Below are 144,179 nucleotides of genomic sequence, written 5' to 3'. Positions count from 1 at the left end.
AGCCATAAGAATTCCACAAACTAGCATTTAAATACTCTAAGATGATAATGACAATGATGAGAATGATGAACCCTTTAGGCTTGTCGCTGTATGGAAGTACAATGAACGCTAACTATTCTCCTTGGTCAGCCTGGTTTTTCATGAAGGGAGTCCAGCTCTGGGAGGCTAGAGAGCTTTTCCCAGCTCTGCCCAGTCCAGTGTTCCATGGAGGAGTGGCAGGATTGTGTGCCACTCAGACTCCCTTTTCATCCCCGACACCATCCTCCAGGTCCTCCCTTGTGAGGGGTGTGGGTACATGAGGAAGTGGACGCCAGCACTGGCTCACCTTGCTTGGTGTCCACCCAGGCCTGCTGCCCATCCCCACTCCCTGCCCTTGTCCTCACCCTCTCTCCTGCCACCCCATCCAGGATCCCTCTGACCACGCAATACTTTCACAATTCAGAAGCTCTATAATCTAGATGTCCCTTACGCCTCCCTGGCCTTCCAGTTTTCAGTGAAATCTGGATTGAGCTCCAGTTCCAGGGTTTGGAATGGCTCGAAGTCCTCTGCGCAACGTCTAACCCTGCGTGCGTCCTCGTTTTATGAAGCAGCTACTCAGTACTGGGCATTGTGCAAATACAACAGCGATACAGGGGTGCCAGCCGCAGACATGGACCCGGGGCTCACAATGCTTGCATTCTTGGGGGGTGGAGAGAATGGAAGAGACTGAAAAGAACCAATTAATTACACAACTAATTAATTAGAATTAGTGCTTTCATTTAACGAATATTTATTAGGTGCCTTCTATGTGCTAGGGATTTATTAGCTGCTGGGAACAAAATGATGAACAAGACAGATACGGCCTTTGCATTTGTGGAGCTGGCATTCTAAGGAAGTAGTGCACAAGATCCATTAAACATTTATTTAATTTTAACTCATCCATTCACCCAACAATTCTCTACTCAATCCTACTATACAGCAGGCCTCATGCTGGCTGCATGCTGGCGGTACCACTTGAGCAAAAACAGCCCAAGTGGATGCCCTCAGGGAGTTGACAGGCTAGTGAGAGAGATGAAAGATAAAGCGATGCTGATAAGATGTGAGTTCGTCTGAAGGACACACACAGGCCCCTGAGTTGGAGAATAATCAATCAGGGGAGTTGGAGAGGGGTTGCCTGTCCTGAACAGAGTAGACAGGGATGGATTCCCTTAGTTGAGACCTAAAGGATAATAACAACTAAGACTTAGGCAGCATTCACTTCGGGCCAGATGCTGTTCTAAGCGATGGACAGAAATCTGAACTCACTTAGTCCTCATTACAACCTCATGAGGCTGGTATTTTCATCGTCCCTGTTTTACAGAGGAGGAAATGGAGGCACAGTGGGTTAAAACATTTACAACTATTCACACAGCTAGTAAGTGTAGTGCCAGGATTGCAACTGAAATAGATCTAGCTCCAGGCTATTTCTAACCATTATATCTTAACAGGCAGGAGGAGTTAGCCATGAAGAAGACAGCATGGAGCTGGGGACCAGGACCATATATAGGGAGTATGTGCAAAGGTCCTGAGGTGGAAAGTTTGAGGAGCAGAAGGAGGCCTGTGGGACAATGGGATCAGGGGGATAAAAGAGGCGGGTAGAGGGTTTGGAGAGCAATGGGAAGTCCTAGAAGAATGGATGACCAGAGAGGCCCTGTCTGTTCCCTGGGACCTTCAAGATGTTTTGCCTCAGGCTGGAGCAGAGAGTATAGAAGGATAGACAAAGGAAGGGAAGCTGCAGCTGCCAGAGAGAGGAACTTTGGAGAAAGAGCAGAGAGAATCCAGGTGGAGATGGTTAGTTCATCTCTAATCCCTGGTTTGCACAGGATGGTCCCTGCTTAGGCCTCATGTCCTGATGTCTTTTTTTTGAGACTGAGTCTCACTCTGTCACCCAGGCTGGAATGCAGCAGCGTGATCTCCGCTCACTACAACTCCTGCCTCCTGGATTCAAGTGATTCTTCTGTCTCAGCTTCCTGAGGATCTGGGACTACAGGATTTGTGTCACCACACTTGGCTAATTTTTATATTTTTAGTGGAGATGAGGTTTCACCATGTTGGCCAAGCTGGTCTCAAACTCCCCTGACCTCAGGTGGTACGCCTGCCTTGGTCTCCCAAAGTCCTGATGTCATTATGAACAGTCCCTTCTTTCACTCTCAGAACTGTCTAGGTTTCCATAAAAAATAATCAGAACATCCTGGGAAAGGGGGTTTAGGGAAAAGTTTGCAGATTTGAGTGAATAGGACTCCTTTCTCAGTCTACCCCAAAACTTCATGAAATCTACATCATCCGCAGATGCTTTTGAAGTTGGGTTTGGGTGTTTTGGCCAGGCAGGGATGAGGACAAGGAGGCCCAGTCACATTTGGCCCAGCACTGGGCCTGGCAGGGCCTGGTATACAGTCAATGATGCATGGTGAGTGGCACATTCATGACAGCAACATTGTTCAGTACCTCGTTTTTCCCCTGTGTAGGGGACCAGATCTTCTCGGTCCTTAAACTCCTTTGCTTGCTTTTCCAAGTGATCCAAGAGCTCCTCTCTTTTAAAGGGGCCCGTGGGCGCCTTGGTGGTCTGATCCTTTTGCCTCAGGCCTGCAGGCAGCAGTGCATTCTACAGGGGAGGTTGTGGGGGGGCAGGAGAGAGAGAAAGAGAGAGAGAGAAAGAGAGAGTGGTCAGCTGCTGAAGACTCGCACTTCTCCAGAAACTCATTATCAGACAGCAGGGACCTCAGAGCTCATGGAATCCATGGTGTCCCTTGTTTTACATGTGAGGAATCTGAAACCCCAGGAGGCGCAGGGCTTGCCCAAGGTCAAAGGCAGAGAAAGAGCAGAGAGAGGCTGGGACTCAGGTTTCCCAATACTCCAGCATGTCCCTGCCTCTAACATTTTTGAAAACGAGAAGGTGAGGGGTCAAGGCAGCCGACTCAAGCCTGAGCACAGAGGACCCTGAAAGAGCATCTGTTGAGGGATGAATATGATTGAGTTGTTGTTTGGATGCATAAAGGTATTAACAGGAGTTGAGTATCAAGTGGTTGGAAAGAGAAGCAGCCAAAGGGGGTTGACCTGGGGCCCTGGATGGAGAGTCAGGCAGGAAGAGGCAGACAAAAAAAAAAAAAAAAAAAAAAAAGCTGGAGAAAGGCCCAGGAAAGCATCGAGGTGAGCAGAGCCCTGCAGAGCTAAGAGGTGGGTGGGGCATGCTCTCTGGGCACAGCCCCTGCTGGCTTTACCTCTCACTGCCTTCTCACCTCCTGACGGGTGTGTGCTCACGACACACTGGTGGTTAAATATTTTGAACGTCGCCCCTGGAGATGGGTATCTCAAGAAACATAACATCAACCAACTGTTCCCTTCTCTCCTTCAAACATAAGCAGGCTTCTAGGTGAGGGCTTACTACTAAAGCAGACTCCTAATTAGGGGGGATTGGAGTTACCTTCACCGGCTTCACTTTAACTCAGCCCCCCGTACCTTAGGGAGTCAAAGGTACAAGCTATCATCCTTTAGCTGCAAGGATGCTCAGAGATTATCTAGTGCATACACTCTCCAACAGGGGAAACTGAGGCCTGGAGCAAGGAAAGATTTGCCCAACGAGTTTCAGGACAGGTCTACAACAAAAACCAGGGTTCTTCTTCAGATTTAGGGGAGGAGGAAGATCTTCATTTCTAATCGCTGTGTTCTTCCTGTCTCTTCCTGCATTTGCAAAGCTAGCAGGGAGGCTGGTATGGAAAGAACATCACCCCAAAGATATGCACCCTCAAACTGGCTAAGTTGAAGATGGTCTCCCTCTATTGCACGCAGGCTGGAGTGCAGTGGTGTGCTCTCTGCTCACTGCAGCTTCTGCCTCTCGGGTTAGAGCGATTCTCCTGCCTCAACCTCCAAAGTAGCTGGGATTACAGGCGCCTGCCACCACACCCAGCTAATTTTTTGTATTTTTAGTAGAGTCAGTGTTTTACCATATTGCCCAGGCTGATCTCAAACTTCTGACCTCAGGTGATCTGCCCACCTTGGCCTCCCAAAGTGCTGGGATTACTGTACCCGACCCCACCTCCAATCTTTGTATCATCAAAAATGCATATCTTTAGTCACTCTCACAAACTCCAAATCCTTTTCTGAAAGTCCCCTCTTTAAGGGGACTGTTATCAGGCATTTGAAGATCAACGTATGCCTGGCACATAGAGGGATACAGCCTGGGAGGGAATACTACTGTTTAATGCATCATGTTTTAAAAGATGTACTATCTTTTTTTTTTTTTCTTTTTTGAGGCAGAGTTTCACTCTCGTTACCCAGGCTGGAGTGCAATGGTGCGATCTCAGCTCACCACAACTTCTGCCTCCCAGGTTCAAGTGATTCTCCTGCCTCAGCCTCCTGACTAGCTGGGTTTACAGGCATGCGCCACCACACCTGGCTAATTTTGTATTTTTAGTAGAGACGGGGTTTCTCCATGTTGGTCAGGCTGGTGTTGAACTCCCAACCTCAAGCGATCCACCCAACTCAGCATCCCAAACTGTTGGTATTATAGGCATGAGCCACCACGTGATGCTTATGCTTTTAACACCACAATGCTGTTTCAATAAGAGTCGTGGCTGTAAGGTCAGGAGACTGGGCTGTGACCCTGCCTCTGAGAGGGCTGGAAGTGAGCAGGGCCCACCCAGCACAGAGCACGGATGGACAGATAACAGGCCTGGCAAGTGGTGCTGGTGTGCTTGCAGACAGCTTTAGGCCACAGATCAAAAGAGACGATAGGAGTTGAAGCTTTTTATGAGAGGACAGTAGGTAGAAAACCAAGGCCCAACTGACTTGGGGTTGGAAGTTTCAGGAACATAAGTGATGCTCGCACATCCCAGTTTTCCTTAGGCACTCAGATATTGTCCACCATGATAGGCAGGACAGATGATGCTCCCAGGTGAGCCATGCTTCTGTGGGCATGTCCCAGGTTAGATGGGACTTCCTGTAGCTAGCTGTATCTGCCTACTTCTTCTCTTCCATGGCAGGGAGCTTACTGTGACGCAAGAGAGTGAGAGAATACCTCATTGCCCTGCAAATGTCAATGTGTGACTACCCATAATGGATAATCTGAATTCTTTGTGACATGCCTGCACCTCATAGGTGACCCCACATCAGGCTTCAGCCCTGACTTGGAGTAATAATGATCCAACTGCACAATATTGGACAAGTCCCCTAAATCTCACTGTGCCTCAGTTTCCATGGCTGTAAAATGTGAATAATGAGAGTTGCTCTCTCATAGAGTGGTTGAGAAAATTAAACAAGATAATGCAGAAAGTGTGCTTAGCATAGTGCCTAACGTAGTGAACAGCCAAAAATGGGTACTTATGGTCACTTCCATTGTTATATAATCAGGTAAAATATATGTTAATAGAAGATTGGTTACCCAAATACATATGTTTAACAGGGAATGCATTATCCAAGTATAAGTTCAAAAAACTAAAACACACAAATATAAAATGAATTAAGCACTGAAAGCAAGTGCTCCTGCTTCTTAGGGATCCCCACAGGGAAGGCCTACAGATTTTCATTACCATAAAGGGTTTTGACGTCAGTAAGATGCTGGGGCACATTCTGGCCCCAGAAAGGCTAAGTATTGCAATAGAAGAAATCCAGGGGTCGTAACTGAGGGGAGAAGGGTTTGCAGACTCTCATCTCTTTTCCAGTCTATCTGGTAGCAGCCACAGATTTAGTTAAAGCAGAGTTTCTCAACTTCAGCACCACGGACATTCTGGGCTAGATACTTCCTTGTCGCGGAGGCCGTCTACCCACTGGAGCTTGTTTAGCAGCCTTTCTGCTCTCTATCTCCTAGATGCCAGGAGCACTGTCCTTCAAGTTGTGACAAACAAAAATGTCTCCAAACATTGCCAAACTTCTTCTTCTTCTTCTTCTTCTTTTGATAGAGTCTCACTCTACTGCCCTGGCTGGAGTGCAGCGGTAGGATTTCGGCTCACTGCAACCTCTGCCTCCCGGGTTCAAGCAATTCTTCTGTCTCAGTCTCCTGAGTAGCTGGGACTACAGATGCATGCCACCATGCCCGGCTAATTTTGGTATTTTTAGTAGACATGGGGTTTCACCATATTGGTCAGGCTGGTCTTGAACTTCTAACCTCAGGTGATCCACCCACCTCGGCCTCCCAAAGTGCTGGGATTACAGGCGTGAGCCATGGTGCCCAGCCACCATTTTTCCTTTGAGGGGCAAAACTGCCCCTGATTGAGAACTACTGCATTAAATAAAAGGCCATATAATTATAATATGTTGTATAATAAATATGTTGTAAATAATATGTTGTATTTCAAAAATATTATTTACATAACATAAAAATATGGCTTCATTTATTCAAGTCTTTATTGAAAGCAGTTGATTTACAAAAAACAAAAAAAGTCAAAGGCCTTTTTTAGTAACTCTAAGCTTATCACATTTTTAAAGTAAATATTGAAAATATCAGCCTCATTAGGAGTTAGTTTGTTTTCTTTCTATTAAATGGTATGTTTAACAAAATATCACATGATTTTCAGCTAAAACCCAAAGATAGCTACATATTTTTAAGCTCCTGATTGTTTATCACTTTAATTCGTTTTCAAAAACAGCATGTGATCTCCAATTATATATAAAAACTAACTCAAAAGGAGTCAAAGACCTAGATATAAGAACTAAACTATAAAACATTCGGAAGAAAACATAGGCATAAATCTTTCTGACGCTGGATCAGGCAATGGTTTCTCAGATAAGATATCAAAACAATAAGCAACAAAATAAAAAAGTTGATAACTTGGACTTCATCAAAATTAAAAACATTTGTGCTACAAAGGACACTAGTGAGAAGACAATCCACAGATTGGGAGGAAATATTTGTAAATCATGTATCTCATAAGAGTCTCATATCTAGAGTACATAAAAATCTCTTATAACTCAATAATATATGACAAATAACAAAAATGGGGCCAGGCATGGTGACTCACACCTGTAATCCCAGCACTTTGGGCGGCTGAGGCAGACGGATCACTTGAGGTCACGAGTTTGAGACCAGCGTGGCCAACATGGAGAAACCCCATCTCTACTAAAAATACAAAAATTAGCCAGGCATGGTGGCACATGTCTGTAATCCCAGCTACTCAGGAGGCTGAGGCACGAAAATAGTTTGAACCTACGAGGCAGAGATTGCAGTGAGTCAAGATTGCGCCACTGCACTCCAGCCTGAGCAACAGAGCAAGACTCTGTCTCAAAAAACATATAAAAATAAAAATAAAAATGGGCAAGTGGCTGGGCACAGTGGCTCATGCCTGTAATCCCAGCAGTTCTGGAGGCCAAAGGGGGCAGATCACCTGAGGTCAGGAGTTCGAGACAAGTCTAGCCACATGGTGAAACCCCATCTCTACTAAAAATACAAAAATTAGCCAGGCATGGTGGCACACATCTGTACTCCCAGCTACATGTGAGGCTGAGGTGGGAGGATCATTTGAACTTGGGAGGTGGAGATTGCAGTGAGCTGAGATTGTGCCAATGCACTCCAGCCTGGGTGACAGAGCTCCATCTCGCAAAAATAAAAATAAATAAATTTTTAAAAACAGCCAAGTGATCTGGATAGACATTTCTCCAAAGATGATATACAAATGGCCAATAAGCTCATGAAAAAAATGCTCAATATTATTATGCATTAGAGAAATGCAAATCAAACCCGGAATGACACACCATTTAACAGTCAGCAGGATGGCAATAATAAAAAAAACACAGATAATAACAAGTATTGAAGAGACTGCAGAGAAACTAGAATTCTCATACACTGCTGGTAGGAATGTAAAATGATACAGTCCTTTTGAAAAATAATTGTGCAATTTCTCAAAAAGTTAGTTACTATATCATGCAACAGTTCCGCTCCTTGGTGGAAAAGAACTGAAGATGTATGTCCACCCAAACACTTGTACATGAATGTTCATAAGAGCATTATTCATAATAACAAAAGTACAAACAAGTCTACTGGTCATAAGCTGATGAACGGATAAACCAAATGTGGTATATCCATACAACTGAATATTATTCAGCTATGAAAAGAAATGTAGTACAACATGAGTGGCCCTTGAAAACATCATGCTAAGTGTAAGAAGCCAGATACAAAAGGCCATGTATTATACGATTCCATACAATATATATGAAATGTACAGAACAGTCAGATCTGTAGAGACAGAAGGTAGATTAGCGGTTGCCTAGGGCCGGTGTTATGGACTGGAATGTGTGCCTCCAATTCATAGGTTGAAGCCCTCACACCTCAGAGTGATATATTTGGACACAGGTCCTGTAAGGAGATAACTGAAGTCAAATGAGGTCATAAGGGTGAAATGATCTGATAGATAGAATTGGTGATCTATCTGATCTGATAGAATTAGTGTCTCTATAAGAGGAGACACCAGAGGGCTTGCTGCAACACCTTCTTCCCCAACCAGTCACCATGAGAACACACCGAGAGAAGGCTGCTGTCTGTAAGCCAGGAAGAAAGCCTTGACCAGAAGCTGACCCCTGGAGACCCTCTTCTGGGACTTCTAAGCCTCCAGGATTGTGCAAAAATAAGTTTCTGTTGTTAAAGACATCTAGAACTGTGGCATTGTGTTAGAGCAGCCTGAACAGGCTAATAAAGCTGGGAAGATTGAAGGGAGATGGAGAGTGACAGCTCATGGGCATGAGGTTTCTTTGAGAGGTGATGAAAATGTTCTGAGATTGATCATGATGGTTATATGACTCTGTGAATATGCTAAAAGAACAAACCATTGAATTGTGCACTTTAAGTGGATGACTGTATTCTATGTGAATTGTATCTCAAAAAAGCTGTTATTTTGTAAATGGCATATGTCATCTATGGGAGAATGACAGAAGTGGCTAATGCAGTCACTGCACCAAATGGTCATGGACAGAATGCTGAGGACAGAAGGCTCTTCATGTGCCAGTGGGTCACAGTGATGCTGAGACTGGCCAGACTAGAGATGGCCACATTTCAAATACTGCCTGTTTTACAATGTGATTTGCCTTACTATGCAAATTAGCTGTGGAGAAGTTAAATGAACCTGAAAATACTGCCGTAGATCTCTCACGATTATTAGAAGCTAATACTGACTCTCAGACCCACGCTACCGCATAGGTGAGGAAAAGAATTCTCACAACCATTCTGTTGTTGGCTCTGACCAGGAGAGTATTTGGTGATTGTGTATGCATAGAAATGCATCTCTCATTTCTTTATTTCTTATTCATTCAATAAACATCTGCTAAATAAATGCTACATGTTCAGGCAGTGTGTTAAGAGGTAGGGCTATGACCCCACAAAGAGAAATTAAAGATTCTGGAGTAACCAGGGAGATGGGAGGTGAATGGAGAAAGTACAGTAAAATTAGAGAAAAGTCTTTTTTTTTCTTTTTTTTTTTTTTTGAGATGGAGTCTTGCATGATCTCAACTCCCTGCAACCTCTACCTCCCGGGTTCAAGTCTTTCTCTTGCTTCAGCCTCCTCAGTAGCTGGGATTACAGGTGCATGCCACCATGCCCGGCTAGTTTTTTATTTTTAGTAGAGATGGGGTTTCATCGTGTTGGCCAGGCTGGTCTCAAACTCCTGACCTTGTGATCCACCCACCTCAGCCTCCCAAAGTGCTAGGATTTCAGGTGTGATCCACCACACCTGGCCTAGAGAAAAGTCTTAATTACATGTCGTTATTCACTACACACTTGGTAATTAAGATCCTAAAGAGAAGGGAAGGTCTACTTTACTGAATAGCAAAGAAGAATCTATAACTAGCCTATACATTATATTTAAAGGTATACTTTCATGGTGCCTGTGAGAAATTGAACTCATTTAACCTTTAAGGAATTTAAATCTCAAAGTGTGCACAGGATAAATTTGCTGGGCAAGTGCTTTTTTTTTTTTTTTTTTTTTTTTTTTTTGTAGTTAGTTCAAAGGGAAGCATCAATCTGACTCCACCAAAAGAGTCATCAATTCATTAGGGGCATTGAAAGCCACATGCACTTGTCACACAAACATCCTTACCCCAAAAACAGGTTGTGAGATTTGTATATAGGAGTCTGAGCAAATCTTCATGTCCTTACTTAACAACTGGAAATTTACTCATCTGCGGAGGCCGGTGACTAGTACCTGGATGATCTTTTTATCATTACCTGACAGGAAAGTTAGTGCAGGTTTTAAGGAGGAGGAAATTCTAGATTATCTCTCATTTTAGACTAAAATTATATAATAGCTGTGAGTTACCTGGGAGTGGTGGGGACTGGGGCACACTGGAGCTTTCGTGTCTCCACACTACCCAGTTCCAGAGGACTGTTGACGTGTAGGAATGTCGACGTTGTAATGAGATCTGCTCATTTTTGTGTGAAATCTCTTGATTTTAAAATATTGACACATAGTCCAAACATTTTAAAAATAATGTTCAGGCCAAATCAAACATATCTGCAAGGCAGACTCAGCCCATAAACTGCCATTATGCCACATCTGATCTAAGGTTCCTAGCAAACTAAAATTCCATGGAAGAAAGCCAAAATATTCATCCATTTCACAAATGTTTACTGTGTATCCTGCCCATATCAGGTGTTGGGCTAGAGAAAGCAAGAGGTATATACATAGGTTTTAACTTTAGAGTTTTTAAAATTTTAAAATACAAAATTTAATTTGTTCTTGAAAATGACTATAGAGGTGGAAATTAGGCAACCTTTCCTGTATGCATTTCCCAACTCGTGATTTTTAAAATGGTGACTTCCCCTTAAATGTTGTAAATTAAAACTCGGATGTGCAGCTTGACAGGCTCACGTCACAGTCTAATTTTCACACCCACACTGTGGAGTCCAGTTGTTCAAAGGACAATGGAAACTTGGACAGATCCTTAACTGTGCCATTAGGAGTTCTAACACCCTGCAAACAGGTGCCCGTAAAGCTAAATATCAAGTATCTGCACAGTTATCGTTGCTATAGATAGGGCTACATGAGAAGCCATCCTGGCTAGAACCTGTGGGCTTGTTCAGATGTGCACTCATAGGCAACAAGCATGCACACACATGCACACACACTACACACACACGATCACATATGTGCATACATGTGCACATGTATGAATGCACACATGCACGAACACACACAAATGCATTAAAAGGATCATAGACTCCTGGCAGCTCAGAAATATAAAGCCCTAAGACAGTCTCTAAACCAATGATTTTTTTCATTTTCCAAGAGGGAAACTGAGGCATAGAAAACTGAAGTTGCTGGCCCAAAGTCACATAGCTTGTTAGCCTCACAGCCAGGAAGCTGGAGCTTACATAAATATGACACTATATATAATTAGCATATATATATTAGCATGGTCAAGGATCTATATAACTATCTTCAGACTGGTGGCTCATCATGCATAAAACCATGCAAAAGCCTTAACCTGGTTCTTCACAGTGACAAAAAAAACAAGGAAGTTTTACCACTTTTCCCAAATACATCAGTTAAGAACAAGGGAATACAAAATGTGGCCCCCTGGGTCTGGGCTTCTGCCATCCTAGGTTCTTTTTTTTTTTTTTTTTTTTGAGACGGAGTCTTGCTCTGTCACCCAGGCTGGAGTACAGTGGCATGATCTTGGCTCACTGCAACACTGCAGCCTCCGCCTCCTGGGCTCAAGCAATTCTCCTGTCTCAGCCTCCCGAGTAGCTGGGACTACAGGCATGTGCCACCACACCCGGCTAATTTTTTGTGTTTTTAGTAGAGACAAGTTTTCACCATGTTAGCCAGGATGGTCTCAATTTCCTGCCCTCATGATCCACCCACCTCGGCCTCCCAAAGTGCTGGGATTATAGGTGTGAGCCACCGTGCCCAGCCTAGGTTCCTATTCTGTGACTGAATTATTCACAGCTTCTTGGAAGAGGACAGGACAGGACAGGTGGTAAAACCTCTTTATTGGGATTGGAAGAAGCCGAGGGCCAGGGAAGGGAGGGGCCTCGCCTGAGGTTACACGCTGGACCGAGAGCCCAGGACTCTTGACTTCCATCCCACAGAAAACTTTCCATCCCACCTGACTGCCATGCTCCGGGAACAGATCCTGGAAACCAGCTGTGGCCGCACGTGAGAGCCAGGTCTCCTCCCCAAGTGTTAGAAAGCCAGCTCTCCACTCCCCTCCTTATCAAACAGGTCTCAGTTTACACATGGAGAAACCGAGGCCCAGGGCCATGGAGTAATTGTCCTGGGGTAGGAGTGAAACCAAAGCGGCCTCACTTTTCGAACTTCCAGCATTTCGTTTAACCTGAGCATGCCCTAGATGCCCACCCCTGCTCGCTCCCCCACTCCACGTCAGGCCAGGCCAAACCTTTCACAGGGCAGCGACTCCCCCAGTTGCCTTTTAGAAGGGATTTGACTGAAAAACAAAAGTGTTTAACTGGCCTGGAGGACTTCTATTTTCCAGTTATCTGCCAGGTCTGTTTCTCCTTACGTAAAACACAGGCGCTTAGGGTCCTGTCCCGATGTACAGAGCTCCGCCTCCACATACTGGCCAGCAGCTTCCAGATTCCACTGGAAACCACTCAGTGGAGCGCTCTTCGCACATACGTTAGCCTGAGGGAGTGGCAGGGAAAGTGGAACGAGCCCACTCTCGCCCCAGTCACAGCATGTTCACGTCACAAAGGGACCAGCAGGATCCAAACCTCTAAGAGCCCCCACCCCAACACACACACTCTGGGCCTCTTCCGCCCCGTCTTTGCTTTCTCTCCACAAAGAGCTAGGCCTTTGGCTCAGCCGCCCTGACCTTGCTGCAGGGCTGGTGAAACTCAATAGCTGCCATTTCCCCAGTCAACTTGACAGGGCATTAATGCTGACGTCCAAAGGCGCCCTAGTGGTCCAAGTCCAGTAATTGCTTGTGGTGGTTCCTACTGGTCATAGCAGCAGTCTCTCTCTGGTATTCACAGTACAAGGTGGGGACAAACCTTCCCTCCCTGGCTTTGTCCTAATCCTCCCTTCCTGCCTCATGCACAGGGAAAATGTTCCATGTTCCTGTTGCGCTGGGGACTGGCTATCCTGAGACAATGACGGTGTGATCCCGGCCCAGAGGGGCTCACAGCCAGAGGGGAGATACCCATCTCAGTGTGCTCACCTTACTCAACCCTGGGCTTCCTGGAGGAGGTGGTCCTGAGCTGAGTCTGAGAGGCCAGGGAGAAGCCAGCCAGGTGAAGAGAGGGAGGGACAAGCATCACAGGGAGAGAGAAAGCACAGGAGAGCAGAAGCCCTGTGGATGAGGGTGGCATGGCCTGCTAGGGAAGGCAGGGGGTCTGCAGTGTTCCGAAACGTCTCCTCCCGTGGGCACCACCCTCATTCAAGCCCTTGTGCCTCTTGCTGGGACCACCAGAGCAGCCACCTGGCTGATTCCCTGCTTCAGGCCTCTCCCCTTCTGTTCCTTAGACCCTACCGACATGTGCGTCTGATCACATCACTCCCCGGCATACTCAGACATGCTCGACCAAATTCATCAGCCAGGCATGAAGAGCTTTCCCTGACGGGCCTCCAACCTCCTCCCATCTCTCCAGCCTCCTGAGCCTCTTCCCTTCATCAAGTAGCCCATGTTCTAGCCACTCCAGGCTGCTCCACATTCCACAGCCACGCCCTGCACTCTCCCACTGTCATGCCTTTGCTCAGGCTGTGCTTCCCACCTGGAATTCCATCACTCCAGCTCCTCTGCATTCATCTTTCAAAGCCCTTCCCTTGGGGACCCTGTTCAGCCTTTGCAGGGTTCCCCACAATGAGCTGATGAATCTTATTCCAAACTCCCCTAGGCACCTTGCCAGTTTTTGTATAATGCTCATCCTACTCTGTGGAGCACATTTACACTGAATCTCTCTCCCCAAAGATACTGGGTGTCCCTCAAGGGTCAGCTAGGATATATCTTAGTCTTCTCTGAATCCCCAGCTCCAAGCCCTGAGTGCAAAGAGAATGTGGTCTGAGGTGCGCATAGTCACACAACACTGATGCTCCAGCTGGGAACAGGGTGGTATGACTTGGACTCCCTTCAGGCCCACATTACACCTGCTGTCCCAAGCCATTGGCTATTCTACCCAACTGCTGTCCCCAAGTGGGTATTGGGGAGAAGGACATATTATGAAAGGTACCAGAGTTGGGGAGTGTCTAGGATAAGACCAAGGCTCACTGTTGTTTTGGGAAATGCCAAGCTAGAGAGTGAGACCTTTATAATGTTTTCTTTGAGGGCCTGGATTTGGTTAAATTCCTGCCAACTCCTCTCAATCCATCCCAGGGCTTTCAGCAGAACATCAGGCCATCACACTAGCAAACCCATAGTGACAGACTCTAAACCATCCCTGAATCAAGCTTCCCCTTCTTTAGCAATTAAAGAAAGCTTCCACTTTTTAGTTGGGCTCTTGGCTGCCCAGATTAATGACTATACTTCCCAGGCTCCCTTGCAGCTAGGTTGAGCCATAAAACCTAGGTTAGGCAATGATATGAGAAGTGTCTAATGGCAATTTCTGGTAACCTTCCTTAAAAGGCACTTGAATCATGGCTTTTCTCCTTTCTTGTTTCCCTTCCCTGCCCCTTTTTCTCTATTTGGATGCCTGGAATGTGGCCATTATGGCTATAGGACTACACCTTAGGAATGGCAGAAAGATGAGCTGGACAGAGTCTGGGACTCTGAGGAGTCCGAGGAGCTGAGCTCCGTCTCAGCCCTAGACTGCCTACCTGTGGACTTTTACTTGAGGGATGGATAAAACACTGCACCGATTACATCATTCTGAGTCTCTGTTACTTGTAGCCAAGGGGCACCCTACCTGACAACCCAGATTCTCAGCCCAGGTCTGTGAGGCCACAGACGGAGCACTGGTGCTTTCTAGTTTCAGATCCCCCATCTGTAAAATGAGGGTCAAGAGCCCTTTTATCTTGAAACCTCAGAATAAAGGTTTGAACTCCATATGGAAGTAACTTCTTGCTAGTCAGTTTTACTATCATTGGGTATGTGGGTTCACTTTCATTCAACCAGCCAGACACTGCATTATGGAGGTGCTTTGCCAGGGCAGTCGGATGTGGTGGTGCAGGTTGTGCACTGCACTAAGCCAAGGGCATTATTCACTCTATAGTCTATGTGAACAGTGTCTCCTGGAGTACAGTGTGCAACTTGAATAACTACGTGGCTGCACTGTGTCTGTGGCCATACAATATGCCCCCAGTCCCAAAACACTTAGATTCTAGAGGACAAATCATATACTCAGGCTCACATTTATTAAGGATCACCAAGTGCCAGGCACTGGGCTAGATGCTTTTCATCTAATCATATATACACATGTATATAGATATGTACACACGTATATGTTTTTGTGTGTATGTTTTTTTATGCTAAGAGGTAGAAGCAGAGTTGCAAACTGAGAGGCCTACAGGTCAATCAAATGCCAACACTTGGTTGGGTTTGCTTGGTCTGTGCATTTAAATGAGCTGTCAGCATTTTAAAATAAGGAGCCTACACAGTTTTTAAAAATCCAGATTTCCAGCATCCCTTGAAGCATTAGGTGACCTGGCAATACCAGGTCTGCACTCTCACACTGGCAACAGTTAATGGAGCTGAAAATGGTGGGCCCTTTAGACAAACTGCCATTTACCTCAGTCCCCACCACTCCCTGTTGTCTCTGACACAGAGGCCAAGGTCCGTTACTACATATCACTGGTTTTGCTGTTCTTTTCTTTCTGAAAATTTAAATGGTAAGTGAAAATTTTCTTACATACACCTATATTTCCATACCTTTCAAGAGAGAGAAAATAATAGATAAGCCAAGATGACCACATGGCTCAAGGAGACTGCTCCTTCCTTCATGTACATCATTTACATGACGCTGGGGGTACTTGGTTTCCTGCCTCCCAATAGGAAGTGCTCAGGAGAGTGGCAGAGACGGCGAATAGAAAGAGGGACAGAAAGGCAGGGTTTAAACTTTATCTGCAGTGATTTTCTGTTTTTTTTTTTTTTTTTAAGGGTGATCAGAACCAAATAAGGCAAAATGTTAATGTTTGCTAAATTCAGACGATGGGAACATAGGTATAGTATATACGGTATTCTCCTGTGTGTTTCAGATGTTTCTTATGGAACATGTCAAAATCAAATTGGAAACAGCTTAGTGTCGTCAGAGTGGAGCAGGTGCTGTGCTATGGGTGTGGGGTGGAAGAGTCTAAAAAAGCCTTCCTGAGGGAGGGAAGGAGAGGTCAAGCCTTGAAAAATGGGAGGAAGTGAAGGGCTCCAGGTCGAGGAAGTTCCCTAGCCAGAGAAGGGGGTTCTGAGAGGCGGTCATGGGTCCAGCAGACCGAGGGTGGGGACATAGTGACGCCGGGCCTGTCCTCGGCTCTGTGCACAGCCGGCAGTGTTTCTAAGGATGTGTGCCTATTTTTAGAGGAAAGATTTATTTCTTTCCATTTCAACTGTTTACTTCTGTCCCGGGCTTGCGATTCTGTCGGTTTGTGTTACAAAGGAGAATCACGGCCCTGTGGACCAAACTTGGCTGCTTCCTGGATGGCCAAGAGTGCCCTTGCCTTACAAGATACGATTTGGGGAATGAGTAGGGAGGCTTTTATGATCGTCTGATGGGAAGCTATGTGGAGTGACAGGAAGTCCCAGGTGGGCGCCTTGGCTCTGCCACTGACTTGCTGTGTGACCTTGAACAAGTCCTTTCCCCACTTTCCACTTCAGGGTTTTATTGATGTTTGGGTGTTTCATCAGTGAAATGGTAATAATGAGACCTCACAGGATGGATATGAGGATTTGATGAAATGCATAAAACACCAAGTGAATGACATGTGTCCAGGGCAGACTCCAAAACTCAGGCTTTCTCTACCAGTACCACTTATGTAGATGCTGGGGGTGGGCTACTGTTAGATGATTTCTAAGTGTCCTTGGAGCTCTGGGATTCTCCAATTCTGTTTTCCATTATTTCATCCTGTAATTCACGACCCTTTGTTCTCAGAACCGTTTTTTTTTTTTTTTGAGATGGACTCTTGCTCTGTCACCCAGACTGGAATGCAGTGGCGAGATCTCAGTTCATAGCAACCTCTGCCTCCCAGGTTCAAGCGATTCTCCTGTCTCAGCCTCCCAAGTAGCTGGGATTACAGGCGCATGCCACCATGCCCAGCTAATTTTTGTGTTTAAAGTAGAGACAGGATTTCTCCATGTTGGCCAGGCTGGTTTCGAACTCCTGACCTCAAGTGATCCGCCTGCCTTGGGCCCCCAAAGTGCTGAGATTACAGGCGTGAGCCACCATGCCCAGCCTATTCTCAGAGCTCTTGACACATTATGGACTAAGGGAAGCAGAGTCTGTCTGAATTTTATCACTTAATAGTTGTGTGATTCTGGGCACCTATTTCTTTATTTACAGAATGACATTAACCTCATCCTATGAGGATCAATCTTATAAGATTCTTGTAAATATTCTTGAAATGATGCCCATAAAATGCTTAGCACAGCACCTGGCATGTATGAACACCTTAGTAGAGCCTAGGCACAGTGGTTCATGCCTGTAATCCCGGCACTTTGGGAGGCCAAGGCGGGCGGATCATCTGAGGTCAGGAGTTTGAGACCAGCCTGGTCAACATGGTGAAACTCTGTCCTACTAAAAATATAAAAATTAGCCGGGCATGGTGGCACACGCCTGTAATTCCAGCTACTCAGGAGGCTGAGGCAGGAGAATCACTTGAACACAGGAGGCAAAATTTGCAGTGAGCTGAGATCACGCCATTGCACCCCTAGCCTGACCACCAAGAGTGAAACTCCATTTCAAAAAAAAAAAAAAAAAATACCTTACTAGAAAATCATCATTGGTTATTATTATTCAGGCTTTGCAGAAGGTCTGTTGTTTTCCATTATTGTTTCTATGGTTATATTGTGTCACAGATTCCTGACAACTAACTTTAAAATCAACTCTTAGGTCCCAATTTCTTTCTTTTTTTTTTTTTTTGAGACGGAGTTTCACTCATGTTACCCAGGGTGGAGTGCAATGGCGCGATCTCGGCTCACCGCAACCTCCGCCTCCTGGGTTCAGGCAATTCTCCTGCTTCAGCCTCCTGAGTAGCTGGGATTACAGGCACGTGCCACCATGCCCAGCTAATTTTTTGTATTTTTAGTAGAGATGGGGTTTCACCGTGTTGACGAGGATGGTTTCGATCTCTTGACCTCGTGATCCACCCGCCTCGGCCTCCCAAAGTGCTGGGATTACAGGCTTGAGCCACCGCGCCCGGCCTGCCAATTTCTTTTTAAGGTTGAATTATCTCTACCATCTTCTCTCCTGTGAATATTTTGAGCCTTTTACTGAGACAATTGAAAAAATTTCTGCCTTTTTCCCAAAGCCTCATTAACAATCAATATTTACAGTTAAATTCCTTGTGTTGGTGAATTCTCAATTCTTTTAAGGTTAGTATGTATTATGAAAATAACATAACAACTTCAAAAGAAATCAAATTGGAAGTAAAATTTGCTCATAATTCCCCAATCTGCTCTCTGAGTTTCCCTCTGGGCTAGTCCCAGAGGTGCTCCCAGGGAATGGTGGTTAACAGCACAGGTTACCGGGCCAAGCCTGTCGAGGTTGGAATCCCAGCCCCACTCAGATTGCATTCTGGGAGGTAACTTCATATCTCTAAGCCTTGGCTTCTCCATCTTCAAAATGGGGCTAATGACTGAACCTTCCCAGAGGACTAAATGGGATAATCACATAGGGCTTTGCTCATGGCACACTCAGGAAGTATTGAGTGTCTATTGCTCATGTGAGAACTGTACACTGCTCCCTGCAGAAGTCACAGTGACTTGTCATTCTCAAAACTGCTCTCTGTGCTGCCCCCACTGCCTGGTACAAAGGCAATCTGAACTGAGGAGTTGGCTCCGCTTCAGAGCAGCATCCACTTAACTCCAGAGAGACGAGAAAGGGCAGATCCTCTGGGGAATCAGTCAACAGCGGATACTTTTAGCACATGAAGCATTCCTTTCCCAAGGGAGTCCAAGTGCAACCACCTCATGATAAGCTCGAGTTTTTCCAGAGTGAGAGATAGAAAGTTTTGGGAACTTTTTTGTAATGTGCACGAGTTTGGAATCCTCTGCTGCAAACAGAGCTGCTTTCCAAGTCCTCGTACTCCATTCTGTCACATGACACTGGGGCTTAACAATTGCATAATCAGAAACGCCACACCATGAAGTGTTTGTTGAACTCAGGTACTAAGACAGCCAGGAATGGCTCAGAGAAATCATTTGTGGTTAGAGCCGAAGGGGGCTTCTGAGGCCATCTAGGCCAACTGCATTCGTTTTACAGAAGGGAAAATCGAGACACAAAGAAGGAAAATCATATGCCCAAGTCCAGAGCAGAGCCAGGACTGGAACCTGGACTTCTGCACCTCAGGCTCTTTCCCAGAAAAAAGGGGGATGATTTTCATCCAGCACCCCCACCCACAAAACCAGAGTACATCTGCAGCCCAAACTATCTCCCTGAACACTCCCATGAATCCTTGGAGTGACATGGCTAAGTTACGGACTCCAGACCCACACACAGTGGCACCGCCATCGCCTAGCTGTGGGACTTCGGACAAGTTACTTCATGTCTCAGTTTCCTCATCTGTAAAATGAGGGTGATAACAGGGCCTGCCTCCTAAGATCTGGATGATGGTCAAATGAGTTAAAATTTTCAAAGTCCTTAGAACAGCGCCTGCACACAGGGAGTGCCATATAAGCACTCATTAAACAAAAATAAAAACTGGACAAATATGAAGGCCAGGCGCGGTGGCTCATGTCTGTAATCCTAGCACTTTGGGAGGCTGAGGTGGGTGGATCACAAGGTCAGGAGTTCAAGACCAGCCTGGCCAAGATGGTGAAACCTGTCTCTACTAAAAATACAAAAATTAGCTGGGCATGGTGGCACTTGCCTGTAGTTCCAGCTATTCAGAAGGCTGAGTCAGGAGAATCGCTTGAACCTGGGAGGTGGAGGTTGCAGTCAGCCGCGATTCTGCCACTGCACTCCAGCCTGGGTGACACAGCAAGACCCCATCTCAAAACAAGCAAGCAAGCAAACAAACAAAAAACAAAACCAGAGGAATGTGGACTATAACAGAGAGGGCAGTGGCCTAGGTGCCAAGGAATCAGGGTTCTGATCTGGTTCTGCTTGTGTGTGACCTAGAGCAGGTTCTTTCCCCTCCCCGGGCTCTGCTCAGGCTCAGAAGTGGTGGGAGAGGCGGATACTTGCCAGGAGTCTCTCAGGGTCTGCATATCTTTGGCCTCTCCCTGTGCTGTGATTTCAGAGCACGGGCCAAGCAACGGTGAAAGTAGAACTGGAACATTTGTGCTCTCCAAAAAAAGAGAGGCCCTCTACGCCTTTTCAAATCTCACAAACTGTCTTGCAAATCAGGTAACAGAGCTGATCTCAGTGAAGGGGCCGATTGTGTGGCTGGGACAGTAACCCACTGGCCTCCATTGTCTCCTATGCTCTCTCTGGTTTCTCTTCTCTTTTCTCTGAATGGAGAGAGAAAGGGGTCTTTGAAAATGCCAACTGGGAAACCACAGTGGTGTGAGAATTGCAGGTCTCAGGTGGCCCATGCCGGCGCCCACATCCCTGTGCTCAATTACTTTTCTCCTGCCAGAGCTGGACATGTGCACACTCTGGAGCCTGTTTTGAAATCCGAGTCTCTGTGCCTGCCTGGGTCCTGTGACCCTCAGCAAGCTGAGCCCCAGGTGCTCTGCCCCTTCAGTTGTACCAGTGGACTGTCCCTGCCCTGCTAATCACCTGGGTGGGAGAGCCGGCTGTGTGGGAGCCGCAGGGGCCCTGGGTGTTGGCTGCTGAGGCCGAATACTCTGACGTGTGGGGTGGCAGACCTGCGGGAGCTCTTTATCAGTTTGGGGGTGAAAGGGAATACAGTTCCTGGTGGATGCACTCTGGGTTCTGAGCGGCCTCCTCCATCTGTCCCCCTCCACTCCCAGGCCTGACACTAGGCTCTGACCCTTGTCATCATCATCACCTGTCCTATTTGCAGCCATAGCCTGATCTAACCTCATCCCCACGTAGCAGCTCAGGGCAACTCTAACAGCCCAAAAGGCCTGCGGGGCCCTCAGGTGCACTTCCCCCTGGGAATGGCAAAGATTCCCCCGAGGGAGCACCTCCCACCTCTCACCCATCTACCTGACACCCCTCCAGTCCATGTGTCCTCAGCATCAGCTCCCCAAAACACCAAGCCCTCTGAGTCTCTGACCCTCAAGGGTTCCCCGAACCTACTGAGCAAAGTCTGAACCCTTCAGTCGGCCTTGCCACTCCCCTGCCCCGGTGTTATCTAGCCCAATCCCCTCCCCTCCACTTTCTAGTGGCATCTGATCCTCCACAGAAACCACACTAAGACTCTCATTGCTAATTACCTTCCCTACACAACACTTTCCTTGTGGCCTTTCTCAAGGCCCTCACTCGGCCTGGAATTAGAAAAATCCAGGGCCCAGTTCCAGTATCATCTGCTCTGTGACGCCTCGCACCAGTAAGAGTTAATTTCCTTGCAGAGCTTCCTGTCTGCTCTGGGTAGAACGCAGTTTATTATGCCTCCTTCCCCACCAGCCTGTGCTCCTGGAAGGCAGAGTCCCAGCCAGGCTCCCCTGTTGGTGGCCAGCACAGTGCCTGGTGCTCGGCAGGTAACTGAGTCACATTCATTGAGTCAACTGGAAGTGGCTATATGCCCCTTTTGTTGTTCCTTTATAAAACTGTTTGTTCCTGGAATTCTGTGTGACAGTGATCTAGGATAGAATTAGAACAGAGTAATTTTACAGCTTGATGTTTCCTTGCCTACATGGCTTGTTTGCACTGAAACACAGGCTAATGCGGAGAGACAATGCGGGGGAAGGAGGAATGCAAAGCTCTTTCCACCAGTGCCGACTTCTGATCAACCTGAGCAGCCTCATCAGGAAACCATCTTGTCGTGGCAGGCAGGGGAAGGTAGTGAATATCAGGAAGAGGGGGTCACTCTGCTGGAGGAATGTGTAATTCTATGGGGCCTGGGACCCGGGAGCCCTAGGCAAGGATTCTGGGTTATCTAGAATGAAGCCACTTAATCACACCTGGGTATAAGACCAGGTTATAAGTCAGGTTAGTTTAAGCCTGAAAGTGACCAACCAACTCTGTTATTCCATGGATAGGGCCACTGAGGTCTAGGAAGGACGGCAGCTGGTCCAAGGTCACATGGAGTGAAAGACACAGAGGTGGGATTGAGGGCAAAACATCTAACTTCTCGGCCTGCGTGTTTCCATCTGAACGATGCTCCTGGATGTTAGCAGTGACCATCTGTGGGTGAGTGAGACTGAAGTGTTGTTTTCTTTACGGATCATTGTTAAACTGGAGTTGAGCACTACCAAACCTGTTTTAAAACTGGTTTTTAAAAAGGGTGTGAAACATTCCATTTTTAATTAAAAATATATAACATGGAACATTTACTCAGTTCAGTAACTTTCATTATCCACATTCTCTGTGACGGGCATTGACCTGGGTGCCTGGCATATACTTGTAAGATGAAGACCGCTGTCTAGTAGGCCACCTACAACCCCCTCTCTTGGTCATGCTCACAGTTTGTTGTTGTTGTTGTTGTTGTTGTTTGTTTTTTGTTTGAGACGGAGTCTGTCTCTGTTGCTAGGCTGGAGTACAGTGGTGCGATCTCAGCTCACTGCAACCTCCGCCTCCTGGGTTCAAGCGATTCTCCTGCCTCAGCCTCCCAAATAGCTGGGACTACAGGTGCGTGCCACCGCATCCAGATAATTTTTGTCTTTTTCGTAGAGCTGGGGTTTCACCATATACGCCAGGATGGTTTCGATCTCTTGACCTCATGATCCACTCGCCTTGGCCTCCCAAAGTACTGGGATTAGAGGCATGAACCACCACACCCAGCCCCGTGCTCCCAGTTCTAGTGTGACTTGTTAAACCACATACACAACCAAAGAGACTTTTGACTCTTAACACTGTGTACCCTGACTACAGAGATGAATTCTGAGCATTAAACACACTTCTAAATGTGCCAACTATGAAACGCAATGATAAAACGACAAATATTAAATAAGAAGGATTCTTCTGATCCTTTATTCTTAGTCATTCATTCCATGACACATGTTCTCTACCAGCCTGAAGCAGCTGGCTGGATACAAGGGGGTAATGGCCTTTTGAAGACTCAGTTGCAGTGCCAGCTAGGTAGCCACACCTTGCGGGCTGGGGCAACATTCTCCAGAAGATTGTCTATGCTCTGAATCAGTAGGCAATTGCTTATGCCATTTCTCTCATAGCTAGGATTCACAGGTCAGGGAATCGAAGCTGGAAATGGGAGTGGCACCACTCACCATTACTCCTAGTGACCCACTAGCAAAACTTTTGCTTACTGTTCCCGTGACCCTAAGGTCTGCTGGCCTAGAAGTCTTAGTTTCAAAGGAGGAAAGTTCCACTAAGAGACACAACAATTCCACTAAACTGGAAGTTAAAACTGCCACCAGGCCACTTTGGGCTCCTCATGACTCTGAATCAACGAGCGAAGAAGGGAGTTGCTGGGCTGGCTGGGGTGACGGATCCTACCAAGGAGCAGTTAGATAGCTGCTGCACAAGGGAGGTGAGAAAGTCTGTGTCTGCACACAGGAGAGCCCTTAGGGCATTTTTTTAGTATTACCACGCCCGGTGATTAGGGTCAATGGAAAACTGCAACAAACGAACACAGGCAGGACTACTAATGGCCTAGGCCTTCCAGGGAAAGAACCACCACCAGCTGAGGTGCTTGCTAAAGGCAAAGAATGAGTAGTTGCAAATATTAGCTACAACCACCTGACTAGTTACAGAAATGAAAGCTGTAATTGTCATGAGTACTTCCTCTTTATTTTATGAACACTTGTGTTGTGTGTGTGTGTGTGTGTGTGTGTGTGTGTGTGTAGCAAATATCTTTGCTTTTTCCCTCTCTTATTCCCTTGTCATGTAATTCAAGATTGTTTGTTATTAACTTTAATGTTATTGATTATATTGGCTTTGTATAATAGGATTCAAGTATCATTAATTTTACATCATAGTATTTAAGGTACAGGATAGCAAGGAGAAGAATAAACATCACTCATGGACTACACCTCCTCTTCTGGAATAGGTGATAGTGTGTTTTCCATTGTACCCAGGATAGTTGTATCATGTTAGGTAGAATTATGACATCGTTACTGTCTTTATTTGGAAATTATGATTTAAAGAGATGTGTATGTGCCCAGTTGACAAGGGGTAGACTGTGATGGTTAATTTTGTATGTCAACTTGACTTGGCCATGGGATACTCAGACGTTTGGTCAAACATTATTCTGGGTGTGTCTGTGAGGGTGTTTCTGGATGAGTCTAATATTTGAATTAGTAGACTCAGTAACACAGATTGTTCTCCCTGATAAGGTGGTGGGCGGTGGGTCAGGGGTGGGGGGTGCAACTAATTGGTTGAAGACCTGGATAGAAAAAAAAAGCTGACCCTCCTACAAGTAGAAGGGAATTTCTTCCTGCCTGACTGCCTTACTGCCTTGAGCTGGGACATTAGCTTTTTTTTTTTTTTTTTGCCTTTGGCCTTAAACTAAAACATCTTTTCCCAGACCCAACTCTTCCTGGGTCTTTGGCCTGTTGGTATTTGTATTGGAACTACACCATTGGCTCTCCTGGGTCTCCACCTTATCAACTGCAGGTCTTGCCAGTCTCTATAGGTCTATACATAGAGTCTCCTTGTGAGCTAACACCTTATAGCAAATCTGTCTTTCTCCCTCTCTCTCTCTCTCCACACACACACACACACACACACACACTCTCACCCTCCCCCTATTGGTTCTCTCTTTCTCTGGAGAACCCTGATCCAATACATTAAAAGAAAAATCTGCAAAGGCAAAGTTATTCTATTGTCATTGCCATGGAAGGAGAAGGAAGTGGTGGCTTTGGAAGCATCCACCTGTTCCTCCCCAGGTCCCCTGCACTGGTAACAATGTGCTCCCCTTTAGCACCTACTCACATCAGGGTCCAGCTCATCCAGCTCATTTTCCAGGGTTCTGAGCTCTTCCTCTGTTAGGGCTCCAAGGATTTCATCTTCATCCAGGTCACGGTATTTCTCTAGTTCTCGTCTGTACGACATCGTGGAAGAACTTGTCTGCGTCTCCCGAGTTTCTGTGCTGATTAATACCTGCCAGAAAGACAAGAATCTTAGAAAGACCCTTCTCAGATCTGCTCTCACAGAGCAAATGGAGGCTCATCATTCACACAGTGGCCTGGGTACACTTTATGAATTGCCAGGATAATCATTACTATGGTGGAATACTACACTAAGTTTGGCTAATTATCTAACAAAACTTTGCAAGGTAAGGTCCTGAGGGTGTGTAAGTTAATGAATTGTAATTGGTTATAATTGGCATGGACATTAATTACAAGTAAATGGGTAATTATAAATGGCTTATGAGTGCCTGAAAACAATGTTATTCTTCAAGTAGTTCAAATACTTTTCTGTATAACTCTCCACCCTCCACCCTCTACCCCAGTGGGAATCAGGAATACTGGAAACTCTGCCAAAAGTGAGTTTAAAAGGGCCAGGGGAGTATCAATGGTTAATTGAGCACCTACTGCATGCCGGCCCCTTACCTATACCATCTCATTCAATCCTCACAGGAAGTAGTTTATAGAAATAGCTAACTTTACTACTGTATACCAAGCTGTGTGTCAAGTACTTCACAAGGACTTTCTCATTTAACCTATGAGCTAGGCATTTACTATTATCCCCATTTTATAGACAAGGACTTAGAGAGGTCACTTATAGAGTCACTCAATGGTGTGGTGAGCACACTGCCTAGTCCGGAGCCCCATTTCCCTCAAGAGGGAGCTGGTTTAGAGGGAAGAAGTAGCTGGCCAGCAGGACCCGGGGAAACCAGGGCTCACCTCTGCTGCTTCCCAGACTGCTCTCTCCTGCTGGAGAAGCCAACCGTTCATTTCCCGTTTCACAGATGACACCCAACACCTGTATTTGGACCCTGTCTCTGCTACTTCCCATAACCATGACATTTTCAGACCTGTTAGCTCGTCTGAGCCTCTCCACACACCCTGTAAGTTGGTCTTCTTTTTTTCTTTTTTATACCTTACAGGTCTTCTTGGATACTAATAGGTCTTTTAATTAAAACATTTTTATTAGAGAAAAAACTGAGGGATGGCCTAATGGCATGAGTCAGGACCCGTGACCTCCGTCCAAGTGTGCTCTCTACTCCACCACACCGCCTCCCCTGAGCTAGGAGGGACAGCAGGACCTCGAGCCCTTCTGTCCTCCAGGTTGGCTAAATGTAGTACTGTGCATAGAATCAGTGTGACGGGTTATATTGTGTCTCCTAAAAACTCATATGTAAGGCCGGGTACGGTGGCTCACGCCTGTAATCTTAGCACTTTGGGAGGCTAAGATGAGAGGATTATTTGAAAAATACAAAAATTAGCCAGGTGTGGTCGTGTGCACCTGTAGTTCCAGCTACTCAGAAAGCTGAGGTTGGGAGGATTGCTGAGCTCAGGAGGTCAAGGCTGCAGTGAGCCGTGTTCCTACCGCTGCACTCCAGCCTGGGTGACAGAGATCCAGTCCCAAAAGGTAAATAAATAAAGGAAATAAAAATAAAAATTCATATATTGAAGTTCTAACCCCCAGTACCTCAGTAACCTAATATCACGTTGAAAGTAAGAATGTGACCTTACCGTGACATAGGGTCAGTGCAGATATAACTAGTTAAGTTTAGACAACGTTATACGGGATAGGGTGGACATAGACACAGCACAGTAGGAGAACACCATGTGACGATGAAGGCAGAGGTTGGGGTGATGCTACTATAAGCCAAAGAATGCCAAAGACTGCCAGCCAGCCACAGAAGCCAGCCCCAGAGAGAACTCACCCTGCCCACACCTTGATCTCAGACTTCCAGCCTCCCAAACTGTGTGGCAGTAAGTTTCTGTGATTTAAGCCACCCAGTGTGTGGAACTGTGTGACAGCGGCCCTGGCAAACTTCTGTAATAGATAAGACCTTTTTCACAGCAATGTATGTATGCAGAGCTCCATGCAAGTCAACCGACCAATCCACCGACGGCTCATCTGTGAAATAATAATGAAATTTTCTAGAGTAGAGAAAAATGAAAACTGGGAAAGGGCAATCAACCAACTGATCCAAAAGCTGGCTTTAGTTGTTAATTAAAAATAATTAAAGTCATCTAAAATGAACTAAAACCAAAGTTCACTAAGCTAACAGAAAAAATCTGTCTCAGAAAGCAGAGGACACATTTTATCAGTGTAAGCCTGTGCATGTGTGGGCCTATTTGCTGGAGAAATCCAAGTATATGAAAACTGGCTTGATAAGAAGGACTTGCTTCCCAAATACAGAAACCCCAGTGCCATCCTTTTCTCTCAGAATGGCTCAGCTTGGCTGTTAGGCCGTCTTCTTTCCAGACCTCAAGAATGCAATTCTCAGACCATAAATGGCCCCTGCCACTTCATCCATTTCTATTACTTCCAAAGAAAGCCACAACCAGCGGACAGTGCTCTGGTGTCCGTGAGAAACCTTCCTGAAGGCCCTCAGAGAACAGCACAATTTGGCTTTTCCTAAGTGAAGCCAGGACAGGGAGCGGATCCATGATCTCCATGCTGGGGCAAAGAGCGATGCTAAGGAAGGGCTCAGAGTCTTCCAGAACCAACTCACAGAAATGTCCACAACTGCCTGCAAACTAGCATCTCTTAGAGGGGCTGCAAACACAGCTTTTGGTGTTCAAACGGGTTTGAGGTTATACGAAGTTCCCTAGGACTCTGGCCTGCAGGACTTCTCAAAAACGTCAGTATGTGGCTATGCAGTGGAGTCTCCAAGAGGAACAGGTTGCAAGCAGAGTTCCCCAGTCTTTTTGGTCATAAAAGCACATCTCTGAGAGGCTGCACCCAGAATTGGAATCTCACAAAACCAAGTTTGGAAAACATACTCTTTGCCTTACCTCTGGTCACGTCAGAACCACACAAGAAGGGACACAGGGACAGGACCAGCTGAGACATGCTTCTGGGGACTGTCAGACAGGTTGGGAACCCTGGGAGCTTCTCATGCTTGTCACCTCTTCCAGCTGCCTCATTTTCTAGGTGCTTTATGGTAAAAGCCTTAGAAAAAGAGCCATGGACAGATTCTGCAGAATGGACAAGCCAGGCTGAGGGAGCAGGGGAGAAAGAAATCCTTTATCAAAGCCAGCTTGGGGAAAGGGGGCTGGGACAAGAGCCAGAAAAGAAAGGAGGTGACAACTGTGAGGCCTGCTGAAGGAAGGATATGGGGTGTGGCATTAGGCCTCCCCTAGAGATGCCACCCGAGGGGTACAAATCATGACATTTCCTAAAGAAGTCTCCTCCTACTGGACCCAGGAAAGTTAATGCACCACTTACACACCTCAAGGTGCTGTTGATTTCTAAAATCCTACTTCACAGGATTTAAAAAGTCCTTTCTAATGTCAAGAGTCCTGTGAATATTATGGAGTGATGAGGCACGACATTCAATAAACTGAGAAGAACCAAAAACTCTAAGGTAAACTGTGAAGGTGTCAGTTTCAAGCCACACTCATCCACTTGGCTCACAAGGACGGTTGCCAGGAAGCAGGATTCTCCTCCTGTGGTCGAGGAAGTGGGAGAGCTGGAGGTAGGGAAGAGACAGGGCGGGAGGGAGGCGAAAGCAGCGTATTTAGAGAGCCCGCTGCAAGCTCACTCTTAAAACACGGCTTGGAAGAGATTGTATTTTATAGCTGCTAAGAAAAGGCCTCCGTTTCCTAAGAGAAGAGGTGTCAGGGATGGAGCACAGGCTTGGGCTTCACAGGACTTGTGCTTGGAGTGCTAATTGTGACAGTGACTCCCTGGGTGGCCCTTGCTAAGTGCCTTCCCTCCTCTGGGCCTCTGTTTGCTCCTCCGGAAAATGAAAGCACTGACTGACCCAGCTGGTTTTTAAACTATGCCAACAGGAGATGTCAGCCTCTGAGAACCTGCCTCCAGGGCCCTGCAGAGGGTTAGGGACAAGTGAGGGGACTCACTCCTGATTTTACCTCGTGTATTTATTTGAGGTTCCATATAAAATTTTACTTGAAGGAAGGATTCTGTGGCTCAAATAAAAAATGGAATATCCCCGGACTGGGTTTCGTGGTCTGCATGGTGAGAGGCTGACTGTGCTCGCCCCCGTAGGGTGTCGTGAGGATCACTGGGCAGCAAGCAGAGGAGGCTATAGCCTGGGGCTGGGGCGGTCAACGGGCTTCACAGGTCTTAGCCATTACGATGAGGCTGTCACTGCTGGAGTCTCTACTTCCTTTCCCCCAACCACACTGCACACTGTCATCAGACTCTAAGGTACCTCAGGAGAGGACCTATGTTCCATATGTCTTCATGTCCCTGTGCCTTGCCCTGTGCCTGGTCCAGGGTGTCACCTGAGGAGTGGGGGATGAGCACCCCTGGCTTCTGGTCTAGGGTTCTTGGAACGCTGGCAAGTCCCTTTTCTCAGATGCTCTGTTTTCTCATCTTTATTTCAGAAAGAGTGGACCAGGTCTGGGGGGATTGAAAGTCTGAGAGGGGAGGGATGGGCAGAAAGGGGGTGATGAAGCCTCTGGGGCTCCCAGCATGGCCCACCTGCAGCAGCTTCTCTGTGACCCGAGCAAGAGTTGGTGGGAGCAATAAAAGGACAGGTAAATACACTTAAAACACCCTTGCAAACTCAAGTCTTCCAAATCTGGTGTCTATTTTACGCTTACAATGTATCTAGCCACCTCGCTTCTCCGTGGCAGAAGCCTCAAGCCTCCACTGAATATGAAAAAATAGAATTTACAAGCTGTGCCAGGAAGTAGCACTCGGCAGGTTGGACCGTAAAGATGAAGGGGTCAAGGGCTGAGGCCACCCATCATGAAAGCCTCAGAAATGAAAGCTCCGAGAAGGCGCAGCTCCTGGAGTACACAAGGCTCTTTTAAATCTTTCACGGGCAGCCGGTCCAGTCGCTTCTGCTAATGGCTTCTCCAGCACTGCCCGCCCATGTGGGAACACTTCGGAGGAGGCACTTAGGCGGCATCATCTTGATTTATGGGCTGCGCTTCCTTGAGCTCAGGAAGAGCTGAGTCACAAGTTCAAATAAATATTTTCCAGTTATACTGACTCATTATTTTAGCCACAGTGAACATTTTGAGGATGAGAAGGCAAGGTTGACTTAGAAAGTTCATCCTGGCCGGGCGCGGTGGCTCACGCCAGCACTTTAGGAGGCCAAGGCGGGCAGATGACGAGGTCAAGAGATCAAGACCACTCTGGCCAAGATGGCAAAACCCCATCTCTACTAAAAACACAACACTCAGCTTTGCATGGTGGCATGCCCCTATAGTCCCAGCTACTCAGGAGGCTGAGGCAGGAGAATCGTTCGAGCCCAGGAGGTAGAGGTTGCAGAGTGAGCTGAGATTGCACCACTGCACTCCAGCCTGGCGACAGAGCAAGACTCCATCTCAAAAAAAAAAAAGAAAAGAAGAAAAGAAAGTGCATCCTTTATGCCCCAAATATTTGTGGATTTGTCCCTCTCTTCCGGAAGACGTTTCGGCTAAAGGGACTTCATGCCATGTTCCAGCGTCACTAAATCCTGTGTCCCAAGACAATACCATCTACCTTCCTCTCTGGAATCTCTCTTCCCTTGGCTTCAGGGAGGCACCTGCAGTGCCCCCTGTCCTTCCTGAGAGCGCCGTCTCCCCGCTACTCCCCTGCCCCCTTTAAGGGGCCCCTCTCAGGGCAGACACGCTTCGATTCGTATCACAGGACACCCTCCACTCTCAGATGATTGGGCAGAGGGGTGCCTGCCTCAACGGTAGCCAATTGTTTGGCAGGCCAGTGACAAGGTCCTGATGTGGTGACAACAAAAAAACCAAAACCAAAAAGAGGAGTTGGGCAAGTAAGCTTGTTGTATTCATTCATTGTATAATGCTTGTATTCATTTCCTGGGGGTGCCCCCAACAAAGCCCCACAAATCAAGTGGCTTACACAACAGAAGTGTGCTGGCTCTCCATTCTGGAGGCAAAAGTCAGAAATCAAGGCTCAGCCGGGTTGGCTTGCTCTGAGGGCAAATCTGTTCCCAGCTGCTCCGCTGGCCTCAGGTGTTCATCAGCCTGCAGAGGCTCCTTTCCCTGGTTTTTTCTTTGCAGTATCTACCCTCTGTGTGTGTCTGGGTCCAAATTTCCCCTTTTTGAGACGGAGTTTCACTCTTGCTACCCAGGCTGGAGTGCAATGGCGCGATCTCGACTCACCGCAACCTCCAACTCCTGGGTTCAGGCAATTCTCCTGCCTCAGCCTCCCGAGTAGCTGGGATTACAGGCACGTGCCACCATGCCCAGCTAATTTTTTTTTGTATTTTTAGTAGAGACGGGGTTTCACCATGTTGACCAGGATGGTCTCGATCTCTTGACCTCGTGATCCACCCGCCTCGGCCTCCCAAAGTGCTGGGACTACAGGTGTGAGCCACCGCGCCCGGCCTCAAATTTCCCCTTTTTATGAGGACAGCAGTCATATTGGATGAGGGTTTCCCTAAGGACCTTATTACATTCACAGGTCACAGTCACAGATACAACTTTTTTGGGGACACAATCCAGCCCATAATAGCACGGAACTGGGACAGGAGAAGATGGGGCAGGTGTTGGGGCAGTTGGGGTGAAGAGAAGCTGGGGGGCCCATGGCAGGTGCTGAGGCCACGGGGGATGAGACTGGGCAAGGGAGCGGAGTCCTAAGGGACAGCTTGTGCAGCCCACGAGAGACGGAGACACAGGACCCACCAGCGCCCAGGCCCCACTCCAGGCCTCGATGGTACGGCTTAGCCTGGTTTCCCACGAGCCTCCCATCCTCCCATGAGCCTGTCCAGGCCCACCCCTCTGGCCACACCCAGTCACTATTCTAAGGGACTTTAATGCGCCCCCACTCCTCGCAGCCAAAGTCTCCTGGTTTCCCCACTTCCTTTCTGACTCCTCCCTGGCCCACCTGTTCCCCTGGTCTCTGCCCTCTTCTCCCATTCTCCCTGGCTGGTTCTCATCTCCTCCCACATGGGGCCTGGTACCTGGGATAAGCCGAGGACACTTGGACAGTGTTTGTCCAGCCCAGGCCCCTTCCTGAGCCCCTGGTCCCCACTGGGTACCCAACCCTGTGTGTGTGTCTGGCTTCAGCACCACTACCATTCCCTGGCCTGGTTTGCAGCTCTTCTGCTACCTGTCAGACACCCAGGCCAGACCCTTGGAGTAAGCCTAGACTCCCCCCAACCCCTGCTCTCCAGCCCAGGACCAGCCCGTACCTGACAAGGCTCTTTCTCTTTTTTAAAACTTTGTTTTTGCTCTGTCACCCAGGCTGGAGTGCAGTGATGTGATCAAAACTCACTGCAGCCTCCAACTCCCAGGCTCAGGCAATCCTCCCTCCTCAGCCTCCCGAGTAGCTGGGACTACAGGTTTGCATCACCATGCCCAGCAAACTAAAAAAAAATTTTTGTAGAGATGAGGTCTTGCTATGTTGCCCAGGCTGGCCTTGAATTCCTGGCCTCAAGCAATCCTCCCACCTCAGCCTCCCAAAGTGCTGGGATTACAGGTGTGAGCCACTGTGCTCGGCCTCTCCTCCCCACCCCACAGGCCCACTATCATTTTGTTGTTATAGTTGCTTTTCAGATTGTGGTAAAACACACATAACATAAAATTGACCATTTTAACCATTTTTAATGGCACAGTTCTGTGGCATCAAGTACACTCCTGCTGTTGTGCAGCCCTCATTACTATCCATCTCCAGAACATTTTCATTTTCCCAAATGGAAACTCTGTCCCCATTAAACACTGACTCCCCTTTCTCCCCTCCCCCAGCCCCTGGCAACCGCATTCTCCTTTCTGTCTATGTGAACTGGACTACTCCGTGGGCCACCTACGACTAGGGTAATGCTGTGTTGTCTCTTTGTGACTGGAATCCCATTTCCTTAACATCCTTGGATCTGTCACCCCTCTTCTGTCTCAAGGCACTGCCTCTTATGATCTTGGTGAGGGCAGCGGTCTCCCAACCAGTCCCCTGCCTCAGTTCTCCCTCCTTCCTATCCTTACTCAACTCAGCCTCCCAATGATCCTGGTGAAAATCAATCCTCATGCTGCTCCCAAGCTGAAAACGAGCTCCAACTCCCAAGCTCCAACTGCTTCCCAAGGACAGAGAGGGAGCACGTCTTTAAAGTGCACCCCTCCACACAGGCTCCTGGCACCCCTGGCTGGGATATTGCCCCCCTCTCCTCCCACAACCTCTGTGGGCAGCTCTAAGGAAGTAGCGCTGCCCTGCCTAGCAGAGGAGACTAGGACTTCCCACATCTCTCTGTGTCCCCAGGCTGAGCCGGACAAGGGCCAAGATCACATCTGGCATCTGCACATCTCAGCGCCCAGCCCCTGCCTGGTTCAGAAGGAAGGCGGTTACTGCAGATGGAACTGAATTGTCCGTCAAGGACTCAGACACCTGGGAGCAGGGTAGAAAACTGAATCCTATCTCAGGCCAGTGACTGGCAGGGGAAGAAAGTCAACCAGGACTTGACTGGGTGGGGTAGGGGAAGGTGTGGAAGGAGTAGACAAATGGTAATGGAAGTTGGAGGAGGGTTAGCTTCCTCAGTTTTTAAGGCTGAGATCAGGGTCATAAAATGTGGTGCAATAATTATGCCAATAACCATTCCTCCAATGTGCAGGGACCTTTGCAGCTCAAAAAAATAAAACTATTTTATGCTTGCAGTTTCATGCCCTGGGGGCTTGTTGTCACCTGTGATGGGTTCCAGACAGAAGAGAGCAGAGGAGAAACAGGGAGAGGGAGAGAGCCAAACTGAGAGGCCTGAGCTTCGCCTAAGGAGCACCTGTGTAGAATAGCCTCAGTTCTCAACCCGCATCGCTGAAAGATCCACCCAGGCAGGACTGGCTACATAATTTGCTGGGTCCAGTGCAAAGTAAAACAGTGGGGCCCTTTACTCAAAAGGAAAAAAAAGCTGCCATTAAAGGTACCGAAATGGGCTAGGCGTGGTGGCTCGTGCCTGTAATCCCAGCACTTTGGAAGGCTGAGGTGGGCTGATTGCTTGAGCTCAGACGTTCGAGACCAGTCTGAGCAACATGGCAAAACCTCGTCTCTACAAAAGATACAAAAATTATCCAGACATGGTGGTACGTGCCTGTAGTCCCAGCTACTCGGGAGGCTGAAGTGGGAGGATTGCTGGAGCCTGGGAGGCAGAGGTTGCAGTGAGCCACCGTCATGCCATTGCACTCCAGCCTGGTTAACAGAGCGAGACTCTGTCTCAAAAAAAAGGTATCAAAATATAAAGCTTTTTCTTTTTCCCATGGTCTCTCTCTTGATCTGGCATGGTGATTTTAAAAATTTTTCATTTTTTTTTTATTTTATAAACTTTCGGTAGAGACTGTCTTGTGACGTTGACCAGGCTGGTTTCAAACTCCTGGGCTTGGGCAATCCTCCTGCCTCAGCCTCCCAAAGTGCTGGGATTACAGGTGTGAGCCACCGTGCCCAGGCTGTCATGGGTTTTTTAAATTTATTATTTAATACTGTGATCCACATAGGTGTCCGTGTACTGCACGAGAAGCCCACTGGGTGCCAACTTCTCTCTTTTGTCACACCCAGGACCAACACATCCTGCCCTAGAGGAGGGCCAGGAAGTCATGCCAGGCATTTACCCTTCCCCCGGGCCACCGCCCCAACACAATCTTCTTGTCTGTCCCTGATCCAGGTAGCGAGTGTCCTGCTCCTGGCCACTGACTCAACACAATCCTTCTGTCCACTTCTAATTCGGATTACCTAATGTTTCGGCACAGAGGCTGCAACATCATGGGTGATTGCCAAGGATATTGGAAACTCCGTGCCAGGACATTAGGTACCTGGATGAGCCGTGGATGAAAGGCTTGCCCTGCAGAGTTTCCAGCTGAATACACCAGGGGGCCTCACTGGTAGCCCAGCAGGAGTGGGAAGCGGGGAGGCTGAATGGAACCAGAAGGTGCTAGGGGCAAGGGAGCTCTAGTCCAAGAATCCATGCCCAGGAAGCAGTGAGGCAGCAAGAGGTGGGACCTCATGCAAGCTGAGGCTCTGAGCCCTGGCACACACGCCATTGGAACTTCACTTAAAAATATAAATTTAAAGATAAAATTCTGAAGAATTTTGGCCACATGCGGTAGGTCATGTCTGTAATCACAACACTTTAAGAGGCTGAGGCAGACAGATCACTAGAGGTCGGGAGTTTGAGACTAGCCTGGCCAACCTGTCTCTACTAAAAATACAAAAAAAAAAAAAATTAGCCAGGTGTGGTGGCATGCACTTGTAATCCAAGCTACTCGGGAGGCTGAGGCGGGAGAAATGCTTGAACCTAGGAGACAGAGGTTGCTGTGAGCTGAGATCATGCCACTGTGCTTGCTCCAGCCTGGGCGACAGAGCAAGACTCTGTCTCAAAAAAAAAAAACAAAAAATTCAAGACAGTGGCTGCAGAACATTCCACCAAGCACAGGGTCCCTCTGAAAGCAGGGCTCTGTGCACCTGCACAGGTGTAAAACCTGTTTCCAGCCTTAGCCCTAGGACACACACCTTGAAGGACCCAGGGCCAGGCTCAGTCACGGCTAATCTGTGATGGTCCTTTTCCACCCTAGTGTCTTCCAATCCACTGAAATCTATAGCCCTGGGTTCTAGAGGACACTAGGACCACTGTGCAATGGCAGAAGGAGCATTGCCATAGAAGTCAGGGGGCCTGGTTACGAGTCCTGACTTCACTTGAGGACCTGCCATATGACCATGAGCAAATTACTGTACTTCTCTGGATCTCAGTTTCTACAACCTAATTCACTGGTGAGTATTTACTGGGCACCCACTATGGGGAGGGCATGCTGGGCCTTTGTGGAAGAGACAGAAATTAATAAGAGGTCCTGGCTCTCAGGTGCTTATAATTAACATGGAGCGGCAAGACTTACAAAGAGATTCCTGTCACACCCATCATCTCTTCATCCACCACGGAGCAGAATGGATGCCCTGGACCCTTAGTTCTCTTTATAGGTGAGGCCTTGTCTTGGGTCAGCCTGGTTAATGATGTGAGCTTGAACTACGAGCCATGCAAACCTGGGCTGAAATCCCTGCCCTGGCTCTAGCTGATTGGGCAGCCTCAGGTGTACCACTTAGCACCTCTGAGATTTGGGGATTCTTCTGCAAAGTGAGAACAGGACACGGACTGAATGTTCTCTCAAGGGACACTGTAAAGGAGACATGAGAGAAGGGATGATACAGTTCGACGACTGCTCTCCTTCCCCTTCCTTCAGGCCCAGCCTGCAGCCTGCAAGCACTGGATGGGTAGACATGGCTGAGCAGCCATGAGAAAGATTTGGGGCTCTCCAGCGACTGTAGCATAAATCAATAGTGAGAGGTGCTGGTCCCCAAAGCCATGGTGAGAGCTTAGGTGTGGTAATAAAAGTGTAGTGCCAAAGTAAGGGCAATGACAGTCTTGCTTGGCTTGGTGCTGGAGCTCAACTCTGTGCCACACTCTTTTGTGACAGGGGCAGGTGGCAATTTTCTTTTCTTTTTTTTTTTTAAAGACACTGGCTGTATGCAGTCAAGCGTATAAGTTTTAAGTATACAACTCATATAATTATCCCATATTTATATGCTTATGTAGACACTTGAAGATACTAAACATTTCCAGCCCACAAGAAAACTTTCTTATACTCCCTCCCAATCTCCCTCAAAAGTAACTATTTATAATATATATATTTATAGTACTATTCTGACCTTTACAACTGTAGATTAGCTTTGGCTTTTTGACCATTGCATGGAAACATATAGTGGATGTGTTTTCTGGTTTTTGTGTGTCTAGTTTCTTTCATTCAACATATTATCTGTGAGATTCACCTGTGCTGTTGTGTGTAGTAAGTTTGTTCTTTCTCATTGATGTGCAGTATTGCATTATCTAAACTATACCATAATTGATTTACTCTACTTTTTATGGTCATTTAGGTTATTTCCAGTATTTGGTAATTACACACAGTGCTATGAATATGTCTTTTGGTAGAAATAAGCACTTTCTTCTTTTGAGTGTGTGCCCAGGAGTGGAATCACTGGGTCACAGAGTAGGCATATGTTTAGTTTCAGTAGATGCTGTCAGTTTTCCAAAGTAATTTTACAATTTTACATTTCTGCCAACAATGTATGAGAGTTCCAGTTGCTCCACAACCTTGTCAACACTTGGTACTGTCAGCACCTTGGTGTTAGCCATTCTGGTGGATAGGTAGTGGGAACTCATTGTGCATTTCCCTGATGACTAATGATACTGAGCACATTTGATATGCATTCTGGACACAGGGATGACCTCTGTTGTGAATTAGACCTTCTCTCATGAGTGGTGCTGAGTCCAGAGAAGGTGAACAAGGTGTCATATGAAGAACAGTTGAAGGACCAGGAAGAGCATGGTCATACTCTCCAAACCTCTACTGGGCTCACCTGGGGAAGAGGGCACAGAAGAAGTCTGTGGCTCCCCAGAGGACAGAAGACATAGATGTATTGAAATTACCTGGAGGTAGATTTCTGATCAGCACAAGAAACTTTCTAACAATAAAAACTGCCTAAGGGCGGGGTACGGTGACTCACACCAGTAATCCCAGCACTTTGGGAGGCCAAGGCGGGTGGATCGCTTGAGCCCAAGAGTTTGAGACCAGCCTGGGGAACATGGTGAGACCTTGTCTCTACAAATAATTAAAAAATTAGCTAGGTGTGATGGCACACTCCTGTACTCCCAGCTACTCAGGAGGCTGAAGTGGGAGGACTGCTTGAGCCCAGGAGGAAGAGGCTACAGTGAGTCCTGTTTGCAGCACTGCACTCCAGCCTGGTGACAGAGTGAGACCCTGTCTCAAAAAACAAGCAAACAAACAAAAACTACCCAAGGGTACACTGGGCTAAGGCAAGAAGTAGTGAGCACTTGTCTCTAGGGGCTGTGAGCTGTGATGGCAGAGCCCTGGATGAGGTCTTACAGAGAAGACTGATGTCTTGATTGATGGTGGTTTTTGGGGAGTTGACGATATAGGACTTGAGGCCCTTTAAGGCCTGTTCTATTATGACAGATGTGTTTGGAGCCTCAGAATGGAGGAGGATGGGGACTCAGAGACCAGCTCTTGTTAACAGACTCCTTTTCTGGCTCATTTGCAGTTATTTTCCCTGGCTGATTTCATTCTCTTAGTCATATGGGAAAGTACCTTCTAAAAAAACAAACACACTAAACATAGTGTTTGACTCCATCACTTTCTGCAGTTGCTATGAGCTTTACCCCAGAACACACTGAGCCATGCTCGATGCGCTCAACGTCCAAGTTGTCAAGTGGTTTAAATTGGAAAGGCCTGTGCGTGCATGTGCGTGTGCGTGTGCATGTGCGTGTGTGTGTGTGTGTGTGTGTGCATGTTTTCATTTTGCATCTCTTGGGTCATCATGGTGTCTGATTACATATGATTACATAGGAATCATATGTAAGCAACAGGGTTCTGGGGAAAGAGTCTGAGGACACCTCCCTGTCTCAGCTGGCCTGCCCTCCTGCCCTCAAACCATGCTGCACTCCACTCCTTCTTTTGCATCTCTGGAACTTTCCTGGTTCAGGCCACACTTAGCTCTCCCCAGGGTCTGCCCCTTCCATTTCATTTTCATCTACACCAGAAGAAGAGTGTTCTAAGAAGCCAAACATTGTAATACAAACAAGAAAGGCCGTCGGAGTTCTTTGGGAGCTATTGAATTATCTTTGGGCATCCCCCACTCCCACAAGACCAAAAGCTACTTGAGGGCAAACATCTCTGTCTCCCATGGTCCTTCACAAAGCCCTGCACCTGTGCAGTGCTGAAGACATGTCTGTTGAATAAATGAATGAATGCATGAATGCCTAGCATTATTATTGGCTTTGACAGCTATAAGTCAAAAGCACTGGTAGAATAAAAGCTAATCTGTAGGCTGGGTGTGGTGGCTCACATCTGTAATCCCAGCACTCTGGAAGGCTGAGATGGGTGGACCTCCCCTGAGGTCAGGAATTCGAGATCAGCCTGGCCAACATGGAGAAACCTCGTCTCTACTAAAAATACAAAAATTAGCCAGGTGTGGTGACAGACACCTGTAATCCCAGGTGTCTGTCTCGGGAGGCGGAAGTGGAAGTATCACTTGAACCTCGGAGGTGGAGGTTGCCGTGAGCCGAGATCACATCACTGAACTCCAGCCTGGGTGACAGAGCGAGACTCAATCTCAAAAAAAAAGAAAAGAAAAGCCAACTTGTAGCAAAGCTTGTGGAATTCATTCCTATCCTCATTCTCCATTTTACAAACATGAAATTCATCACGTTGCCTCATAACAGGCATTAATGTAAGGTAGAGCTTTATGAACCACATTTTTATATTTTTGGAAAAACCAATATGAAAATTAATATGAACAATACCAAAAGCAAATGGCAAACTGGGGAAAATATATTTGCTTCATATTAAACAAAAGGCTGATTTGTTTAATAGACAAAAAGTTCCTCCAATAAAAAAATAGAACAGGCCAGAAAATGTGGAAAGAGGAAAGGAATAGACAATTCACACAAAAGGAAATACTAATGGCTAATACGCATATAAATAATAACAAAGCTCACTTACAATTACAAAAAAGCAAATTGTGGAATGAGATATATGTTTTAGCAGATTGACAGAGATTTAAAAGTCTGAGAATTCCCAGTGTTGACAAGATGTGAGACCAGTGCCCTTACAAAGAAGAGAAGTTACATCGGTGTACCCTTTTTCAGTTTGAAACCAGCCTGGGCAACATGGTGAAACCCGTCTCACCTAAAAATACAAAAAATGAGCCAGGCAAGGTGGCACACACTTGTGGTCCCAGCTTCTGGGGTTGAAGGGAGTGGGCGGCTAGGGTGGGAAGACCATTTGAGCCCAGAAGGCAGAGGTTGCCGTGAGCCCCTGCACTCCAGCCTGGGTGACACAGCAAGACCTCATCTCAAAACAACATCAACAACAACATCAACAACAAAAAACCCAAAACCTGGAAAAGGCATATAAATTCATCAGCAGGGCACTGAGTCAATAAATTAGAGACATGCAACAGACTACTATTACCATCATCCTTGAGGCTGCTGCTGGCCACTGTGTCATTGTACCTTATGATAGCAAGCTTTGTTTTGTTATTACTGCATACCAGCACAGTGCTAAGCTCTTTACATGGAATCTTAATCATTGTGAAGCAGGTAACTTTATTATCCCCATTTTACAGGTGAAGAAACTGAAGTGCAGACTATGTTAGTTTTATAGGGCTGCCATAATAAATGACCACAAACTGGGTGGCTTAAACATCAGAAATGTATGCTGTCTCAGTTCAGAGGACCAGAAGTCCAGAGTCGAGGTATGACAGGGTTGATCCCTTCTGGAGGCTCTGAGGGGGAATCTGTCCCACGCCCATCCCTACCTGGTGTCTGCTGGCAATCCCTGCCATTCCTTGGTTTGCAGCCACCTCACTCCAATTTCTGACTTCATCGTCATCTTTTCTTACTAGTTATGCTGCCTGTATAGGTTTAGTTTAAGCTGTCTCAAGCCTTTTTAATGGCGTGTGTCCACTCTTTTTATAAAGACACCAGTCATAGGGTAGTTAGGACCTACCCTAATCCAGTGTGACTTCATTTTAACTTCATTACATTTTTAAAGATCGTATTTCCAGGTAAGGTCACATTCTGTAGTGCTAGGTGGGCATGACTTTTGGGGGGACACTATTGAACCCAGTAAGTACACTGACCAAGGTCACAAAGCTAATAAGTGGTAGAACCAGGATTTGAATCCAGGCAGGCAATCAGGACTCATTACCAGTGCTCCCTGCTGCCGCCTTCCTATAATATAACAGCTCACGCTTACATAATGTTCCAGGCACTGTCCTAAGCATTTCACATATAGGAACTAATTTCATCCCCACAACAACCCCACTTTATGGATGGGGAAACTAGATACAGAAATGTTCTAAGTTAGCCAGGCACGGTGGCTCATGCCTATAATTCCAGTACTGTGGGAGCCCGAGGTGGGTGGATCACCTGAAGTCAGGAGTTCGAGACCAGCTTGACCAACATGGCAAAACCCCATCTCCACTAAAAAATATAAAATTTGCTGGGTGTGGTGGCGTGCACCTGTAATCCCAGCTACTCGGGAGGCTGAGACAGGAGAATTGCTTGAACCCGGGAGACAGAGGTTGCTGTGAACCAAGATTGTGCCACTGCACTCCAGCCTGGGTGACAGAGTGAGACTCTGTCTCAGAAAAAAATGTTAAAGTTTACCTGAGATTACAGAGCCAGTAACTGGCAGATCTTAGATTTGAATCAAGCAAGGTGGTCTCCAGAGTCCGTGTGTGTGTGTGTGTGTGTGTGTGTGTGTGTGTGTATCAGGAAGATAGATTATGTCTCATTATGTGTCAGTTGCTATCCAAGGCCCCCAAAGGGACTAATGAAGGATTTGAGTCTGCCCTTCTTTGCCCCTGGGCTCCTTGGGCTTGTGTAGGCTGATCCGGAGTCCGTGTTCCTAACCACTATGCTAAACTCCCTTCTGTCTAGGGGGCTATCTTGACAATATACTGAGGATTGGCGCTAAGAAAATATTTCCCTCTCCTGAAAGACTGGTGTTCTTCCTTCTACTATCAGACACCTAGAGTCCTTCCCTTCCTCTCGCCTCCTCTTTTCCCTTGGCTGCCGTGAGTCATCTCAGAACCAATTTGAGTGTCCAAATACAGTTGTCATTTTCAGCCAGGGCGCTGGCATGATTTTCTCTCTTTATTCTCTGTATTGGGGGTTTTTAACCTGGACTTTTGAATAGGCTTTAGGGGAATCCACACACCCACTGAAATGTTATGCAAATGGTTGTGTATATGAATATGTTCATTTTTGTGGAGCAAGGTTCCATAAGCTCTAATCAGATTCTCCAAGAGTTTAGTGATCTTAATCTTCAGGGTGTCTGCCCTCTTTTTAGAATTTCTGTTCTTATCAGCTACACTAGCCATGTAGTTTAAGCCATCTCAAGCCTTTTTAATGCTGTTAAGTGGAATACAATGTAAAACCAAAATAAGCAAATGTATGCAATGTTGCCATCCATTCAGAATTTTTAAATCTCTCCTGGTTTGCATGGGGGAAGTCTGTCCTCGCATCTCCCTCTGTGTTACCTGCACTTTGCACACTTCCGAGTGGTTTTGATCTCTCAGAGTCTCAGGTATCTCAGGTTCCCACCCCAGCACTGGCCAGGCACCTATCCTGTGCTCATAGATCCAAACTTGCAAGAAGTTTGCTGACTAGAGAGAGCTCTTGATTTTGATCCAGGGCACAAATGAATTCATTCGTAGATTTTAAAAGCCACTATCTTAAGGCAATGGCCAGGAGGAAGCTTGGTAGTAACTAGGACTCATCTTGATGTTCAAAATGTGGTGACTTAGACATATAAGTCAGCATCACCTTATTAGATGTTTATTAGAGCTTATTAGGAATTATTAAGGTTATTTTCTAATCAACTCGTTAGAGCTTATTAGAAACAAGGAGCTTTTTAGAAACTCAGAATCTCAAGCCCCATCTCATCCCTCTTGAACCAGAATCTGCATTTTTTAAAAAGATCCCAAGAGATTTCAATGCACATTAAAGTTAGAGAAGCATGGATATAAAATAAGAAGACTCATTTCTCAAGTTTGCCAAACCCTGGAGAGCACTTTGGTTTTCTGGAATTGGATGACCTGGCATAACTGGATGACCTGGGACAATTCCTACTGGGGCTTACCGTCCAATTACAAAAGACAGGTAATAATACTTGCTGTTCCTCCCTCTTGGGGTTACTGTGAGTTTCAAATAAGCACATGGATTCACACACTAGCTATTTATTATGATGGGGCTGACGGGAGCTGGGGACCTGGCAGTAGGAAGCAGAACAGGTGTGGTCTCTGCCTCATAGAGCTGATGATTTGGTTGGGGAGGAGAACATGCTGTAAATGCTGCTTGGTGTTGTGTGACTGTCATGGTTACCACAGGGCCTTCATTTACTCTTTGATGTGTTCATTCATTCAATGGTCAACCATTTATTAAAACCTGAAGTGCCTGTACTATGTCAAACATTAGGCTCTGAGCTGCACGTGGGGAAGCAGAAATAAATGAGCCAGAAACTTCGTCCTCAGGGAGCTTTTAGTCTAGCCAGAGACAAAGATGTATCATTGGATGATTACGTTTAGAACACGCTACTCTGGCTGGTGCTCTGAGTTGGCACAGGGGGCTCTGGGGGTACAGGTAAGTCAATAAAGAACTTTGCTTTTAAGGGTGATGACAAGTTCACAGGCTGAGAAGAGGGAGAATAGCAACAAACGCAGAAAGAACAGCAAGGCAAAGGCAGGGAAGCATGAAGGCACAGCATGCTTTTGCCATGACCAGAAGGTAAAGAGAATTTGGAGGAGCACCTAGATACGATTTTGGAGTAGTAGCTTGAGGCCTGATCTTAGAGGCCAAGGAATCTGGTCTTTATCCCGTAGGAAATGGGGAGTCCCTGAAGGGAGAGCATTGACACAGGTAGAGATCTTTTAAGAACAGCATGGAAGGAGGAATGACTCAGAAATACCTTTAAGAGGCTTGGGGGAGAGATGGAGAAGTCCTCAACTGGGGTAGTGGATGAGGCGATAGAAACAACGTAAGAGAATTAAGGCAGGTAGTGTTGACAGGACTTGGTGGGCAAATGAATGGGGCGGTGAAGAGAAAGGAGGCAAGAGGCAGAGTGTCTAGATGAGGAGAGCAGTCCAGAGCGATGCAAGAATTAGGGAGGTGACTGGAGCCGTGGGAGTGAAGGAGACTGTGAGAGTGTGGGGTGGAAAGACTAGGGTAGGAGTGGCACCAACAGCTAAGGGACGGGCAGAAGCGATCCGTCTGTGAAGGAGGCTGAAGGATGCCAAGAGGCAGTTCTGCTTTCCCTCCTACTTTGGGCATGGAGAGCAACACCGTAGTGGTCACAACTCATCACCCTCCAGAATCGTTGCAAGGAACGGCCCTGGGCTCACCACCCTTGAAGCCCCAGAGTGAGTGGGGCCTAAGGCTGGGGCCCCCAAGAAGATGAACTGAGACAGGGGTGGGCACGGGTGGATGGATGCAAGCCCTTGTCTCCCTCTCCCTCCCTCTCTCCTCCTCACAGATGATAATCTCCAACCCTTTCACAAATCATTTCTTCTGAGAGAAAACCAAAAGGACATTCGAGAAGGAGAAACGAAAGGCATGCTTGAGTTAGTTTTTCAGATCAGACAAAGACCCAACACCACCTAACACAAAAGAAAACCTCCCAGGCCGTGTCCTAAGTAGACTCCAATGAGCTCACTCTGTCATTAGGAGCAAAGAGAATCAGGTCCTATCATTAGCCAAAGGAAGATTTTACAAAACAAAACAAAAGAGAGGAAACAGTGCGGAATTGTGCTATCTGGTCCATGCTTCTCCCCCGGAAGGGGCCTGTGGTTTTAAACTAATAATGGCTCCTAGCAGCACAATAATTGATCTATCTGGTGTTCTGGCCTTAAGTGAAAAGTGAACTGGCCTCTTTAGAAATGTTGGCAGCCTGGCTGGTCCATTAGTAAGACTGGAAAATCAAAACATTGGCTGGAAAAGGCTATTACGACTGGGCTTAGCAGGAGTCATCGATAGATGATGTCATTTCAGAAATAAGTAAGCCAAGGTCATGAGGCCCCGGAGCAGGTCAAAATACCTGTCATGGCCTATCACCACCCTCCCTCACAGATACTGGTCTCCAGGGACACAGGGGTCTGAGCCAGGATCTGCTTCTTTTTACTTTTTGCTCATTCCAGGGGATGAAGGCCACCTGAAGTCTGTGACATTCTGCAGGTCACTAAGGAAGTTCCCCAGTCCTCATTATGGGCACATCCTTTAGATTCTCCTTTAAGTCTGTCACCTCTCCTGGGTTCTTCTCACTTCTTGCCATACTCTTTATTCCAGAATGCCTGCCTCCCCTCTGTTCCTTGTCTTCAGTTCCTGCTACCTGTCCTCTCCCTTCCTTTCTCATGCAAGCTTTTAGAAAAATTTGTAGGCTCTGTCTCCACTTCTTCAGCTCCCGTTAGCTCCTGCCTCTGCCCCTCACCACAGCTAATACTATCATTGCAATATCAGGCTCTGGGCTGAGGGCTTGCCTGGCATCATCTCACTTAATTCCTACAAGCAGCCCCCATGAAATGGGGCTATTGTTATCTCCACTGTGTACAGGAAGAAACTGAGGCTTAGACAGGCTAGGTCACTGGCAGATCCCATTTTCTGAGCCTGCTGCAATGCCCTGGTCAAAGTCCTCATGATCCATGCCAATCCTGATGGCTCCTTTCCAGTCCTCATCCCCCGACTCCTGTCTCTCCACAGCAAGTGACACTGCCCACCTCTGTTCTCCCTTGGCGCTGGGGAAAGCCACACTCTCTCAGTCCTTCCCCAGCTCCTCCTTACAGAATGGGTCATGCTAGAAAGCCTTCCCAGGGAGATTCCAAGCCCTCTCCACTCCAGGTTCACTAGAGACCATCTTGTCCGCCCCTCATTGTTCAAGGTTACTCTGAGTGGGTGGCAGAGCTGGAGCCAGAGCCAGGTATCCTAACCTCCAGGCCAGTCCACCTCCCATTGCTCAGAGCTGCCACAACTTACTGTGTTTTCTGTTTTTGCTGAGCTGCTAGAAAACTCCCGACCCTGGAGGAGGGAGAAGGTGTGAGACCCTGATAAGGTTGGGCGTAGGCTATTTTTAGACTACACTGGCTTTCATCTTAGGCTAGGAGGAACTCAAGGGCCAATGACTTTCTAAACCATGGGTTTGTAAGACTAGCTCATTAAAGATAATATACCAAAGTGACAGTGTTCTTGTTTTCACTCTGCCTGTTGGTTGTGTGACTCTAATTGATGGAAACTTTATTATTTGCTCCATTTTCCGTTAATTCTTTTATCTGTAAGGCTTTGAGATAGCTTTAGCAAAAAAAAAAAAAAAAAAAAAAAAAAAAAAAAAAAAAAAAAAAAAAACAAAAAAGAAAGCAAAATAGAAACAAAAATGAAACTTCAGCATGAGGGCGCTGTTGTCCAGACAAGAGAAAGTCCTGAACAGCAGATTAAAGAAGAGGGGGCATTGATCAGGCGCTCCCAGAGCTCCCGGACCTGCCTGAGCAGAGGGAAGGGTCCAGAAAGAGATGGAAAAGGCTGAGAGACTGCAGACCTTCTGGCGTGACCGGCCCCGTGTGACCTTGAGCAGGGGTCTCTGCGGCCCTGCACGGAGCACAACATGGCAGTCACCTCTGGGGGAAAGACGGGGTGGGGGCCGTAGGGGTGCTCCCGCTGAGGGCCCAGCACCTGGGTTCAGGGTCTGGTTCTGCGATTCAGTCAGAGGAGCTTAGGCCATGTTGTCTCAGACAGTCTGGGGGCGTAAGGCGAGGGCCTGAGGCAGGGTCCATAATAGCCGCGGTGGGTGAGGGGTGTAGGAGGAGGCCGCGCTGCGTAGGTTGAAGGGCGCATCAACAGTGTGGAAACTGTGGCTGGACTGGACCACCTACCCCTGCCCAGCTCATGGCATCTGAAGCTGTGGGGGTCACAGGCTGCTTTGCCAAAGCAATGCCGGCTACGCAGCCGAGAGATGCCCATAGGCACCCCCGAAAGTTCATTTCCTAGGAGTGTACGGCTCAGGGTATCCGAGGGCCTTAGTGGGTCCCGGGATACGATCGATCTGGGGGCAGCCAGTCTCCGATTTTCGCAGCCTGTGCGGATGTGAGCGTCTGGGACCCCAGCATCGCAAGCCCGGAGCGGGTGAACAGGTGGGGGGAGCGCAGGCGTTCAAGAGCGTGCCCTGCAGTTCTCACGGCCGGGGTTCCCAGCTCCATCGCGGCTACCAAACCTCACCCCTACAAATGGGAAACCGAGAACCAGAAACAAGAGGGGGCTTCCAAGGCCATGCTGAGAGCTGGCAACAACCTGGGGCTCCCACCTCCGAGCCCTTTCCAGTTCCACCTGGCCGCGTAGCGCGTGTCCTGGTGCTTGAAACCTTGTCTCTCGCAATTTGGGAAACTTTTCCTGCCCTAAACACTCTCAGCACGAACCTGGGCTCCACGTCCAGTCGAGCCCTTAGGCCCCCACTCCCACCCCCAGACTCTTGCCGGCGGAGAGAAGTCTGCGCCCCCGCGCCCAGCTCGGGCGGGCACCTGTACCCAGCAGAGCGCCCCGCGGGCGCAGAGCCCGGCCGCGCTGGAGTCCCGCGGGCGGCCGGGGCGCCCCTCCACCAGGACCCCGGCCCCAGGCGCCACTCCTTCTCGCGTTTACAGACGCGACGCGGAGGTCCCGAGAGGAGGGCGCCCTGGCCAGGGCTGCGCGCGCGGGGAGGCGGAGACGCGAGCGCCGGGCTCGGGACCCCGAGACCCGGGCTACCCAGCCCCAGAGGCAACAAGAGGCGGCAGCTATTTATAGAGGGAGCCACGCTCAGTCCCTCTTGGCGGCGGCGGCGACAGCTGAATATTTTGCCCAGATATGGCTGAGGCCCCGGCGCGGGGGCAGGGAGCCCCGCGAGCGCAAGGGGGACCCCAGGCGGGGTGGGGACTTACCCGGAGGCAGAGCGGCGGGGCCGGCGCGGGCGAAGGCGCGGGCGGCTGGACGGTCGCGGGCGGCGGGCAGATGGACGCGGGCGGCGGCCGCGGTGCTCCGGCGGGCGGCGGGCGGGCGAGCGCAGCGCGGGGCTGGACGAGCTCCCGGCCGACGGGCGGGCGGGCGCTGTGGGCTCCGGGGGTGGGAGCCAGGGGCGGGCCCGGCTCACGCTGTCACCGCGCCCCGCCCCGCCCGCGGCGGGCTCCCTCCTTCCTTCCCCCTCCACTCGGGGGCGCCGGGCGCAGTGCACCTCCCCGTGGGGACGCGGCCCCGGGCCGGTAGCGCTGGGAAATCGGGCTGCTGCAGAGAGAGCGCGGTCGGTCCCAGCTTGGGTCTCCGCTTCCCCGTTGGTACTAGGAAGAGTTTGAGCGACAGTGGAGTTACGTGGGAAAAGGTGGGCAGATTTGCATTCCTGTGGAGTCTAGAATTTAAGATTTTGAGAATCCGAAGTTCGTAAAAGTGATGGATGAAACAAAGCCAGCTAAGCAGCTGCTGTACCTTCCCCTCTGATTGAAGCGCCGCTCCGTGTGTCTCCCAGCAACGAGGCCAGGTGGGCTCTGAGCCGCAGCTTTAACCGCGATCGTTTTGTCCACACGTGGTTTCAATACGCAATCGAATGCATTCTCTCTACACTGAGAGCGGGTGGAGGGTATAAAACACTAATTTTGAATGACCACAACAAAAAGACCCACGTTCCTAAAGGGCTTTTTTTCCCCCCAGAACAAACCACTTTAAGTGGTTTAACCCAAACCCAATTTAAGTGTTTTAATAAACAAATGGCTCATGCAAAGGAATTTATATAGAAATAGGAAAACGTCTTATTTTGGATTATTATGGGAAAGCTTTTGGTCGGATAGACATTAATAAAATCAGCTCTTAATCCTAATGTATAGGTTATTAATGAGAAACACTCATTACCCAAATTTTGTTTCTCAAGAAAATGTATTCCTCTAAAGTCCTCACAATTATAAGAGAACTCTCTTTTCAAGGGGTATATGCCATTTTCAAGGGGTATATGCCATAAATAAGCAATGATTTAATATTTCGGATTATTTTAAAACATTTTTGTTGTGAATCAAACACATAAGAACATACAACATAAGTTATGTTGTATGTGTAAACAAAATAAATGTGCAGCTTCATGACTTTATTTATAGTCTGAACACCTGTGAAAACATCACTCAGAGAACATTGCCAACAGCCCAGAAGCCTACCTGTCCCTCCTGGGTCCCAACTCCCCTCTAAAGATGATCACTTTCTTGACCCTTAGGTGATCTCCTTTTTTTCTCCCCTCTGTAGTTTGTCTTCATTTGTTCAAATCTGTTGTTAATCTGTGGTTTCATGCAGCTGTAATTTTCCATTGTATGAATATACCACAGTTGTTTTTTTTTTAAATCCATTTGATTATTAATGTGCATTTAGGTTGTTTCCAGGTTTTTGCTATTACAAATAGTGCTGCTGCTGTGAACATTTCTTGCCCAGGATCCTCCTGTCCACGTGCACACCTGCTGTTGGAAGTGCTGGGTAATAGAGAAAGCGTAACCTCAACTTTAGCAGCAATAAGGCTGAACTCTTCCAAAGTCATAGTACCATTGTCCGGTGTAGTTTTACATCTTCAGCAACACTTGGAATTAACAAAAATGGAAACACTTTAGACATTCTGGTACGTGAGTAATGGTATCTTACTGCGGTTGGAACTTGCATTTCCCTATATCCTGATGGGTTGAACATCACTTCAGATTTATGGGCCAGTTTGATTTGTTTTGTGAATTGTTTGAATTTATTGTCCATTTTTCTTCTGGATAGTCTCATGTATTGAATAGGTTATATGGTGTGTGTGTGTATCCTCAGTTATATTCTTCCACTCTTGCCTTTTCACCTTATTAACATTTTGATAAGCAGGTGTTCTTAGTTTTAATACAGTCTATCAATCTTTCCCTTTATTCACAGTAATCTGTGTCCTGTTTAAGAACTCTTTCCTGTTCCTGGGCTATAAAGTTATCTTCCTGTGTTATCTTTCCACCTTAGCCTTTCATGTTTAGGTTCTTTTTTGCTGGAGTAAAGTGGTGTGATCACAGCTCACTGCAGCCTCAACCTCCTGGGCTCAAGCCATCCCCTTAGCCTCAGCCTCTCAAAGTGCTGGCATTACAGGCATGAGCCACCATGCCCAGCTATTTAAAAACATTTTTTTGTAGCGATAGGGTATGTTGCCCAGGCTGGTCTCAAGCAATCCTCCTGCCTCAGCCTCCCAATGTGCTGGTATTACAGGCGTGAGCCACTGTGCCCAGCCTCACGTTTACTTTCCCTCCCTCCCCCCCTCTCTCTTTTTTTTTTTTTTTTTTCCCTGAGACAGGGTCTGACTCTATCATTCAGGCTAGAGTGTAGTAGGCAATCTTGACTCACTGCAACCTCTGCCTCCCAGGCTCAGGTGATCCTACCACCTCAGCTTCCTGAAGAGATAGGACTACAGGTGTGCACCACCACATCTGGCTAACCTTTTTTTGGTAGAGACAGGGTTTTGCCATGTTGCCCAGGCTGGTCTCAAACTCCTGGCCTCAAGTGATTCCACCCCCGCTCCTACCCTGCCTCAAAGTCCTGAGGTTACAGGCATGAGCCACCATGCCTGGCCAATGTTTAGGTTTTCAGTCCACCTGGAAGTGACTTTTGAATATGGCATGAGGTAGGGTTCACATTTCATTTGTTTGTGTCACACTGCCTTAGCACTAATTTTGTGGTTACATCAACAATTTATTGCTTTATTTTAAAAAGTAATGGAAACATTTCTAAAGTCAGTGAAATAGAAACTACCTTTTCCTTGTAGACAATTTGAGGACTTTTGCATTTTTTTTTTTTTGGTAGGGAATGAAACCATTATTAAAAACATTTTTATCAGTTTATTTCACTTAAACATTTCTGTGTTGAGATATTTTTATTTCATCACAAATGATTAATCACTGGCATTTGGTATTCCTGAATTTTGTATCACTAGTTGTAAATACTGAGTTTTAAAAAGCTAGAGATAATACTGGCATGTTTAAAATGAAAAACTTCAAACATCTGGTCTTTACCTTCCTCTTTCTCTTCTCGTTTTTTCTCAAATAAAAACAAACAAATGTCTTTGAGAATTTTTACTTCCAGCCTGGTTTTTGCCCTGAAGTTTATTCCACATTTCCAAGATTCTGCCTATCTTTACGTGGAAGTCTATTAGCTCAAATTCACTATGTTTAAAATCAAATTTTTAAGCTTCCCACTTCATCTGAGTAAGGTCCTAGGCTCTCAGACCTTAAAACTTGGCTTCACTCTTCCCTATCTGTATCTAAGCTTATAATTTTAATTAAAAACTTTACCAAGTCTGCAACACTTTTTCTTCAACACTCTTAGTCCAGGGCCTCCCTACCTCATCTTTGGACCACTCCTAAAACTTATAACCTGTCTGTCTTCCAATCTATCTGTCTACCAATTAGCAAGCACAAAAGGAGTGCCTAATGTGCGTAAGACCCATTCTGATGGTTGTGGATGCTCAGACAGTGGTGTGCTGGAGAGTCTGTCACACAGTTCTCTTCCTAACTCCACAGTCATGTCATATTAGCTGGAAATCAAGAATGGTGGCACTATTTACAATATGATAATTTTCAGACACCACAAATCAAGGCTCAGCTCCCCACCCAACAGAAACAGCTGTCAAACATTTACCAGTATATCACCAGAGATGACTAAGATCCATCCCTCTTTCAGGGGTACCACGATCTAGCTGGAGTGATGGGTGCACAGACTAGTCATATACTATAAAGTATAGTGACATATGGGCGCCAAGAGAGGCATGATCAAAGAACGATAGAGTAGAAAGGGGCACCAGAGAAAGCTTCATGGTTGGCCCAGGAGGTCAGGCAGGACACTGACAAACAAAAATGATGGGAGGAGAATGAGACGCAGGTTGAGAGAATGGAATAAGCAGGGGTTCAGTGACCAAATAAAGGTCCAGTGTAGCAGGGAGTGGTAGACAAGGAGGTTGGGTAGGAGGACTGCAGAAGGCCTGGGTCTTAGCTGGACTCTGTGGGCAATGAGAAGAGAAGCCACTCAAGATTTGGGTTAAGGGCCACGTTGGTGTGCCTGGACTGCTCCTCTGGAAATGCTGATGTGTTAAGACTCAGGGTAAGTCCTCACATGCTTTGATGATCACTTGCTTTTGAGATACACTACTACATCAGGGTAGAGTTAAGTCATAACATTCTCAGCTTAACTGGAGAAGAACCCAAGGCTGCAAGGAAGACAACATGAAAAGGAAGCTTTCATCTTAAGATCATGAAGCCTAGAAATTACAAGGTAGTCAGCTTTTATATTGATAAACATTTTTATTCTAATATTATAGTGATAATTCAAGTACAATTTTCTTTGAAAAGTCAACTCTGTTAAAACAAAAACTTGTTAAATATCTTCCATCAAACATAAGCATCTTCTTTTCAATCCCCCACAGCAGTCAGAGCCATGTAGCCGAGATAAGACTTTTTTTAAGCTACTACAATTTGTTATTGCTAAAAAATTGGAATTAGTTGTCAAGGTTTCAGAAGCAGTCATTAATTAACTTTTGAAAGCTCTATCAGATACTCTGACATAAAATCATGAATCCAGATATCAGTGTCTGGCAACGATGTGTCCACTAAATAGACCACGACTTTCCGGTCCCAAGGGTTAGCGTTTTCAATGACTGTCTGTACCAGTGCCACCAGAGGTTTCTTCTCCACGTGAGTTCGAAACACCATTGAGGCCTCCTCAGACCACTGGTTGCACTTGACTCCTGGGAGGAGGACAGGAAGAAGAGGGAGCAGTGAGGAGTCAAAGGAGCTTTTCTCTGATCCGTTATGATGGAAAACTATTTAGCCAATTCTGAAGTAGCTTAAGCATCCCAGATTAGACTTGCCTCAACTGGAAAACAGTTACTGAACAATCTTAAAACACTCCAGCTTATGGTTTTTCTACTCTGAATGGAGTCACTTCTGTAAACCTTTACCTAAAAAACAAGTTTCATTTGAGACTTAATATTGTATTATAAAATGAGGTAATGACCACTATATAATACCCATACATAAAGTATATGCATATTTAAACTAATAACAGATAGTTGAAATATCAATATCAATCATATTAAATGACAGTTTTCTCAATAAAATTTTTGTTTCTGATGGACCAAGTATCATAAAAAAAGAAAAAAGAATGATCAATCATATTAAATGACATTTCTCTCATTAAAAATTTTGTTTCTGATGGGCCAAGTATCATAAAAAAAGAAAAAATAATTATTGTATGATCCATTTAAGGTATAGTTTTTTTTTTTTTTAATTACACACAGCATCATGGAAAAAGCACTGAATCGAAAGTCAAGAGCCTCAGTTACTATTCCCAGCTCTTCCTCTACTGGGTGGTGTGGTCTCGGGTGAATCAGCTGATCTCTCAGGCTTCAACTATGATAAAAGAAACTTGTTGGATCAGATCATGAGAAATCAAGTTAGAGAATTCTAAATTAGATTTTAAAACAAAATTGGGACAAGAAAGTATATATTGGCTGGGCACAGTGGCTCACACCTGTAATCCCAGCACTTTGGGAGGCCAAGGCAGGTAGATATCTTGAGCTCAGGAGTTCGAGACCAGCCTGGACAACATAGTGAATCCCTGTTTCTACAAAAAAATACAAAAATTAGCCGGGTATGATGGCATATGCCTATAGTCCCAGCTATTCAGGAGGCTAAGGGAGGAGGATCTTTTAGCCCAGGATGTCAGGGTTGCAGTCAGCCATGATTGTGTCACTGCACTCCAGTCTGGGTGACAAAGTTTTTCCTGTCTCAAAAAAAAAGTATATATTTTTCAAGAAATACTATTAAAATTAAGTCCATATATACTGGATTGCATAAACTATAAATTATGCCCCAAAGAAATGAAGGTATGGAAGTTTCAGACATAATTTTGGAAGATCTGCTATTTACTTAGCAAATGGCTAAATTCTCTGATTATTAATTTCCCACAAGAGAAGTCTAGAAATTTCATTTTATCTGCAGCAGCCCTGACAATCTTTGAGCCATGTTATTTAAGAAGAAAAACGATAACCCTTCTAGAAAGCTTCATTGGTAAGGTAAAAAATGATTCCACTGTATGGCTCCCTTTCTTCTAGGATCCAGAAAATTTTATGTATAGCCATGGCACACTGATGCAAAGAATGCCCATGTCAAGCCCAGATGTATTGAAGCAACAGCTCAATGGGAACCTAGAGAGAGTGAGCATCCAGTGATCCCATCTGTGAGTGGGTACGGTCCCTGGAGAATCCTTGAAGCATCTAAATTTAAACACTCAGGGCATCTCCATGGGTTCATCTTAGATTCCACAGAGTTCCTTTGCATCTAGAGATATTCCTAAATATTTCAAAGGGCTTGGCTAGATGTGAACCAAGTCTACCAAAGTGATGACTCCAATGGCCATGTTGTAACTGGTGACTTCCATGAAAGTTCTAGTCTATGTCGCTTCTCTCTAGTGGATGCCTATGTTGGCCCAAGAGACACGTACTCTCCACCACATATAGTTCCAGTACATGTCTTCGATTAATTATAAAATGGGGGCCCTCCCTTCAAAGTGGATAATGTGATGCCCAAGAAGATTTTGTGACTTAGGAGCGAGTCAGTAGGAAGAAAGAAGGCTTGGCAGAGGTGAGCCTAGAAGAGGAACTGAGGACATGATGGGACTCAACAGCAATGCTGTTTCAGATATAAGTATACAAGGACACTTTCATGCATTTGCACTATGTGTTTTAGATCACGAGGCAATTTCATATTCACTTTTTCATCTGATCCATGTACTAGTTCGGTCACATAAGCAGTCAGTGATTTACTGGTAATTTTATAAATAATCATGGGGTAGGTTTAGAAGTTAAATGACTTGAATCTCAGCCTTTTGACTTAAACAATCACACTTTTCATTAAGAAGGAAGTATACAGTGAAGAAAGGCACCCACTGAAGAGGCAGAGTGCTGAATTTAAGGCTGTGGAATGTTGGACAAGGTATTTAACTTCACTAAGCTGCTGTTCCCTGACGTGTATAATAGTTACAGTAACAGTACCTAAACCTCCTAGCATGGGGAGAATTCAATGAAATAAAGCATCTGGTAGAACTTCTGCCTACCAATCTGGCAAGTAAAGAGCTTAGAAGTTGCTACTGTCTCCTAACAAGAAACAAAAAGCTGAACAAACAGAAAATCAACAGCTATTCCTAGGTCCATCAGAGAAGGGAGGTCACAGGGCAATTCACTGTCCCTAAAACCAGAGAGACAGACAGGTAGATATGGAGAGTCAAAGTGTACTGGAGCAGAAGCCAATGAGCAGTGGCCTGGAAGCCAGAGGAGGGAAACCTAAACTGTAATTGACAAATTGCTGGGGGTACATATGAGTAAGTCTGAGAGTTAAAAACTCCAGGGGAACCCAGTCATAGGGCCTTGACTCCCATACTTTTGAGAGTTTTACCTCCAGAAGCACTACCTGGAACTCATAGTAAATATTTGGGAAAAATCTCCTCATGGTTCCAGATGGGGGAGGAGAAAAGGAACATCTTGAAATTCAGAGCTTTCTGTTCTTCTTAACAAGCCCTGTCCTTGGAAGAAACTATTTTACTAGAGCCTGACCTGCTGGGATTTTATAGAGCTTAACAATCCTGGGGGAAAGGAAATACCCATCTCCACTCCCCTGTAGCCATCCTGCTCCACCTAAGCTGAGGGGAAAACCCCTAAGGAGCACTGGTGAAGTTCCCAGTCCAGGGGCACAGGCTCAACAAAAGACTGAGACTGATCCCTCCACACTTCCCAGAAAAAAAAAAAAAAAAAAAAAAAAAAAAGACTGAGACCTAATCCATAGGACTATAGAACACCCCCGACACCCTGACACACATTGCTGCTGCTACATTACAAAGCTTTATTTACCCAGAGTTCCTTCTACCCAGTGCATCATGCCCACCTTTCAACAAAGAACTACAAATGATAAGAAAGGGAAAAAACAGTTTGAAGAGACTGAGCAAGCATCAGAATCAGAGTCAGAATCGGCAGGAATGCTGGAAATATCAGACCAGAAATTTAAAACAACTATGATTAATATGGTACCAGTGTTAATGGAAAATCAGACAAAATGTAAGAGCAGATGGATAATGGAAGCAGAAAGACAGAATTCTAAAAAACAATAAAAAAGAAATGCTAGAGGTCAGAAACACTATAAAAGAAAATAAGAATGTCTTGGGCTTAGTGGTAGACTGGACATGGCTGAGGGAAGATCTCTGAACTCAAGGACATGACAACACAAACTTTCAAAACTGAAAAGCAAAGAGAAAAAGACTGAAAAAAAGAACAAAACAAAATATCCAAGATCTGTGGGACAACTATAAAAGGTGTAACAAATGCATAATGAGAATTCCAGAAGGAGAGAAAGGAACAGAAATCTTCGAAACAATAATGACTGAGAATTTCTCCAAATTAATGTCACACACCCAACCACAGATCCAGGAAGCTCAGAGAACACCAAGCAAGATAAATGGCCCCCCAAATAAATCTAGGCATATCATATTCAAACTTTAGAAAATCGAATATAAACAAAAATCTTGAAAGAGGCCAGAGGAAAAAAATCACCTTATCCATAGGACAAAGATAAGAATCTTTGTTCTGACTTCTCAGAGAAGCAACTGACTTCTCAGAAATCATGCAGCAAGAAGAGAGTGTTGACAAAAAAAAAAAAAAAAAAACCCACAAGCTAGAGTTCTGTACCTTATGAAGTTATCCTTCAAAAGTGAACGAGAAATACAGACTCTCAGACAAACAAAAATAGGGGGAATTTGTTGCCCGCAGACCTACCTTGGAAGAAATATTAAAGAAGTTCTTCAGAGAAGGAAAATAATATAGGTTAGAAATTCAGATCAACATAAAGAAAATCAGTGAATGAATAAGTGAAGGTAAAATAAAACTTTTATATTCCTTTTTCTTAATTCATCTATTAGGGTTTGTTAAAAATAATAGCAACAATGTATTTCTGTATACTTGTGTGTGTGTGTGTGTGTGCGCGCGCACGCATGCGCGTGCACACGTGCACTTATATATGAGTGAAGTAAATGACTGCAATGAACAGGAGCCTGGAGGAAGGAATTAAAATTATTTTGTTATTATACTGTACGTGCACTGTCTGTGAAACAGTGTAATGTCACATGAAAGTGGACTTGGATTATGTATGTAGCAAACTCTAGGGCACTCGCTAAGAAAAGGAAAAAATAGAGGTGTAATTGATATCCTAAGAAAGGAGAGAGAGTGGCATTGTTTAAAATGTTCAATTAAAATCACAAAAAGCAAAAAAAAGTGTGAAAGACAAAAATCTGAGCAAAGAACAGGGAAAACAAATAGAAAACAGTAACAAATATGGTAGATATTAATCCTACTATATTAATAATCACTTTAAATGTCAACAGTCTAAATATACCAATTAAAAGGCAGAGATTGTCAGAGTAAATAAAAAAATAAGACCCAACTATATGTTATCTATAAGACCACTTTAAATATAAAGACACATAGAAACAAAAGTAAACAGACAGAGAAAGATATACCATGCTAACACTAATTGAAAGAAAGCAGGAGTTAGGTGTATTCATTTCAGACAGAGCCGACTTCAGTGCAAGGAAAGTTCATCAGGGATAGAGAGGGGAATTACATAATGGTAGAGGGGTCAATTCTCCTAGAAGATATACCAATCCTAATGTACATGCACCTAACAAAAGAGCATCAAAGAGCATCAAAATACATGAGGCAAAACTGATAAATCTGCAAGGAGAAATGAAAGAATCCACTCTCATAGGTAGAGATTTTAACACCCCTTTATCAGAAATGGATGGATCCAGAAGGCATAAAAATAAGGACATAGCTGAACTCAACAGCACCATAAATCAACTGGATGTAATTGATATCTACAAACTATTTCCCAAAAACCACAGATTATACACTCTTCTTGAGCTCACATAGAACATTCACCAAGACAGGCCACATTTTGGGAGTAAAACAGACATTAACAATTTAAAAATAATACAATGTTTTCTCTCAGACTACAATGGAATTAAATCAGAAATCAGTAACAGAAAGATAGCTGGAAAATCCCCAAATACATAGAGATTAAGCATAACTCTAAATAACACATGGGTCAAAGGATACATTTCAAGAGAAAAAGTATTTTGAGCTAAATGAAAATATAGTACATCAAAGTCTGTGGGATGAAGTAAAAGCTGTACTTAGAGGAAAATTTGTAGCACTGAATGCATATATTAAACAGGAAGATAGATCTAAAGTGACTGGTAGAGCGCCTAGCATACCACAAGTACAACTAACTCTTAGCCACAATGCTGGTATGGAGATGATGGTACCACGCACTCATTCTTCACAGAGAAGCCTTCTCTGGGGAGTATATCTGTCACATTTAACAAAACGTGTTGTTAGCAAAACCTGAACATTAGAAAGTGAAAATGAAAAAAAAAAAAAAAAAAAACAACCCAAAACATTAAATCTGAAGAAGAAGGCTTGAGTCTAAAGCAGACTAACTGATGGCCATGCTACATAAAAGTGTTATTTTTCCTTTATCTCCAATTACCATGGGAATTTCCTTTGAATTCTAGTAGGAAGATACAGAGAAGCTGGCAAATATTTCAAAATAAGACAATATATAGCCTTTCAATAAAAGCTGGTCAATTTCTGTCACAGTGTTCCACATATGGGCAAGGTGCTAAGGACTGTGCGCAGCAGCAAAGGGATCAGGGAGTCACGCTTCAGTTCTTTTGTCCTCAAAACCCTCTGCTAATGCTACATAATGGTAGGGGTTCACAGGGGAGCCACCAACAGTTGTACTGTTTTCACAAAAGATAAAAAGGAAGTCTCATTAGACAACATTATAAAGCAGTATCGTTGTACACCTATTAAATTGGCTTCTTACATTGTAATGATGAGAGGCTTATGTGAATGTGGTGAAATTGCTCACTTGTATGCTGTTAGTTGTGTTGCAAACTGGAAACTCACTTGGTCATGAAGATGGTCATATATTCCATGACCCAGGAATATTTTAAGATTGTGTAATACTCTATTATGTAGATGTATTATAATTTATGCAGTAATAATAAAGTATGATCCTCCTATTGGTTATTATAATAAGTTGTTTCCATTTTTTTTGGTTTGTTTTAGCTAGTATAAAGATACAGGGTTTTTCTTGATATTACAATAAAAATGTTCAACAATAGGAAAGTATTGATTAAACGGAATATTTTGCATCCATTAAAAAATAGGTAGGAAAACCATAAAACCACCCAGAAAGTCATTAGAAAACAATACTAGATGAAGAAAAGCAGAATGCAGTATTATGCCTGTACTAAGATTACAGCTTTAGAAATATGCTTGAAACCAGAGACAGAAGGAGTAAGGAAAATAGAAACAGCAGATATGATGGAGCATGAGTGTAATAGATCATTAAAATTATTTCCATTACAGTTACAATATTGTTAGCGCAAAAAAGCAAAAATCCAACATACCCAAACTCAAGAGGCCAATGATTCAGTACTTGCTAAGTACCCAGGACAAAATGACAATATTGCATTGTTGCAGCATGAGTTCAGATTCCACAGAAATTACCTGCAAGTTGAGCTGTGACGGCTTGGAAGGGCAGCTTTCGGAACATGTCCACTAGGGGCTGTACTTTTCTTATGTTGACTAATTCGTGTTTGCCATAATCCAGCTCATACACAGATACCAGTCCATTGGTCAGGATTCCTTTTAAAAGCACCCTGTGCCACCTAGATGTACATTAGATTAAAAAGGAAGAGAAAATACATCAATATCTCCTTTAAGGGCAAGAAGTATGTTATGATAAAAAGAAAAATTAATGCAAATCATGGTTACGAAAAAATTGTATTGTCATAAAAAGTTTTAAACACATTTCCTGCTTCTTTTTCCAAAGGTTACTTTTCTCTGCTTTGCCCCTGTCTTATTTGATAGAATTTGCTCATTCAAGAGACTTTTATGGGCCTCATGGAGTTAGTGAAGGAAACAGACACATAAATTGCCAACCATCATTAAGTAGAATGAAACAAACACCATGGAAGATGATCAGGACAAAGCCAGGGGATCCCTTCACTGAAAGAGAGTGGACAGAAGATGGTCACATGTCTGGATATGGTGGATGTTTGAAAGACGGAAAGAGAGAGAGGCAAGCAGGACCAGCTGGGGCTGAAGAAATGCTTGAGAAGAAAAGCACAGAGGACTGGAGAGGGCGTGGTGTTTTGGAGCAGAGCAAACCTTCCAGTAAGAGAGTGGAATGCATGGAAGAATGGAAGAGAAGTCAGACTAGGAAGGCAGGCTGGGGGCAGATCAAATAAGTTTTGGAGAAAAAGTCTGCAATTTTAATTATGACAAAGACATTAAAAAAAGAACAAAACAGAATATTCAACCCACCACCTAAAATAAAGAACCTGGAAAAGGCGGAAGAATATGAGGGAAGTGGAGTATGGCTTCAGATCTGGAGCTCAAGGCACCAGAAGCAAATCCACATGAATCTACTTATCCCCACCGAACCTACATCAACATCATTAAAATGAGAAAAGCCTGGACTTCAAGGTTAATATACGAAAGATCATTTTAAAGTCATATAGTCTCAAATACATGATTAAGAAGTATTACTACATGAAGGAAAGGAAAATTGTTCATAACAGCTAAAAGAAAGTGTCTATGGAGGTGGTCTCTGCTGCTGAATGGTGTAAATTGGACTCTAGTTCAGGTGGCACGGTCAGTCATTCTCTGGAACAGGCTTACCAGCCAGAAGCCAGAAGCCCACTAGAACAGCAGGCCCTGTACTGCAACACACTGCTGGACTGGGGCTGGTGGGAATGGACCGATTCTCCAGCCCATAAACACCTAGTATAGGAAACCTATGCAGCTGCTATAGGATGAACTACAGAGAAACCCCAAAACAAAAAGGTCAGCTTTCAACACTGACTGGGGGCTTCTGAGGGAACTCCAGGAACCTTCAGACAGGCTCAAAGTGCAGCAAGCAATACTCCATGAGTCCCACAGACAACTGGGACACAGAAAGGATACATAATATGTACATGAGCGTTGGGGGCCAAATAGACCTGAATTGGAATCCCATCTGGGCCATTTTCCAGTTGTGTCACCTGTTTAATATTTAATGTAAATTCACTTACAGAAATAATATATGGACAGTGCCTAGGACATTACTTGGCTAATAATAGGCACTCGGCAAAGGATAGTTATCATCATTATTATTGAAATGAAGACAAGCTACTATAATAAGAACTTCAGACCAAACCGAAGAGAAATTTTCACATGTAGAAATATTTTCAGTATAGGTTGCTAATCTGTGTACGTACAAAACGAGATACACTTGGTTTCCACCAATAGCATCATCTTAAAATTGTACAGGGCAAATTGGTGGTGGTCTGTGTTTTTAGTCTACAAATAGGTGGTATAGACTAGTGAAGAGACAGTCGAAAACTGATGTGTTGTATTTCTATTTAGTTTTCAACTTTCAAAACTAATAGCTTAAGTAAAGGCTTCAGTTTTGACTAGATAACTAAATTTCAGTACTGGCATCACCTGTAATTTGTTAAAAACAGATTCTGGAGCTCCATCTGCAGAGTGCGTGATTCAGAATGCCTGGGGAAAGGAAGAAGAATCTGCATTTTTAATACGTTTTCCAAGTTATTCCTATGCCGAGATAGATTTGGAAACCACTGTAATAAAAATATGTATCTAAAATTCCTAAGTCTTAATTTGTCTTAGTTGGGAACAAGGTTTAGTATATAGTCCTGAGTCTTAAGAAAGACAGAAGCTCTAAACATTTTATATTGATTCAGTTCATGAAATTAAAAAAAATCAGATTATCTGTTTTTATATACAAAACATCCCTTGATTATCAAGGACAAATTAACTAAAGTCCAAGAGTCCCATGGTTCAAAGCCATGGAGGGCAGAATGGGGAGTGTGAGGGCTAATATTGTAGGTCTTCAGTTTATGTGTTCTCCTTCCTACCCAACCCCTTTCCTCCAAGGAAGATCTCCTCATCTTTAATCATCATTAATCTGCCCCCCCAGAAAATGATCACATTAGTTTGGTTTTCAATTGTGATTGAATTATCTTACAAAGAGTTCTGATTGAGGCAACCTATGCAAACTAAATTAGACTCATTTATGCTTGCAGTTACAAATATGTCGGTAAACATTTTTTTTAAAGATGAAAAGCTTATGGCATACAAGTTGTATGTTTTTTCAGAATGAGAGCTATTATACTCTTCACTTTTGAGAGTTAAAAATTAGGCTTTTTCTCCCATGAAAATGACAAAATTTTATATATGCCTATGCTTGCTGTCTTAAGAAAGAAAATATTTCATATAAGAAAATAAGCAGTTTGACCTTTCAAACTGAGTTTTGGGGTGTGTGTGTTGGGGGGCCGTGACTGTTCTTTGAGTTCAGCATCAACAAATAAGTTTGTTCCTTTCTCCTGGGCAAGCTGGCAAAGGAATAGGACAGGGCATTGTGTCATTTCCCAAGGCTTCATGGCCTGAGTGGAGAATGGGGTGTCTGGGCTTCACTTGGATGAAACCAGCATATCCTGAAGGGCTTTGGGGAGGGGGCTGTGGACTCAAGAGTGAAAATATTAGAAAAAAGATTGAAGTGCTAAAGAAATGTAAGAGAAAGTATGTTCTCACAACCCCAAGGCCAAAGAGTAGTGAAATAAGCATTGTTGCTCATGATGAAAGATGGGAAAGATGCCAGGATGCAGGTAACAACATAAAGCAAGAGTCTTGCCATCTTCCAACAAGTAATTTTTCTTCTAGGAATCTATCCCACAAATAATCAGAAATAGAGATTTATGTTCTCTATTATAACAGTGAAAAATACAGGAGAAAAAACCTTACATAACAAAATAAAATGGTAAGTAAATTATGATTTCATTGGGAGAAAGGAATTCTGTATGTCATCATTAAAATAGCCATTATAAGGATGCCTGAAGAAATTTTATCACAGGGAAAAATGTTCACAGCATAATGTTAGATGAAAAAGCAGGTACAAAGTTATATAGACTAATAATATACCAACTATATAAATATGCACACATAAAACTAGAGGAAATACATAAGTAGTTTAACAAGTATTATGTGTGGGTGGTTGATTTTAACTTCTTATGCTTTTTTGTATTTTAAAAATTTTCCACAATAAACATTTTATTTTTAAAATAAAAAGTCATTAAATGAAAAAACCTGGTTATTTTCTAAATAAAAATATTTTCCTAATATAAAAATAGAAAAAAATGTTAAACTTTCATTTTAGTTATATACTTGGGTTTTAACAGGAATATGGCCAATATATTTTTTATAAATGACATCGTTTTAAATATTAGAAAACCGCAAAAATTACTGGGTTTGTTTCATATTCAAAATTCCCATTAGTACAGGTCAAAGTCCCCCTGACAAGATTAAGGCTGGCATCATTTTACACATTTTTCTTAGGAGTAGAATAAAATGCTTTGTCCAAGGACCTACTTATTTTCCACTTTTGCAGCATACACTTGGTCTTTTTCCACCACTATGTGGCGCTCTTCAGACACACTGTAATACAGAATCATCTCTTCCATCAGAACTTCCAATTTATGAATCTCCTGCCAAGGCTGGATGATGAAGTAGCCTGGGTGACAGGCCACAGGCACGTACACATCCATGTGTTCCCCTGGCTTTGACAAGAGGACAGGAGGTGGTAGTTCCTCCGTGGAGAAAGAGCCGGTGTGGTCTACCATGGACTTTTTGATGACATCTGTGAGGTTCTTTCTGAAATTCTCTCCAGTGTTGCCTGACACAGGCATGTTGCCATTTTTGCTGTCGGGAGAGCCAACTCCACTGGATATGGCACTCAAAAACACATCCTTCTGATGCTTCCACAAGTCTGCATTTGTAATCTGGCGATTAATACTGCGATGAGGATCAGGGAAGTTCTTAGGGGTAAATAAATAAACATGTGCAATCCCTCTGGTTTCATCCACTTTTGTAACCTTTGGAAAATACAAAAAAAAAAATACAGGACATACAAGTTCACATTAAATTTTTAGAGGTAGTTATAGTAACCTTAATCATTAGAACACAGTATTTTGCCAAAAAACTTGCTAAAATCCATTTTATTTAAGGAAAGACAAATTATCACAGCTTGGCAATGAATGGGCTCTAAGTCAAAATAGTCTAGGAAACAGTGCACCTTATGGAAATAAAAAATTCCCTAATCTTTAAAAACTCTGAGAAAACTGTAACTTGCTATAGGTCATTATCACTGAGAGAAAGGAATTCTATATATCATGGTTAAAATAGTTTAAATTAATGACATTTCAAAACACTTAAAGTAGATATTATAAGTATGATGAAACCCCCATGTACTCATCACCCAGCATCAATAATAAAAAACAATCACAATGATGGCAAAATGATTTATGAGCATTCTGCTTAAGGCTGGTGTATCCTCAAGACTGGGAAGGGAAGGAAAAAGCTCTGACATCCACCATATCTGTAAGCAACCCTCTTTCAAATTCTTTGTCTGATCCTAGTATATATCCTCTCCCCTTTCCCCATCTCCAATTACATGGGAGGAGAGGGACCTGGGGAGAATAAGAGGAAGCGAGCTTCACAGAACGGGTCAAAATTAGTTTTACACTTTTTGCCCAGGAGAGCTTCTGACTACCTAACCACCTTAATTCTTTCTGCCTGAGGGGTGTTTGTATGGAAATACCATACATTAATAATTGGGACTGTATTGCTGTGTGTCCCAAGGGGCTAGGTGACTGTTGGCTATTCTCATCAGCAACTCTGGTTTATCTTAGGAATGATAAAAATAAGATACTTCCAGCCACATCTATCTTTTACCAAATAGGGATAGAAATGAAAGGCAGGAACATAGGCCTGGAGAGAGGAAGATAACAGTAAGGCAACCCGTCTACAATAATTTACTTAAATGTTTTTTTCCAACAAGATGACTCTATTAAATTCATCCTCTGAAGTACTAATCAAATACTGACTGCAAATTCATTTTGATATTTATGATACAGAAGTACAATTTTTAAAATTAGCAAAAAGTATTTGTATTGAGTAACCATCCAATATTCTGGCTTTAGGAACTTAAAGAGTAGCTGAAAAAAACAGTATTATGTGACAACTGAAGAATATGACAGAGTACATAATTAAACATGTAATTGTACACAATAAACCCCAGAGGAATACAAAGACAGAAAAATCAGTGCTAGCTAGAATAATCTGGAGGTCTTCATGAAGATATTTTTCAAGGACATTTCATTTTAAATGTTTATATAAAACAATAATGCAATTTTCATCAGTTAACAGAGAAAAAAATTATCTTCTTAAGTTTGTATTCTTGGAAATATGAGCAATGTTTTTGATTTAAAGATGCAAAAGTACAGAAAAAGAAACAGGTAGTGAAATAAGTGCAGCAGATTAAATAAACTTTAGGAAAAAGAGGCTAAACACCACAATTATAAACAAATGATTGGTTTATATTCTACTTTATGAATAAAAAAATAAAGGATTTATTTAAATGATCTTCAGAAACATTTATCAAGAGATATTTGGTCCCTTTGTTGAAGACTTAATTCCTTATCATGAAGCAAAATAGAAGTGGAGAACCAGCTCTGGTATATTAATAATGGAAAAAAGTATAAGAAGGGTTTAAAAATAATACTGGAGACTTAGGATAACTTCTTAAATAAAATAAGAATTAAGCCATAAAATATCTTACAGCTACACATGTAGCCAATGTCCTGAATATAAAAAATGTGTTAGATGTGGAAGCATCCATTTTACAGTGAGATAAAATTCCTTCACAAAAACTAAATGAGCCCTGATGGCTGCCAGCTCCCTTTCTAAATCTATCAATCCTAATAAGATAACTAACCTTAATGCTACAGTCTGAGCAATTCAAAACAGAATCTCTTAACCAAAGCACAGCATCTGGTGTCCACATGCCAATAGATTGTGGAAGATCCGCTAAACAGCACTTAATGGCCTGAAAAGAAAATATGATAAAAAAGTGAACACACCATGTTAAAATACCTAGTTATGAGTAATGTTAATATTATTTTCCTACAAATCAAATGTTACCGAGATAGACAGCAAGCAACAACAGCTAATAATGACAATCACAGTTCCTGTTTCAAGGATCTGCTATGCTCCCAACTCTATTTCTATAAATACCATTGTCTTTACTTCTATATGAGCCAGGGCTAACCCCAAGAACTCCGTATACTTCACACTGTACAATACCTCCGCATGTTGCAGCCCCATTTCACAGCCGGGGAAATGGACTCAGAAAGACTGTATAAGATACCAAAGTTGCAAAGACAGGGTTGGAACTTTTATCAAAGTCGACCCTCTAGCCCAACTTAAAAAAAAAAAATTGTCATTTGGAGGAAATCTGACTCCTGTTGCTTCATTCAGCACTTCCTGAGTACCTCGTGGGTACCAGGCACATTTGCTTGCCTTTTGAAGGAGGCTGTAATGAGAATTAAGGAGGGTGAGAAGAACTGAAATAAATCCACAGGTCCCTAAAAGCCTCCTTTTCCCCAGTGCTTTTTAGCTCCTACCATCACTATATAAGCATCTGTAGAGCGGCTACAGCAGAGGCTAAAAGGTGAACTCAGGGATTTCCTTCAGCTTCCAGCAAATTCGAATAGACAAAAGCAATTTTGTGAAAGGGAGGAAACCCAGTTCCAGGATTCCTTTTCTTCTCTGAGCCCCTTCCCCTCTTCCTGCCTTTCTCCCTCAGGGGATCTAAGCCTCTCACTCTGTTCTGGGTGGAGAGGAGGTCATTTAGAGCAGAGGCAGCACACTTGAATATCTGCTGGGCAGGCAATGAGGGAGTGGGGCACGCCCGATGGGGCCAGCACAGAAGTCTCCATACTCCCAAGGAGCACTGCCCCACAAAGAAGAGTGTGTAGCAGCGTCAGATTTTCCAATTTGTCAAGAGAGAAGCTACAAGTAGGAATTTTTTGTGTGAAATTTTCTAATTTTAAAATCCTGGCAACCAATTCACATTTTTAAAATACCGTAAGAGCCAAGAGCCAAAACTCATTATTTAAGGGTTGGCTTTGGCTGACAATCCATTGGTTTGGTACTATGATCTTGGGGAGATGCTGTGAGCCAGAGGCTTGGGCTAGCTAGCTTTTAAAGTTTTCTCAACCAGCAGTCTTCACATCTGTCAGATAATAAACCTAGATAAGTTTATGAAAAAAAAAAAGTTTAGTGATTGTTAAAATGCTGTAGCATATAAGTGGTACTGTTGTGGACTTTCGGATAGTCAGAGTGGTGGGACAGATTCCCAACTGCCCTCCAGCCCAGGGGATCTTTTCTAGGTAAGGCTGGCCCTGCATGGTTGTTCCAGTAAGTGGTATAATTAAGTCAGACTAGCACTTAAAGGTCTATCAATTTCCAGAATTACAGCTGAGCAACAGACAGTAAAATGATTTTGAAAAAAGCTTCTCTGTAATAGTCATGGCTAGGAAAAGCAATGGTGATGGGAGGGAGAGACATGTCAAAAGCCATGCTAATTATGAACAATGTTTTATTCACTGAGTTTAATGGCAAAAGATATCTTCTTGAAAATATCAGTAAATGGGCATTTTGAAGTTGTAGAATGCTGAATAGTTCTATTTTTTAAAGATACTAATTTCTGCACAAATCCTCTACTTCTCCTAAAGTTAATGAGTAGTTCTAAACAATTCAAAATAGTCAAAATCCTTATGATCTGAACATTCACAAATAAGGAAATAATCGGCTGAAGTTAATCTTTTAATTAAAATTTACGGGGGGAAAATCATTGAGAAAATGTGTCTAAACAGATTTCCAAAGAAAATGGTTACCTAATTAAACTAGAAACTCTAAAAATAAACATTTATATGCAATATCCCAGAACTGTGTAAAAGTTGGTACTGGCATCTAATTTCAAAATGGAACCTGTAACTGGACAACACAGCTTACTGACTGGATGTTCCTGAAAACAAACATTTCTCAAGCAATACTCTGTAAATATGACTGGTCTTCTTGTCTAAGTCAGCCACGTTTTACTTCTGAAAACCAGTAGACAATCACATTTGGAAAACTTCCAACGTTCTTAAAAACTAACTAATGAGATCAAAACTGAGAAGGCATCTTACAATAAGATTATGAACACATCCAAATCTGTTCCAGCAAATCTCCCAGGCTGGCAACATTGTACCTGAGGTGGTATTGCAATCATTTCTTGTAGAAACCGAGGTGGAATTTCCCTGAGCTCTGACACTTTTACAGATGTCACAGTGCCAGAGTCCAGGAACTGAACATCAAGAGCCCGACTGCTGTGAACGTTTGTGATCTGAAATGAGATAAGTGTTGGCTAATTTATGAGCATATTCAAAAGACCAAAATGCTTCTGTGCAATTACATTTTGTACAATCCTGAACTGTATATTAAAAGCAACAGACTATCAGTGTTAAAATTTTCCCTTAATTCAAAATGTATTTATTTACTATTCTTTTTTTTTTGAGATGGAGATGGAGTGTCGCTCTGTTGCCCAGGCTGGAGTGCAGCGGCATGATCTCAGCTCGCTGAAACCTCCACTTGCTGGGTTCAAGCTATTCTCCTGCCTCAGCCTCCCAAGTAGCTGGGATTACAGGTTTCTGTCACTACACCCAGCTGATTTTTTTGTATTTTTAGTAGAGGTATGGTGGGTTTCACCATGTTGGCTAGGCTGGTCTCAAACTCCTGACCTCAAATGATCCACCCATCTCAGCCTCCCAAAGTGCTGGGATTATAGGCATAAGCCACCACACCTGGCCTACTAAATATTCTTTTAGAGTAGAATCGCTTTCAACATTGAGTTAATCTAATCAGCAAATTGATAATAAACAGTAAAATATAGTTATTATTTCTCTAATTCTAGGACATGATTTATTATAAAATTATTTGATAACTGCTGATTATAAGATACAGTCTGTTCTCCAAAATATTAAAATAAAAGGGAAAAACTATTGTTTTGGGGTCAAAGCAATGATTACCTTTGCAATTATTTGTATAACTATCAGGAATAAATACACAATTAAACATGGGGTCTGCTTTTCACTAATTACTTTTTCTTCCCTGACTTTCCATACATCACTAAGAAAATGTGTACTCAAACCTTTTGTCTATGTTGAAGGCATACAATACGTAATTTGATAATAATAAAAATAATACTAGGCATTTATCTAAAGTATTTGGACATACACTGAGAAGGCTTCTTTTTGCCAAAAATGCATAACCTAAATTTAAACATGAAGATACTCAAATTGTGAGATACTTTAAAAAACAGTGCTATTCTTCAAAAGTCAGGAACAGCAAAAGAAAGACTGAGCAACTGCCAGGCTGGAGGATACTAAGAAGGCACGCCAACTAAAGGCAATGCAGAATCTGGGATTGGATGCTGGACCAGAAAAAGGACTTTGTGGGACAATTCAGGAAATGTAAGTTCTGTGGATTAACTAATGGTTTTGTATTGTGTCAATTTCCTGAATTTGACAATTATGCAGTGGTTATATAGATGTTAACATCTGCAGATGGCAAAAGGCCAACAAGACCTCTTGGTGCTATTTTTGCAACAGTAAAATTATTTCAAAATAAAAAGTTAAAAAATTAGTATTCATACATTTATATATTTTAAACTAAATAACACAGAGCTTTAAGATCTGAAGAATGCCATGATCTTTTCAATGAGTCATGTTTTTGAAGTTTATACCTACGCACATAACCCTTGGTCATATGACCCAAGATTTCAGCCTTCTGACATACATTCACATTAATAGCAGTAATTACTTCAAAACTGCTGCTTTTATTAAAGTAGACATAACCATTTTATTTAAATAATGAAAAAAATCACTACAATTAAGTTATCAAAATGTTGCTGTGTAGCATTTAAAAATTCAATAAAGCAATGATTCTTATCTTGTGGGGGTTGAGAATGTTATAAAAATTATGCATACATTTCCCCCCAAAATATATAATACAAGCACACACACAATTTGCAACAATTCCAGGAGGGTTGAGGGACCCCCTGAAAGTAGAGGTCCTTGCACCTAGGTTAAGAAACTCTGTATCAAAGGGAAAAAAAAGAAAAAAAAAAGCCCATTTTTTTTCTTAATTTTTTTAAGCCTTTTGTTTTATTTTTTATTTATTTTTATTTTTTTGGTTTTGTAGAAATAGTATCTCACTACTTTGCCAAGTTTGGTCTCAAACTCCTGACATCAAGTGATCCTCCTGCCTTGGCCTCCCAAAGTGCTGAGATTACAGGTGTGATCCACCTCAAACTAGATGGAGGGAGGGAGGAAAATCAACCACAAAAATCCAAAACCTGCCTTTTTAAAAACATATAGAAACACAAGATAGACCATAACAAACCTCCTTTCAAGTTAATAACTGAGCTTACAAGAAAATATGACAACTGTTTAGTGATTAGAAACAGAAGAATGTGAACATTAAAGCCAAAATTGTCCTAGGCAGGAGACATGGCCTTAGATCCAGGCAGGAGGCAGGGAGGATCTGAGATTGCCCCATGAAGCCACAGTTCTTAAAGGGATATACTCTCAATGGAAGAGCAAATTTGAAGAACAATTAAGCAAGATCTAGTAAAATTAAAGATATGCATTCCCAATACCTAGAAACTCCATTCCTATGTATGTACTCTGGAAGACACAGAAAGGAAGGTTCACAAAATTAGGAACAATCTAAATATTCATCATCAGGAAGATGGAGTGATAACGCTGCATATTTATACCGTTGAATCATACAGCAGTAAAAATAGATGAACTAGAGCTGCACACATCAACATGAACGAATCTCACAAACATCATGAAAAAGCATGACCAATACATCTTACCACTTAAAGTCTGAAAATATTTATTTATTTAGTTATACTTATTCATTTACTTTTATATTCTATACACACATTCATTAATATATTTCCAGTATCTAAACATTAAAAACATATAATAAAAGTGTGTGTCTATAGGTACAAATGCAGTAATAATATAAACAAGTAAGAATGAGGGAAAAAAAAACAAATAAAACTGGGAGTGGAGGCAGGAGCAAGGAGATGTAAACTTTGTTTGACCATAACTTCAATCAGAAAACTTCACCCATACTGGTCATGTTTTATTTCAAACTGATGATGAATCTGTGACTGTTTACTCCACTTTTTAAAAAACCTACGTGTATATTTGAAATATTTCACAATAAGTTAAGATTAAAAAGCCAAGTGACTGATTTTTACCTCTACTCGTAACCATTTTCCTTTGCAATGGAAGAGGCAGATTTTCCCACAGAAGGGTAATGAAACAAAGCACTCGGAGGTCATGTGCTACAAAACAGAAATGCATGATACTCTTATTACTCTTAGCAAAGAGCATATTGCTACACCATTAGAAAAACAGATCACTGTGGCACTAGCAGACTTAACTCACATGTAATCAGACTTCCTGTGAGCCCTTTCCCCACAGGGAGCGCACTGCAATGGATGCAGCAAATACACAGGGTTATAAAACTTTTGACTTGTTAACTCATATATTTGTTGACGTCAGTAGTTTACTCTCCCTACACGCACATGGATCATAAAACAGCATTGTTAAAATGTCTAAAAACATTAGCATAGAGATCATCATGATTCGTTTAGGCACTGGCTCCATCAATTACACAAGAAGAGAGGTGTTGAACCTGACAAAAAGGAGGGTAACATGGATGAAAAGTGAGGAGGTTGTGCTAGTCATCTGTAAGGCCTATTCTTTTCATCTCTTCACATTTAGATGCAAAGATAACATCTTAATTCCAAAACAAGAGAAATGTTATCAACATAAATATGTATGTCAGTGCCAGTTAAATATCAACAAATCACAGCTATAAAAATGAGGTCTCCTCATTTTCCTCTTCTGCTATAGTTTGAAGTTGGGGGTACCTGTCCATGGTCTCTTTCTGTTCAGGGTGTGTGTTTCTACTCTCCCTAAATGCACTGTCTCACTTAGGTTACAAATGCAGTAGGAAATATTGAGTCCTTTTCACCACCATAGGTTATAAGGACAACATCTATACAAATGAGTCTCTGGAGTCAGCCAAGCTGGGTGGTTTCAGATCAGCCAAGCTAGGGGGTTTCAGATTTTTCCAAGGTAGACTTAAAATTAAACCTCTGTAAACAGAACAAGATAAAGCTACAGGAATGTCTCAATTCCAGACTGTACTTTAAATGCAGGTTTAACCTGATTCAGTGCATATTTTGGCATATATATTCTACATAAGACACTAGATTAGGTACTGTAAGGGATGCAGAAAATTGGTAACGCATAGTCTATGCTCTCAAGAACGATACACCCTACAAACGCAAGTAAGTACCCAAATAGCTAAAATACAAACCTGAACATAAATGCCCTGATATGCCTGATGTGCTTTGTGAGTTAGAGGGAAGGGTTCACTTCCAGGGATGAGGGGATAAGGGCAGAAGTGGTAGTAGGGCTTAGTGATTTGAAAACCATAGCATATTCTGAAATACAACCACAATGTCCTAACGGAGGTATGGAAACCTTTTTAAAAACTTAAAACACAATAAAACCTCTACAGAGTTTGATTCAGAAATACTAGAATTAAAGGATAAGGAGTTTATTAATACAATTTGAACCGCAGAACCACATTTATCAGGTGGTAGGTTCTCAGGGTCCATAAGAGCTCAAGGAGTGATGTCTGTGGAGAAAGATGAAGGCGGAATTAAGGAAGAAAGTTTTATTCTCCTTCTAAATTCTAAGGTTTCTCCTTGCCTGAGGCACAAGAGTCAGCTGGCTCTAGCAGACAGTCACAGGCAGCTGCACCGGGGGATTATCAACTGCATGTTATAAATAACACATCTACCGATTGCTGAGCACTTACTATATGCCAGGCACAGTGTCCTCAGGACTATCCTAGGATAGACACTACTGCTATCCTCATTTTACAGAAGATAACAGAAACCAGCAGAAACCAGTGTTGTGTTCTTCTTTTAAAGCTCTGAAATTCGGAGCTCTTACTTACTATTCTAGAGATTCCATTTCAGACTACTAAAAAATTCTTCATATTTACTCCATTTAGTAAATTACTCTTGTTTGTAATTTTAGGGCTCATTTTAGAGGTAGAAGAGGTTCTGCTATACCTTGCAATGGAAGTAGTCTTCTATTTTATGTAGAAGGTCACTGAGCTTGTTCAGACCCTTACAAGGCACCTGGCAGTAGAGTGTCCCATCAGAGCAAATATTAGTCACTTTGACATTTGTGTACATGGCGTCAACCTATAACAGACAAAGGACATCTCGTGAATGCTTGAGAACAGAATGCAGCTCTTGCCTACCTAAAGGGTATCTACCTAAACATCCCATTGTAAGTCTCTGCATTTTAAAATCTTAGAGTATATGTAAGATGAGATGCAATTTATAGCTTAAATGTACAAAACTAATTTGAATTATTCTCTTTTTAAAAGAAATAGCTAATATCATTTGTGTCAAGCACAAAATAGACATTGTGCATACATTCCCACATTCCATTGTCTGAAAGGCTAAGAATATCTTTAACGTTGGCTTATTTTCTCCCCATTTATTTAGAAAAAGAATTACATAAACCATGTTTTGCAACATTAACAGAAGTTAAAATAAACTCTCACAAAATCAAATCCATCAGCCTACTTTCTAGCCTACGTCCACAGGCCACATGAATTTGAGTCATTTTTAAAAATCATAATCAAAATAAATATTTAATTTTACCCATTTTTAGTCAAACCACAATAAATGTGAATAAAGACATTCACAGTCATTTTACTTATTAAAACAAAAGTTTTCCCACCGTTTCTATGAAGTCTTTAAAATGACCATTTTTAACATTTCATTCTATTCTCTTGAGTAGATATTCTATAATTGATTTAAAGGCTTCCTTCTTTGGGGACATTTATGTTATTCACATTTTTAAAAAGTTAATAAAATGTTAAAGCAAGTAATAAACATCTTCATAGACCCAATTTTTGGGGGGTCCATAAACATCTTCATTGACCCTCCTTTTGTGTTATTTTTCCTTATTATTTTACAAAATAATCTCATATAAAATCAATAGATGCTCACTGCAGGAACTGGAAAATAAAAAATCCAATTCCTAAGAAACAATTACTCTGAATGTTTTGGTACTTTTTTTTCCTTTCCAGCCCCACTGCCTACATTTTTCCCCCCTCAATGTAGATGTAATCTGTCTCAATTGTTAGCCTAAAATGTATAATATTCTGGTGATTTTCTCTCATACAATATGTGTAACAAGCAACAATGATCACAGTGGTACCTGCAGGTGAACCTCTAGTGACTTGTCACATATAGCCTTCAAGCAGGAGGCATTGATATTGATATCATCTTCTCCTGAGGTATCATACAGAACAACAAGTGGAATATCAGCTTTGTCAAGTATTTCCACTGCAAAGATCTTTCCACAAGTTAAAGATTCAACCACCTTCACTAGATCAGGGTCATCGCTTAGGACTTCCAAGCCTGAAAAATATTGAATGTTTTAATTTCTACTTAATTAGCAAAATCATTTCAAGATGAGTAGATGAATTGCGTCTTTTTTGACCAGTATCAAAATTATAAGCCTACTGCAAAATTATTCAATTTTATATGAAAGCTTTGTTTTATAATCTTTATCTTACCTCTTAGGTTTTAAAAAAATATAATGTGAATGCCGTTTTGAACGATACACTAAGGCAGGCATTCTTAAAACAAGCAGAAAAATGGATAATCAGAATTTCTATCTTGGGAGAAACAGTCTTCACTTTATACATGAACACATATTTAAAACAAAAAGACTAATACACATGAGAAGCAATCAGTCATGTCTCCCAGTCATATATTTGTAATGCACTTCCTACATATACATTTTCTTTCTTATAAAATGAACACATATTTATTGGAAATTGAGACAATCACTATTGTTTCTTTTTTTTAAAAAAGTATGCCATTATGACCCTTAGGATACCAAAGAACTTTCTGATTTATGAAAGAGAGATTAAACAGTGTTTAACATAACACAGGTACTAGGTGAATTTTGTTGTAGTCCACCTACTCTTTAAATTATTGGAAAACTGTAGTTCCATATAACACATAAGACAATTCTAAGTTAATGTATTAAACTAATAAAAACTAGTTCATATTTCCCCTAATGGTACTATGCTGCCTATTTCTATGTTTTACTACTTTAAATCCACAAGCTAAAATTCAGACTCCTCCTAAGTTTTTTCTTTGTCTTGTTCTGTTCTCCAGACATACAACTTTGAATTTTTCTCAAACATTTAATTTCAACACCTGAAATCCTGTCCTATGCTCTTGGTACATTCTTACCAAAACCAACTTCTAAAAGTTTTTAGTAAGTTTTAAAAATTTCTTCAGGTTTATCTCACAGATAAGAGTCAAACCAGGCTCCTGTGACATAAGAATTCATCCCACTGGGGAGGAGGCATTTCTTCAGGTACTAATTTTCATGAAATAATTATAATTATTTTCTGCATTTGACACAAGATCCCCTGGCATGGTGCATATTTCAATGCCTTTTTTTTTTTTTTAAACATGAACATGACCAATGTGTCCTCTGTCTTTAAGTTTCATTCAAGTGGATTCCTCTGTTTCCTAATCCAGGAGGAAGGAAAAGGACAAGATACATGTACTATGCAAGAAGCTGCATGTGACCTATAATCAAACTCATGCTTGGGTACATAAAGGTGTGTCAGTCCTAAGCATCACCACAGTCCATCTCACCAGGAAAGGGGCTGAGAGTCACCTAGCAACACGCTGAACAACGTACTGAAACTGATCAAATGTCATGAAACAGGGCCTCTATCAATTGTTACTAGGGTAGTCAGAACAAGAAAAATCCTTTCAAGATGCCTAATAGACGTTTTTATATATAACATAAAATATAAAAACATAACATTTTTATAATATCTTATAAAAACACATTTGACATGAATTTATTTAAACCTTTCAAGAAATAACACATGATAACACAAGATACTTAGTCCATTTTATATTCAACCATCCAAAAGCAGAGTGGTAATAACCTATCAAAATGGAGGAGTTATAAAAAAAGTTCCTCTTACCTGCAAGCTTACATTTCGTAGCTTGAAATGAGAGTGAACAAAACTTCGGGTTTAATTTGTATGCTTTGCTCTTTTCAACATTTTCACTAAAACCATAGTCAACATAGCATACCTAATGATTTAAAAAAAAAACCGTTTAGTTCTTCATCCTCTCTTTAAAAAATTCATTTGATACACTTGATTGGCTCAATTTTATTCCATAATCAGCAAGCTGAGTGGTACAGTGGCACCTGGAAAAAGCTGCGGAGGTGCCCCTGACTTACCACAGAAGAGAAAGGCTGAAGCTGAGACCAAGGAAACCAACGCTACTGGTTCCAGGCCCTAGTTCTCTACCTCACTCTACCCCTCAATGGGAAGAACAAGACTGCTCAGCCCTGCCACCTTGCTACTGCCGGTCTCTCAGCAGCATATCTACCTCGTTCTGCCAGCTCTGCTCCCCTCCCCTTTGGTACTTTCATTACTATCATGACACCTGCATCAGCTTATTCTTTTTTGAGTTACACACTTCCACCTGTTCCCTGGAGAGCAGTATTTGTTTCTACAGCAGGCATCATCCTTGCAGTACTTATCAGATTCTAAATCCCCAAAGCAGCATTTGTGATGGCTGCTCTCAGCTACTGTGCTTCCAGGGACCGAGACACTTCATCAATGACAACAATAGTATCACAGCTGAACAACATGGAATTCTAAACTGAAAAATAGGTGTACCTATTTTTTTCAAGGGTGTGAAGCTGGGTTGGGCCTTCATCCAACTCAGCAAAAGGCCCTAAGTCTGCTGGACAGAGGTCTGTGTTTGCAGAAACCTGCTTGACTTTTCCTCACCATTAGCACAGATTATTAAGAGCCTGAATGTTATTTTTAAGAGTATTTACAGAACCTTCAGTTTAAAAAGATTATCTAAACACAAAGGCTTTTGAGAAAAATAAAAATCTAGAAACATTAAGCTATGGTTTAGGATAGTAACTAAGAACCTAAGGGAAAATGTTGAAAATCTACTATGCAACATCTCTAATTAAAGCAAATGATGGTTATTTTTTAAACAAACAAACAAAAACAAAGCAAAACAAAAGAACAACAAAAACCAGGGCAAAGTCTTGGCTAAGAAATACCAAGTAACATGAAGTAGGTTTCTTTGACTTCCTCCCTGAATATAAAGTCCATAGGCCAGCTTCTTAGTACCTAGATTATAGTACTAAACACACAAAACAAAAACCCTCCCCAGCAGAGACTCTAAGGGAAAAAAGCAGAAGACACCACTAACTCCTTTCCCTGGCCATGTGATAAGTGAGCCTGTGGGGCATTTCTATACCATATCAGAAAGATCATCTCTTAGAATCCACATCTGACTCAACACTGACTTAGGCCTAGATTGCTGGCAGGGCTGCACATCAGGCAGCTGGCCATTTAAGTGCACAAGTCTATTTCTCCAATCCTAAATTAGCACCTGTTTTTGCTTCTCATAGGCCTCAGGAGTCAGGCAGCTCTCATTTCCTTTAATAGCTATCACCATCTACAATTTAGACTGTTCTTCCCAGGCCCAAAATGAAGATAACATGGTCTAACAATAGGACATAGCGTGCAAAATCATGACTCCTGGGAAATTCAGGATGTATTCTCAGCGCAAAAACAGATTAAAAAATAACTGCTCCAAAAGCTTCAAAGTGTTTCTGAACTGTTTGTAGCTTGTTTCTCTTCTTCCTCATTTTTAATCATAATATCACATATTTGTATGGCAACTGCAGTTTATAAAACACTTGTCCATGCATTGTCCAGTGTGACTCTCACCACACTCTCCCCTGTGTCCTTCATTCTGTGAGGGCTCAGTAATCTCTCTTTCTCTCTAATGTCCTGGGATCAGGGCCAGTAGTCACATAATCCTGGCATGAGGCCCCAGTCTATTCCTGGTTCTCTGGCACCATCAAGTGGCCAAAGGTCTCCCAGCATCACCAGCAGACACCCCTGGGATGTGGACCTCAGTCAGGCCAAACTGGCACCAGTCTCAGTGGGTAATCACATCATCCTGGTTTCTCCTACTCACCAAGGATCTGACAGGGAAGGCAAAGAGGGAATCGGTATCCACCACCAGCCAAAGTTCAATTCAAATGAAGCAAGACTGGTACTAAGTAGCTGGGGTTTCTCCAAATAAAGAGAGAAATAGTCTCTGTCAGCTTCATGGGAATATGGGGAACAAGTTCAGGCCCAGATTGCTCCAATCACTGCTGTCACAAGAGCTTGCTACTGCACAAGATACCAAGCCACCTTTTTTATTCTTCATGACCAGCCCATAACTCTCAGCAGTAATGACAGGCTGGTTGCTCCCTTCTACGAGAGATGCTTCCTTTTTCTGGCTTCTGTGATACCACTCTCTTGCTTTTTCTTCTTTGGCCATCTTTGCATGCTTCTCTGCTCCCCTTATGCCTCCATGTAAATGCTGAAGGGTTTTAGGACTTGGCCCTAGGGCCCTCTTCCTCTCTATGTGTATTCTCTCTCTAGGTGATCCCATCTCGACCCGTGACTCCACATAGCACCTATACACTGATACCTCCCAACCGGACACATCTCCAGTCCTAACTGCTTCTGAGCTCCAAATTCATCCATGTGACATCTGATAGCCATTCTCAAACCTAGTAGGTCCTACGAAATTCTCAATTGTTCTCCATAATGGTTTTTGTCTCTGATTTCCCAATTTCAACAATGGCACCAATATCCAATCAATTGCTCAAGCCTCAAACCCAGTAGCTATCTTGAATCTTCTCTTTTGCTTACCACCCACTTCCAACAAGTTATTGTCCTGTCAGTTCTACCTCCAAATACATCCTGAATCTCTTCCACTACCTCCATCTTCACTAATCTAGGTGACAAGGTAGCTGGCTATTACAATAGCCAGCTAACCAGTATTACTTTCCTTCCGTGCCCTACTATAATACAAACTGTTCCCCAACAGTCCCAGAATGATTTCTGAAGCATCTAAATAAGATCACATCACTCTGCTTATCTCTTCCTTCAGAGTTATTTTCTATCATAGTACCTTGGTTATTTCCTTCCTTGTACTAAAATTGTTTTGTGTGTTTATTGTACACTTATCATCTGTCTTTTCTCACTAGAATGTAAGCTTCTTGAGAACAAGGACTTGTCTGTTTTGTTCCTGGCTCCAGAATAGTGAAAAGGTGTATCAGGCAGTTACAACATGATGTGACTATCTGAATTTACAGATAAACAATCAGGGAAGTTAAACAACTTTCCTAAGGCCACACAGCTAAAAATGGCAGAGCTGAGACTCAGTTCTATCTAACATGAGAGCTTGAAGTCCCAAAGTAGAAGGAGGAAGGGAGAAAAGAAAGTGACTGCCCTATAGACTTCAGATTGGGAGATACCGTTGTGGAATACCGGTGTTATTTATTGTAAATACTGTTACACTGTTAATGTGTCACTAGGATTTATGTATGATTCTTCTCCTCATAAGAAATCCCTGTGCCTTAAAATAGGTTAGCTTTTGCTGAACTTCCTAAGGGCCAGGGGAGATAAATGGCCAGGAAATAGAAGTTTATGTAGGAACGTTTAGGGATAGTTATCTATTATCAACTAGAGACCCAGAGGAATGAAGGGACTTGACCAAAGGCACACATCCAAATACAGGCAGGCTGGACTGGTGTCTGAACCCTGTGTTCTCCACCGGTCCAGTGATCATCGTGGTCCTTAGCTTCTTGCACATTTGTTTCAAACTTTTCCAAATATAACTTACGCTGAATAAAAGAGAGCTGTTTACAATACAGTTTGATGGGCTTTGACCAATGTATACATCCATATAATTATCACCATAATCAACACATAGACCATTTACACCAGCCCAAAAAGTTTTCTCTTGCCAGCAACTTTGCAATTAGCCCCCATCCACCTCCTGTCCCAGGCAACCACTGATCTGATTTCCATCACTGTAGATGAATTTTACCTGTTGTTATACATCATTTATATGAAATCATACAACATTACTCTCTTGTGCCTGGCTTCTTTTGCTCAGCACAAAGTCTGTGAGATTTGTCCATGAAACTGTTCCTATCAGTAGTTAATTCCTTTTTACTGTTGAACACAGTTCCACTAAACTATAACTCATTTCTATGATTCACCTGTTGGTGAATATTTGGGCTGTGTCCAGTTTGGGGCCTATTAATAATAATGCCCCAACAGACACGTATGTACAAGATACCTTGTGGCCCTTCTGGATCATATGCTAAGTGTTTATAAGAAACTGCCAAGCTATTTTCCAATTTTCAGATTTTTTAAGTCAGCCAAATTACTTAACATTTGTGCGTCTGTAGATTTGGCTAGTAAATTTCCTAAATGGCTCTGCAAATGGGAAAGGGTGGCTTGGTGGTTGGGTGAGCTTACTTTTGGAGAGGGTCGGGGCCTCTCCTATTGAGCAATCTGGTTAAGAAACAGCAGTATCCCTTTCTGATCTCCTAACTCCACCTGAGGCAGGGGGGTTCAGTGGCCAATAACTGATGGACTTAAGCCTGGGTCAGGGACTGGTCATTTGCACTCAATGACACATATGGGATTACTGGGTGGCGGCTGACAGTGACTCTGGAATATGGTTTTGTATTATGGAACAGAGGCTGCAGAAATAGAAGCATATTTCCCTGCTTGCAAAATCTAGAGAAAACCGAAAGATCTTAGACATGTTTCCCTCATGATCGAAGAGTGCTCCATATAAATACGAGGGACTATAGAAGTGAACTAGGGTTACCCTTCTACACAGTATCCTTCCCATTATGAAAGACAGAAATGAATCCAAGTCTTAAAGCACATTTCCCTTTAGAGAAGGGAGACATCTTAACAATCAAGAAAGAAAAGACTTTGTCTCCCTCCAAATTCTCTATATAAAGTAGCAGGCCCAATATTCAAAGGATAAATTCCAAACAGACACACAGCTTCCACCAAGACAGAAAGCAGAAACACATTAAAAGTAGACTAGGACAACTGACCACACAGCACATGGAGCTAATATGTAATTTCTCTGCATTTTATCTGGCAGTTCCAAGGCCCTGAGATAATGCCGCTCTTGGGGAATCTGTGCATTTTGGTCTCTGGATTGATGGTATGAAGAGGCAAAGGGCAGGGGCTGATATCCACAAATGTAGCCAAGCCCAGAAGTCTTAAGAGTCTGCTGATGGAAGAGAGAGGCAAAAGGGCCCACTGGCCTTTCCAAGAGGGTGAAGAGGGCTACGCCAGGAGCAGCTGTGGAGAAGGATCTGGGTCTAGGCTACAGAAGAAGGAGAGGAAGAATTGCCTCCTGTGGTCTTATGGTTTCCCTCGCTCCAAAGTACTGGCCTTGATAAGAGGCCCACAGAGCTTGGTCAGTAGTCATTGTACATCCCCTGGGAATAGGAAGTGTCTTTCCCTGATTGGATAATGGGTTATGGATACTCCCATGGAGAATTTATTTTTTTTTAACTAAAACTCTGAGATTAGTATGACTACCACAAATTCAAAGGATGACAGGGATAACCTTTTACAGATACTATCTTTTAAACTTCCATTGAAAACTACATACAGTTATAGGATACAACACTTACATTTGAAAAATGTAAAGAATATTTACATTTGGAAAATAATAAGGTATTTGTGTCCATGATGCTATGACAAAGTAAACAGTGCTTGCCTTTATTTTGTTCTCTTCTGTTGAGATGACCTGTGCCCGTAACCAGGCATCCTCCTCGGCATTTATGGCCAGCAACTGCCCAACATGCACGGCCTGGACTGGTGTGACCTTAGGATTCTTACTGTAATATTCCTTCATCTCATCTTCCATTAATTCCTGAGCAGCTGAATAGTCTTTGCCCACATATCTGAATCAGTTAAGAAAAGAGAACACAAATGAAGCAACCTAGAAGAAAAGCAATAGGAATTCATTTATGTTCTTCTGTTTTCTCTGCTGCCCTCTTTGGTTCCAGCCTCAGACTTGCTCACATCAACAGGGAGAAGAACATGTATTCAGTGAACAGTTACCTCTTGGAAAAGAAGGGATTATGGAGATTGCACAAAACGCACACCAAACAACACGGCAAATGTTTGGTTCAACATATCCCACAACAAAGGAAATCTGAAGCAATCCAGAGAATGAGGGCATAATAGGAAGCAGTGATTGTGTCCTCAGGAAGGACGAGGCTGAGAAGAGTCAGGCAGAGAGGAGAGGAAGAAACATGGAAAATGGAGATGCCAAGGGAGGCCTGGAGGTCAGAAGCAAGGGTCGATGCTGGATCTTAAGGCTGCTGGAAATCTTTAGAGATCACTAAGAAGAGAAAATCTAGCACATAGTTTTGCCCTAACTAAGGCTGGGTCAAGCTTTGAAAAGCAATGAAATTTTACTAGAGAAAAAACAAAGCTTTAAGTATACTAAACACGACAATGTGACACCCTCTCCAAACTTATTAAACAATTTGAACAAATTACAACAAAATGTAGACTTCTGATACCATTAAAAGAAGTACCATATTCTAGCCAAATGTCTCAAAAACTGTATGCTTACTGATATATATATTTTTTCAGGATTATGTTCTTATTCTCTTCTACAGTTTTCTACTGTTGATAACTGTGGTCGCCTTGTCCCAGTTCATGTTATCAAAACAGGTTACTGTTTTCTTGTACTTATGTCCTCCAAAATGACTTCATCAAGGGTCTCCTTCCAGGGCGTAAAACCTGGCAAATCAAGTTTGGGTCATGTAACAGAAGCTGTCCCAGCTATAGGATTAAGGCCTTTTTAGCTGGAAGGCTGTACTCTAACAGCACCAGCATCATTTGGCCAGGGAGACAGGGGAGATGCCACAATAACATTGTTCTTTTTATTGTTCCAGGTTTTACCCAGGCCCCAAGTGGTCTGTACAGCTCTAAGAAATGGCTCCTTTAGGACTATTTCTATGTATTTTTGGGAATTATCAGCCAGGCAGAAGATGCCATAGTCAACCTATTCATGACTGGGGCGGGGGGGGCGGGGAAACACTGCAGAAAGTCCTACACAAAATGGAAACAATGTACAATGCCTATTTTAAAATGAAATATTATGTGCATATTGGCTTCAAAAATAGCTGCAGAAGTTTTGCCATATTATTATCGTTTAAATTTATTTATTTATTTATTTACTTTTTCAGGCAGGGCTTCACTGCTATGTTACCTCAGCTGGACCCCTGGGATCAAGCAATCCTCTCACCTCAGCCTGCTGAAGAGTTGGGAGGATGCGTATGTGCCACTGAGCCAGCTACTGTCATTTAAATACATTGAGCTTTGCAAATATTAAGGCACTGCCTGGAATGCTGCTGCACTCTTGGCTCTGAAGTCCTCCAGAAGGTCTGCAACTTTACCCAAGTGCCCATTTCCTGGGTCCTAGAGGGTCCCTGGGCTGCCCCCTAGTGCCGCTACATAGCCCTGGGCGCTCAAATGGCAGAGGCCTGGGCTGCAGCCCTGATGGGGCGGTCTCCAAACTACAGGCTCCTGCCAGAAGGGAGAAAGGTGATGAGAAGTGGCTTGGGATGTGCAGGCAACTTCTGTTCTCTTAAGCATCCAGGAGAGAAGGAGGGCTGCACAGATAGGGGGAAGACAGAGGGTGTTGGATGGGGCACAGTGCAGGACTGACATTACAGTTGGTATGAGAGTGGGTAATGAAAAGAATGAGGTCATATATTGTCCCTGAATTACCTGAGCAAGAGGGGTAAATAATGATGCATAGGCCAACTTAAGGATGTCATAAATATGAAGCTTTACAAAGTTAATTTTTGAGATAAGAGACAAGGGATTTCCATATTTGACATGAAGGTTCTGTCATAGCACCTCCAGGCACTAATGAGCCAGAGACCCTGCTTCCAGTGTCTACTGCCTGCCTGGGTGAAGATGCAGGTACAGAACAGGGTTCAGTCTGGTAGAGGTTTGCAAAGTCTTGTGGGGGAGGGCAGAAGCCAATGACCTATGGTCAGTCTAATGGCAAACATTATCCATCATGCTTGCTAGCTGCCGGCCACTCTGCTGAAAAGCTAAAATGCTGACTCCAGGATTTAAATTCCCACTGGGAAAGGGTATTTAAATAATCTGAAGACCCTGGACCTAATCATCCTGGAATAGATTAGAACCCTCCTACTAAAGTCCTAAAACTATTCCAGACTCCTGACAAACCTTGGTAACAACAGAAATCATGTGATTGGTCCAGCCTGGTGCTTGGTCTCTGACTATGGCACCAACTATTACTGGTTAACAGATACCAAAGGATCCTGCCATGGAGGTTTCTTTATAATGTCAAATGGTAAAAGCTGGCAATGTGGCCTTCAATATCTTTCCTTTCCTTCAATACATTAGTGAAACATATCAGGACCTCTAGCCCTCAGCAACCTATTTATATCTTCAGGCCACACACCACAGCTTAGAATAAAAGCTTTATCCTCTCTAAAGTTTCTGGACATTCTTCTAGTTTGAGCATCAGAAGATACTAGGTTCACTCTATTATCTACTCAGATTTCATTTGTTCAAATGGAAGAGCTTTAAATTTCTGAGCTCTCCTTTCATTGATTCTGATTATTTTTTGTGGTGCTTCGTGGGGCCTTTCCAGCTCAGTTATGGGTCTCTAGAGGAGTGACAGCCCAAACCAAAGGACCATTTGGATGAAGGAGCCCAGATTCTGTTTACTTCAGCATTTTTCTGATCTGCCTAGCCATGGTCACACCCCGGACTGGTGCCTGCAGGGGTTCAGCTACACAGGTTCCCATTCTTTTTCCCAACTGGAAACTGCGGATTATAGTCTTCCTATAGTTTCCATGTATTCTGCATTTTCTCCAAAAGACCAAGACAGGTGCCTGGAGCTGGACTGTTTTTTGTTATTCTAGTTATCATTAGCTACTTAGGCAATGATGCCTCCTCCCAGGCAATGATACTGAAAGACTCAAATAACAGAACACCTTGGGTCCAAGGCCTAATCTGATGTACTATACAAGGAAAGCAGTTCTGAGCTATTTTTACTTTCAGGAAATACTACATAGTCCCAGATTAAATAGTATTATGTAGTGTGTGGCGCACTTGCTTTTTCTGTGAACTAGTTACTGCTTTTGACATAATATAGTTACCATCATCCTTTTGACATAAATCTTTTTTTCAAGTTCATATTATCGTTGTAATTTTTAAAGCTATCAGTAGTCTTAGGATAGTTGTATATTTTGAAGATTTAACAAATATTAATACATTATTAAGCCTCACCCTATAGAACTAAGAATATATTATTCTTCCTTTAACCCTCAGCATCCATGTGAAGAATAGTCAAGTGACAACAGTAAATCAGTATTCTAAAGAATTAGAAAATGAAACTTGCCTGATAACCACTTCATTTGTGTTGCTCAGTTCAACCACCAATACAGATGGTGATGCTTCAGTTGGAATCATTAAAGGAGGAACTGTTATGTCCTCCATAAAGGTATTAGCACTTTCAGCAATGTTTTCTTCTATCTGCAAATACTCTTGTTCAACCATAGCCTTGATATCATGATCACCACGGGTTTGCCCTGCATCCTTTTGTATTTTTTCAGTGAGCAATGGAAGTTTAGCATACAGAATGGCCTTCTGAGGATTTCCAGATATGTAGTCTATGGTGCACACATCAGAAAGTGAGGCAAGATTTTTTAAGGCATCCTCAGGGAATTTCACTTTGTACATTTCCTCAAATGCTTTTGGGAGTGCACTAGCCCAAAGGCCACTTGTGTATTTCACCAGCAGCTCTGCCACTTTTTCTTTAAAGTCTCCTGGCATAACAGGTGGACCACCTTTCAACGGTGGTGTTTGTTTGGGAGCAGGTAGTGGAGATGGAGGTACTTTCTCAGTGTCCAGTTCACTTCTCAAAATCTGCTTTCTCTTAGCTGGATAAAGAAGTAAATCTTGACCACCGCTGCAAGGTTTCTCCACCTGAAATTTTTAAATAAAGCAAATGACAGATATTTCTGTGACTCTAAACAATCTGCAAACATATTAATGCATTTTAAATTTTAGAGTCATGCTGTTTTCAAATTAAATCAAGTGTACATTTTATTCTTTTCAATTGCTATGACTTTAATGCATTATCGTCACCTGCAAATAACAGGAGCCACACTTCAGAAATAAACAGGAAAATAAAATAGTATTAAATTCACTTGTGCAGCGAGACTCCAGCTGCCCTAGAAAATCACGAGCGCTCTGCGCTGTAAAGTGTACTCTCATTTAGTTGTCGCTGCCAAATCCAAAACAATAGCTTACAAAACTGACTGAAAATAAGTTGTAAAAAGGTATTAAAACTGTCAGAAATAAACCACTGAGAAGAAAACCAGAAAATACTCTCTTCTTCCTGCAATATCCTGAGAAAACCCTTGGCTTTCCATTATATAGAAAAAGATGCTCCAGAGTTAAAGTACAGTTTTAAAACAACCACAGCAGAAAGTTTAGCTGCAAGTGTTGTCACTCCAACACACAAGTATTAAAAATACCTGGCACTGGTATGTCATCCAGTCTTAAATATTATTTGCATGCCATTCCTGAGAGGCACAGCTTAATGACATATTTTTATATAAGAGAAGAAAGAGAAGAGAAACTGATGTATGGCATAATTCCCCCCCATCCCCTGAGTTTTAAGCCTTTTCACTACTAGAGCAGGGGTCAGCTCTACTCCTAGAACAGGGGTCAGCTCTACTACTAGAGCATGGCCCAAGGTATTTCATGGCTCATGAGTTAAAGAATGATTTTTGTATTTTCAAATGCTAGAAAAAAATCAAAAGAATTATTTCATAACTTGTAAAAATTATATGAAACTCAAGGTACATAAAGTTTTATTGGTACACAGTCATGCTCTTTTATTTATACATTATCTCTGGCTGCTTTTGCACCACAGTGGCAGAGTTGAGTAACTGTGATGAACTGCATGTGATAGTCTGCAGAGCCTAAACATTTACCAAGGACCTTTACAAAACTAGTTTCTTAAACCCTGTACGAGACCATTAGACTGAAGTTAAAATTCCCTGCCTTCCAAAATGTTCCTACTTTGTCGGATCCTATTTACCTACTCCTTCGCTGCAAATTAAACCCTTAGGGTAAGAATACAAGCTTACAAGAACCATGCTTCACCCAGAAGAACAAAATATTAAAGTATGCTGGGTAGGTAGCTTATAGTAAAAAACAATGGGCTCATCTACTTCACCCTCCATACAAGGCTCAGGAAGAGTGAACATAAACATTTATGTATAAAGAAAAAAGGCACTGTCTTGGTACCAGAGAAGAGCTTTGATAAGTCAAAAGACATAGTAGATTTGATAATAAAATGAATTCCTTTTAGTCTGACTACATATTCTAGATTACACATAGGAAGTGAACAACATTAATATAAAACATTAGGTGTTCCTCTTCGTTATTTTGCCAATGTATGCTTAAGTTCTGAGGATGGAGGAAAACTTCCACACCTGGAAAGCTTAAAGCATCACTGAAAGTAGAGGTCTAATGGCACCTCCTGTAATCCGTGGTGGCCTCTTGCTGGTACTCTGTGAGGTCTCTAAATAAGATCCCATAAATCATGTTTTATGATTGGCACAGTTTATGTCCCTCATTTTAAGCCATAGGGACACAAATAGTTGGAGCATTCCTCATCTTTCTCTTGAAGGTTAGTCTACTTCTCTAAAGACCCATGTTTTAAAATCTGCGGTCTTAAAATGCCAATCGTCACTGTGCTTTACAACACTCAGTAAGATACAAGAATACAAATTTGGTATCCAGAGGTTTGAAACACACACTTCTGGAGCCAATGGAAAAAGAAAACAGCATTATAAGTGAGTGTTTAAATTGTCATATAAAATCCCAATTAGTGTAGTCAGTCATGCATCACTTAACAATGGGAATACATCCTAAGAAACATGTCGTCAGTTTGTTGTGCAAGCATCATAGTATGTGCTTACACAAACCTAGATGATATAGCTACTCCATGATATACCTTCATTATAATCTTTTCTTCTTTTTTAAAAAAAGAGATACACGTGCAGAACGCGCAGGTTTGTTACATAGGTATACGTATGCCATGGTAGTTTGCTGCACCTATTGACCTGTCCTCTAAGTTCCCTCCCCTCAAGCCCCATCCCCTAATAGGCCCTAGTATGTGTTGTTCCCCTCTTTGTGTCCATATGGTCTCCCTGTTCAACTCTCACTAATGAGTGAGAACATGCAGTGTTTGGTTTTCTGTTCCTGGGTTAGTTTGCTGAGGATGATGGCCTCCAGCTTCATCCGTGTTCCTGGAAAGGACATGATCTCATTCCTTTTTATGGCTGCATAGTATTCCATAGTGTATACACACCACATCTGCTTTATCCAGTCTATCATTGAAGGGCATTTTGGTTGGTTCCATGTCTTTGCTACTGTAAATAGCACTGCAATAAATAAATATACATGTGCAGCCAGGCACAACAGCTCAAGCTTGTAATCCCAGCACTTTGGGAGGCTGAGATGGATGGATTACGAGGTCAGGAGTTTGAGACCTGGTCAACATAGTGAAACGCTGTCTCTACTAAAAATACAAAAAATTAATCAGGCATGGTGGTGGGCACCTGTAACCCAGCTACTTGGGAAGCTGAGGCAGGTGAATCACTTGAACCCGGGAGGCAGAGGTTGCAGTGAGCCGAGATTGCACCACTGCACTCCAGCCTGAGTGACAGAGTGAGATTCTATCTTAAAAAAAAAAAAAAAACTTGTGAATGTGTCTTTATAGTAGAATGATTCATATTCCTTTGGGTATATAGCCAGTAATGGGATTGCGGAACAAATGGTATTCCTGATTCTAGATCCTTGAGGAATCCCCATACTGTCTTCCACAATGGTTGAACTAATTCACCAACAGTGTAAAAGCATTCCTATTTCTCCACAGCCTTGCTAGCATCATTTCCTTTTTAATAATCGCCATTCTGACTGGCATGAGATGGTATCTCATTGTGATTTTGCTTAGTGATGTTGAGCTTTTTTTCATGTTTGTTGGCTGTTTAAATGTCTTCTTTTGAGAAGTGTTTGTTCATATCCTTTGCCCCCGTTTTGATGATGTTTTTTCCTGTACATATGTTTAAGTTCCTTGTAAATTCTGGATATTAGACCTTTGTCAGATGGGTAGCTTGCAAAATTTTTCTCCCATTCCGTAGGTTGCCTGTTCACTCTGATGATAGTTGCTTTTGCTGTGTGTAGGCTCTTTAACACCATTTGTCAATTGTGGCTTTTGTTGCAATTACTTTTGCTGTTTTTGTCATGAAGTCTTTGCCCATGTCTATGTCCTGAATGGTGTTGCCCAGGTTTTCTTCCAGGGTTTTTATGGTTTTGGGTTTTCTATTTAAGTCTTTAATTCATCCTGAGTTATTTTTTGTATAAGGTGTAAGGAAGGGGTCCAGTTTCAGTTTTCCGCGTATGGCTAGCCAGTTTTCCCAGCACCATTTACCGAATAGGAGATCCTTTCCCCATTGCTTGTTTTTGGCACGTTTGTCAAAGATCAGATGATTGTAGATGTGTGGTGTTATTTCTGAGGTCTCAGTTCTGCTACTTTGGTCTATATGTCTGTTTTGGTACCAGTACTACGTTGTTTTTGTTATTGTAGCCTTGTAGTATAGTCTAAAGTCTATATACTGGAGGCATTACACTATCTTTGTTCTTTTTGCTTAGGATTGTCTTGGATACATGGGGTCTTCTTTGATGTCATATGAAATTTAAAATAGTTTTTTCTAATTCTGTGAAGAATGTCAGTGGTAGTTTAATGAGAATAGCATTGAAACTATAAATTACTTGGGGCAGTATGGCCATTTTCACGATCTTGATTTTTCCTATCCATGAAGATGTAATATTTTTCCATTTGTTTCTGTTCTCTCTTATTTTCTTGAGCAGTGGTTTGTAGTTCTCTTCGAAGAGATCCTCCATGTCCCTTTTTAGTGGTATTTCCTAGGTATTTTCTTCTCTTTGTAGTGATTATGAATGGGAGTTCATTCATGATTTGGCTCTCCACTTGCCTATTGTTGGTGTAAAGAAATGCTTGTGATTTTTGCACATTGATTTTGTATCCTAAGACTTTGCTGAAGTTGCTTATCAGTTCATGAACTTTTTGGGCTGAGATGATGGGGTTTTCTAAATATAAAATCATGTAGTCTGCAAACAGAGACAACTTAACTTTCTCTCTTCCTATTTGAATACCTTTATTTCTTTCTCTTGCCTGATTGCTCTGGCCAGAACTTCCAATACTATGTTGAATAGAAATGGTGAGAGAGCGCATCCTTGTCTTGTACCAGTTTTCAAAGGGAATGCTTCTAGCTTTTGCACATTCAGTATGATATTGGCTGTGGGTTTGTCATGAATAGCTCTTATTATTTTGAGATATGTTCCATCAATACATAGTTTATTCAGAGTTTTTAACATGAAGGATGTTGAATTTTGTCAAAGGCCTTTTCTGCATCTATTAAGATAATCATGTGGTTTTTGTCTTTGGTTCTGTTTATGTGATGGATTACGTTTACTGATTTGCATATGTTGAACCGGCCTTGCATCCCAGGGATGAAGCCAACTTGATCTTGGTGGATAAGTTTTTTGATGTGCTGCTGGATTCAGTTTGCCAGTATTTTATTGAGGATTTTCACATTGATGTTCATCAGAGATATTGGCCTGAAGTTTTCTTTGTTGTGTCTCTTCCCAGTTTTGCTATCAGGCTGATGCTGGCTTCACAAAATGAGTTAGGGAGGAGTCCCTCCTTTTCAACTGTTTGGAATAGTTTCAGAAGGAAGGGTACCAGCTCCTCTTTGTATTTCTGGTAGAATTCAACTGTGAATCCATCTGGTCCTGGGCTTTTTTTGGTGGGTAGGCTATTAATTACTGCCTCATTTTCAGAGCTTGTTATTGGTCTATTCAGGGATTCGACTCCTTTTTGGTTTAGTCTTGGTAGGTTGTATGGACCCAGGAATTTATCCATTTCTTCTAGATTTTCTAGTTTATTTGCATAGAGGTGTTTATAGAATTCTCTAATGGTACTTTGTATTTCTGTAGGATCAGTGGTGATAACCTTTTTATCATTTTTTATTGTGTCAATTTGATACTTCTCTGTCTTATCAGTCTAGCTAGCGGTCTATTTGGTTAATCAAAAAAAAAAAAAAAACAGCTCCTGGATTTGTTGATTTTTTTGGAGGGTTTTTCATGTCTCCACCTCCTTCAGTTCTTCTTGGATCTTAATTATTTCTTGTCTTCTGCTAGCTTTTGGATTAGTTTGCTCTTGCCTCTCTAGCTCTTTTAATTGCGATGTTAGGGTGCCAATTTGAGCTCTTTCTAGCTTTCTGATGTGGGCATTTAGTGCTATAAATTTCCCTCTTAACAATGCTTTAGCTGTGTCTCAGAGATTCTGGTATATTGTCTCTTTGTTCTCATTGATTTCAAAGAACTTCTTGGTTTGTGTCTTGAAAAATTTCATTATTTACCCAGGAGTCATTCAGGAGCAGGTTGTTCAATTTCCATGAAATTATGTGGTTTTGAGAGTTTCTTCATCCTGAGGTTCTAATTTGATTGTACTGTGGGCAGAGAGATGTTATAATTTCAGTTCTTCTGCATTTGCTGAGGAGTATTTTACTTTCAATTATGTGTTCAATTTCAGAATCAGTGCCATGTGGTGCTGAGAAGAATGTATATTTTGTTGATTTAGGGTAGAGAGTTCTGTAAATGTCTATTAGGTCCGCCTGATCCAGAGCTGAGTTCAAGTCCTGAATATCATTGTTAATTTTCTGTCTTGCTGATTTGTCTAATACTGACAATGGGGTGTTAAAGTCTCCTATTATTATTGTGTGGGAGCCTAAGTCTCTTTGCAGGTCTCTAAGAACTTGTTTTATGAATCTGGGTGCTCCTGTATTGGGTACATATATATTTAGAATAGTCAGCTCTTCTTACTGAATTGTTCCTGTTATCATTATGTACTGCCCTTGTCTTTTTTTTTTTTTTTTGGTTTAAAGTCTGTTTTGTCAGAGACTAGGATTGCAATCCCTGGGTTCTTCTTTTCTTTTTATTTGGCTTTCCACTTGATTGGTAAAATTTCCTCCATCCCTTTATTTTGAACCTATGTGTGCCTCTGCATGTAAGATGGGTCTCCTGAATATAGCACACCAATGGGTCTTGACTCCTCATCCAATTTGCCAGTCTGTCTTTTAATTGGGGCATTTAGCCTGTTTACATTTAAGGTTAGTATTGTTATATGTGAATTTGATCCTGTCATCATGATGCTATTTGGTTATTTTGCACATTAGTTGATGCAGTTTCTTTATTGTGTCATTGGTCTTTATATTTTGGTGTGCTTTTGCAGTGGCTGGTACCAGTTTCTCCTCTCCATATTTAGTGCTTCTTTCAGGAGCTCTTGCAGGCTCTGCCCTGGTGGTAATGAAATCCCTCAGCATTTGCTTGTCTGGAAGGAATTTTATTTCTCTTTTGCTTGTGAAGCTTAGTTTGGCTGGATGTGAAATTCTGGGTTGAAAATTCTTTTCTTTAAGAATGTTGAATATTGGCCCCCAATCTCTTCTGGCTTGTAGAGTTTCTTCTGAGAGTTCCATTGTTAGTCTGATGGGCTTCCCTTTGTAGGTGGACCTGGCTTTTCTCTCTGGCTGACCTTAAAAGTTTTTCCTTTATTTCAGCCTTGGAGAATCTGATGCTTACATGTCTTAGGGTTGATCTTCTCATGGAGTATCTTAATGGTGTTCTCTGTATTTCCTGAATTTGCATGTTAGCCTATCTTGCTAGGTTAGGGAATTTCTCCTGGATAATATCCTGAAGTGTGTTTTCCTGCTTTTTTCTATTCTCCCCTTCTGGTACTCCAATCAATTATAAGTTCAGTCTTTTTATGAAGTCCCATATTTCTTGTAAACTTTGTTCATTTCTTTTCATTCTTTTTTCTCTATTCTTGTCTGTATGTCTTATTTCAGTAAGGTGGTCTTCAAACTCTGATATCCTTTCCTCTGTTGGTTGATTCAGCTGTTGATGCTTGTGTATGTTTCACAAAGTTCTTGTGCTGTGCTTTCCAGCTCCATCAGGTCATTTATGTTCCTCTCTAAACTGATTATTCCAGTTAGCAATTTCTCTAACCTTTTATCAAGGTTTTTAGCTTCTTTGCATTGGGTTAGAACATGCTCCTTTAGCTCAGCATAGTTTCTTATTACCCATCTCCTAAAGCCTACTTCTGCCAGTTTGTCCATCTGATCCTCCATCCAGTTCTGCACCCTTGGTGGAGAGCCACTGCGGTCATTTGGAGCAGAAGACGCATTTGGCCTTTTGGGTTTTCAGCATTTTTTCATTGATTCTCACCTTCATGAGTTTGCCTAGTTTTGGTCTTTGAGGTTGCTGACACCTGGATGGGGTTTTTGTGGGGCATTTTTTTGTTGTTGTTGATGCGGTTGTTGTCACTTTCTGCTTGTTTTTCTTTCAATAGTCAGGTCCCTCTTTCGTAGGGCTGCTGCAGTTTGCTAGGGGTTCACTTCGGGCCCTATTCATCTGATTTGTTTCTGTGCCTGGAGATGTCACTCAAGGAGGCTGGAGAACCATGAAGATGGGTGCTTGTTCCTTCTTCTGGGACCTCTGACCTCAAGGGGCACCAACCTGATACCAGTAGGATGGTTCCTGTATAGGGTGTCTGACAACTCCTATTGGAGGGTCTCATCCAGTTGGGTGGCACAGGGAGCAGGACCCGTTTAATGAAGCACTTTGTCCCATGGTGGAGGGGGTGTGCTTCACTGAGGGGAAACCCATTAATCTTGGCTGCCAAGATTCCTCAGAACTACCAGGAGGAGAGGCTAAGTCTGTTGGTCCGTGGCTACCCCTCCCACTGGCTTAGGCCCAGGGAGAATCCAATCCTGTCCCTGAGCCTCCAGCTGGAGTTACTAGAGATCCTGCAGGGAAGCCACACCCAATAAAGAAGGAGTTAGTTTAGGCCTGAAGAGGCACTCTGACCACACACTGCCCCAGCCAGTGTATTGGGCTACGGGGACAAGTCTTGGGATCAAGCCAGCCAGCCTCCCTGGCTCCAGCAGGCGAAAAGCACAGCCTGGAGTTATAGAAGCGGGTACCCTCCTTCCCCTACCCAGGGAGCTTAGCATGTTAGGCAGTTTCTAGTCCCAGTGCTGGTTGCTGCTCCTCCCCAAAGCAGCTCAAGCAGCTTAGACAGCAGGCAGCTGCAGTCAGTGCTGGTCGCTCTGCCCTCAGGAGTTTAATAGGCTTAAGCAGATTCTAGCTGAGAGGCTGTAAGACTCTGCATGATCCAGGGTTGGGACAGTAGGTCATGGTGGTGTGGATTTGCAAGTGGGATCTTCCAATCCATGGGTTGCACAGTTCTATGGAAAAAGTACAATTTCCCCGGCTGGGTAGCAAGCTCACTCACCACTTCCCTTGGGTGGGGGGAGGGGATTCCTGTTCCCCATGTGGTTCTCAGGTAAGCTGCTGCACCATACTGTTCTTCCTTCTCTCTGTAAGTCACGCCAGTCTTCTAGTTAACTTTGATGAGAAAGCCTGGATACCTTGGTTGCTCATGAAGGATTCACATACTTACTGTGTTTTTATTGATGGAAGCCTCTAAAAGCTGCTGCTTCTTGTCAGCCATCTTGGCCCCAACCCCTGCTCCCCGCTCCATTACAATCTTCTGGGACCACTACCATGTATACAGTCCATCATTGACCAAAACGTTGTTATGCAGCATTTGACTAATTTTAGATTTAGATGTGGTGGTTCTCTGCAGCCAAAGCCAGATGAGCCTACAGAGACCACCTTAAAACTTTTCTTCAGTTTTCACATAACCATCTCAATACTTTCTCTGAAGTGGATGGTAGAAGCTAATTTCAGTGGATGATAACCCATCTTATCTAAAATAACTTCCTAAGCCCCATACCCCTACTGTTCACATAGTTTCTTCTAACCCAAAAGAAGGTAAGGGGGTTCTTCAGCTTTATGATCATTTTCTTTCCAAGGAGTGCACTGAGAATCTGGGATGCTTCAATGTTTAGTCTCCCCTCTCCCAGTACCAAAGCTGCCATTCCATCTGTGCCTTAGATGTGATCAGTGCCAATTACCTAATAACATACTTATAAAACATCTAACGATGACCTCTGACATGACCAGCACAAGTTCTTCCAAATAGGAATTACTGTCTTAACAGAAGTTACGGACATTATGTCCACACTTGAGTGTCCACATTTGAGTTGGTCCAGGGCAAGAGCAGAATTCCCATTTTTCTGGCTTTTATTCCAGAATAATACTTAAAGATCATCTGGAGGTACTAAGCTTCCAGGGCTGTGTCTGCAGTCTTTAAGTCAAGTTTTGCCAGTCAGCCTATAAAGTGAATTTTTGACCAATAGGCCTGAATTTACAAAGTACCAACCATAGCCAAATAGTCATCTGATTGGAAGATAGGATTTTTTCTCTCAGCAGTTTTATAACATTTTTATTGTTTAAAGTAGATAACTATATCCCACCCTAATGGCTAGTCCCTTGAAAAGTAAGCACTTCCCAGTCTTCAATTACTTCTTCTTTTATCTCAAAATGGTTGGTTAAGTGCCTAAATTCCATTTGTTCTCCAATGATTTGGCTTCTATACATTCAAAAAGCATTTACTAAGATTAAACATACGCCTAACAAGGAACCGAACCTGACTACCTGGAGTTGATGCAAATATCCTTCAACACTTTACGCAAATATTCACAAATAAATTTAGTGACATGGAAAATATGCCTGGTCCACATACTTTATTCCAATCTTTGGGGTTTCTTTTCTTTCTTTTTCTCTCTTTTTTTTTTTTTTTTTTTAAGACTGGGTCTTGTTCTGTTGCCTAGGCTAGAGTGCAGTGGTGCAATCTCAGCTCACTGCAACCTCCACCTCTGGGCTCAAGCGATCCTCCTGCCTTAGCCTTCTAAGTATTTGTGATTACAGGCATGAGCCACCATGCCTGGCCAGGTGAGGGATTTCTCAATTCAAAGGCAACAATTCATGAAACTCCTTTTAAAGTTAAAAAATATAAATTAAAGCAAATGTAATTCTTTTTCAGTTATGAGTATGGAAAACACAAACATGTTTTTCCTATTTTCTCATTCAACAACAATCATCAACACAGAAGACATGTGTGACCAAATGAGTGGGGGTCCCCCCACACCAATCAAGCAATCAGTTCTGCAGTGGATATCAGCTGAATTCTACCAATTCAGATTCTGGCACTATCTACCAGGAAATAGTGTCAGATCCCACATGTTGAGGATTCAGTCCCATAAGACTTGTCTCCTCTTTAGACACCAGTTATAAGCCTAGGCTTCTGGAACTTCTGACCAACTGGATCAAACTAGGGTTCCCAAGACCCCCTTTTTTAGTTTTAATTTGCTAGAGTGGCTCACAGAAATCAGGGAAACATGTTTACTGGCTTATTATAAAGATTATGGCTCAGTGCAGCAGCTCACACCTATAATCCAAGCACTTTGAGAGCCTGGGGCAGGAGGATCACTCACTTGAGGCTAATAGTTGAAGACCAGCCTGGGCCTAGTGAGAATCTCAACAATAACATTTTAAAAATCAGCTGGAAGTGGTAGTGCACACCTATAATCCCAGCACTTTGGAAGGCTGGGATGGGAGGACTGCTTGAGCCCAAGATTTCCAAGCTGCAGTGAGCTATGATGGTACCACCGCACTCCAGCCTAAGGGACAGAGCAAAACCTGTCTCTAAAAAAAAAAAAAATAAAAAAAAATACATGTATGTATGTGTAGATATATGTCTAAATTAAAGGATATTACAAAAAATACCAATGAAGAGATGCTTAGTGTGAGGTATGCTGTAAGGGGTGTGGAGCTTCCATGCACTCTCTCCTACCCTTCAGGAAGCTCCATGTGTTCTGCCATCTGGAAGCTTTTCTCCTGCTTTGGGTTTTTATGGAGGTGTCATTCCACAGGCACGACTGCTTAAATCATTGGCCGCTGGTGATCAACCTAACCTTTAGGGCCTCTACCCTCCCCAGAGGTTGGTTGGGGCTGAAAGTCCCAACCCTATAATCATGCCTTGGTCATTCTGGTGACCAGCCCCATCCTTAAGCTACTAAAGGTTTCCAGTCATCACTCATTTAAAAAAAAAAAAAAAAAAGACATTACTTTGGAGAGTCACTTTGAATTTTAGGAATTATATGCCAGAAAACAGGGAAGGCCAAATATATATTTTACAATACCACCTAGCTCAAGCTCTTTAAATTTTCATATGGATAGACATTTGCTTTTCCTGGGCATTCTACTGTGATCACCATCTGTCATCTACAAAAAGTGACATCTTTTTTTAATTTTCTGGCAAATGGGTTTAGGAAAGAGATCTATTACTATATCTATTCCACAAGAACCTTCCTAAAAATAAAGAATTGCTATAATGTGAGTTACAGTGTAGTGTCCATTCTTTACTGGGCTCTGGTGCATCTGACAAGACTTATGTGTTCATCTCCTGCCTCATCGCCCAAGACAGAACAGCCATCTTCTGGTCTTCACAAATGACCAAGGCAAGCCAATATCTATTTGAAACATGGCTTTTATTATTTCCTTACTGTGATAATCAACTGCTAACCACTTCAGGTAGATCTCTCAAGAGGAAGCTTTTACGGCTTTTAGTTCCTTTAGTTCACTTGATTCAGGCATATACCTGAGGAGGGAGTCAAAGGCCTCCTCTACTGTGGGAGAAGACTCAGGACCATACTCCTACCCTCTTTATGTTTTCTTTTCTTTGTTTTGTGGTTCTATATTTTTTCTTTGGCTCGTGAATGTCCACCCAAAAAACCCATCAGTCCAACAACTGGGAACTAGCATGACCTGTAACTCCACATACCATGTGTACACTTCCACCCCCACCTCCAACAGGAGAGACAGGTAACATAGGAGATGAACTCCCTACACCATGGAGTCAAGCCACTTCCTTTGCTGATCACCAGAAGATGCTGAATCTAATATACCTTAAACTTTCTACTCCTGTAAGTCCATTATAATGAGCTTGATTTCTGCCTCATTTGGAATCACAATTTGAATGAGACTCTTCTCTCACACCCCTCTGGGTTTGGAGCAGACAAACTATGCTTGGCAGATGCGAGGCTGTGATACTGTGAAATATATATTTGGTCTTCTTTCTTTCTCCATTTCCTAAATACAATTCCGAAAATCCTTGGAATCTCCAAATAGCTTCTCTCTTTGTATGCTAATACTGACTGACAACTTCAGGGTGGGGCTGGTTATCAGAAAGACCAAGGCAGAATTAGAGGGTTGAAGCTTTTGGTTCCACCACTGAACTTCCAGGGAGGGAAGAGGCACTGAAGGTCAAGCTAATCATCAATGGCCAATGGTTTAATCAATCATGCCTGCGTAATGAAGCCTCCCTAAAAACCCATGAGGACAGGTTTGGAGAGCTGCCTGGAGGGTGGCAGGCCCAGGGAGGGCATGGAAGCTCTGTGCTGCTTCCCCCATTTATGCATGTCCTCATCTGTATCCATGGTAATATCCTTTGTAATAAACCAGTAAATAGAAGTAACTGTTTGCCTGAGTTCTGCAAGTCACTCTAACAAATTAATCAAACCCAAAGAGGAGGTTTTGGAAACCCCAACTTGAAGCTGGTCAGTTGGAAGTTCTGGAGGCCTAGATCTGCACGGCTGGTGTATATGTCAAGCAGCAGCAATTTTCGGGATTGAGCCTTCACCCTGCGGGATCTGATGCTATCTTCAGGTGGACAGTGTTGGTATTAAATTAGAGGACACTCAGCTAGTATCTGCTGCTTGGTGTGTGTGGGGAAACACGCACATTTGGTCACAGAGGCCTTCTGTGTTGATTGCGGTGGTGTGAGAGCAGAGGAAAAACATGGTTTGAGTGTTTTTCTGAAACAGGCCCAACAATTTAAAATATGAATTTCTTCAGGAGTCTCTTTGTTCAGACAAATAAAGGTCTTCATTCTACATGTCTAGAAACTTGCTTCTCCTTAATTCTAAAAGGTCTTTACTTCTTTCTTTCTAGTTTTACCTGAGCTGTAAACTTGAAAGTTCTTGAAGCCAAACTCCTTTGCGTTTACAAAGGCTGACCTGCTAATTCTAGCATGGGCTTCTGGGGTAAGTTTATTCTTTCTTCTGGAGTTAGAATATTCTTTAGGGTTCTATGACAGAATTGGTACTGTCCAATTAAATCAAGCTTTCAAAAGCATTTGTATGGGCACAGTTTTGTTTCCACAGGGTAGTAGTCCTTTTTGTTGAAGCTTTAAATTAAGTTCTAAATTTCATTTTATATGATCACCACCCAATACAAACCTTGGACAGTACAGCAAAATTACATTTACCTAGAGACCTGCTTTCTATCACTCCAAGCATTAATAATGATTAGAGCTCAAAACAAACCAAAAACAACAAAGAAAAACTAAATTAAAAAAATCCAATTTTAAAACTTGATTTCAGTAGTGTACAAAAGATCCCTGAGTGCCTAGCAACAACTAAAACATCGAAGTCACTGACCAGAAGCTTGCACCCAATGATGAGCCAGTTCACAGAAAGGTTGACCAGCCTTAAGAGGTAACCTTTTCATGCCACAGCTGAAAAGTGCTGGAAAAGTCAGACAACTGAGAAAGAGATAGGGCAATGGTTCCCAATGGCATCACTGAGTCACAATGCAGACATACTGATCAGGACAGACATGAAGCATGTAAGGGCAGCCAGTGTGGTGTACCCTGCATGCAGGAGCTAAACCCATCAATCCACTGTTCCATATTACCTACAACCACAACCTTCTCTGCTAGAATATACTGATGCTAGTAATGATAAGCCCAAGATACTCAGAGAAGGTTAGTTTTTCAGTCAATTCTCTTTGAGAAAGTAAAGGTTTTGCGACATATTCCACAGACACTTAATCAAAGGTAAAGGTAAAAAGATCCTTATAGAGGGTAAACCTTGACTGTTGACAAACCATCTACTCAGAGAAACTCTTCTCCACCATCTCAGATGAATCATTTTATAGACTCTATGTACTTCAAGGTCAACACTCTCCCTCACTCCTATCCCTTTAACTAGGAAAGACCTTTCACTGATGCTGTCTTTAGATACACATTGCAAATATTTATATTAGGATAAACTTCAAGTGATTTTCCTTTAGCATGGCCTGAGGTTTAACCTTTTGGTCATGTTCTTTCAGGAAGATAATGGAGTCTTCTCCTAGTCAAACATGTGCAGAGCTTTTTGGAATGCTGTTGGCCAGTGGCTGTGGTTTTCTTTTCTTTCTTTCTTTTTTTTTTTTTAGAGACGGGGTGGTTTCATCATGTTGGTCAGCTTGGTCTTGAACTGCTGACCTCAGGTAATCCACCCGCCTAGGCCTCCCAAAGTGCTGGGATTATAAGCGTGAGCCACCACTTTTCAATGTGCATTGGATACATTCCTTGCTCTCATGTTCCTTGCTCTCATTACCTCTGGCAGGAGTTGGGGCAAGTGCAGGAAGAGTAGGCGGTCTGGAATCCATTCATGGATTGTTAAGACGTCAGGAACTCTCTTCCACTTGGAGTTTATTTTGACTTCATTTCATCCGCAGCTCTTTATTTCAAGTTAAAGTTTTGTGTTTCCCTCTTTAGCTTTTCCTCTGTTTGTATTCAGTTCCTTCACAGAGCTTGCTGGGCATGTCCCTAGTTGAGCAGTGGGTTTTAGCCTGCTTTAAACTGGGGTGCCTCTCAAAAACTAACAGCTGCCTTTTACTAAACATCTATTATGTTTCTGATACTGTACGAGTAACTGCTTTATATATTTTATCTAATTCTCACAACCACCCTATGACATGGGCAGAATTAGTGACATTTTAGAGCAGACTGAGGTGATGAGAGGATGGACTGTATGCTGAAAGGTATAAAGCTAAGAAATGACAAGGTAAAAATCTATCTCAAAGCCCAAACTCCTTCTACGGTACTATGGGGCCTTATGGGTAGTTTCTGTTTCAAGTTCAGAAGAGCAACTTCTCATTATTCCTCAACTTCACTATTCTTATTTTACAAGCATGCTTTTTAATCTTTCTTCTACTCAGATGCTCATTGAATTTAAATTTAAAAATTGTTCCAATCATGTGTTCATTATATTTTTCACTGGTGATAAAATGGAAAAGAAGTTAGATTCCATTGAAAAAATATTATGATTATACTTCCGAGTCTTCAGTTTACCCCTTTACTTCTGCTTCTGCTGGCACTGCTATTTAGAATATATTCAATACACAGAGTATATTCAATACCATTAAGCCTGAGGATATTCACTGCTGTTTATGTTCCACATCCTTAGAAAGCCAAGTGGTTTGTTTTTATCCCAGAAGTTCCTGGCTTTTAAAAAAGGCAAATTCATTTTACATGGGCTGAGAGGTGCTTTATTATCTCAGACAATTAATTACCATAATTAAAGTTAAGTTAGATTCCTGAACATTCCAAAATATAAAAATATCTCTACGTAAGTGACAGAAACTTTTGCCTCCTTTGATAGCAGAGAAATTGCTATATTGATGCAACTCAGAATTTCAAGAATTTTTGAGTCTGTAGGATTAGATATGAAACAACTTAAAGCTCAGTGATTTCTAATGAATAGGAAAATGATATATAATAAAAACAGATTAACAGTAAAACATCTTTGTACAAGCTAGGAATAATTAGTGTAATTAGGCAGTTTTTCCTCATTCACAACATTTTATGTTCTATAATTTTGTCATTCAGAAAATGTTTTATAATTAAGACTTGGTGTGCCTCCAGCCCAGCTTAGAATGTTTCCCAGCTACCTGTCAGTTGCCTACTAGTAGGTCTTGGTGCTACTGACAGAAACTCTCCTCAGCCAAGTCCATCTAGTTCTGTATACCAATGAGCCCTTCAGCTCTTTAACAGCTTCAGGAAAGACATGGGAGACAGATATTCTGGCTAAAGTAAGAACAGAGAGGTTTCTTTATCTGTTTCAGAGACTAGAAAATTTCAACAAAATCTCTGGTGTTCAGCAGTCATTGCTGCAAAATTTGGATTTTTTTAAAGACAGGTCTTATGCTGTCACCCAGACTGGAGTGCAGTGGTGCCATCACAGCCCTGCAACCTTGAATTTCTGAGCCCAAGCAATCCTCCCACCTCAGCCTCCTGAGCAGATGGAACCATAGGCATGCATCACCATGCCCAGCTAATTTTTAAAAAATTATTTGTTTGTAGAGACAGAGCCTTGATATGTTGCCCAGGCTGGCCTCAAACTCCTCACCTCAAGCAATTCTCCTGCCTTGAACTCCCAAAGTGCTGGGATTACAGGCATGAGCCAATGTGCCTGACCAAGATTTGTAATTTTACTAGAAATCACAGTCAGCCAGAGACCATGGATCCTGGGTGACCTCAAAGCTCGGACCTGCTGCGTTTCCACCAAATGATGCCTCCTTAATGAAGTGACCTGGCCTCTGCTTGGCTCTTCAGCTTCGTCATGAGCCATTATCTTCCTACTGAATTTCCTTCAGCTTCCTGAAAACACTATGCTTTTCTATCTCAGGGCTTTGGCACAATCTTTCTTTTGTCTGAGGTGCTTTTTTCCTCCTTCTTTACCTAACTCACACTAACCTATCTGTCAGGTTTTAGTTTACCAGCCACCTCATCTGGAAGCTTTGTTTGACTCATCAGACTACATAGAGTCTCCTGTGTAGACATTCCCTCAGCATCCTGTACTTCTCCTTCATAACCACTGCAGGCTTATCATTATTTGCTCAGTGTTTTTTTCCCCATTGGACAGAAAGTTCCATGAGGGCAAGGACCATGTCTTTCTTGTTTACTGTTTTATCTCTAACACCCAGGTCAGTGGAACATAGAAGCATTTTACAAATACCAGTCAAATACAACAGTTAAACAAGAACACTGTTAACAAGATCACTGCTCTAGAACAGCCAAGAGGTGTTGCTGTCCTCCCAGGACCCAATAGGAGCTCTTAGAGTGCAGTGCCCTTGGTCTGCGGGCTTACTGTTTCGGCATCTTTGCCTTTTCAAGACAGTTGTCTAGGAATACCTTGGAGCTGGCTCATCATTGTGAATAACTCTGTGTTCTCCCTAGCTTTGAAAACTCTCTGTACACATTTGCTATTGGACAGACCCAAAAGGTTAAGGACAGCAGATTCAAAGCATCCTTCTGCCTGCATCAAAATGTCTTCCAATATCCATGTGAAGTGGCTTACAGCATACTAACTAGAACCTCCCCAGAGGTAAAATTTCAAAGCTGCTATTTGGCCCCTGAAGCTGATGCTGTACAGCATTCTGATATTCAAATGAAAATTCCTGTAAGTAGTAATCTCTGGGTGGTAGAATGATGAGTGATTTTTATTTCTTTTATAACTTTATTTCTCAATCTTTTAATATAGAATATTTTATATGATTGGAGGAAAAAACTCTTTCTTTAAAAAAAGAAATACACTGCACTTAGATTTCTTCTTTAGTTACATGACAAGCCATATATATATAGAGATAGCCATTACCAAGTTCTCTCTTATCATAAACTTTTTGCACTGCCTTCAGACTGTCTAATCTTGCTTGTAGTAATATTCGCCCTAGGCATTGTATCAGTGTTTCTGCTCTGCACCAAAGTGAAAAGAAGAAGTTACAATAAGGGGGAAAATAACCATTGTATAAAACTGTTTAAAAACAACCAGGGGTTAGCTGACTAAAACTGTTTAACAACAGTCTGCTAAAAAATATTCAGAGGTTAAAGAGTTTTGAAAGATATCAATAGACATCATTATGATTGGTGTTTTCTGCCATCCTACTTCACTGAGCCAATTACCATAACCTATTAATTGGCATTGATTACATCTGAACAAAGGTAATAGGCAAAATAAATAGATCTAAAAGGTATATTGTGTTTCTGCTTCTGACCCGCACTGCTTGGATGGAATATAATCATGCAATAAAAGGTGAATTAAAGTGCTATAAAAAGCAACCAAAAAAAAGTTGGTTTAGCACCAGAGATCTAGTAGAAAATTATTCATTTTAGATAAAGTTTTTAACATCAAGAGATATATACTCTCTTACCTACAATCCTAGCAAGAGAAATTCTAGAACTGTGAAGTCATGTAGATTAGCAAAGATAAAAATTTCCCAAAAATGTCAATAATAAAGCCACACAAATATTAGTAATTATCATGGAATACAAAATAACCAGAAACACATTACATGAAAAAGAACCAGTGAAGTATATTTAAGAAATTTTTAGTCTAAAGAAGAATTCTTTATCAAAACTTAATAATGAGTTATATATGTATTTTGATGATTAAGAAAAGTTTTATAGAAAACTTGCTATGGAATGCAAATACCCACGTAACAAACCTGCACATGTATCCTCTATATCTAAAATAAAAGTTGAAATAAAAAATTCATAAAGTTCTGTGGATTTAAATCAAAAAGGAGTCATATGCATTTCAAGAAGGGGCTACACATCCTGAACCTTCAAACTGAACAGCCTAATGAGACTTCCTCAAAAGCCACCTCCAGTACAGGGAAGTCTAAGAAGGTACCTCAATGTCACTAAACCTAAATTGAGTGAAGAAAATTCTTCCCAGAATGGAATAAAAATGGAGTGAACGGAAAAGCAATGCTGAAAATTTCCATTAGGAGAACAAACCCTACATTCCACATAAATCAGAGGTAACATTCCTAGGAACATTAAATGTTCTTGAGTGTATTAGAAGGGAAACAGAGCCATATTTCCAGAGTTTAACATTCCTTCTTATTTTCCCATCATATTCTCACTGTATATTCTAACATTTACCACAGTGTCCTAATCCTTTTCGTCCCTATTTCCCTCATTAAACTCTAAGTGTCTTCGTTACCTTTGTTCTTAACGCTTAAAGCAGAAATCGGCACATGCAGGTGCACAGTGAATGGTATATGAGCAAATGGGATGGATGGATGAATTAATGACACTTGCCTCTAAGATGCCATGGTGGCTCACGCCTGTAATCACAGCACTTTGGGAGGCCGAGGTGAGGTCAGGCGTTTGAGACCAGCCTGGCCAACATGGTGAAACCCCGTCTCTACTAAAAATATAAAAATTAGCCAGGCGTAGTGGCTCCTGCCCATTTACACGGGAGGCTGAGGCAAGAGAATCACTTGAACCCTGGAGGCAGAGTCTGCAGTGAGCTGAGATCACTCCACTGCACTCCAGCCTGGGTGACAAGAGCGAAACCCTATCTCAAAAAACAAAAAAAAAAACACCCCAGGTGCTTATAAAAGAGGGAATGTCCTACACTGCCCAATAGGCTTGGGGGCCAAAATATATGTGAAAGAAATGAAAGTCCTCTACCAAAACATACATAATTCTCATGCATATTTAATTCTACAAGCCTAGAAGCATTGTGTAGCTGTTAATGCTACCATTTAAAAGTTATATTTTAAATATATTTTAGGTAAGTAAAAACATTAAGAAACATCTAAAGTTAGTTACTTTGCTGTAGGAATTCAGCTGTCTCTATCTCTGGCTGAACTAAAATTTTTAAGAAACTGTGCTGTTACATAATCTTACAATCAGACTTTCAAGTAGGAATAGAAATGGAAATTGGTAAATCATTTTTAATTTTTTTCTTTTTTCTAATTTCCAATTTTCTCTCTAAAGATGGCTTATACAAATTTTAATATGAACACTATATTAATTTTGAAATAAAAATTAAGAATTCTATATATAATTAGTCAAAATAACTACAATTTGCTTAAAGTCTTTAAAAATGCTCAAGACTAAGCATATAAAATTTGAGGCTAATGCAACAGTTATTCCCAATAAGTTCAGGTTATTAAAATGGCAAAGCTATCAGTGTTTACTGGTAATAGTTCGAGCATTATAAAATGGTTTACATATTATCACATATTAAATACATTTTTAAAATGATATTAAACAACATATATAAAAATAGCAATTACAACATAGGAGAGCCTTCAACTTTGACATATTTCTATAAATAAGAACTGACGTATGTTAATCTTAAGAGATAAAGATTAATGAGGTAACATAGGTAAAGTGCTTTGTGTTCCGGGGATAAAAGGTGATATGCCTAATAACTCAAGATCTCAAAGTTGGGCAGGGAGGAGGTACCAGAAGGGAGGAATAAGGAAAAACGTACCGTGCAAATATGAGGCCAGTGTTCAAATTGTTGTAAAATTCCTTGATTAAGGTCTTCTTTATATAACTCTTTGTAAAAATGTGGAAGCTTAGATATCCAAATGCCATTATTATGCTTGTTTAGTATTTCCTTTATGCGGTTTTGAACCTCATCCATTTTATAAGTGTAAGAGGCAGGAGGCGTAACATTGGGTTTTTCAACAGTCTGATTTAAATTATCTTTAAATCAAGAAAATAATAGAATTAACCAAAATGCTTAACATTTTAGATTATCCCCATTACCTAATATTTGCATTTCAGGTTTTGCTATACTGTGGGCTTGTGGCAACCAAAGGACTTAGAAGGGAGCAGGATTAGGCAGAGCAACACCATGACAACCTCATTCTAAGTTTTAACCCTGAAATAACCAGCAGTGTTTCTTGTGGGTCAAGAAATACCCAAAGAGGGAAACTGGCCCCTTTATTTTGCAAAGATGCTTCATAGTTTAAACATCAAGGTGATCTTGCTACATAAAGAATGATTAGCCGGGCGCGGTGGCTCAAGCCTGTAATCCCAGCACTTTGGGAGGCCGAGGCGGGTGGATCACGAGGTCAAGAGATCGAGACCATCCTGGTCAACATGGTGAAACCCCGTCTCTACTAAAAATACAAAAATTCAGCTGGGCATGGTGGCGTGTGCCTGTAATCCCAGCTACTCAGGAGGCTGAGGCAGGAGAATTGCCTGAACCCAGGAGGCGGAGGTTGCGGTGAGCCGAGATCGCGCCATTGCACTCCAGCCTGGGTAACAAGAGCGAAACTCCGTCTCAAAAAAAAAAAAAATAAAATAAATAAATAAAGAATGATTAAATTATTTAACCAATCATTTTCTACCTGCTAAAGAAGATGACATTTTGGATATTAGCTTATAGGCAATATTGAATTTAAAGCTATATTCCACAAAACATAGGAATAATGCCTTAATAGTAAGATCAAGTAACTTTTGATCTTATACAAGTTTTATAGAAGATACAAAATTGCTTGAGTTTGAATATTATGATCTATTTTCACCTTTATTAATGGAAAACAAATAATTTAGCTATACGCAAAAGTTAAAAAAATTGATCCATCTATAAGAATCATCATCCTAGCCTCAGTTTATAAACATAAATAAAAGGTTTGGAACTTTTATTTCCCCAACATTAATAATTTATCTTTCATAAGTATATGTTTATAAAGTTTTGGCTTTATACCTCTTTTACATTTCGTTTTTATTTAAAACTTAGAATGCAAGAGTTAATATCCTCAGACAATAAAGAAATCTGAGTGTTTACTATAGCTGACAGTCCTGGAATTTAAAGAACTATGAAATTTATTCCAAATCTCTAGGAAATTTCACTGAGATACAGATCTGAGCATATTAAACATTACCATCTGTACGCAAAATATATGCATATTTAAATCAGATAATATCTCTGCTGGGATTCTGTAATTTTTATTTTAATTTGCAGGTAGAGACAGTCTGATTTGGGAATGCTGGCTTTGAGAATGCCAGGAAGCCCAGGGTGAGCTATTCCTTGAGGACGCTTGGACACTGACTCTGCTGTTCCACCAAAGGGCAAGATCTGACCTTACCAAGTCTTAGATTGGCACAGAGAAGAGAAGGCTCCAATATATCCATATATATTTCCTATTAAGGATATAGCTAGTTTATTAAGCTCTTCCCAAATAATCATTATAAAAGGACTGGGAAGAAGGAAAATATTAAGTTTCTCATAACTGGCCAGACCCTCCCATAATGAAAGAGTGTCAGCAGCTGACCCACAGTTGCGTCTGCAAATGCACTTGCTCTGTGGGGCCACTGGGGTCATCTAAGTGCTTGCACCTCTTGTTAAACAGATTAAAGAAGTAACGGAGGCATCCATCAGGTAGGAGAGGTTGTGTATATATGTGTGCATATCAGCTCTGCCAGGTGAATTGCAATCCTCCTGAAATAAGTCCTCTTGTTTCTGTAGAAATAGCTTATACTAATTTAAGCTTCTAAAAGGATATTCAACTTTACCTAGTCATGTTTCAGAAAATGCCTATGTTAAAATAATTCGTGTAAACAGAAATCATACTGTTTAATTTCCATTAAGAAATACTGAAGATGTGTTTTTACAAAAAAAAAAAAAAAAAGCATTTCAACTCAGTAAGACTCACACTTAAAGCAACAAGTAATGTAAAATCACATTTACATTTCACATACAATAAGCATTGATATGAAAACACTGTTTCCCTGGGTGGGTCCATGAGCAGGGGATTTACACATTGGTTGGAGAAGAAAAGGTAACGAGTGACTGCATTTCTAACCTTCCGATTCTTTGACTTATACTATGTCTCTCTCCTATTGTTTTCTTAACAGCCGACTTGGATTCTATAACCCCAAGAATTATTTACATTCATCTTTAGATGATTACACAGTTTAGGGTACTAGCTTTTAAGTGGTGGAGGATCTGAAACTCTTTTATAAATGTAAGTCCCATATTTATGTACTTTTAAACTAGAGCAGATGTTTCCTTTATGTGAGGCCTCAGCCTCCAAAATCTCAAGGGTATACCCACTAAGAGGTGAGAGGGTAAGGAACAGAAGCCCCTCTGCAGGCCATACATGGAGGTGACACAGAGTAGGGCTGGGGTGAGGAAGGCCTCAAGTTAGTATGATAATAATATCCTTGGGAGGCACTATTTTCTCTTAAGATCATTTCGATTCATAGTGTAAAGAAATTAGGAAAGAAGGGAGGAGAGACATATTCCAAGCAGGAGAAAGTGAGTGCAAGTGTCAAAAGCCATCCCTAGATATGTTTCTTGGCTCCAGAAGCCAATATGTACCTCAAAAATGTTTAGAAAACATACCACTCATTTCCTTAGCAGAGGTTCTCGAGAGATGCATCTGCAAAGGTGGTTGAAGGAACACCTTTGGGCTAAACCTAAGGTATTAAAAAACAAAAGGTTAAATAAATGTAAATAGCAAAGTCTATACCAAGTTTTAAACACTATACTTTTCACTTAAAGTCTTGGTGGCATTTAACAGCAAAACAAATCATTAAAATAATTCAAAATCAGAAAAAATAAAAATAAAACCTGGCATCATCTTTCATGTTTCATATTCACTCAGAGAAAAGTATGTTAAAAAGCTAAATTTAAACAGGTCTTTGAAAGCCTCTTTCAAAACTTGGATGTCAGAATTCCAATTAATCACTTATAAGAAACTGGCAAAATAAAATATAGAAAACCATGCAAAAATAAACAGCTAGAAACAAAACATTTTGGAATATAACCAAAAAATGAAGGAGTTGTATCACCAGATACTGAAATGCACTATGAAGTTACAACATTTAAAATAGTTGCACAGATAAGTAAAATGGTAGAGAACTTAGAAACACGCAATTTGCATTATATCTTGGTACATAATAAAGTGGCATATCAAAACAGGCAGGTGAGGGACTGGTCAAGCAACTATTTGAAAAAAAGAAACAGATCCCTATGTCATACCCTTACCAAAATAATTCTTATGTAAATTATGCTGGATATAGGTAGGAAGATTTTTCCAAATATGAAGACAAAGAAATAAACCATGCACACATCACTTATATTCATGTCTGTTTCCCACACTAGACTCAAAAGTGTCTTAATTGTTTGTGTTCCCAAGTGCCTGGGGCAGTGCTTGATACATGCAAGGCAAAGTGAATATTACAAGAATGACTGAATGAATCACAACTGAATGAATCAATGACTAAAGCCTGCCCAGCAGTGGGTATGGGACTATAGTAGGTGACAGTGACATAGTACACATATCTGCTAGTTTCTGAATAGTATAAAATAGTCTAAAAATTAAATCAATTCTTTGAAATGAAGCACATTTTCTTATAATATTTCAATTCTAAAAGAAATGATTAGATTCTAGGCTACCAATAAAAGCTTACTTGGCGTATGCAATTACAATGCCATCAGATTTGTGTATTAATGTATCTGTGTAATAACAGAAGATGCCAAAAACATATCCAACTCCTACTTTTGCAGAACTGGTAGGGATGCAGTACTCCTTCCCCTGCACAAGCCCCAAAAATGTAAACTGGAAACCTCCCCTGCTTTAAGTGAGCATCAAAGGCTCCAGAAGAAGGTAGAGGGATATAAGTAAAGAGTGAGAGTACACAGAAACTATGGAAGGGACTGCTATGGTTCAATCAACAGGTCTACTGGAGAGAAATGAAAAAGTATATATAGCAAAAGAAAGCCCTTCAAAGGAAACTGCAGGGATGCATACAAAACAAACATAATAAAATGACAGAGGTCCAGTTTTCTAACAGTAAGAATAAAATATATTGTTTTTTAAAAAGACAAAGAATTAGATTGGTCCAGAAAAAGCTTTCCAAATCTAAACACATATTGTTTATTAGAGACACATTTATGGCCTATAAATATTTAAAACATACTATGTGCCAGATATCGTGTCAGACGGTAACTGTCAATGATCAGCAAGATAAACATGCCCTATTCTCAGGGACTATGCAGCATAGTTGAGAAATGGACCATGGTAAGCAGATACTAAGATACCCCCAAAGATTCTTCCTCCAGATATTCAGTCTTGTGTGATCCCTTCTTCTTGAGCAACCTGCCTTTAATCCATAGAACACTTCAAGGTTGAAAAGATCACAAATAACTAGATTACAAAAGATTCTAATTTCAACTTTGCTAGCATAATCTCTCCTTTGTTGGTTTGATAAAGCAAATGGCTATGTTGGGAAGAAGCATGTGGCAAGGAACTAAAGATGGTTTTTGGCCAACAGCCACCTAGGGACTAAGGAACAACCCATAAGGAAGTACATTGTGCCAACAACCATGTGAGTAGGATTGAAAGCAGATTCGTCTTTAGCTGAGCCTTCAGGTAGGACCCTAGCCATGGCTGACACCTTGACAGCAGCCTCATGAGGGACTCTGAAGCAGAGGACCCAGCTTGACCTTGTCTTCCTTCCCAAACCATAGAAACTATAAGGTAAGAAAATGTGTCTTGCTGTAAGCTAATAACTTTGTGGTAATCTGTTTAGACAGCAACAGATAATTAATGCATTGACAAAATCTAAGAACAAAGTCTACTAAGTGTTATGATAAGGGCAGCAGGTATAATAAAAGCACACGATGGAACTAATAGACCAAATTAAGAGACAGAGAGAGGAGGAAGTAGAGAATAAAGGTTATTAGCACTTACTATGAAGTTATAATAATCTGAATAGCTTGGTACTGGAGAATAGAGGGGTAATCGATGATTCTGAAAGAAAGTCCAGGAACTGAATCATATGTTTATAAGGCTTTAGTACTGGTAAAGATAGAATCAAAACGGCAGGGAAAAAAAGGATTGTGTAGTAACTGGTATAGGACATCTGGATAACAATAAAAAAGGATTCCAACTCTCACACTATACAATAAAATAAATTCTGGATGAATTAAAGACTAAAATCTAAAAAATGAAGCCACAACAATTACAAAAGAAAACAGAAAACACACGTTACATAATATTGGGTGGAAATGCCTTTCCAAGCATAACACCTAAAAGCAGAAGCCACACAGTAAAAGACTGATAGCTGCAAGCATGTAAAATTTTAGTTTTAGTATACAAAAATACAATAATTAAACAAACTGAGGAAACACTGTCAAAATATTACAGACAAAGGGCCAGTTTCTTTAATTTATGAACCACTTTTAAATGTTAGAAAGAAAAGAGCCAACAGAAAAATCATGCAAAGGACAAAGACATGTAATTCATATAAGATCTAAAATGGGCTAATAAATATATGACAAAAATGTAACTTCCCTAAGACTCAAAATCAAGGAAATAAAAATTAAAGCATAAATTTTTTTTTTCACCTTTCAAAGTAGCAAAGAAAAGTAAACAGATGCCCAATGTTGGCAGGCACACAAGAAAATAATCACTCTCATATTCTTCTAGAAGAATACAAATTATTACAATCTGTTTAGAGCACAATTTAATAGGAGTCAGTATACATATCCTCTTACCCACACATTTTATCTCTACCAATTTATTCTACAGGAACTAGCCATGCTATTTTTCTAGAATTTTTCAGTTTGTTAACAGGCAAGCATGAGTTCTTAACCAAAACTCTTGAGAACGAGCTTTGGGGGCTCATGAATCTACTGACTAGTATGAGATTATTTATGCATATGTATATGAACATGTGTGAATTTTTCTGGGAAGATCATTTATAGCTTTCATCCACTTCTCAAGAGGTTTGGTGACCTCAAAAAGTTTAAGTGTCCTTCACAATAGGTTTAACTGCTTTTTACTACATTAATATTTCATAAGTAGATATAAACATTTTTGCTATTGTTCCATTTGGATATTTTGATTTTATAACTAGAAATGTTACCTATAACATCTGCCACTGGGTGGTACTTCGATTTCTCTGAAAAGGTATCTTTCAAATTGTACTATATGCTTAAAAAAAGATTTGATTAAAATGTTTTATAATATCTCAAGCAGTCTTTAATTAAAATATGTGGTTTTTTTTATTTTTAGGAGACAGGGTCTTATTCTGTCACCCAGGCATGAGTGCCGTGGTGTGATTATAACCCACGGTACCCTCAAACTCCCAAGCTCAAATGATCTTCCCATCTCAATCTCTCAAGCAGCAACAACTACAGGTGCACACCACTATGTCCAGGTAATTTTTTTTCTTTTTTTAGTAGATATCAGATCTCACCATGTTGCCCAGGCTATTCTTGTGCTCCTGGGCTCAAGCAATTCTCCTGTCTCAGCCTCCTAAAGTGTTGGAATTACAGGCACGAGCCACCGTGCCCAGCCTGCTGTCAATTTGAAAACTTTTTATTCTGAAATACCTATAAATTCATGGTAAATTTCAAAAAGTGTACTCAGAGGTCCCACGTACCCTTCACTGTTTCCCCTAATAGTAACATCTTGCACAGTACATATCAAAACCAGAATATTGGCAATGGTACAATTCAGAGCTTATTCATATTTCCAGTTGTATATGCGTGTTTGCATTTGTAGTTCTGTGCAATTTTCCACATGTACAGATTCATGTACCCACCAGTACAATCAACATACTGAACTATCCCATGGCTACAAGGGTTCCTCTTGCTCTCCCTTTATAGGCATACCCATCCCCCAAATCACCCAAATCCTTAACCTCTGGCAACCACTAATCTGTTATCTATCTTCACAATTTTTATAATTTCAACAATGTTATATAAATAAAGTCACACAGTATGTCACTTTTTGAGATTGGCTTCTTTCACTCAGCACGATTCCCTTGAGATCCATCAGAGTTGCTGTGTGTATCAATAGTTCATTACTCCTTTTTACTGTGGAGACATATTCTGTAATATGAATGTATGATAGTTTGTTTAACCATTCACTTACCAAAGGATGTCTGGGTTGTTTCTATTTTTTGGCTAATACAAATAAAGTTACAGTGAACATTGTGGACAGGTTTTTGTATAAACCTAAGTTTTCATTTCTCTGAGATAAATGTCCAGGAGCACAACTGCTGGGCCGTATTATAGTTACATGCTTTTAATTGACAAGTAAAAATTGTATATATTTATGGTATGCAACATGATGTGATGGTTTGCTATGTGTACACTGTGGAATGGCTAAATCAAGCTGCTTAACACATGCATTACTTTACATGCTTATTTTTTGTGGTGAGGACACTTAAAATCTATTCTCTTAGCAATTTGCAAGTATACAATATATCATTAACTATAGTCACCATGAAATACAAAAGATATATTGAACTTATTTCTCCTAATTGAAATTGTGTATGCTCACAACCCCCAATCCTAACCCCATTCCCCTGCCTTTGGTAAGTACCATTTTACTGTTTCTATGAGTTCGACTTTTTTAGATTCCACTTATAAGGGCTTGTGGTTTTTCTTTCTGCGCCTGGCTTATTTCATTTAAAATAATGTCTTTCAGGTTCATCTATGTTGTTGCAAATGGCAGGATTTCCTCTATTATAAAGGCTGAATAGTAAGTATTCCCATTCAGTAGATAAACTGCATATTCTTTATCTATTCATTCATTAACGGACACTTCAGTTGATTCCGTGGCTTGGCTATTGTGAATGCTGCAGCAGTGAACATGGGCATGCAGATATCTCTTCAGCTGATATACTGATTTCATATCCTTTGAATATATACCTAGTAATGGGATAGCTGATAGTTCTTTTTAACTTTTTGAGGAATCTCCATATTGTTTTCCATAACAGCTATACTAACTTACATTCCCCTCAGCAGTGTATTGAGGTTCCCCTTTTCTCCACATCTTTACCAGCACTTGTTATTTTCTGTGTTTTGATAGTACCCATCCTATTGGGTGTGAGGTGGTATCTCACTGTGGTTTTAAATTGCATTTCCCTGATGAGTCGTGATGTTGAGCATTTTTGCATATACCTGTTGATCATTTATATGTTTTCTTTTGAGAAATGTATGTTTGGGTCCTTTGCTCATTTTTAAAATTAGGTTGTTTTCTTGCTATTTAGTTGAGTTCCTTATATTTGGAATATTAAGCCCTTATCAGATATATGGTTTGCAAATATTTTCTCCCATTCCACAGCTAGCTTGTCTTTTTACACTGTTGACTGTTTCCTTGGTGGTCTAGAAGCTTTTTAGTTTGATGTAATTTCATTGTTTATTTTTGCTTTTGTTGCCTGTCCTTTTAGAGTCACATCCGAAAAAATCATTCAAAATGTATTGCTGAAATGTAGGCACACAAACAGGGAAACAATGATACTTCTGTCATACACTGGATTCAACTAGTGCTTTGGGTCAAGAGCTGTGTTTTAACTATGTATTTTCTAGACCTTATCAAAATTACAATAACTAATCATAAATAACATTAAATGTATACTATTATAAAAATAGTTTAGAGTTATTTTATTAAAAATTCTGTAATATAAAAAATTTGTATCAGTTATAACCTTTAAAAAAAAATTCCTCCTACATATTCAGTATCTGGGGGAAAGTTCCTGGGGGAAAAATTATCTTTCACAAAACAGAATTTTTGAACACTGATTTAAAGGAATAGAATACAACAAAATTTGTTTTTAAAAGGCACAGGTAGGATGGAAGAATGTGATCTTGATACATCTACATCAGGGGTCTGCAACCTTTTTCTGTAAAGGGTCCATCAGTTCATTTTTGGCTTTGTAGGCCATCTAGTCTCTGTACAACTACTCACTTCTGCCACTGTTTTGCAAAAGCACCCAGAGGCATACGCAAACAAAGTAAAATGGCCATGTTCCAATAAAACCTAGTTTACCAAAACAGGCAGTGGGTCTGATGTGGCCCATGGATTGTAGTTTGCCACCCTCTGAGCTACCTTATAAAACCATAGTTTTGAGCCTGAAAGAAACTTTGAGATCATTTAGTTTAACATTTTCTTTAGACAAATATAAGTCTTAATTTGGGCACTGCCATTCACTAGTCAGGTAAAATAAGCTATTTCATCTTTTGGGTCCAAATGATGAAATAACTTATTTCATGTTTTGTGAATGGCAGCACCCAAACTAAGACTTACAGGTTGTTTTATTACAGAGAGTCCAGTATTCTGATGCATGGATATCTGATGCTACTAAATAATTATGGGCATGATACTTGCAACAGAGTGGAGTGAGTAAAACTCCATCAGGCTTTACTGAAACCTACAAAATTAATTGTTAAAAAAAGGTTTTCTGAAAAAGTTCTTAGTATACTGAAATAGTATCTCAGAACAATTTGTGAGAGCTTTTGAATGAACTTTACAAGGAAAGATTGACAACAATGCAGAGAAAATATTCTAGAGATGCACTTAGAGAATGATGTTCAGGTAGCTAGGAAAAGTGAACTCAACTGGTAATGATGCATGTCTCTACTACACATGAACTTAAACAGCAAGTGCTTCTTTCTTAACCTGAACGTACATTTTAAACACTCTTTTACCCTAAATTCACCAACTTTCTATTAGTCAAAAGCCAAATACCTGTTGTTGGTGGACATGGTCACATGCCTTTGCATTGGAATGCCTTTGAATGCTTCATTTCCAAGAGTTGCGTGTAATGTATAAGGAGACGTTTCAGCATCAGACTTAACTCCAGCAGAGTTTCCTTTGTCTCTTAATAGTGGTGGATTAGGTTTTTTGCCAATAGAAAAATTTGAAGCAAATCCTGGTTGTCTGAGGGTTGCTTTCGGCTTTCCTATGAAGTTAGGAATACATAATAAAATCAATTAGCATCCTCAAACCCCATTTTCATTATGACACTCCCCTGACCAGATGTTTTCTGTGGGTATCTATTCTCAGAACAGTTTCTAAGAAAACAAGGAGGTTGCCACTGGAGGGCTGGTCCATAGGAAAAGAATAGATTGGTGAGTATTTAGCAGATAAGGTTCTTCATCCATCAGACTGGCCAGGAACTCCTGCTACTCACCAGCTGAACACTTCAGTGGCAGCCACCTCATGATCTTGCAAATACAGCACACTCAGCTATATCTTGGTCCTCCCATCTCTTCCCCATAAATCCCAATTCTACCCATCGTTTGAGGTCTGGACTCAAGTCTCCCCTTTGCCATTTTCATTCAAAATTGTTGCTCCGTTGTCCTAAATGCTCACTGTGGCATTTAGTCATCTACCGTTTTGTATTATCATTGAACCATTTCACCGGAATTTAGTTTTAGAACTGATTATAAGCTCCTTGAGATAAGTGTTTGGTAAACACAGGCTGAGTTGTCTATAACATTTTTGTGTAATACATAATTCATGTATTTCTGAAACTAGAGTTTTTCTACCAAAAGACATGATTTGTCAAATGAGACATTAAATCATAAGTTCTTGGTGCAGCCAACATTCTGGACAAGGCATTCCTTCAAATAAGCTAAAAAAATAAAAAATAAACCACACATTACCATAACAAGCACAACTAAAATCTGTTCTATCTCCCACTGTGTAATTACTTCACTTAGCAAGTCATGCGCATCACGTTCACTTAAGAATTTCAAATGGAAATGCTAGTTTCAGGATTTTTCTCCTGACATATGAATGTTAACAGATATCGGTATTTATCATAATCCAAACAACACTTCCATAATTCCCTGTGACAATATATTTGTAGACAGGCCTAAAAATTTTAACATATAAAAAACTCCTACCTTCTAGAAAAAATGGCATGGTTTTCTTCACTCTCATCTGACAATTAACTTGACGCCCGGTTTTCCTTTTAGAACTCCTCTGACGAGCCACAAGCTGAGCGATTCTTGCAGTTTCTGTGCAGGCCATGGCATAGCAGGTAATCTATTCATGAGAGGCAGGGTGAGAGGAGAAACATTTCTCAGATTCCGTGTTGCCTAGAGGCCAATTCTTAAAAGTGGATCTTAATGAGCCTACACATCCCAAGTCAAGCTGTATGCAAATATTCATGTGTCTCACTCCTTGATAAAGCTAGATTTCTGCAAGAGGAATCGAGCATAGTCTAGTACGCCGGATCATCTTTCCCCAAGCTGAAAATTTCATTTATTTTTGAAATAGGTATTAAGCATCTACAATGTATTAGGTGCTATGAGATTACCAAATGAACCAAAAGCAACCTATGATCTGACATATCATATAATCTGTGAGATACATTTCATTCACACTTTACACATGGGAAAGCAGAGGCTCAGGAAAGTTAAGCAACCTTCCAAGTAACATGGCAAGTCTCTTTGAGTCCCAAGTGTGTACTCATAACTACTACGGTGAATACAAGACTTACTAAATCCTTCTCTTGCCTCTGCAATGGATCTGCTGGCTGACTCTGGACAAATCTAAGTATTCTCAGCTGTAAAACAGGGGTGGTTTAGACCTGTTTTTTTCAAACTGTGTTCATGGGAGCCATAGAGTTCCATGGAGAGGCCTCAAGGGGCTGCCACTGGCAGGGGCATGAGAGCAAGGCAGGGCAAGCAGGGTCTCCAGAGCTTATACATCTCTCAAAACACTGCAGCTCAGCTCTGTATCTTTAAGAAAAATACTGGTATGATATGATATTGAAAAAAGATCTGAAGTATATAGTCTACTGGGACAAGATGATCTCTAAAGACCTGTGTGGTTTTCAAGCCCTTGACTCTAATTTGAAATCAAGGACAGGGAAACAGTGAGGCTTTATATCACAAGCTAAAACATGTTCCTACTCTTTGGCCCAGTATTTCTATTTCTGAGACTATATTACAAGAGTATAATTTAAAAGAACAAATGTTACCTATCCTAGTATGTGCAATTGGGGTATTTTAATAGTTAAAACCTGGAAACATTTAAAATGTCCAAAACAGGGGAACAAAGAGTTGAGTAAATTACAGTATAGTAACTCTATGATGCATTATTAATTTATTAATTCATTCAGCTATTCATTCATTCATGCATTCAACACAGATTTATTAAGCCCCTCATCTTTAAGGAACTTATGAAGGAAAAAGAAAGAGGCAAAAAATTAAGTCAAGCGTTATAATGGATGTATTACAAGGTGCAAGTAAACAGAAAGGAGGACTTAAGTCTGTCTGGAAGGATCAGGGATGCCAAAGAATGTTTTATTAGTCATCTAACATTTAATTAATGTCTATCTCCTCCTTAGGAAAATTATTAACTATAAGGTGAATTTCCCCTTTGACCACTTTCCTGCTCCTGGTTCCCTTGTCTTCCCACTGCCTCTTCATCCCCCTCCCCCGCCAGAGAGAAAACATGATGTCAGCTTTTGGTGAGAAACATTCCAGACCTGTTCTACGTATTTACATATGTAAAAATACACCCTGGAAACTAGAGTGTATAAGGGGGTACGGGTGTTTTTGTTTCTCTTTTGGATGGTGGTCTGTCCACATCTATCATACTGTACAGTGGTAGGTACCAAGAAGTGAAGCTGCTAGGTCACAGTGGAAGAGCAATGACAAATCAGCCTGCTACCAGCAAATGCCTCATACTCTCTATAAACTGTTTTCTTCCAGAGAGGCAGAAGGATTTTAAATGATATAATAATATAGTCATATGGGTGTGAAGGAGAGGAAAAGAACAGAAGAGAAGAAAGAATGGCAAGGAGGCCCTGGTAGTTACGGTGATGAAGGATTAGCTCGGGACTGACTAGGTCTAGATAGCAGGAATCAACACGATGAGAATTTAAAACTGCCTGTTAGATCTGGTGATCAATAGGTCATGAGTGACTGTGGCAAAAACATTTGTAACAGGTTTGTAAGGGGCAGGTATGATGTTTACGCACTCAAGGCCTCCAGTACAACTATTTTGTTTAGATGTTGACAATGGGTAAATAAATAGTTTTAATTTTGTGTGGTTAAAATCTTATTTTTACAATGAAAAGAATCTGAGGAATAAAACAAAAGACATAAGACTCTAGGCCATACTTTAGATGCTGTTTTCTCTGTCACTACCAATCTCAAACAACTAAGCTAGTGCTTTGGCTTAGACTAGCTAAGTCTAAGCCAAAGTCTAATCTCACAGACAGGAGATTGGAAGTGCCAGACAGGCAATTATGAACTGGTTTGATTCTTCTGACAAGCACAATTGCCCTCTTACCTCTCCAGATCTACTAGTCTCTATCCTGACCACTGCTGGCACACTTCTCAGATAGGCTTCTAGTGTAGGGAAACCTAGCTGTTTGAAGGGGATCCAGTCTCCAGTCAAGGATCTGTACTCTCCTTGGAGCCGGGGTAATGCTACTCCATTCTTATGAGACTGCAGAACAGCTCGCAGCATCTTTGAAACCAGATCTCCTTCCAGCATCTTTGCCTATAAGAACAACAGTAGAAGGTTACTATAATATGGTTCATTAGTCTGTGAATTCAAATAGATTTTCAGAGCTGAAACTTGTTACTTTATAAATTATTACTGCATACTTCCTGTGCAATTACAATATGGGGAAACAACTGACATGGAAGAGAAAAGCAGAAATACTATGAGAATGCAGGGGAAAGTCAGAAAGGCACAAGACCAGCCTGGGGAGGGGAGATATCAGGGAATGTTCCCAGATGTGAGGAAGCCTGAACGGAGTCCTGAAGAGCAAGATGGAATCACCCAACAAGGAAGAAGAGGGTGGGCTGTGGGGCTGGGAGAGGTATCAGCCCAAGAAAGGGAACAGGATGTATGAGTGCACAGAGGTGAGAAAGACGCACACGGTGTGTTCCAAAAATTCCAGGAAGTTAGGTGGCTGGACATGACTGAACAAAGACTCCAAGCTGAGGGCTGAGAGGGCTAGGGAGGGCAGACCCTGAAACTACTATATTATGCTAATGTTTGCATTTCTGCAAAAAGTAATGTGGGGTCTTAGAGGGATTTTAAATAGGGAAACAAAATGATCAGCTCTGTATTTTAGAAAGATCACTATAAATGGGAAGGAAGATTACCAAGTTGTCGGAATTCTGGAAATGTGGAAGATCACAAAAACGGGTCTTAGGGATAAAGAAAAAATCAATTTGAGAGGTAATTAGGACGTGGAATCAACAGGAATTGGTTAATTGGTTTGGATGAGGAGGAGGGCTCCAATGTTTCTAGCTTAGAAGCATAACAGAGAGTAATGACCCACACTGAGGTGAAATAAAGGCAGGTTTGCAAGAGAGGAAGAGGTGGATTCATTTTGGGCACAGGGAGGTTGGAATGCTTAGACAATAGCTATGTTGATATATTCACTAGGAAATTAGGTTAGAAGTCTAAGCTGGTCATAGATTTGTTGGTCTTTGACTATATAGTGTATTTGACATCCAGGGAGTGAAAAACAAGGTTACAGATGGACCTCTGTAAAAGGCTATCATTCAAGAAATGGAGAGAGAAAGAAGAATCTATAAAAGGCTAAGAAAAAGGGGCCAGAGAGATGGAAGAAAAAGAAGCAGAGTTACAGTGCCATATGAAAAAAAAAGAAGGAAAGAATCATTTCCTTTAGACTAATGAGTACATCTAGTTGTAGTTCTGCAGAGAAAAAATATAGACAAATTCAGGAGATACATTCAGAGACTGTACAGATACATACTAAGAGATACATTCAGAGAATAAGTAGCCGGGGAAAAAATAGTTTATCCTTTTATTAAAGGAAAGAGGAAGGCAAACCATGGACAATTTGTTACTTTTCCTTCAATGGCGCTGTTCAATAGAACTTTCTGTGATGATGGAAATGTTTTATATTATTGCAATGTCCACAATGTCCACATATGGCTCTGGGCCCTTAAAATATGGCCAGGATGACTGAGGAACTAAAATTTTATCTTAAATTAAATTAGGCCATTGGCTACTATACTGGACAGCAGAGAATTCTAGACAAATATCCATTTTCTTTCTCTGGCTTAGAAAACAGAAATGAAGAATGAGAGACAATTATATCAATTCTATCATTTGTCCAACTTAAAAAGAAAACAAAATATCAGCCTGCTTATCCTGTTATTAATTATAAATATAATATTCAAGTGACAGCAAGGTTTAAATAGCAAATGAAAATCTATATAGTCATGTGCACACTTAACAGTGTTTTAGTTAACAACGGACTGCATATATAAAAGGGGTTCTATAAGATCATAATGCAGCTGAAAAAAATCCTGTGGCCTAGTAATATCTTGAAGATCCTTGCCTTGTATAGGGCGAGGCTAATGTGTAAGATTTTATCTTCATTCCTCAAGGACCTAGAAATAGAAATTCCATTTGACCCAGCAATCCCATTACTGGGTATATATCCAAAGGATTATAAATCGTTCTACTATAAGGACACGTGCACACGAATGTTCATTGCAGCACTGTTTACAATAGCAAAGACCTGGAACCAACCCAAATGCCCATCGATGATAGACTGGACAGGGAAAATGTGGCACATATACACCATGGAATATTATGCAGCCATCAAAAATGATGAGTTTGTGTCCTTTGTAGGGACATGGATGAACCTGGAAACCATCATTCTCAGCAAACTGACAGAAGAACAGAAGATCAAACACCACATGTTCTCACTCATAGGTGGGTGCTGAACAATGAGAACACATGGACATAGGGAGGGGAGCACTATACACTGGGGTCAGTTGGGGGGAAATAGGGGAGGGACGGTGGGGGGTGGGGAGTTGGGGATAGATAGCAAGGGGAGAGATGCGAGACGTAGGTGATGGGGAAGAAGGCAGCAAATCACACTGCCACGTGTGTACCTATGCAACAATCTTGCATGTTCTTCACATGTACCCCAAAACCTTAAATGCAATAAAATAAATGGAAAAAAAATCTATTAAACTGTTAAATTGAAAAAAAAAAAAAAGATTTTAGCTTCGTTTTTAATTTAAAAAGTTTAAAAAGTAAAAAAGGCCAGATGCATGGGGCTCACATCTGTAGTCCCAACGCTTTGGGAGGCCAAGATGGGCAGAATCACTTGAGCCCAGAAGTTCAAGACCAGCCTGAGCAACACAGTGAAACCCTACCTCCACAAAAAATATAAAAATTAGCTAGGTGTGGCAGCGTATGTCTGTAGTCCCAGCTACTCAGTAGGCTGAGGTGGGAGAATCACTTGAGCCCAGGAGGTCAAGGATGAAATGAGCCAAGATCACAACACTGCACTCCAGCCAGGGTGACAGAATGACACTTGTGTCAAAAAAATAATAATAATAAAAAGTAAAAGAAATGAAAACTTTTAATAAATTTAGTGTTGCCTAAGTGTAGTGTTTATAAGTCTACAGTAGTGTGCCGTAATGTCCTAGGCCTTCACATGCATTCACCATTCACTCACTGACTTGCCAAGAGCAACTTCCAGTTCTGCAAGCTCCATTCATAGTAAGTGACTTATATAGGTAGGCCATTTTTTGCTTTATACACCAATGTTTACACTGGTGCAGGTTTATAGCCTAGGAGCAACAGGCTACACCATATAGCCCAGGTGTGTTAGGAGGCTCTACTGTCTAGGTTTGTAAGTCCACTCTATAATGTTTGCACAACAATAAAATTGCCTAACAATGCATTTCTCAGAACATATCCCTGTCATTAGTCAATGTATGACTGTATGCCTTATGTACTTACCATTACTAAAGATTAACTCTTTTCAAATTACTACCACCAGGACCAATAACATTTAATTAATACTATAAACTACAAAAGCCCTATACTAGGTCTGTATTCTTATTCTTTTTATAGATGATAGGTACACACACAGATGTGTGTGTGTGTATAGTCATGTGTCACTTAAAAATCAGGATACATTCTGAGAAATGCATCGTTAGGTAATTTAGTTATTGTACAAACATTATTAAGTGGACTTGCAAGCCTATATAGTATAGTCTACTACACACCTAGGCAGTGGAGGTTGCAGTGAGCCAAAATCATGCCACTGCACTCCAGCCTGGGCAATAGAATTACTTCATCTCAAAAAATAAATATATATATATATATAAAAGAGCTAAACACTACCAACAAAAGTGACCTAATGATATTGACTGAGCACTCCACTCCAAAGACAGAAGAATATACATTCTTTTCAAGAGCACGAGACATTCACCAAAATAAAATATATTCTTGGACTCAAAGTGATATTTAAACAACTTTAAATAACTCATATTATAAAAAGTATACTCTGTGGACAGAACAAAATTAAATTACGTATCAGTAACAGAAAGATATATGAACAATCCCCATGTATTTGCAAGTTTAACAACATACTTCTAACCAAGAGTCAAAGAGAAAGCCTACCCCCAAAATTAGAAAAATCTTTTTAAATAAATGAAGACACAATATGTAAAAATCTGCTGGATGCAGTAATGTTAGAAAGAAGAAAAGTAGCAAATCAATGATCTAATCTCCTACTTTGAGAACAAAAAGAAATTTATATCAAAAGTAAGCAGAAGAAAGGAAATAAAGATGAGACCGGAAATCAATTCTGAAATGAGACAGATCAATAATGAAGCTTAAAGACAGGAGAGAAAAGAATCATGAAACTAAAACTAGTTCTTTAAAACCATCAATAAAATTGATAAACTCCTAGAAAGATAGAAAAAAATAGAAGGCACAAATTATCATAATGTAATTGAAAGAGTGGCCATCAATGCAGATCCCACAGACACTAAAAAGAGAATATGATAAAAGTTATGTCAATATGTTTGTAGCTTAGATGAAATTGATAAATTCACTGAAAGACACAAATGTCAAAGTTTACTCAGGAAGAAATAAATAACCCTCAAATATCTCTATCACTATTAGAGAAATTGAATTTACAGTTTAAAATTTTCACACAAAGAAAACTTGAAGCCTAGATTGCTTTACTGGCAAATTCTACCAAACATTTATGGAAGAATCAATACTACTCCTACAGACTCTTCCAGAAAATAAAGGGAAGAGATCATTTCTGAACTCATTTTATGAGGCAAGCATTATGCTGATATCAAAACTAAACAAAGACACTACATGAAGTATAAATCATATCCCTCATGAACATGCAAAAATTCTTAAGAAAACATTAGCAAATAAAATCCAACAATTAGTGAAAAAAATAAGACATAATAATCAGTTAAAGTTTATTCCAGGAATGCAAGTATGGTTCAATATTCATTAAGTCAATCAACAGAATTTACTACATCAACAGACTAAAGGAGACTAAACCATATAATCATATCAATAGGTGAAGAAAAGACAGTTAACAAAATTTAAAAAAAATTATGATAAAAACTCTCAGAAAATTAGAATAAAATGGGAAGTCCTTAGCCTGACAAAGATCATCTGTGAAAAACCCACAGGTAACATCATTACTCACAGCTAAAGAGTAATGTCTCCCTAAGACTGGAAACAATGCAAGAATGTCCATCCTCAGCACTCCTATTCATTATCATAGTGGAGGTTCTAGCCAGTGCAATAAGGCTGATTTCAAGACTTACTATTAAACTATATTAGTCAAAATCATGTAATAGTATCAAAAGAACAATTGTATAGATCAATGGAACAGAATATGTAATCCAAAAATAAACCTATATATGGTAAACTGATTTTTTTTTTTTTTGAGACAGAGTATTGCTCTGTTGCCCAGGCTGGAGTGCAGTGGTACAATCTTGGTTCACTGCAACCTCTGCCTCCTGGGTTCAAGCAATTCTTGCATCTCAGCCTCCCGAGTAGCTGGAATTACAGGCATGTGCCACCACACCTGGCTAATTTCTTTGTATTTTTAATATATACAGGGTTTTGCCACGTTGGCCAGGCTGGTCTCAAACTCCTGGCCTCATGTGATCCACCCACCTTAGCTTTCCAAAGTACTGGCATTACAGGTGTAAGCCACCACACCTAGCCTAGTAAACTGATTTTCAACAAAGATGCTAAGGAAATTCAATGAAGAAAGTTCAACAAATAGTGCTAGCAAAGCTGATCATCCACATGAAAATAATGAACTTCATGCTATATACAAAAAATTAACTCAAAATAAATCATTAAGGTCCTAAATGAAAAGGCTAATACTGTAAAACTTCTAAAAAATACACAGGAGTAAATCTTTGTGGCCTTGGGTTAAGCAAAGACTTTTTAGAACCATAGAAGAAAAAATTGGCTGGGTATGGTGGCTCATGTCTGTAATTCCAGTACTTTGGGAGACAAAGGCAGATGGGTCACAGCCTGGTCAACATAGTGGATGCCAGCCTGGACAACATAGTGAGGTTCTATCTCCACACACACATATATATACACACACACACACACACACACACACACACATACACACACACAAACCAGACACAGTGGCACGTGCCTGTAGTCCCAGCTACTTGGGAGGCTGCAGTGAGCCGTGATGGTGTGACAGAGTGAGAACCTGTCTCAAAAAGAAAAAAGAAATTGACAAATTGGATCTCATCAAAACTTAAAATTTTTGCTCTTCCAAAAGCTGTTAAAAAATGAAAAGCCACAGCGAGTGAGAGATATTTTCATAACACACCTGGTAAAGTTGGTGGTCATCATATATAAACAATACTCAAAACTCAGTAATAAAGAGATGAATTTAAAATGTGCAAAACACCTGAACACACATGTCGCTAAAGTAAAAATGAAGATGGCAAAAAAACAAATGGCAAGATGCTCAACAGCATTAGTTATTAGGGAAATGCAAATTAAATTCACAATGAAGTATCACTACACATCTATTAGAACGGTTCAATTTTTTAAAAAAGACAATTTGAAGTGTTGATGAGAATGCAGAGCATTTAGACCTCTCATACATTTCTGGTGGGCATGCAAACTAGTACCTTGGAAAATAGTTTGACAATTTTTCTTTTCTTTTTTTTGTTGAGATAAAGTCCAGCCCTGTGGCCCAGACTGGAGTGCAGTGGTGCAATCTGGGCTCACTACAACCTCTGCCACTCAGACTCAAGCAATTCTCCTGTCTCAGCCTCCCGAGTTGCTGGGACTACAGGCGCACACCACCACACCCGGCTAATTTCTTTGTATTTTTAGTAGAGACGGGGTTTTACTATATTGGTCAGGTTGATCTCAAACTCCTGACCTCAGGTGATCCGCCCGCCTTGGCCTCCCAAAGTGCTGGGACTACAGATGTGAGCCACCACGTCGAGTCAGTCTGACAATTTCTTACAAAGTAAAGCATAATCCTACAATCCTCTCCTACTAATTGCCCAAGAGAAATGACATACATCCACACAGAAACTTGTACATGTATATAACAGCATTATTTATAACTGCTCTCAAACTGGAAAAAATCCAAATGTCTACCAAAAGGTGAGTGGATAAACCAATCTATAGAGCCATACAGTGGAATACTATTCAGTAACTGGAACAAACTGTTGATACATAAAACATGTATGACTCTCATATTATGCTAAAGGAAAAAGCCAGACACAAAAGGCTACATACTATATGATTCTATTTATGTGTGGAAAAGGCAAAACTATAGGCACAGAAATTAAATCAGTGGTTGCCAAGGGCTAGAGATGAGGGGAGGAATTGACTATAAAAAGGGATTTTTATTGCATATGAAGCATATCTTTAAACCGCACCCCCCCACACACACACACAAAAACACCAAAACCAAAAACAATAAAACAGTTCCTTCAAGTTGTGCTTCTCTGTAGTCAACCCTCTCTGGCTCATACACATACTGCCCTGACTCCTGGCAACTACCGCTCTGCTTTCTGTCACTATGAATTATTTTTGCCTAGTGCTTTGTGTTTCATCTATTTTGCTGCATTTAACACCAGTTCATTTCTTTTTATTGATGAGTAGCATTCCACTGTATGGATATACTACAATTTGTTTATCCATTCAAATGCTGATACACATTTGGGCTGCATCCAATTTTGAGACATTATAAATAAAGTTGCCTTGACCATTCATGTACAAGTGTTTAGATGGGCATACGTTTTTATTTCTCATATGTAAATTCTGAGAAATGGCTTTTCTTTTTTTTTTTTTTTTTTTGAGACGGAGTTTCTCTCTCGTTACCCAGGCTGGAGTGCAATGGCGCGATCTCGGCTCACCGCAACCTCCGCCTCCTGGGTTCAGGCAATTCTCCTGCCTCAGCCTCCTGAGTAGCTGGGATTACAGGCACGCGCCACCATGCCCAGCTAATTTTTTTTTTGTAGTTTTAGTAGAGACGGGGTTTCACCGTGTTGACCAGGATGGTCTCGATCTCTTGACCTCGTGATCCACCCGCCTAGGCCTCCCAAAGTGCTGGGGTTACAGGCGTGAGCCACCGCGCCCGGCCGAGAAATGGCTTTTCTAAAAGTCTAACATCCATAATAATTCTGGGAGTCTATTAGCCTCAACCTATAGATGTGAAACCAAGGTTCAGAAGTTAAATAATTAAGATATCACAGGATGTAGATAAGCTAGGGTTTCAGTCCAGATCTGTTTGATGCCAAAGGCCACATTTTTTTCCATTATATCACCCTGTCTACTGGTACTGGGAACAACACCCAACAAACCCTGATGAATTAAGAACAGGAGACAAGACAGGAAAGAAAGAGTAAGCAGAGTATAAAGGAAAAATACAGTGGTGTGAAATCCACAGCACACTTGACTAAGTCACAGGGATGGTGTGGATTCCAAGACAATGGAACAGCTGGAGATACTCTAAAACTAAATAGAAATTCATGGCAGAGACAGAGAACAACTGCAGAGTCTGTGCACCTCCACTACCTCTGAAGTCTACACTTGAATGAGTGCCAGGGAGCAGGAAAGAGGATGGCTCTGGGACCTATATTTCACGGTTGCCAGATGTTAATGCTAACGTACAAATTTTGGCTCCTGAATAGTAAACTCCTGATGACACAGAAAATACTTTAACAAGGGTTCATGACTCACCAGTCAAAGATCACTGAACTACTATACAGTTATTTCCACAGGAGTGGAAACCACAGTGAAGGCTGGCCAAGTTTTAATTTACAAGAGGACATACTAAAGCATCACTTGCTTACTCTTCAGTGCCAACCCACCCTGACTATTCATTTCTGATCTCACCTTCCCCATCTACATACTCTTCTTCCCTTCAAAATCCAGTTCCTCCCAGCAGTTCATCTAGAGCTCTTCTGAGTGAAACTGGGCTTTGCATCTTTGTGTATCTGTATGCCTAAGTGGGCCTTGGCTATCAATTACATACACAGTGCATGTAAATATAATGTCAGGTGGTTAGCGTGCATCCAGGGAAAATATCCACCTGGGTGTGACCAGTGTAAATGAATCAAATTAGGCTATTCAATATATCTGACTCCTCCCTGGCCAGACTACTTTATATTCCCCTGCCACAGTTACAGTAAGAGGGCCTTACCCTTTGCCTTGAGAGTTTCCATGGCCTTCTCCTTCCCTTCTTTTTGGAAAGAGCATCTGCTCCACTGCCACCTCCCCTCTGTGGTCTACTTCTCCTCGGCTACATTAGGAGTGGACAGCAATCAATTTATGGGGGAAAATGTCTGATAAATGCATTTTATGAATGGGTGTCCTGTTACTAAAACCTAACAGAACACTGTGATGCAGATTTGAAAGGGCAGGTCCAGCCCTGTCTTAGAGTCTAATCAGAGGCTTGTTCCACAGGCTGCCCTCTGCAAAAGCCTTCTACTCCTTCGACCCACGCGAGAACCATTTTAGACCACTGTCCCTGAAATGCCCCCTCTATATTCCTTATTTCTGCTCTGAAACAGCTGCCAGCAGGGATCACCCAAAAAGGGCACTTAACAATCTTTTTTAAGGTGCAGCATTTGGGGACAGTCTTCCCCTCACTCCTACCCATGACCTGTTTAACGGCCACAGAGTAGAGTGAGGTAGGAACCTTTGGCTAATGCTTGCTTCTCTAGTCCCGCCCTCTTTAAAGGTGTCTTCTCCTTTACATGGTAGATGTTTTGTGATCTCTATCCTAATTGTTCTATCCTTTGCCCCAAGATACTCGGATATGATTCAAGTACAAGGTATGTAGCACTTTGGGAGGCCAAGGTGGGCAGAGCACCCGAGGTCGGGAGTTCAAGACCAGCCTGACCAACATGGAGAAACCTTGTTTCTACTAAAAATACAAAAAATTAGCCGAGCATGGTGGCACATGCCTATTATCCCAGCTACTTGGGAGGCTAAAGCAGGAGAATCGCTTGAACCTGGGGGGCAGAGGTTGTGGTGAGCTGAGATTGCGCCATTGCACTCCAGCCTGGGCAACAAGAGCAAAACTCAAAAAACAAAAAAAGGGAGAAACTAATAAGAAAATTAAATAGCAATGCGAATCTGCACGGCACAGAAGTGCTCATCCTCATTTTTCACTTTTCCCACCCTATCCAACCTCACATTTACCCACCTTGGTTTCTTGGCATTGTCCAACTGTTTTTCTAAGTTATGCTTCTCAATCTGACCTGAGAGACGCTTATGTCACACACATACTTCCTACTTTCACCCCCTTTTTAATGCACATATTATCACACTTAAAATTCACTTTAAAATATTTCTTTCAACAGTAAAGTTGCTAACATCTGGCTATTGATATATTTTGATCTGGTTTTGGGGGAAGGGCAGGGGATTGCAGAAGATTGTGCCTGAGCCTCCCCAAGCTTAATGCCACTGCTCACTCATTTTGCTGGGAAAAGCCCCTTCTCCTGGGCCTCAGTCTCCTCGTCTGTAAGATGAAGGGGATCAGTGTTAGTAGTTCTTAATCCTCCCCCAAGCAATGTGATACATAAAGATGGAAGGCGGATGTCTACAATTCTTTCACTCTTCACCACCTCCACGGCAGTTGCCCTAACCCATGCCAGCAACATCTCTTTCCTGGAGCAGAGCAGCTGGGCTCTTAGCCGGGCTCTCTGCTTCCACTTCACCTCCTACAATCTATTCTCCACACATCAGCCTGAATGATCCTTTCATATGATACATACTATCATATCATGTCACTTAAAACCCTCTAATGCTTTCTGTGTCACTCAGACAAAAAGCCAAGTCCTAAAGAGCCAAAAAGGGCCCTATATAGCCTGCAACCCCCACTTCTCTGATCTAAATTCTCTCTTCTCTTTATTTTCACTCACCCATGCTTTTCTTTGAACGTGCCTGGGATGGCCTCACGACAGGGCTTTTGCACTTGCCATTTCCTCTACCTGGGACATCCTGACTCCAGGCGTACATGTGGCTCACAGCCTCACCTCCTTCGGCTACAGTATTTGCTCAAATGTCACCCCCACAGTAAGGCCTTCTCTGGCCACCCTATCAAAGTCAAAACTGAGATGCCAGCTCCCCTGATTTTTTTCTTGGCACTTAACACCATCCAATATTTTCTTCATTTAATGTTTTTGTCTTTCTTCCCAACTTGAATGCAAGCTCCGTCAAGGCAAGGATTTGTGTCTGTTTTGTTCACTCCTAAATCCCTAATGCCTAGCCCACAAGAGCTCAATAAATATTTGCTGAATGAATGAGAAATTCTCCATCTACCTAACAGTACTCCTTTTCTCTGCTACTCACTAAAATACAGCATAAATGGCCATTAAAGGCATAACTCTGAATCCAGTATAAGTTACTAAAAAGTTACCTGCACATTTGAACAATTCTTATAAAATGAATGAGATAGCCAATCGCAACATCAAACTGTGACTGAGGATCAAGCAGATTATTTCTGAGTCTGTCCGCTCTGTGCCGGATTAGGCCCCGTCAAGGCCGCAACATGATTGCAAGGAGTCCACATATCCTGATGAGCAGCAGGCATGGCTTGAATATTTGTAAATGTTTCACATGTACTTACAGTCCTCTTTTTCAAAGAGTATGCAGATACCGTTGGGATCCACCACACAAACTGATACTAAATTCACAATAGCTTTTGGTAGTTACATAGTTAATAGGCCAATGGATACTACAAGTACAACCACTAGTGTATGAGGTTTCACAAAATTTTTCTAAAGCTCTAGAAAATGGCCTCATACTTGAGGAGACACTTGACCACATGGTTGCAATCTGTAAATTAAGTTCCCTCTCCTGCCTGCTTTTTTAAAGTACGCTATCTTTCATGGAAGACTATAACTCTCTATTTGCAAACAACTTTTTGAAGGGAAGGGGAATCCCTTGGACTATAAAAGACTGTGGGTCTCAAAGCTAGTGAGAAGCAGTTAAATGTAGTAAAACCTAGAAGACTAAATGTGATTATATTCAAATGCATGTCTTGCCAGTCTGATGCACAATTCTCACAATAGCAACGTCACTTTAGGCAGTGAACGAAAAAGAAAGTGTAAGCTTTTAAAAAATCATTATTTTCTAATCTATATCACTTTTAAAATGCTCTCAGTTTTGTTACTTCGGTCGTGATGACTTTTTTTGAGACTTTTGGAAGACGGGAATTATACTCTCAAGGTATATAGGAATACTTCATTCTACCTATAAAAAATAAAGTTTACTATCTTAGACATCTATCCATTAAAAGCATAAAAGAAAGCATATCATGGGAATTTCAACTATTAGTGTCCCAAAGGCAAACTTTTAGGTATCCCCCAGAACAAACTAAGTCTGGAAGTCTTTCTAAAGTGGCTCCTCAAAATTTTAGAGCTGCCATTTGTATCTTTCAGCTCTCTTCCTCTTCCCCCCTCATTTCTGTTCTCTAAAAGTACTGTGATAAATACGTTTTGGAGAATTCATGTTATTTTTATTTTGTGAATCTGAGAATGTTGTGCAAGCCCAGGTGACCACAAGTTAGGCTATGCTGGAGAAATGAAGTTGTCCATCTTCTGTTTTAGATCACGGAGTCTCAGGTTAAAATTCCCAAGAGCTTCCCTAGTCAATATGGGGGCTACTTGAGCTAAACAAGACTCCTGAGCACAGAGTAAAATGGAAGTGGGTCTGGGGAATTATTGGATTATACCACCTTTGATTTCAAAAACTGGCCAAAGTTAGCTAGCAAAGACCACAGTCATGGAGAAACTGGCCATGACAGACTGCATTTGATCTTTACTTCCCTCCTGTCACTGTTTTTCTCCTCCTGGTCTCTCTGAATAAAAGCATCAAAAGTGGAGTTATATGTGCTTTGCACAATACTTGACAGTCAGTAGTTACTAAATAAAAAGATTTTCCTAGAAGCATGGTGTCTATGAATATATGCACCCAATGGCTAAGAGTACAATAACACAAGCATTGGTGTATTGAAGAAATAAATGTTTTGTATGGCATTAGATTTAAAATATCAGCATTTGCCCAGATTTTCTTACTTGCCTCATTAACACACTTACGAACTGGCAGGCTTGGTAAGAACACCACAGGCTCTCCTCCAAGATTTCTTATCTAACTTGTAGGCAAAAAGCCACATACTGCTTTGGCAAGGGTTTAGAAGCAGATTCCCTGCCACCACAATCCCACCATGTCCCTGGATCCTGCCTGGTTAGGAAAGCAACATGGGACAGTGGGCCCAACTCTGAATGGGGAACTGGGAGAAGTTTGGAATACTAGTGGGCACCTTATCACTATCTCCTCCAAACTCTTCAGCTTAAAATCAAGAAACGGAGGCCCAAGGGAACTGTTCCAGCTCTCACATCTTTATGGCCAGAATCATAAGAACCCAGTTTCTGGTTTCCAAACTAGGACTTCCTTTCAGACAGTTGCTCCTAATGTATACAGTTGGCTTCTGAGGGTAAATTTTGACTCAGGAAACACTGACAGCAACCTTGGGGCATGTTTAATGACTAGTCCTTAAGTGGCATAAAACAGGGAGCTGCCACGTTCTGATTTAACGTTGTGGCACCCAAATCCAGAAGAATTGCAGAAGAATTGCTAACTGTTGCACCTGACATCTTTTTTATGCTTTTGTGCTTTTCTTTTTCTCTTTGCTTATACCCAATTAATTGTTAATCCAAGATGCTAATAATGCACACGAAGTGGGGCAGGGGGTTGGGGAAAGTGATGACAATCTTTAGGGAAACAAAATTTAAATAATTTAAGTGGCCTAAAATAATTCTCACTCTACTTCAAAACTACATTGTGTCAATTCACAGCTTTTCTCTTTACTATACCTGAAAATGGCCCGAGAAAGTCCTATTCTAAAGAACCTGGTTTTGGTGTATCCCAGATAAATGCCTTCTACCCTTGATTGATCCTCCCTGGCTCAGTCATTTGCACGTTATCTGCTTCCTCTAGCTACTGTGTCAAAGGCCTTTAGCTGGGCTAGTCTGACTCCCTTCCTACGCTTTCTCTTCTCTAAGTTTCTCTTTGCCCAACTATTTCCAACTGTATTATTTGGTTCATATTCCTTACCTCATTTTTCATGTCATGAATTTAAGTTGTCAAGTGGCACTAAATCTTAAAACAAATCTGAAGAATTATTAGGGTAAACTGAAAACACCAACTAATCTCTTAGCTTCTTTTGGTTAGATATTCAATCTTGAAGTATTTGGATACCTCTTTAGGGCATATGCTTCTAATAACTAGCTGCCCTTCTCCTTGAAGACACTATTTTAGCAACAGCTGGGACCTTAAAGTCCCATAATGTCTGTGCCAAAACATTTTAGGCATCATCTAGGCTAACTCAAACTCCTTATCTTACAAATCAATAAACTGAGCCTCAGAGGGAAGATTTTTTTCCTAAGATCTTTACCCAATAAATGATTTCTCATTTTGCAATACTTTAAAATGCTCTTTTCTTTCTAATGATAGTCTGCTTGCTACCACCTCAATTACTCCTTCACCAACTGGTTTTTAAAGGAAAGATGATGATTAATGCCCTCAAGTGATGGTGTACTTCCTTAAGAGGTTTTTAGGCAGTTACCTATTTTATTCTGTGATTTCAAGTTCCAAATTATTCATGCATTTTAACTGCATACCATGAATGTATGCAAGTAAGGGATTTCTGTAAGCATACATACTAGAGAACAAACCCTGAGATAATAAAGTGGCTTAGTAAGGAGTTTATGTCTTAATCCTAGCTCTGCTACTAACTACCTGTGACAAGTCACTTCAGGTCTCTTTTTTTTCACAAGGAAGATAAGAAAGGTGGGCAAGTGGCATGATTCTCAACTTTCCTTGGATTCATTCAAGGCTGAAATAAGGTCCAAAAATCTAATGAAAACCGAGTTTGCTTACTCACGACAAAGCTGCACACGCTTTTTGCCAAGCTTACTTTGAAGTCACACTGGGCAGCTTGCGCTGATCAAGTTCTGATTGGCATATATACATCTTTTCAACTAAAATTGCAAACTTAATTATTTTTTGTTTGAAAGACAAAACTAAACACATTTGGCTCACAGGGAAATAATGACAAGAATGAAGCTTTCAAAAGTACAGAGGTGGGAGTGCAGGGAGGAAAAAAGCGGGTTTGGCACAAGGAAACAGCAGTGCACATAAATATAAAATTTCACCAAGGAACTTCTGTGAAAGTGTCCAGATGCAAAGCACTCTATGTCAAATCTTAATTCTTGAAAACAACACTTGACAAAGTAGGCACTCAGAGTTGGACTATAAAGTATTTTTTCTTTATATTCACAGTATGCATCCAACTAGATTATATTGCACAAAGAACTTAAAAGAGGGGTTCTTCAAGGAGTTTAAATCTCTTGATGCAAAATACAACAGTTCATTCAGCCATGTTCAACCTGTACACTTAAAGGGCATCAGCAGGGTGATTACCTTTGATTTTCAATCTACAGGGACTGAAATCCGAAGGCACTGCCAACTGCTGCCTCACAGCCTCACTGTGTAACTGCCAAAGAGGGAGGCTGTAGCCACCAAAGCACCCTGGATTGGGGCATAGGAGACGTGAGTTCTAATCCAGCTGGTCCCGGGTGCAATTCCCTACTCCCAGAGCAGTACTTTGCATGTAACTGATGCTCAATGAATGTCAACTGAGTGGAAATGCAAAAATATCCACCATGTGCCAATTTAGATTATATAGGAAACATAAACTGTGTCCCTGCCCTCGAAAAACTAAAATACAATTATGTAAAACATGGACAGTTTGTTGGGAGGAAGACAGTGAATACTGCTTGGCAATTACTACGAGGCAAAGGATTTACAGTTGTTATCTTGAAAAAGCCTTGCAAAGTAAGTCAAACATTTCTATCTGACACATAGAAAACCAGGCTCAGAGAAAGTATATATTTGTTCAAGATCACACAACTTGTAAAATGAGAAGCACAGATTTCAATCCAGGTCTGCAAAGTTCACATTATTCGCAGCATGCAACACATTCATATACATCAAGGCAGCCCAGGAAGAGACAGGGATTTGGGTCTAAGATTTACTTCTGCCACTAAGCTGTTGCATATCTCTCTCGAGAGAACATTTGTTTGCATTTTTTTTTTCCACCGGCACAACTGGAGAGCAGAGAGGTGTTGGGAGGAGGGTTAATGAACTAGATCTGTGGTTTTTTGGTTTGGTTGGCTTAGGGGGTTATCAGAATTCTTTTGGGCCAGGACTTGTTCTAATGTGGTTGTTTCCCCTCCCTGCTCTTAGAAATTATTTGGGAATGGTACCTTTAGCTATTAATGGAAATATATTATACCTCTCAAGCGAATGGGAGCAGAAAGAAGTGCCGGCTCCAAGCTCCCTCCTAGCAAGCTGAGGCTGAGAGTCTGACCCTGCTGAGCGGATGCTGCTGAAAGTTGAGAGACAACTTATTCACGGATCCATGCTTCCCTCCCAGTTGGGTGCTGTGTACCCACTGGATGCTCCCGGTTTGAGAGGAACGGGGATATGTGTCCTGCATTACTTGAGCGGCCTGCCTGGGCTCGTCTTCCGATTATAGAGACCTTCAAGAGAAGTTCGTGGTGTAAAATACATGGGTTCAAATAGGGGAGCGCGGACATCCCTCGCTGCGGGCGGCGGCTGCGGCCTGCCGCGCTGGTAGCGGGAACCACTTCCTGGTCCGCATCGCCCGCCCGCGTCCAAACCCCGCTGCTGCATTTTCCCCACCGCGCAGAGCCTCCGAAGCGGCAGAAGGGTCCGTCCGACTCCCGGGTGAATGTCCAGCCCGGCCCGGAGCGGGGTCCCTTTAGAGATTTAAAACACAACGCTCTGGAACTCCAACTCCCCCGGCGCCCAGCCCGATTCCCAGGCGTCGGGGCCGGGGCAAGCCCCTGCGGCTGCAGGGAAGAGGCCCCGAGCCTGTTAGAGCCCCGGCCCCGGCTGCGGTCCCGCCGATGACCCAGGTGCGCCGCGCCCGCCCGAAATCTCGTCCGACGTCGCTCGGCACCTGTCGCGCCCGGAGCCCGCAGAACCTGCGCTCACCTCGTTTCAGGGGCCCACGGCCCGTCCCCGCGCCTCAGGGCCCAGCTCCCGCTGCCGTCTCCACCACTGCCCCTGCCGCGGCCGCCGCCCACTTTCGGTTTCCCCGCACCGCCGGAGCCGCCCTGCGACTCGGGAATCACCTCAAGCCCCCGCCCCGCCCTGCTCGGCCCCGCCCCGCTTCGTCCCGCCCCGCCCCGCTTCGAGGGCAACCCGGCCTCGGCTCTGCGCACGCGCGGGCGCCCCGGCCGCGTCGGCCCACGCTGGCGTCCGCGCGTGGGAAGGGAAACCGACGCCGCCTAGCGGTTTCTGCGCGTGCCCACGCACCGGCCGGCGGCGGAAGACGCCTGCGGGGAGGGGGCGGGAGCGCCTCCTGGTGGACTACGCAGGTACGCGCGGGCCGGGCCAGCTGGGACCCAGCGGGGGTGTGGGCGGCTGCTGCTATGGAGCTCACCCTCCTTCCAAACAGTTCAACTCCTGCACATTATTTTCTTCAACATCTGGAGCAGTTACTTTTTATTGCCCTAGACACCCACCCACCTTGTCCGCCCATATCCTTCGGGCCTTTCTCAAGCACCATCCTTTCAATGACGGTGGACACAGTCTCTAACATGTCAACCTCCTCCCTTGACATTCCCTATCCCCCTTCTCGGCCGTATTCCTCCTTAGCACCTATCTAGCACACTATATGTATTTTTACTTACGTTTTTATTGTCCGCTATCATCCTAAAATTAAAGCTCTGTGAGCAAAGGATTTTTGTTTGGTTCCTTAACCTATTCCCAGAGCCTAGGATAGTGCCTTGCACACATCAGCGATAAATATCTGTCAGATTTATCCATTCATTCTAAAATTATTGAACACCTCATAAGTGAATATGTATTTCTTCTGCACATTAATTCCACCGACACGTATTGGGCACCTGCTTCAGCCCACATTGAACACTTCTCTGCATCATTTGATACGCATTTACTGAGAACCTGCTGCTGCTTCAACCAGTATTTTATTACAGCTTGACTGCAATGTATAAGACATACAATAAAGGTTTAAAATGTACAGTTTGATAATTTTTTCGTTCATATACCACTGTGAGACCATCACTGTAATATATCCATCACCCCAAAAGTTGTATTATTTATTGTTTATAATTCTTATCTTTTGTCCCACCTTGTCCCTTGCCCCCTGAACTGTTCACCTGCTTTCTGTTGCTGTAGATTAGTTTGCTTTTTCTAGAGTGGTATATAAAACTTTTATATATGGAATCGTATGTACTACCCTTTTGGGGGGCTGTCTGGCTTCTTTTATTCAGCAAATTATGTTCATCCCTGTTGTTACATGTAGTAGTAGCTCATGTCTTTTTATTGCTGAGTGGTATTGTAGGGATGTACCAAACCTACCAGATGGCCCAGCAATTCTTTCCCAGGTATTTACCTAGGAGAAATGAAAGCATATGTCCACACAAACACCTGTACAAGAATGCTCGTAGAAATTTTGTTGATCTAGCCCCAAATGGAAAGAATACAAGCATCTGTCAGAAGGTGAATGGACAATCAACCTATATTGAACACCAGCTGTTAAATAACAAATTTCCACAGAGTGTGGATAAGCCTGTGCCTATAGAGCTTCTGATTCAGCAAAAAGGTGCAGTAGGCAATAAAAAGATAAATTGGAAGTAGATCTGGAAAACCTGATATCCAGTGCTCAGACATTTGGGTGTTTTCCCACAGGCAGTGGGGAATTGTTCAAGATTTTTGAACAGGGCTCTTCTTTAACACTGTTCTCTTTCATATCCCAGATCTGGTGTCTGACTAAGTTTACCTAAATGTCTCTCCTGAATTTCTCTGCATCTCCTTTTCTCTATTTCAGTCTATTTCAGATGCCTTTCTCCTTTCTCTCCCCTCCAGTCTACTCCAAACATTGCAGTGGATTTTTAATAGACTTTGCTATGGTCTGAATGTTTGTATCCCTACAAAATTCATGTTGAAACCTAATCCCCATTGCTGTGGTGTTGACAGGTGGGGCCTTTGAGAAGCCTACTCACAAGGCTTCATCCTTGTGAGTAGGATTAGCACCCTTAAGGGCTCAAAGGAGCCTTCTGCCCCTTCCACTGTATGAGGATTCAGCAAGAGGGTGCCATCTTTGAAGTGGAGAACAAGCCCTCACAAGATGCCAAATCTGTTGGCACCCTGACCTTAGACTTCCAAGCCTCCAGAACTGTAAGAAATACATTTCTATTATTTATACATTATCCAGTCTAAGATATTTTGTTATAGTAGCAGGAATGGGCCAAGACAGACCTAAAAGACAGCCAGCCCCAACTTGGTCTCTGCAGTGCTCACAACATCCTGTGGCTCCACATTTTAGATGGAAAAGATGTAAAAAGCAGCTGCCAATGGAAAGGGTGCTAGCAGTAGTAGGAAATTAAAAAAAACAATTCCAGAGTTTCATATGTAGAATAAATCATAAAATCATGTGAATTGACCCCAAGTTGAAGATCCTTTGTTTTTGCAAAGATGTTCCATGTTTAGACTGTCCTATGCATGAAGAAAAATGAAGCTCTGCAGCTAGTTATTTTAAACCAGCTTTACTGATAGTTGACATATAATATTTAAATGTACAGTTTAATGAGTTTTGACCAATGTCTTTAATTGTGTATCTACCACCACAATCAATATACAAAATTAGTTCATAATTCCAAAACTTCTCCTGTGCCCCTTTACAGTTAATTCTCTCCCCCACCTTTATCCCCTAGCAGCTACTGATCTAATTTTTGTCATCACAGGTTTGCCTTTTCTAGAATATCATATAAATGGAATCATGCAGGATGCAATCTTTTGTGTCTGGCTTCATCACTTAGCATAACGCTTTTGAAAGTCATCCATGTTGTTGCACATACCAGTCATTGGTTCCTTTTTAGTGCTGAAGAGTAAGCCATTGTATGGCTCTATCACAATTTGTTTATTCATTCACATTTACATTTGTGTTGTTTCCAGTTTGCGCTATTACGAATAAAGCTGTTATAACAACCACATGAAGGTCTTTGTGTGGTGATATGGTTTTTTGATATAAAGACTTAGGAATAGAATTTCTGGTTGTGGGATAGGTGTATGCTTAACTTTTTAAGAAAACGCCAAACTGTTTTTTAATGTAGCTTCACTGTTTTGGACTCCCACTTTTACTCCCTCCTTGGCAATGTGTAAGACTTCCAGTTGCTCTAAATCTACTCCAACACTTGGCGTTGTCTGTCTTTCTAATTTTAGCCATTCCAGTGGATGTATAGGGACAACAAACAGAGGTTTCAATTTGCATTTCCTCATGACTAGTAATGTTGAGCATCTCTTCATGTGTTTCATGGTCCTTCATATGTGTTCTTGGGTAAAGTATCTGTTCTGCAAGTAGATTTTTGTCCAAGACATCAGGAGGTTCTCAGAATTACCTGGGTAGCTAACATAGCAAGGGCAGGTTAGGACATCGTGGTTTTTTTGTCTTTGTGAAGTGGTCCAAGGCCCAGGGAGTTCAAGAATTCACCCTCATACCCTGGATATAATTGGATTTCAGGAGATTTAAGAGATATCAGAGATGGCACAGACTAGTTACTCTTTAGGCACAATGGTTCTTACCTTTTTATGGGGATGTCAGAATAGATGAAAGCAAATTTTGATGAATGATCTCAGAGAAGATTTGGAGTCCTTAATGCTCTGCTGTGAACCCATGTTAAAAATTTCCTTCGAGGAAAGCATATATTCTGGGGCCAAATAGCAGAGTTTTCTAAATGAAGAGGACTCGGGCAGAAGGCATTCTTCCTCTGCAAAAGCCCAAGCGTGTCTTTGGACAACAGGAGCTGTGGCCAGGAGCATCCAGATCTCTTTTAAAAGAGGCAAGCACAATTTCCCATCCTCAAGGGCTGTAGAGAAGTCCTTTGTACTCTGGTCAAGGTGGCTTTTAGGGTAGGAAAGGTAGATTGGAGGGGGGATCAGTAAAAGCTGGCCACTAAGCAGAAGCCTGACAGGTCATTGTGCCTGTCCAGAGAAAAGAGAGAGGTTACCATGGAAAGGAAGTGCAAATCAAGGCCCAAATATGGGGAAGGAAGATGGCTTTGTTGGCAGCTTATCCTCGGCAAAGAAAGAAGGACATATTTCCAGTGTGAAACCTCCATCCAAAGCCCTTCATGCATTTTTGTCCACACCTGGGAAGCCTGTTCATTTGGAGAGAGTCACATTGGATACAAACACCAAAATACCTGTACAAAGCAGGCAGGACCAATACTATTGGTTGAGTTGAATCTCTGTCCTTCAGCTCTTTCTTCTCTCATCAGCAAGCACAGTTTAGAATGAGGGTGAGACAGCAAGCATGGTCCAGGAACATATCTGTAGTTCATTTTGTTTGTTTCTTACCCAATAGCTCTTTTGGTGTCTGCAATACAGCCTCAGAACAATACGTTCCTCATCTTTCCTCTAAGAGCCTCTCAGACTTTATAGCCACCATAGGCAGCTTTGCCACTTGCAGAATTTAGAGTGACAACTTGATAGACCTCTAGGTGCTGTCATCTCACTTCCTATATTGGAAGTGAGATCTCACCTTCTTCTCTATATTGACCCCCAAAAGAAACCAAAAACCAGAAACAAAACTTTCATTTCTATCACTTTATGTCCCATCAAACGGACAACAGGGACTTGGTAATGCCCTTATTCAATGCCTGGAGTAGTTCCTCTCTCAGGAAGCCTTCTTCGAATCCCCCACCTGACAATCACTACTCTTTTAGCTGAGCTTCTAGAGTGCTTTGTTCTTCAAATATATTTACAGCAGAAAGAACATAACAAGTGATTTTATATCTCATCTCCCTTGTGAACAACTTGAAAAGAGTTTACATTTTATTCATCTTTAGTTGCTATTTGATTGCAAATAATTTTAGCAATACTATTTGAAGCTGAGCAACAGCATGTTCAAAGTTATGTATACAGATGGAACCCAGCCACATGAGTGCTTTTTGCTTACATAAGGTCAGGAAAAATAGATCCACGACAAAAGGAATCTTTGGACAGATCTACTTTGGGTTAATCATCAACATCATAATCACTGCCTCTCCCATCAGCTTTAATTGCCTCATGAACAGATGCAGAGGAATTTCTAGACAACTGCATTTGTTTCAACTGAGTAAGGAGAAAAGACAAAACAAAACAAAACAAAACAAAAAACAAAAGGGAGAGCTTGCCGGAGCCCTGCTAAAATCCAGGCCCTGGTAAAGCTAAGGATGTGCTGATCAAGCAAAACCCTCTAATCTGCCCACAAAGCCCTCCAAGGTGAGTCAGCTGAAAGGGGCTAATCCCCAGAAGGGACTGATCACCAAAGCTTTAGAGGCCACACAGCTACAGCACACTGGAAAACAGGGGATAATGAAAGCTTAAAGGGATATTGTGTATAGAAAGGTCATAGAACCAACAGGGGAGGGTCTTGGCTAAGAGGTCACATTTGCCCTCTCCTGAGTTGTAGGTCATTCATATAGCTCAGTCTTAGGACCCCAAAATAAGAATGATTCCAAGGATGTAGATATTATTAAGAGTTAGCTGGCTTAGGGGCCCAGCTGTGGGGTGAGGTGTGGAGGTGAGGTAACTAATACTTTAAGCAAGGCAATCAACCACAATATGACGGATTCTGTAATAGTCAATAAACCAGATGGCACACAAATTGCACTGCAATAGCTGCTAGGGGTGAGAAAGTGGGGAGGCAGTGAGAAGAAACTACACAGGTGCAGAGGAGGTGCTCAGTATAGGTGAGCTGACACTGAAATCAAAGAAGCAGACAGTATTTGAGAAGTGTGGGCTCTGAAAGAAGGGTGCTATACAGGAAGAATCACTGCCCCTTAGGTGCTTGCCTTGGGATAAATCATTGTGGACTTGACCTTTTGTTAAATTGGGAGGTGGCATAGAATTCCAGAGCCCTTTGGTTCTGGTTCTACCCTCAGATTCCCTTATGTGGCAAAGTGAAGAAGAAAGTAGCAAAAGAGCCTTCTCCTGGGGCTGTTTGGTGAATTTCTATTCATCAGTGGTTATCTATGGGAAATAACCACTCCCCACAGATACTCAACCACTCTTGAGAGAGTAGCCTCCCCCCCGCACCCCGAGCCTGGGGCACTTTGTTTTTTACTTTCAGGAGGTTATTTTGGTTGTTAGAAGATCAGGTGCACCTCCTGGCATTGAGTTGGTGGGGCTGGGATGCTTGTGGTACTTCCTCCATGGAGCGGGGAGTTTCCCTTGTCTCAACCAACAAGTGCTGATTATGTAGATGACAGACCTCTGCCTTATATATAAACACAAATAATTTTCCCCACAGTTTCACTATACAATGAATTTTCCAATGCTATTTTTATCTGTGAATTTCACTTTAGGAAAGTAAATAAAGGGATTACAAAATATTTGTCATAAAACAGGGGTGCTGGGTCATATTATATTGCTACTTAAAATCCCCCAACAGCCAACTCCACCCAGAGAGAAGCTAATCAGGGTATTCTTGTTTATACCAATAGACACAGGCATACACAAATTTATCTTTATTAGAATTCTGCATCACCCAACTACAAGATCACCTTACCTGCCCTAATGCTCACACCAGTTGGGGAAGTTAGAATCATTCTTTTTGGGGGGTCTTTCTAGAGTTCACTTAGCCCCACATTATATTTCCCCTACTATAAGTACAAGAGGTAATCTTCTTCCTCTTCCTCCTAATTCTCCCTCATCCTCTCACACTCAGTCTTTTTCATTTAAAATTGGAATCATTGCTTTCAGTAGAAACTTTCTTAAAACAGGATGTTTTATATTTATAATTAGAAAAATATAGCACCTGGGAGCTAGCAGTTGGCTAAGGAGAGCTAGCAAGCTGTTGACTGGAGTGAGACAGTGCAGAAGGTTTCCTCTAAGAATGTGGTTCTTAATCTGAGAGTGATAGAGTGTGTCGGCACTAATGTGGCGTTTCCCTCCCTTTGTACACTACAGGTTGAACTATAAACTCACTTGTAAATATCACTGTAATTATGGGAGATTTCTTTACAAGCAATTTGTATGTATGTGTGTGTGCATATCGTGTGTGTGCGTGTGTGTGTGTGTGTGTGTGCATGTGCAGCCTTAGGAGTGGCAGCCCACATTCCTGGTGTTACTTGTTGGAGCAAGGGTAAGCAATAAGGACTTTGTCCTTCAAATATTAGGTTTTGTGTTCTGAGTGTTGATTTCTGCTTTTGATTGTTGAGGGCCAGCACAGAGGCTGACAGCCACTGTTTTAACCTCCATGGGCTGAAGCAGCTTCCAGGGGATTTAAAGAGACAATACTCATACTCCCACCCCTGCCTCTTTTGGGAGCCAGACATTTAAGGAAATCTTTGTCAGGTCACTGGTTGATTACAGAAATGATGGAACAGAAACTTTAGTGACCACACACAACAATATATATCTTGTAAAAATAGTTTTAAAAAGCCATAAATAGGTGGCCCAGCCCTCATAAAATATCAGAAATCTCTGAGGCA

General features: G+C 41.9%; 2 protein-coding genes and 1 long non-coding RNA gene across 7 annotated transcripts in view; 1 reads left to right on the top strand and 2 right to left on the bottom strand.

Moving 5' to 3' along the window:
- The window catches only part of TMOD1 (tropomodulin 1), a 91,381-nt gene extending 43,611 nt beyond the window's left edge, over positions 1-47,770 (bottom strand). Inside the window, exons 1-3 of one of the 2 annotated variants that reach the window (XM_032240146.1) lie at positions 47,609-47,770; positions 24,998-25,165; positions 2,464-2,620 (exon numbers count right to left, since the gene is read on the bottom strand). In XM_032240146.1, the coding sequence (XP_032096037.1) occupies positions 2,464-2,620; positions 24,998-25,117 (277 nt within the window). In that variant the 5' untranslated portion in view covers positions 25,118-25,165; positions 47,609-47,770. Of the gene's footprint in view, positions 1-2,463; positions 2,621-24,997; positions 25,166-29,360; positions 29,587-47,608 lie in introns of those variants that run through there. The other variant, XM_032240145.1, reaches the window with a different exon arrangement.
- Positions 47,771-51,980: 4,210 nt separating this feature from the next.
- On the bottom strand, positions 51,981-136,895 carry TDRD7 (tudor domain containing 7). 4 transcript variants are annotated; one of them, XM_032240130.1, is made up of 18 exons: positions 136,672-136,809; positions 121,278-121,354; positions 119,599-119,811; positions 117,198-117,339; positions 116,035-116,248; positions 108,891-108,964; positions 106,023-106,240; positions 85,238-85,824; positions 81,554-81,740; positions 75,895-76,006; positions 74,091-74,293; positions 72,926-73,060; positions 71,030-71,116; positions 67,967-68,101; positions 65,648-65,758; positions 63,244-63,746; positions 59,320-59,480; positions 51,981-52,443 (listed from the first exon to the last, which is right to left on the bottom strand). In XM_032240130.1, exons 3-18 carry the CDS (start codon positions 119,803-119,805, stop codon positions 52,223-52,225), a joined length of 3,297 nt encoding a protein of 1,098 aa, XP_032096021.1. In that variant the 5' UTR covers positions 119,806-119,811; positions 121,278-121,354; positions 136,672-136,809; the 3' UTR covers positions 51,981-52,222. The 4 variants fall into 4 exon arrangements, with proteins under 4 accessions (XP_032096021.1, XP_032096020.1, XP_032096024.1 ...); XM_032240129.1 differs by lacking the exon at positions 121,278-121,354 and having other exon boundaries at positions 136,672-136,895; XM_032240132.1 differs by lacking the exons at positions 119,599-119,811; positions 121,278-121,354 and having other exon boundaries at positions 51,987-52,443; positions 136,672-136,816.
- On the top strand, positions 136,887-137,722 carry LOC116524730. The gene is made up of 2 exons (XR_004257465.1): positions 136,887-137,057; positions 137,598-137,722. It is a non-coding gene; the product is annotated as an uncharacterized LOC116524730 (long non-coding RNA).
- The last annotated feature ends 6,457 nt before the right edge of the window (positions 137,723-144,179 follow it).

This window comes from Sapajus apella, unplaced genomic scaffold (assembly GCF_009761245.1).
Source record: "Sapajus apella isolate SASKATOON/1434 unplaced genomic scaffold, GSC_monkey_1.0 scaffold46, whole genome shotgun sequence".
Classification (NCBI taxonomy): domain Eukaryota; kingdom Metazoa; phylum Chordata; class Mammalia; order Primates; family Cebidae; genus Sapajus; species Sapajus apella.
This window is presented reverse-complemented; position numbering and strand designations above follow the sequence as displayed.

Excerpts from the sequence above, each read along its gene's own strand:
- TDRD7 (XM_032240129.1), bottom strand. The coding sequence starts at position 119,805 with ATGCTGGAAGGAGATCTGGTTTCAAAGATGCTGCGAGCTGTTCTGCAG. Across the intron at positions 106,241-108,890 it reads CTCTGCTAAGGAAATGAGTG|ATAATTTAAATCAGACTGTT; the intron begins GTATGTTTTCTA and ends CTTGATTTAAAG. Across the intron at positions 73,061-74,090 it reads CACTAGAGGTTCACCTGCAG|GTTGACGCCATGTACACAAA; the intron begins GTACCACTGTGA and ends TGTCTGTTATAG.